This window comes from Ochotona princeps, chromosome 1, assembly GCF_030435755.1.
Source record: "Ochotona princeps isolate mOchPri1 chromosome 1, mOchPri1.hap1, whole genome shotgun sequence".
Taxonomy (NCBI): Eukaryota; Metazoa; Chordata; class Mammalia; order Lagomorpha; family Ochotonidae; genus Ochotona; species Ochotona princeps.
The window spans coordinates 118,336,910-118,479,654 of record NC_080832.1 but is presented as its reverse complement, the minus strand read 5'-3'; the positions used below and the strand labels follow the sequence as shown (position 1 = coordinate 118,479,654).

The 142,745-nt window shown below is 45.0% G+C and overlaps 4 protein-coding genes, 10 non-coding genes and 1 pseudogene across 16 annotated transcripts; 5 read left to right on the top strand and 10 right to left on the bottom strand.

Moving 5' to 3' along the window:
- Positions 1-3,266: 3,266 nt before the first annotated feature.
- Positions 3,267-3,372, bottom strand: TRNAL-CAA (transfer RNA leucine (anticodon CAA)). Its single transcript has 2 exons — positions 3,335-3,372; positions 3,267-3,312 (listed from the first exon to the last, which is right to left on the bottom strand). It is a non-coding gene; the product is annotated as a tRNA-Leu (tRNA).
- Positions 3,373-9,577: 6,205 nt separating this feature from the next.
- On the bottom strand, positions 9,578-29,108 carry TRIM27 (tripartite motif containing 27). The gene is made up of 8 exons (XM_058666932.1): positions 28,334-29,108; positions 27,070-27,165; positions 20,696-20,926; positions 17,354-17,376; positions 15,478-15,593; positions 15,331-15,363; positions 13,398-13,424; positions 9,578-11,230 (listed from the first exon to the last, which is right to left on the bottom strand). The coding sequence occupies exons 1-8, from the start codon at positions 28,751-28,753 to the stop codon at positions 10,635-10,637; spliced, it is 1,542 nt and encodes a 513-aa protein (XP_058522915.1). The 5' UTR covers positions 28,754-29,108; the 3' UTR covers positions 9,578-10,634.
- Positions 29,109-49,364: 20,256 nt separating this feature from the next.
- On the top strand, positions 49,365-49,470 carry TRNAL-CAA (transfer RNA leucine (anticodon CAA)). The gene is made up of 2 exons: positions 49,365-49,402; positions 49,425-49,470. It is a non-coding gene; the product is annotated as a tRNA-Leu (tRNA).
- A 335-nt stretch (positions 49,471-49,805) lies between these two features.
- On the bottom strand, positions 49,806-49,877 carry TRNAQ-CUG (transfer RNA glutamine (anticodon CUG)). Its single transcript has one exon. It is a non-coding gene; the product is annotated as a tRNA-Gln (tRNA).
- Positions 49,878-53,490: 3,613 nt separating this feature from the next.
- TRNAL-AAG (transfer RNA leucine (anticodon AAG)) lies at positions 53,491-53,572 on the bottom strand. Its single transcript has one exon. It is a non-coding gene; the product is annotated as a tRNA-Leu (tRNA).
- A 748-nt stretch (positions 53,573-54,320) lies between these two features.
- TRNAM-CAU (transfer RNA methionine (anticodon CAU)) lies at positions 54,321-54,393 on the top strand. Its single transcript has one exon. It is a non-coding gene; the product is annotated as a tRNA-Met (tRNA).
- A 3,248-nt stretch (positions 54,394-57,641) lies between these two features.
- TRNAK-UUU (transfer RNA lysine (anticodon UUU)) lies at positions 57,642-57,714 on the top strand. Its single transcript has one exon. It is a non-coding gene; the product is annotated as a tRNA-Lys (tRNA).
- A 3,183-nt stretch (positions 57,715-60,897) lies between these two features.
- TRNAM-CAU (transfer RNA methionine (anticodon CAU)) lies at positions 60,898-60,970 on the bottom strand. Its single transcript has one exon. It is a non-coding gene; the product is annotated as a tRNA-Met (tRNA).
- Positions 60,971-73,419: 12,449 nt separating this feature from the next.
- TRNAF-GAA (transfer RNA phenylalanine (anticodon GAA)) lies at positions 73,420-73,492 on the bottom strand. Its single transcript has one exon. It is a non-coding gene; the product is annotated as a tRNA-Phe (tRNA).
- A 443-nt stretch (positions 73,493-73,935) lies between these two features.
- On the top strand, positions 73,936-74,007 carry TRNAE-CUC (transfer RNA glutamic acid (anticodon CUC)). The gene has a single exon. It is a non-coding gene; the product is annotated as a tRNA-Glu (tRNA).
- A 1,494-nt stretch (positions 74,008-75,501) lies between these two features.
- Positions 75,502-75,583, top strand: TRNAL-AAG (transfer RNA leucine (anticodon AAG)). The gene has a single exon. It is a non-coding gene; the product is annotated as a tRNA-Leu (tRNA).
- Positions 75,584-79,537: 3,954 nt separating this feature from the next.
- LOC131481866 (olfactory receptor 2W1-like) lies at positions 79,538-80,503 on the bottom strand. The gene has a single exon (XM_058672346.1). The coding sequence runs from the start codon at positions 80,501-80,503 to the stop codon at positions 79,538-79,540; it is 966 nt and encodes a 321-aa protein (XP_058528329.1).
- A 22,607-nt stretch (positions 80,504-103,110) lies between these two features.
- LOC131481865 (putative olfactory receptor 2W6) lies at positions 103,111-104,050 on the bottom strand. 2 transcript variants are annotated; one of them, XM_058672335.1, is made up of 2 exons: positions 103,932-104,050; positions 103,111-103,553 (listed from the first exon to the last, which is right to left on the bottom strand). In XM_058672335.1, the coding sequence occupies exons 1-2, from the start codon at positions 104,046-104,048 to the stop codon at positions 103,116-103,118; spliced, it is 555 nt and encodes a 184-aa protein (XP_058528318.1). In that variant the 5' UTR covers positions 104,049-104,050; the 3' UTR covers positions 103,111-103,115. The 2 variants fall into 2 exon arrangements, with proteins under 2 accessions (XP_058528318.1, XP_058528311.1); XM_058672328.1 differs by having other exon boundaries at positions 103,111-104,048.
- A 16,422-nt stretch (positions 104,051-120,472) lies between these two features.
- LOC101525557 (putative olfactory receptor 2W6) lies at positions 120,473-125,273 on the bottom strand. Of its 2 annotated transcripts, XM_058672318.1 has the most exons (3): positions 125,082-125,273; positions 121,326-121,458; positions 120,473-120,947 (listed from the first exon to the last, which is right to left on the bottom strand). In XM_058672318.1, the coding sequence occupies exons 1-3, from the start codon at positions 125,087-125,089 to the stop codon at positions 120,495-120,497; spliced, it is 594 nt and encodes a 197-aa protein (XP_058528301.1). In that variant the 5' UTR covers positions 125,090-125,273; the 3' UTR covers positions 120,473-120,494. The 2 variants fall into 2 exon arrangements, with proteins under 2 accessions (XP_058528301.1, XP_004598498.2); XM_004598441.2 differs by having other exon boundaries at positions 120,473-121,458.
- Positions 122,498-122,865, bottom strand: LOC101525314 (SRA stem-loop-interacting RNA-binding protein, mitochondrial-like; annotated as a pseudogene).
- Positions 125,274-142,745: the final 17,472 nt, after the last annotated feature.

The following is a 142,745-nucleotide window of genomic DNA, read 5'->3' as shown; positions in this document are numbered from 1 at the left end:
CATCATCCCAAACAGAAGCTCTGTAACCATTAAGAAAGAATACCCGCCCTCTGGGGTTTGGTCATTATGTGCAGCCTTTCTTTATAGCCATGTGTTGATATCTTCACCTAACGGAGAGTTAAACCAGTGACTGAGAAGTGAAATGAAAGTATGCTATGGTAAAAATCCGAAAAAATAATAAAACAGAAAAAGGAAGGAGAGGGTTGGGACATTACCACTAAGCTCCTAAATATGCATAGCCATAGATGTGAAATTTGTCCACTTCATGTGAGTAAATTACAAACAAAAATTTTCTTTAAAAAGAAACAATTCCCAGTTATCTGCTTATCTCTGGTCTACTTTTTGTCTCTATGTAACATCTTCCTCTGGGTGTCTTATTAAAGTGGGACTACACAGTGCTTGCCTTTTGTGTTTGGTCTATTACACTTAGTAAAAGGTTTTCCAGATTCATTCATTTGCAACATGTATTAAATATTTGCTCCTTTTTTGGTTGATTGCTACTTCATTGTATATATTATATTTTGCTTATCCATTCATCTACAGATGGCTGGATTTCACCTTTTGACTCTTACGAAAAATGCTACACTGAAGATTAAGATTTTAATTCTTGGAGTAAGTAACCACCAAACTGGCTTCCATAATGGTTATAATATTTAAAATTTCTACCCTAATCTACGAGGGCTTTTTCTCCACATTCTTATCAACATTTCTTATTTTTCCTTTTCTTAATTATGGCCACTCTAGTGCTGTGAAATGGAATCTCCTTTTGGTTTTGCATTTCCCTGCTGGACAGCGATTGCATTCACAGCTCCCAGTTTCAGCTACAGGCCATCGTGGGCATCTGGGGAGTGAGTCTGCTGCTCACCATCTCCGTCATCCTCTCAAAGAGCAAAACCTGAGTACAAATGATCAGAAAAAGGGAAGGTAGGTACATTTTTGTACACATGTACAAAATTATTCATGCATTTGCTTTGGAAAGGATAAATGAGCAGGGTCTACCTCGTGTTCAGAAGGACTGTAAGAGTGAAAGCAGAGAGGGCTGTAAAGGTGGGCTACATTCTAGAGTCCTATTGCCAACCTGTTAAACTACTAACAGATACTGAGCAAGTAACATTAGCTTTGTGTTTTATGAAAGAAACCAGGGTGATAGTATAGAAGATGGACTTAAAGGAGAAAATGAGTAAGACTGGAGTCAGAAGCCATGTTACAGTAAAAGAGAAAATGAAGGAAGTAATGATGTAGCTGATAGGCACAGCTTGCGGATAGCTGGAAGATGGGAAGAAGAGGAGCAAGGTTCCGTGGAGGGACTCACACCTTTGACCCAAATGTCTGATTTTGCTTGTGGTTGTAAATCATGCTCCTCTGATTCTGCCTATGAGCTTAGTCCACTGTGCACATTTCTCTTTATGTGACTCTGCATAGCTCAAGAATCTAATACTTTGATTTTTCTTGCCAGTGTAACCAAATATCCATCTGTAGTCCTGATGTCATTTGAGTTCAGGTTTCATATTTTTCAAAGGTCTGAAGCTCAGTTTCTCTTGAGTGTCCCTTGCGTATTTCTTTTACGTTGGTTCAAATTCCAATTATTACCAACTTCTCCCAAGTCAACTTATTTTCTGGTTTTGCTTTGAAAATAGAACTAATCTTTCCTCCATGGTACAGCCTGGAAATCTTTAGGTTTTTATAAACTTGAGATTCGTTGATATTTATAAAAATCACAAAATTACTATATACTATATTATACTATACTATATACTATATTACTATATACTATATACTATATACTATATATAGGGTTTCCTTCATGTCCTCTATTACAGAAAAGATGACAACTATCACATAGTCAAGTGAGTGCTATAAATATAGTCACTGGACGCTAGGATTGCACTGAAAGCTTCGCTGCTTGCAAAGGCACTGCCGGTCAGCTGAATCCACTAAGCATCCCAGGCAGCAAGGATGCTGTACACACCTGCAGCACCACGATGGAACAGTCAGTATTTACGGTAAGTGGCCCTAAAACAGAGATCCTTTTACCAAGCTAGGATATGAAATAATTTTTAAGAATATTCTGTCCACATGACATATAGGAATTTTAAAAGTAGAGGATCAATAGAAAACATTTGATCCCTTATGAAAGTTCAATGAATTTTAGAGGTTAGAAATTAAACGGGATGAAATAATTATATGTGTAAAATTTATATATAAATATAATGCATTTATATATAAATATATGATAATCATGTATAAATATATTTATAACATTTGATTATATTATTATATAAACAATACATATATGAACATGAATATAAATATTACAACATATAAAGTACATTTATATTATATATGAATAAAATTAATATATGTACATATAAAATATACTCATATATTTATATGTAAATATATGCAATTATATATAAATATATAAGAACATATCTATGAAATATATGTGAAATTATTATATATAGATTGCATTTTTATGTGTTAGATAATATATAATATATTATATGGTATATAATGTATATATGCTCATCATATATTATGCATTATATTATATATTGCACGTTATATATAATATGTGATATATTATATTGCCTGTGTGCCCAAACTCTGTCCAAGAAACTACTTTTATGACAAACTCAGGCTTCTAAAAACAAAAAGAAATATTGGAGGAAAAGAAGGGAGTGTGAAGTTCAGTGTCTGAATTTAAGCACAGTATAAATCATGACATATGAATTTCTGCAAGTCCATCAAGCATCATTGGTGTACTTGTTTAGTGAGTAACCAGTGCTTTCTTGCATTTTTCTATGTAACAATACACAAGGTCCACAACAGAGTCAAACCCGGCACAACTTCTCTGCTGCCAGTACTTAAAATTATCGCATAAATAGTGGGAAAATACCAGGATAATAACAAGACATGTGGAAAATGTCTGCTGAGAAAGATTTAACTACTGAGTTATAAAAAGAACTCTTGAATACACAGGAACCCTGAGGTGCAGGGGTTGCCCGTAACCTCATCGCCTCTAGCGCCCTACACGGCGGAGAATGATCCAGTTAAAACTTCGCGAAACAGATTATTATATCTCGCGATACAACGCAGAAACTGACGTAGTCAGTTCTGCTGTTTACTGACTCCCTTTATATCACAATGTCTTATATCTTTTCAACATTGACAGTTTTTATGAAAATTATTTAAAAGGTAGAGGTAGTTGTGTAAGTACAGTGCTCAAATTAAGCTTCTTGTCAAAAAAAGAGGAAAAAGATATGTGTCAGAAGTGGGATTCGAACCCACGCCTCCATTCGGAGACCAGAACCCCCAGCGCGGGGAAGCGGAGCTTGAGTCTGGCGCCTTAGACCACTCGGCCATCCTGACACCCTGTTGGAGAGGGAAGATTTTGCGCTGAAAAAGCGCTTAGTGGGCGCGGCTGTATGACGTAGGTCATAGTGGCGACGTCACGGTTGCTTGGCAACGGTAAAGGCAACAGCCACCAGTAGTGAGTACAGGGAGACGTTACCAAAGCAGACGAAACTACGAACGAGGCTGAACACGAATCCCACGAATGTTACAGCTGTCATCCAGCGCCATGTCCTGCGCCCTGCCGGTCCGGATTTCTGGGAGGAGGCGAAGGAGGACAGCATTTGCCTCGGTCTCCGGATGGTCCGTCCGGGTTTGAATAGGTCCGAAACTGATCCAGGTTCGCCTGCCCTTGCATTTCTCTCTCAACATCCACAGCACAAGGCTGCAGTGTCCCCTTTCTCCTCCACGGGGGTTTCTTTCGTCTCGGGACCGCCATGACACGCGTTGTGGAGCCTCCCTCAGCCGGCAGGGTCTGTGGGGTCGAGCAGGGAGCGCAGGGCCCAGCTGTCCACCGGCCAGGCCCCTCTCGGGGTTCCCAAGGAGCCTCCAAGTCTGGACGGTGAAGCCGAGCGATGGACGGGAAGGAGGCGATGTGCCTCGCCCAGAATTTTTCGGCTGCGCGATCAGCTCTGGGATCTGGGCTTGCAAGGCCCGAGGCTTCACACTTCAATGGGGCCTTGATCAGAAATTAACCCTCCGACTAATACAACCCTTAGTGGCGGAGGGCACTGCTGAAATAGCCTTGGTAAGCCAGAATCGTGCTCCCAGCACGGTCAGGGCTCAGTAAACAGTGTTTAAACCCAGCTTGTTTTTTTCTTGTTTTGTTTGTTTGTTTCCCAGCTTGTTTTAATTGCTGTAGTTTCGATTGTGGAGCTGAGAGTGAAATATCGATTTGGCTATTTTGATTAATTTTGTTCAGATAGGTTATTTTTAATTTACTAAAACGATAAGTTTCGCTTGTTCTAAAATAAACCTAAGCTTCATTTCTATATAATTTGAGTTTTTTGGTTGGCTCTGAAATTTCCATGAACTCTCTTGGTTCTTGGTTTCTTTTTTTTCCTCTCTCTTTTTCTGTTTTCAATTAGGGAGAAAATGATTGGTGAACGTTGCCTTCCAATCAATCTCCCTTCAGGTATGGGGTTTACCATGTTTTCTTTCATCAACTATTAGCCCTTTTGGAAAGAAGTTGTCAGAAAGTGGTCCCTGACATAGCACCTGTAACCTCTTAATTCTTTACAAATTTTTCTAGTTGCAAACATATGAACTGCAGAAAATAAAAATCAGATTTAAAAATTATCCATAATCAAATCAGGGTTAAATACTGTTACCATTTTTGTTATGTGTGTTATGTGTGTAGTGCACGGCTTGTGAATTTTTAGAGTACTAAGATGTATTTCCAAGTAAATAATTTTTGTATACCTCTTAGCATGTAAAAAAAATTTTGTTTTGAGAAACAGAAAGATCTTCCATCTACTGATTCACTCCCCAAATACTGACAACTGCAATGCTGAAAGCAGGAGGCAAGGAGTCTCCCTGGGGCATGGTAGCAAGGGGCCCATCTGCTGCCTCCGAGGATGCACATTGGCAGGAAGCTGGAGCAGGAACTCATCCAAAGGGGCAGCTCAACTACTGTGCCTAACACGCAGCCCTACTGTAAGGTTTAACAACTTCCGAAATCCCATTATCAAATCAAGTTTGCAGAGCACAAGTTCCTAAATTTTCATTTTCATGAGCAATGCTATAAAGAACATCCTAGTGTAGATAATTTCAAATATTCATGATTTCCTTATGTTACTAGGAGTGGAACCACTACATCAAACACGATCTACTTTGAAAACCTTTTAATACACCAGCATCAGCTCCACCCTGTCCTGGCTACTGTGCATCAGTCTATACTCCAAACCTGATGGACCCAGGATACAAGGGTTTAGTAAAAACAACACTGAAAAGATAGAGCACTTTAATAAACAAAATAGTAACAGTAAGATTTTCTAATCACTTTGTAACTGAGATTCATTTATATTTTAAAGGATTTTTATACTTTTTCTTTGGTAATGGTCTACCAAGACTTTATGGAGGTATTCACCTTTCCTTAACAATTTTTAAGACTCATTATATGAAAAATAAATCTTTGTGACATTGTTTCTGTTTTCAAAAGAACCCCCAAATTCTAATTGCTTACCACAAGAATTCCAGGAAGTCCTCTAGTCATTTGATCCATTTGCATCTTATGGACACTATGGGCTATAAAATTAACAAGATTCCTGTACCAATTTTTAAAATCAGTCTATGGCCCACACTTGCTGAATCACACTGCACATGAATTGACTTATTTTTGGTCATTTCTTGCCCCATGCATATTCTTTCTTCCTTTATGGCATGTTTTTAGATGCTAGTCCCTTGACATTACCTTTTAAACAGCTTTAAATTCTTTTCAGAATAAGGTGAGATGTAATTAAAATGGAAAGAGTATACTATTTATTAACAGAAAGCATTCACAGAAGAGATTTTGAAAGAATTAGGGAATATATGTATCTTCCACCCGTTCATTCATTCCCCAAATGGTAGCAGCAGCTGGGTCTATGCTGAACCAAAGGTGGCACCTAGGAGTTCCTGCCAGGTGTCCCACACGAGTGTAGAAGCTCAGGTGATTGCTGCTTTCCAACCACATTACAGGGAGCTGCATCAGGAGTGGAACAATTGGGACAGAAACCAGTGCCAGTTACGGAGCTGGCATTGCAGGCAGCAGCTGAACCCACAATGCTACAACACCAGCCCTCCTCGCTCTGTCACATTTTTCTTGTGTGTTCCAAATCCCAACCTAGCTTTGAGTTTACATCCCATATAAATCCTAATAAATTCTAAAATTGCGATGAGTTAATATTTCAGCTTCCTCTAACTACTATGGCACACGCGGAGGACTCTCCTACAGCACAGTTTCATTTATTCCCATGTGATCTTTCTGTACATTCCCTCCCTCCCTCCACCCGCCTTAACTGACTTTAATATTCCAGGGCAGAAGCCATGTTCTCATGTACTCTCCCAAGGAGTCAAATTCAGCTGCGGCAAACAGTAGCCAATTGTATATTTCAAAGAATCATTGTCCTCCATTTGTGAAAAAGGCAATTCACCCACTATCAGTACACCAGAACCTTGGGACTTTTTCCCCTCGTCCCTTGGTGTGATTTCCAACTGTATAAAATCTCTACTCTGGATCTCGAGTAACTGAAGGCATTAATAAATGGTTCTCACCACCTAATGGCTATTCACCTTTAATTTCACATGACCACATGCATTCTCTTATGTGGAATACATGGTGGATGCCAGGGACTGGAATCCGCTTTCTAAGCATGGCAATGCCCTCCCAGGCGGCCTTGTCTACTCCTGGGGAGGATGTCTTTGCATGTTAGCCCCATATGAAAAAAAGAGAAAAAAGAATGAAAGAAAAGAAGTAAGTAAGAAGAGCAGCTGAAGATGCTTATGTGGGGCACATGACATACACAAGTTCTAGGTTAGTTGAAGAAATAAGGAGTTACTGAGCCCCCTAATATGCCATTAACTTCAGATACTCTGAGGAAATAAGCCACAAGAATCCTTTAAAAATTTATTTATTTCCTTATTTATTGATTTGAAAGGCATTTTTTGGGCCTGGAACAATTCTTCAGTAGCTAAATCTTTGCCATGCATCTGCTGGGATCCCATATGGACGCTGGTTCATATCCTAGCTGCTCCACTTCCCATCCAGCTCCCTGCTTGTGCCCTGGGAAAACCATAGAGGATGGCCCAAAGCTTTTAACCCAGCATCCGTCCAGAGAGACCCAGAAGCTCCTGGCCCCTGGCTTTGGTTCAGCTCAGCTCAGGCTATTGGTGCCACTTGAGTGAACAAGCACACACCGATCTTTCTGTCTCTCCTTTTTTCTGTAAATGTGCCTTTCCAATAAGAAAAAAATGTTTATTTTACAGAGGGAGAAGGAGAGACAGAAATCATCCATCCACTGGTTCACTCTCCAAATGGCCAGAGGCGAGATGATCCGAAGCCAGCAGCCAGGAGGTTCTTCTGAGTCTCCACGTGGGTGCAGGGTCCTAAGGCTTTGGGCCATACTCCGCTGACTTTCCCAGGCCATAAGCAGAGGCTGGATCAACTTTTCTGTCTGCAACAGATTCCCGGCTTTTTATTTCTATACTAAGCTGAGGAGAGAACCCACCGTGCATTTCTGGTAACATGAACATTTGTGGAATGAACCAGTGGATGGAAAATGTTTTTCTGTATCCCTTGTCACACTGCCTTCTCAATACATTAACACACACACACACACACACACACACACAATAATACCTGTTAACCTATGACCCTTCCTGTATTTCATCCCCCCATTGATTAAGATTTTACTTCCACATCCCCATTGGTAGATTACTTTTTTTAAAAGCGGGTTTCATAAGTTCTAAAGGTTTCTGACTTTTCACTTACAAACCTGGAAAAACTGCTATCCACTGGTTCATATCTAGGGCTTGGGCCACATCAGTGAGAAGAGCCTGAACTCCCTCTGGGATCCCCTCGTGGCTAGCAGGACCATCTTCTGTTGTTTTTCCAGGCACAGCAGCAGGTAACCAGAGGACAAGAACAGCTGGGACTCAGACCAGAACTCCTGTAGAGGATGCCTGCATAAATAGTAGCAGTTCCACCCACTGAGCCACAATGCTGGCCCATTGCTGCCTTTTAATAACAGTGAATTGAGATGTTACTCCCAAAGGATTAGATCTGTGGGAGGTAAAGTGGTTCCTTTGTGAAAGCCTCATTAAGTTCCCCTGGAGAGACAGCCCCCCAGGTAGGGGAACAAGAACTTAAAATCTATTGCAAGGGAAGGTTTCCCAGCACAGCTGCCAGGTGTGTCTTTGTTAACCTTTATGCTTCGCTCAATGCACCATGTCCAGCCACAGCTGTGATCTTTGCAGATCCTTAAGTGCAGAGAGCCACGGTAACAATGCAGGACTCCAGGGGAGAGTACCAACACGTCTCGGTTCTGTCCTTCCCCTGCAGAAAAGCACCCATGCATGCATCCATCCATCCAGAAATTGTGGGGGCAGCACTGATTGTATGTGGTCATGTTCTCTGTTAAAATCCTGGCTTTGGGGCCCAGCAGTGTGGCTTAGTGGCTAAAGTCCTCGCCTTGAATGCGCCGGGATCCCATATGGGCGCTGATTCATATCCCAGCTGCTCCACTTCCCATCCAGCTCCCTGCTTGTGGCCTGGGAAAGCAGTCAAGGAAGGCCCAAGGCCTTGGACCCTGCACCTGCATGAGAGATCCCTAAAAGGCTCCTGGTCCCTAGTTTCAGATCAGCTCAGCTCCGGCTGCTGTGGCTACCTGGGGAGTGAACCAGCAGATGGAAGATCTTTCTCTCTGCATCGCCTTTCCAATAACAAAACAATATATATTTGAAAGAGTTACAGACAGCATAAGAGAGATAGGTATCTTCCAATTACTGGTTCACTCCCCAAAGAGCCACAAGAACCAGAGAAGGCCAAAGCCAGGAGCTTCACCCTTCTGGTCTCCCCAGGTGGATGCAGGGGCCCTAGGAGCAAATTAGCAGTGAGCTGGATAGGAAGTGGAGCAGCTGAGACTCAAACCAGCAACCATATGGGATGCTGGTATTGCAGGCAGCAGCTTAACTTACCATGCCACAACAATGGCCCCAGAAGGCCCTTTCTACAAGCCCCTGCTTATATTTTCCCTGTAACATCGAATTGGGACATGCGACCACCAACTCATGCTCTCCGTTATGGAACCTCTGTGTGGCGCTCACACTGCAGTGTACAGCCCACAGGGTCTTGGTTTCTAAGCCCAGGTTCTCAAGCAGCAAAGCTTCAAACCTAGGAACAGGGCTATTCTTTCAGCATGGCACTTCCTCCCTCAGCACGTGGTGATGGTACCCAAATGCCTGGTGGGTCCTTTGATTTATGCCAAGCATTGCTACGTCTCATTGCCAACCACAAAACAAACCAACAAAGAATAAAACACTTGTTCTGTGAAATTAAGGGATATCCAACATTACTTTCTCAGTAATTAGAAAGTCATTTTATTATTCAGTTAGAAGCAAAAATACTTGGCAGAATGGAATTCTGGATTTATATGGAAAATCATTACCATTTCCACACACACCCCACGCCACTCCAATTATCTATGAACTGAGACTTGCCCTGACCCAGAAAATGACAACACTGTAAACATCCATATTCACTTTATTTTTAAACAGAGAGGCATGTACCCAAAGAGAAGGACCAGCATGGGGGCTTGTTCAGAGCGATCTGCCTTATCATTCTAGAATGGGGCAGGATCCTATAGTCAGGGCGCTGGAGCTGTCTCAAAGGTATGCGCATCCGAAAGGTCAATCCTCCTATCGCCCAGGGGAGGTGGAGAGAAGGAGGCAGAAAGTCAATGAATCCCTGAAGTACTTCCCCAGCACCCTTCCAGGGCTGCCCTGTGCCCACCAATCCATTCGTGTGAGTTGGGAGGGGGATCTAGAGACAGTAGAAACGTGTTGGGCAGAAATCGTCCTGGATGATGTGTATCCAGCACCAGGACTCCCCTTCCGGTAGAGTAAAGGAAGCAGATGAATCCCTCAGAAAAGACTCGGAGGCAGACAGTGATTAGAACATCATCTCATAATACAGCTGGGGGCATCTTCCCACCATAATTTTAAAACAACTGTGACTAAGCAAAACACACACAGGCCTCGTCAACCGAGTTCATCAAATCATGATGGATGGGGAAATCAGGGCTTGAGGTACTCTTCCAAGGGAATAAAATGAATACAGGTTGGCCATGTTCACAGGGCCTTGACATTCCACCCAAAGTTTTTAGGAAAAAGCTCCAGTCCAGAAATAAGAGCAGAAAACCTCGGTCACTCTTCATGGCTGACCCAGGAGGGCAGGCCGAACCTAGAGGGCATGCCAGTCTTGGACAGCCCTGCAAAGCCAGAGACTCCCCACATCTGCATCGCTTCCAGTAGTGTGTAAAAACGAAAAGGATGAACCACCAGAGGTGCACTCTGGTTTTTATTTTTTTTTTTTTTGGGGGGGGGTGACTCTTGATACTTCTCAGAATTTCCAGGGGAAGAGAAAGGATGGTAGGAACATGGACATCCTATCTCCCATTGGGAAGGGGGTGGAAAATGGTGAGAATACCTGGAGTGACGGACAGGAAGTGGCAAGGCAACAAGACATCTTGTGCCTGGGACCGGATTATGGCCAAGAACCCTTACAGCCTAAGTTCACGTCCTCAAGGAGAAGTCTCCATAGAATGCCCATGATTCCCAACATGGCCAGAAAAGCCATCAATCCCACTCATGGGGCAGATGATCAGAGGAGCTGCACTCTTCCCTCCCGAGTAACTCAGACTGAAGTAGGGCCGGACAGGACCACAGAAGGTAGCGTGAGAGAAAGTGAAGGTGTGACACCTCTCCGTCACGTTGTAGAAGGACACCTCCCCAGCATCATAGTCCAAGAAAATCCCCACCCGCTGGAGGGGGGTCCGGAGGGGAAGGGCAGTCATGGGGGAAGTGAGAGCCCAGTACTCTTTCCCATACCACAGTGACACTGCCCAGAAGCCGTTCTGGGGAGCCGAGGTCACGCCACCTTTTCTGCATACTGAGTCTTCACAGACACCTATGGTCCACTTGGCTTTGTCTCCCACTTCTACCTCCCAATAATGTCTCCCAGCGATGAAGCATGGAGAGCCCAGGACACAGGGGAACAGGTTGAATCGTTCCGGGTTGTCGGGCAGGTCCTGCTGAAGGTAGCTGTAACGCACTTGCCGCAGGTTATCGGAGAGGATCAGGCTGGGGTAGGCTGTGTCCGGGTCCAGAGTCACATCCACTGTAGACAGAGAAGCACCGAGGCACAGTCAGCCCGAGGGCCAGGACAACCACTCGGCAGCCTTCGCCACCTTCCTGAAAAGCTCCCCACAAGAGGCTGCATTCATGTATGGTGAAATAAATCCTAAAATCCACATTTAAGAATTACTACTTGGGCCCGGCGGCATGGCCTAGCAGCTAAAGTCGTTGCCTTGAACGCGCCGGGATCCCATATGGATGCTGGTTCTAATCCCGGCAGCTTCACTTCCCATCCAGCTCCCTGCTTGTGGCCTGGGAAAGCAGTTTAGGTCGGCCCAAGGCCTTGGGATCCTGCACCCATGTGGCAGACCCAGACGAGCTCCTGGCTCCTGGCTTGGGATTGGCTCAGCTCCAGCTGTTGTGCTCACTTGAGGAGTAAATCATCAGACAGAAGATCTTCCTCTCTGTCTCTCCTCCTCTGTATATATTTGACTTTCCAATAAAAATAAGTAAATCTTTAAAAAAAAAATTACTGCTTAAGAGGGGGTGTTTAGTCTTCTGCCCAAGACACTGGTGAAGATACCCATGTCCCACAAGCAGTACCTGTGTTCAGTACTCAACTCCTACTCCCAATTCCAGCTTCCCGCAAACACAGGAATGAAGGCTCAAGGACCCAGGTTCTTGCTACCACACGGGAGGCCTGGATTGAGTTTTTGGCTCTCAGCTTCAGCCTGTCCTAGCTCTGGCTATTGTAGGCATCTGGGAAATGAGCTAAAAAACCCTTTGTTACTACAGGGTTTTTTTTTTTCCTTGGATGAACTAGTTACCTCTTTTAACAAGCATATATTAAATATCGAAATTTTACCTGCATTCCCTTTCTTTTACATCCTAGCCCACAATATCCATGATAGTCTGAATTTGAGGTTTTCTTACATGTCTGCAAATCACTTTTCTGTGAAACCGACAGTGTTGCAGAATTCAGAATATCATCTATTTTAGACAGGCAGTCATGAAACATCGATGCTTCCTCCCCCAGGAAAAAGCCTCTCCACAGACCAACCTGAGCCCAGCTTTTGCTATCATACTGAACTTAATATCAAATAATGGAAAAGCTTTTGGCTTTCAGACTTGGGATCTGAGAAATGTAGATAAAGGATCAGGAATAAGTACCAAGGTGCCCTCCTTTCAAGTCATTCTTTCACTTGCTTATTTATTCTATCAAATCTTTACTCTGCACGCCCAAACTCCGTTTCTCTTCTAATGTCTGTGCCTACCTTGGAGTTCTCAGCCAGCCCACACCGTTCTGGGCTTCACATTACCTACGTCACATCTCATGGGACAGGCATTTAGTACGTGAAAGCCCGGATGAGTGCGCTCACTTGCTCTTTGCCTCTTGTTCTTGAGAAGTCTGCCAACTATTGCGTCTCAGAGCACAAAGCCCAGGGAGGCCAAGTGACTCCCACCACAGGTTCAGAGGAGGCCCAGGCAGATGCGAGCAAGAACCCCAGATCCTTCATTCTTGGTTGAACAATCTGTTCCCAACAGCTGCCTATCCCTCATGTCCCGGGAACACTTCATACTTTCCACCAGACCATGAAAACTCCAAACACAAAGGGGCTGTCTGTCTGCTTTCCTCTAAAATACCCTGCACAAGACTAGACAGTGCAGAATGTGAGCAGGGGACTCAGGTCATGCTTGTGAAGACTTAAATACGGGTCACAGCCGCTGGGCATGAGTGCACGGACTCATCCCTTCTCTCCGTGAAGCCTTCCACAAAACGACAGACAGTTGCGTAACCACAGAAAGTATATACTTCCGGTTGCGGGGCCTCTAGGACTCTGGATTTGCAGGATTTCCCTGAGGTGAAGTGATGGGCTGGGCTAGGCCTTTCAGACTGCGTCTACCACTGAGAACTGGGCTCAGTCAGCCCTGCCTGCCGCCAGCTGCTTGCCTCCCCGAAGCTGGGCAGGGTGCTTCCGTTTTAGGAAGCAGAGGTTTCCATTCTAACCTTTTTTGACATCTCAGACTAATTTCTTCCCATGGCTTTAGTTCTGAGGCATTTCAGGAGGCAAAGATATTGTGAGAAACCAGTGGGTTTTTGATTATTTTTACCCATGTAACCACATTCAGGACACTTTGAAATCATTCACATTAGCAGAGAGGCACATAGGGATATCTTTATTCCCAACAGTTCGTCTTCCATTACTTACCTGAGTATAACTGAGCCTCTCTCAGTTCTGAAAGAAAACAGAAAAGCAGTTACAGAACTCACAGGAGTATTTCCAGGAAGCAGGTTAACACCGGGAGCTTTGCTTAGTAATCACAAGGCAAAGGTCTCCACCAGAACCTTCAGAACTCCCACTGTGAGCCGTGCACTGACTTCTACATCTAAATTATGACTCCATCCATTCAGCCAAGAGATTGAAAGGAGAGAGAGGCTGGAAACTTTCATTGAAAGGACAGCCACACGCCTGAGATGGCCAGAACGTTGGGTCAAACTAAGCCAAGATCACAAGGCTGCACAGAGGGAAGCAGGCCATGTCTGACCTGTTCGCTTCCAATATTACCTAGTGTCGTAACTGGTCTCTAACCATGTCTCCCTTGTGGAGGACACAACAGGGTCTCCTACATTTATGCTGCTGGATGCCAAATGACCATACACATCCAACAAGATGCAATGCCAACAAGGATTCAGCACACATAATACAAGAAATTATCAAGGATTAGGAGACTTTACCATTTACAATAAGAAAAGGAGTTATATATATGTAAGGATTTCACTAACCAGCCTAGTCAACTACTAAATATGGCTCACAAGTAGAAAATTTTAGATGTGAAAGTGTCTCCTAATTGCCCAGAATATTTTAATGTGTCAGGCTCCATTCTAAAGCTTAACAAATGGTACCTAATCTTAGTTTACAACCCTATAATTATTATTTTCCTCATTTAAAAAGTTCCACTGTAAAATCTTTGGTAAGGGGTCAACATTGTGGCATTGTGGGTTAAACTGCTGCCTACAACATTAGCATTCCACACAGTGACCAGTTCAAGTCCCGACTGCTCTACGTAGGATCCAAGTTCCCTGCTAATGGCCTGGGAAAGCAGCAGAGAATGGCTGCAGTGCTTGGTCCTCTGCATCCATGTGGGATACCCTGCTGAAGCTACAGGCTCTGAGCTTCTTGGCCAGATCCAGACATTGTCAATATTTAGGGAGTGAACCAGCAGATGGAAGACCCCTCTTTCTTTGTAACTATGCCTTTCAAAAAAATACATAAAATACTAGAAAAAAACAATCTTTATGAAGTGGCAGAGCTGGGTGTAGACAGCGCAGGCTGTCCAAACTGCCAGTGCTCATTCCTAACATCTCTGCTGGTTGTGCTGACAGGGCCTGCCCGAGTCCTCCCGTCTGGGATGGCACCTCTGCCCACAAACAGCAGGAATTCACCAAATCACCACAAAAAACACTGCCTCAAGGAAAATGTAATTAGGACAGCTTCTGTTCATTTTTTTCCCTAACCAAAAATAATTTTAAGAGTAAATCAAATTAATTCAGAATTAAACCTCCGGATTGCCTATTTTCCCCTCCATCAAGGCAGACCGAAGAATGACTGAATAGTTACCAGATTTCAAATTAGAGCAAGAAGCTATTAATTGAAAAATATTAAAAAAAAAAAAAAAAAAAAAAAAAGACTGCAGAATATCAGGTCAGGCTGACTGGCACCTCGCTGGTCTCATTCCCTAAGGATTATAGTACAGAACGCACTGCTTTCCAGGAAATGTCAACATTAAAAATCACAGCAAATAGGGTCCGGCGGCGTGGCCTAGCGGCTAAAGTCCTCGCCTTGAATGCGCCGGTTCTAATCCCGGCAGCTCCACTTCCCATCCAGCTCCCTGCTTGTGGCCTGGGAAAGCAGTCGAGGACGGCCCAATGCATTGGGACCCTGCACCCGCGTGGGAGACCCGGAAGAGGTTCCAGGTTCCCGGCTTCGGATCGGCGCGCACCGGCCCGTTGCGGCTCACTTGGGGAGTGAATCATCGGACGAAAGATCTCCCTCTCTGTCTCTCCTCCTCTGTGTATATCTGACTTTGTAATAAAATAAATAAATCTTTAAAAAAAAAATCACAGCAAATACATGAATTTACCTTGGATTTTCTCCATATCTGACTGCATTTTTTCTAAGGAGAGAAAAGGAAAAGTGTGAATTTGCATGCTACTCTCTGGTAGGAAAATACTTCCTTTCAGACATTACACAAATATTCACAATATAAATCCATTTCCCCTCATATTACCTGTGAACTGCTTCAGACTTTCTGTCAAGAACAGACATTTTTGGGCAAAAATGTGGATTTTCTCTTGCAGATCTGGAGGTGTGATCCAAGGTTCAGGGATCCTGATTCTTTCAGCCCTGAATTTAAAACACACACATGTGAATCCCTTCCCCCAAGCCACAATCTTCCAGGGGTTTGGATGGTTCCGGGCTAAACTGAGCAATGTGGATGGAGCTGTTCAAACCAATCCCTGCAGCTTTTTCTGGACTGATCCCCTAGATCAGGGAAGGAAGAACCCTTTCTCACTGTCAGTTCCCCCATGGAACCAAGCCCATGGACATCCTAGCAGCAATTCCTCAAAAACACATTTGCTGAATTAAGTTACGGGCTGACCTTGCCACAAAGCACTAGAATCTATGACCTACTCCTTGCTATTTACGGTAGGTGATTATGCAGAATCCCCACATTCCCAAACACAATCTACAGACAGATAATGCACTCCCTGAGGGTCAACAGACCAATTTCCCAATCTCTGAAAAAAAAAAACAAAATTCTCCAGTTTCTCCAATTTTATGGATTATACATATCCAGTCTTTGTTGTAGTTAGACATGAAATGCTGCTAAATTCTGGCCAATGGGTGGCTAAGAAGTATCTTGGTATTTTGAGAAGTCTGTCTGCAAACAGAATGTGATGCGACATCTTCCCCAAGTTGGTGTTCTAGCAGGCAGCCAGGACTGCAGGAGGGACGTACCTTCGAGTTGGTACAACAGCGAAGGGGAAAACTACTGAGTCTGTGAATCACTGGAACCAACACTCCAGCCCCAGAGCGCTACCTGTACATTCTCACATGACAACAAAACCTTGTGCTACGTTTAGGCCTAAAGCCAATGAAATTTTGGCGTTCTTGTCTCCTACTGCCATATCCAATCCTAAATTATCCGCTAGATTCCAAACAATCTACCTTCTTATGTTAGGTCAGAAATAGGCGGGCATCAAAAAGCAGTAGGCAAAGGTGGTATTTTCTTGGGTCATCTGACTGGGAGTCAAATATACTCTTAACATAGATCCATCCCGGGGATGGGGACCCTCAAGAACTTGACTTCCATCAGCATGATTCTACTGACACAAACCTGCAAGCTAGCCCACCTCAGCTGTGAGGTCTTCCCTAGCTCCTGAAATGTTCTCACGTAGTGTGTCTACATTTTCTCTTGGAGGATTTCTACCATTCAGGCTTTTAACCAACTGAGAAGCCCATTTTTCTCAAAGCCAGCCTCCGCCTCTGTTGGCATTCTTGCACTAAACACTGTATTCCATTTGCCTTCACCTTCCATACTGCAAACACAGCACTGTCCTGGCTTCTCACCCCTTTCGAAGCTTTTCCTGTGTGATCATATCCCAACTCCCAAGGAGCTTTTTCCTACTTGCCACTTGATGGTAGAAAAATAATGGAAATAAGAACCAGAATCCAGTGGCTCATAAGTAATCATACAATTTCAAGTCAGTTATATCCTGCTTATTTCTTATTTCCCCTATTATAAAATTAAAACGATAGAACAAAAGCGGAAAAATTTCTGAAATGTATAGGAAACAATAGTTGAACCTTGAACTCGGCCTGATTCTCTGTGAAGTCCCCACACTCCATGGAATGGTACGCACTCCGCTAAAACACTGGTACCGCCTCACTCATCAGTCTGTCAGGAAGTCCCAAGGTTTACCGAGAAGAGCTCTGGTTCACCTAGTTCCTTACACACTAGTGACTCTCTTCCAGGATAAGCAGGGATGTGCTGGTTTTGTACCACGTCTGTCTCAGCCACTGGGTTCCTTTCAGGATTAACAAACATGAGGAAAGCAGTCTTCCCGAGCTTGATTTTACACTAAGGGGAGAGGGAACTGTACCTGCTCAGTGTGTCCCCGATGTCCTGCAAGAAAATGGAAAAGCAGAACCATGAAAAGGCCATCGTAACGTCTGTCATCTTTCATGCATGGTCTTTGAAAATGCAACTATGGGATGGCCTCCAGGAAAAGTCACAAGACAAAGATCAGTGCAAGCAGCTAAAAGCCAGGCAGAGGAAACTGGGACGCATACGCTATCCTAGCATTCCCCAAAGACTTATTGTATTATTTTTATTGGAAAGTCAGATATACAAAAAGGAAGACAGAGAGGAAGATCTTTCGTCCATTGATTCACTCCCCAAGTATGGCTGGAACTGAGCCAATCCAAAGCCTGCAGCCAGGAGCTTCTTCCGGGTCTCCCACACAGGTGCAGGGTCCCAATGCATTGGGCCGTCCTGGACTGCTCTCCCAGGCCACAAGCAGGGAGCTGGATGGGAAGTGGGGCCACTGGGATTAGAACTGGCGTCCATATGGGATCCTAGCACATGCAAGGCAAGGACTTTAGCTGCTAGGCTACTGTGCCAGGCACCTAAAATTTATATTTTTCTCTCCACTTTGATATATACATGCCATACTTATATTCAGAAGAGGTCATTGTTTACAGTACCGCTTTATACTTATATGTAGTTCCTAAGAACAGCTACATTTCCTTACACAACATTAGTCATCAAATTCAAGAAATTGCATACTGAGACACCTATCCAACCGGTGGCTGACACTTTAATCATTTTCTTAATGTTCTTTACAAATATACCACCAACCACCAACTAGCTACATTTAGTTATGATGTCTGGAACATTCCCTCAGTACTGACTTGTCTTTCACAGCACTGTTAAACGTGTAAGTTTGTCCGGTATCTCCCTCATGATTAGACTCAGACTGTACCATCTTTATATCAGTAATTTCTTTGTAACAGAGTTGCAGGGAGAAAGAGACACAAAGACGGATCTTGCATCCACTAGTTCGCTCCCCAAATGGCCACAACTGAAGCCAGAAAGCCTCACAGGCACAAGTCCCTGGGGCACCTCCCACTGCTTGCCTAGGTGCATCAGCAGGGAACGGGTGGAAACCATGACAGAGGACACAAGATGCGCCACCTCGGACTAGTACATGTTGTGCCCTTTAAAGCGACATGACACCAACATGCCCCACATCTGTGATACCGGTTTGGATCCTTGCACTGTTGTTATTTTACCTTTTGTAATTAGTGAGTGGTCTATAGGCACACTACCAATTACCATCAAACGTTCCTCTAACATTCATTAACAACACTTGTCTGCAGTGCCAGCGCTGCTGCCAATAACAGCAGCATACCATATGGTACCAGTGCATGTCCCGGTGGCTCCACTTCTGATCCAGGTCCCTGCTAATGACCTGAACAAAGCAGTTCAGGTGTTTGGGTTCCTGTAACTCATGCTGAAGTGGTAAAACTCCTGGCTTCTGGGTTTGTCCTGGTCCACCATCGGCACTTGCAACTATCTGGAGAGTGAACCAGCAGATCAATAAATATTTTAAAAAAACAAAAACTATTGCCTAAAGTGTTACTATGATGGCTGTCAAACCATCATTTTCTAGCTTCAAAATTCCTTCTGCACTATTTTACTGACACTCTACTGAAAGGAAATAGTTCCCCTACTTATTACTATGGACTTACAGACTCATTCATTTATACTTTAGCTTGTGTATTATGGCTAATAAGGGATATGATTTAGGCAAAGAAAGACATGAAATGGGACCTGCACGGTAGCCTAGTGGCTAGTCCTTGCTTTGCAGGCACCTGGATCCCACTTCCCTTCCAGCTCCCTGCTTGTAGCCAGGGAAAGCAGCAGAGGACAGCCTTGGAACCCTGCACTCATGTGGGAGACGCAGAGGAAGCTCCTGGTTCCTAGCTTTTGATTGGCTCTAAAGAGTGAACCTGTACATGGAAGATCTTTCTCATTTTCCTTCTCTCTGTAAATCTCACTTCCTAAGGAAAAAAAAAAATAAATCTTAAAAAAAAGGACAAGAAAAACATGAAATACTGATACACATTCCCAGCTTCAGATCGGCGCAGCACCGGCCGTTGCGCTCACTTGGGGAGTGAATCATCGGACAGAAGATCTTCCTCTCTGTCTCTCCTCTCTGTATATCTGATTTTGTAATAAAAATAAATAAATCTAAAAAAAAATCTCTTTCTCTCTCCTTTGGGATACCTGTATTTCACATGTGAGTTGTAGACTTGAGTACTACGTTCTGCTTCTAATAAGTTTCCTGCTAATGCTACTCTGGGACCTTAGAGGCACAGATTCTCTCTCCCCCAAATGACCATAATTAAAGTTGGGAGGTGGTAGGGCACAAGAAGTCAAGTAGTGGGGATTCCTTCCATTTACACAGGCTTCTGGCTGACCAGTCTGCCACTTCCGTATGAGACTCGCAGCGAGTTCCAGGGTTGTGGCTTGGCTTGGCCCAAAGCCGGCCAATGTACCATTCAGGCAGTAAGTCAGCAGACAGAAGAAGATAAATAAACCTAAAAAAAAAAAAAGAGAGCCCTACACGGTGGCCTGGTGGTCAAACCCTTGCCTTGCAATTGGCAGGATTCCACATGGCTACCAGTTCGTGTCCTAGCTGCTCCACTTCCCATCCAGCTTCTTGCTCGTGGCCTGGGAGAGCAATAGAGGATGGCTCAAAGCAGAGGACCCTGCACCTGCATGGGAGACCTGAAAGAAGTTCCTGGCTCCTGATCGGCCAGGTGCAGCCCTAGAGGCTAAAGTCCTCGCCTTGTACACACCAGGAACCCATATGGGTGCTGGTTCGTGTCCTGGTAGTCTTGCTTCCCATCCAGCTCCATCCCTGTAGCCTGGGAAAGCTGTCCAGGGTGGCCCAAAGCTTTGGGACCCTGTACCAATGTGGGAGACCTGGAAGAGGCTCCTGGCTCCTGACTGACTCAGCTCTGGCCATTCCAGCCACTTGGGGAGTAAATCAACAAATGGAAGATCTTCCTCTCTGTCTGTCCTCCTCTCTGTATCTGACTTTCCAATTTAAAAAAATGTTACACACACACACACACACACAAAAAAAAAGCAAATGAGGTCACCATAGAAAAGTCACGACTATAAGAAGCACTTATGAGTTCAAGGCAGACCTGGACACAGTATCACCTTTTAATCCTCCCGTGAGATGATGCTTTGGACTGGTCTAAGATACGGCAATCACAACCTCCAGTGTATAACATGCGAAAGCAGCACTTGGCAAGCCCTCGCCACCCCTGCAGCATTAACAAGGAGACAGGGCCCTGCGTCCTACTTGGCAAAGGAGGGGAAACTATTTGTCGTAGGAGCCACCTGGGCAGCACTCTCGGTGCCTGACCTGCAAGAGCTCTCTGTTGGGCTGCTGCTGCTTCTCTTCCAGCTGGGCAATCAGGCTGCTGAGGTGGGAGATGTTGCAGGAAAACTGGGTGATGGCACCATTGATGCTGTTGTAGATGGCCAGGTCTAGCTCCTCCAGGCGGGCCAGGAGCCGATACTCGTGCTCCTTCAAGGAGTGATACAGCTGCTCAAACTCCCAGACGATCTTCTCCCTCTCCATCTGGGTCAGGCTCTGGCGGGTGACAGAGATGTTAGTAAAGAGAGGAGAAGCCCACTGCTGGATCCCTTCCCATCCCCCCAACCACGCATTCAGAGAACTCATCATTTTGTCTTAGGACACTAAAACACCACAGTGTTCATTCGCTATTTCTGGTCCTCAATGATTAGCTACTCAGGATGTCCTGGAATGAGTGAACCCAGGGATGGTTACGGCAGTCCCTGACCCTATGCAGCTCAGTCAAGTTAATACTCATGGGACACACATAGCTCATGGAACAGTCAATTAAAGACCAGGAGACAGCCTTTCTGCCTGACATCCTAGCAAAGTCACTATGCTGATGTTTCTCCCCAAACTTTACAAGGACCACAAGAAAGATCTTGGAAAGCTGGCAAAGAAAGATAAAGAACCCTTGAACTGTGGCTGGTGTGATAGCATAGTGGTTAAATTCCTCGCCTTGAACGCACCAGGATCCCATATGAGCACCAGTTCTAATACTGGTGGTCCCATTTCCCATCCAGCTCCCTGCCTGTGGCCTGGAAAGCAGTAAAGGATGGCCAAAAGCTTTGGGACCCTGCACCTGCATGGGAGACCCGGAGGAAGAGGCTTCAGATTGGCTCATCTCCAGCTGTTGCGGCTGCTTGGGGAGTGAACCATCATACAGAAGATCTTCCTCTCTGTCTGTCCTCCTCTCTGTATATCTGCCTTTCCAATAAAAATAAATAAATCTTTAAAACAAAACAAAAACCATTGAATAAACAGACTAGTGGCTAAATCCTCACCTTGTATTTGCTGGGATCCCATATGGGTGCTGGTTCATGTCCCATCCGGCACCCTGCTTGTGGCCTGGGAAAAATGGTAGAGGACAGCCCAAAGCCTTGGGACCTGGAACCCAAGTGGGAGACTGGAAGAAGCTCCTGGTTCCTGACTTCAGATCGGCTCAGCCATTGTGCCCACATGGGGAGTGAACCAGCACTGTCTCTTTTTCTATCTGTAGATCAGCCTTTTCAATAAAAATAAATAAATCTTTTTTTTTTTTCTTTTAGATTTTTTATTATTATTGGAAAGCCGGATATATACAGAGGAGGAGAGACAGAGAGGAAGATCTTCCATCCGATGATTCACTCCCCAAGTGAGCCGCAACGGGCTGGTACGCGCCGATCTGATGCCGGGACCAGGAACCTCTTCCGGGTCTCCCACGCGGGTGCAGGGTCCCAAGGCTTTGGGCCGTCCTCGGCTGCTTTCCCAGGCCACAAGCAGGGAGCTGGATGGGAAGTGGAGCTGCCGGGATTAGAACCGGCACCCATATGGGATCCTGGCGCGTTCAAGGCGAGGACTTTAGCTGCTAGGCCACGCCGCCGGGCCGAGTACATAAATCTTTAAAACAAAAACAAAAAGCAAATGTAGGGACAAGACCAAGAAGAGATGGTTCAAAGGCACAGTTCAGGACACACCCAAGAACTTAGGCTTGTCTTACAAAGCTACTCATGATAAATTCTGTAAGGAACTTACAAACTTATAGTTACAACTCATAGTTTACAACCTGAGCTGCGGTCTCTTGAGACTGAAGATTCCTGGCTCCTTATCCAGGGCAGCCCCTTCAAGAGCGCCTTAGGAAAAGGCTTATGCACCTAATTCAAAGCACAAAACTCAAGGAATCCATACCAGAAACGCCAGGAGATGAGATGTCCAGCTGTTGGTACACAGGATATTTTGGGAGGGATTAGGAGTTCTTAGAAAGTGTACATTTGGGGCCCTGCGCAATAGCCTAGTGGCTAAATTCCTCGCTTTGCATGCCCTGGGATCCCATATGGGTACCTATAGGCCCCGGTCTCCCAAGGGTTAACTCCACAGCTTAGCTTGTTTCTAAAGGGTAACGGAATGGGCAATCTAGGCCTAATGCATTTTAGCCCCTGGCTTGACTGCAAGTTACTCTTCCCTGTTTCCTCTTTGTTAAGATGCCCCCAGGGGAGCTTAGGAGTTGATTGAGCATTGGGATAATACTGGGAGGGACTAGGCAGACTATAAAAGATGCAGGCTGACCCCAAATAAACTTGGCATTCTGTTTACAAGAGTGACCCACTGCGTGTTGTCTTGTGTGTTGTCTTTTTTTAACCCTAGTCCCTCCTCTCGGCTCGGGGTACGAGGTGACGCGGGCGTTGCCGGCAGGTACCAGCTTTTTTGTGTGTGTGAAGGTTTTTTTTTAAGATTTATTTTTATTGCAAAGTCAGATATACAGAGAAGAGGAGAGACAGAGACGAAGATCCTCTGTCCAGTGATTCACTCCCCAAATGACCACAACAGCTAGAGCTGAGCCAGTCCAAAGCCAGGAGCTCTTTTGAGTCTCCCACAAGGGTGCAGGGTCCCAAGGTCCTTGGCTATCCTTCACTGCTTTCCCAAGCCACAAGCAGGGAGCTGGATGGGAAGTGAAGCTGCTGGGATTAGAACCGGCACCCATATGGGATCCCGGCATGTTCAAGGCAAGGACTTTAGCCGCTAGTCCAGGGCATCGGACCCAGGCTCCTGGCTTTGGATCGGAGCAGTTCTGCAACATTGCAGTTGCTTGGGGAGTGAATCATTGGATGGTAGATCTTCCTCTCCTTCGCTCCTCCTCTCTGTATATCTGACTTTACAATAAAAATAAACAAATCTGAAAAAAAAAAGAAAAAGAAAAGAAAGTGTACATTTGAAGGCCTGATGTCATGGTTTAATTGGTTAATCCTCCCCCTACAAGCACTGAGATCCCATAGGGGCACCAGTTGGTATCCTGGCTGTTCTACTTTCCACCAAGCTCTCTGCTTGTGGCCTAGGAAAGCAGTAGAGAATGGCCCAAAGCCTTGGGACCCTGCACCCACTTGTGGGAAACCCAAAAAAAGTTCCTGACTCCTGGCTTTGGATCAGCTGATTTCTAGTCTTTGCAGCCATTTGGGGAGTAAGCCAGCAGATGGAAGATTTTCTGATTTTCCTCTCTGTAAATCTGCCTTTCCAATAAAAATAAGTAAATCTTAAAAAACAAAGAGGGCCCAGCGGCATGGCCTAGTAGCTAGAAGTCCTCGCCTTGGACGCACCAGGATCCCATGTGGACGCCGGTTCTAATCCCGGCAGCTCCACTTCCCATCCAGCTCCCTGCCTGTGGCCTGGGAATTAGTCGAGGATGGCCCAAAGCCTTGGGACCCTGCACCCGTGTGGGAGACCCGGAAGAGGTTCCTGGTTCCTGGCTTTGGATTGGCGCAGCACCGGCCCATTGCGGTCACTTGGGGAGTGAATCATCGGACGGAAGATCTTCCTCTCTATCTCTCCTCCTCTCTATATATCTGACTTTGTAATAAAAAATAAATAAATCTTAAAAAAAAAAAGGAAATTGTACATTTGAAAGTAAAGTTTTATGTCTTTTTTTTAAAAAAAATAGGTTAATAGTCTATAGTGGGAAAGTGGTACAGTCTTCAAAGAAGCAGTGTACAAACCCTGTGAGAAGAGGTAAAGGACCCAGCTATCCCACTCTAGGAACATATCCAAAAGAAATTAAAGCTACATGTGAGAAGGGGATCTATAATCCTATATTTACAGCAGCACAATCTATAATAGCAAAGACATGGAAACAACCCAGATGTCCTTCCAAAGAAGAGTGGTTAAAGGAACTGCGGTACATCTGCTCCATGGAATATTATTCAGCCATTAAAAGAATGAATTGTACCATTGGCAACTAGATGGTCCCAACTACAGACCATTATGCTCAGTGAAATAAGTCAGTCACAAAAAGAGAAATACCATATGTTCTCTCTAATACAAGGAATCCATCGTGCAAATTGGAATGTATAGTGGTGGAGTAATAGACTATCATATCTAGATGTGAAGATACAATGCAACATGCATCGCTGCTTCCAAACAAAAGATGGACTCCCAGTGAAAGTGTTGGATATATCTAGACAATGGGATGATGGACTGACACTGTCTGTACCAGCAACGCAGGAGGACACTTACATAGCAGACTGATGGAATTGTAACTCCTTATGAAGAGTTGTGACTTTATGGGAAAAATCGATTATGGGGTGGAAATCGGGGGGAGGGATATCCCAGACTATACAAAATTGTAAAATAAATTTCAAAAATAAAAATTGGAAAAAAAAAAAAAAGAGAAGAACAGGAGTTTAGCACACAGGTACAAGGCTTTCCGGGAAGAGTAAATGACACAAGAGTGCGCAAAGCAGGCAAAGGGTTTGTCCGGCTGGGGCAAACAAGTGTGGAGGGAGGACACCAGGAAAGAGATCAGGCCACACCTTGCTTAGGAGGCTAAGGAGCAAGAACTTTATTGCAACTGAGACAACAGTCATCACACAGGGAAACACCAGATTAGAAACACACATGCCCTGAGGTGGAGGATTTGGGAAAATTCATCACAGGTTTGCGGAGCAGCTTCCTCAGGCCCAGAGTTCCATCTCTTTAGGACAGGCCCTTTACCAGGAACCCCAGCTTCCTGGCTGGAGGGGAGCGGACAGTCCCAGTTTCCTCTCGGCGCTGCACTGACCACAGCCCCTCTTCCTTCTCCACCTCTCACGGTACTGTCAGAGCTCAAAGTTCTGCTCTAAACAAAGGGGCAGCAGATGGCTCCAAAGGAATCAGACAAGTTTTATTGAAACACAGCCATGCCTATTCACTTACATTGGCCGCAGCTCCTTGTGAGACAATACAACAGAACTGATTAGCTCTAAAGGGACCCTTGGGGCCCCCAAAGCTAAACAGGTATTCTGAATTCACGTCCTGCTGAGACACTTCCCCCGCTGACCACCCCTCTAGCCACCCTGACACTAGGCACTCTCTGTACAACTTAGTACATACTCCCACCCCTTTCTCTATAAATCCTCCTCTCAGCTGAATAAATCTTCAAAGATAAGCAGAAAATACAATCTCAAAAACAGAAAACTAAAGCTGAAAGAAACTTTAAATATTATTGTTTCTCAAAGGGGATGCTATGGGCACCCCGGCCAGACACTGCTGTTGGGTTGCATAATGCATCCCATTCCTCACCCCACCCTTCCCGGTCTCCTGATTTCCTAGAATAAAGACCAAAGAAACATCCACACAACACTTCCGAAAGGCAAAGGGCAATACTAGCCTTGCTGGAGATCCACAAGTCTTGTCCAACCTGCACTGCAGGATGTGGCTTTACCTGCTATGCCACAACACTGGTCTCCCTGCTACCCCACCTCAACCCATCCATTCCACAGAGAAAGCCCAGAGAGGTTGCATGACATTAAGCAAATGGCTAGTGTTAGATCAACAGGCATGTCCAGGTGGCCTGAGTTCAGAGAAAGGCTGTCTTTCCCCTTTGACAATCCCCCGCACAGGAGACCTGGTGGTGTACCTAATGACTCAAGATAACTCAGGCCCAACAAGAGGCTCCGTCCACAAAAGTCTTTTTGGAGTTAAGAACTGCAGTGTCAGCCGACTGTGTGGGCAGAGCAAGTGGTACAATCTAAGGACATCACAGGCTTGAGTTCTCTGGTTTAGAACCTCACCATACCCCGGCTAGGACTGACACACTTTCTCACAAGCCGATTCCAGACACTACCAGTGTAGGAGTCTGCTCTTCAGATACCTCTAATGGGTGGATGTTCATGATCTTTTGTTCATTCAAAAAACATGATAAATGCTTACGTTGTGGAACAGGTGAGCGTATATTATGAAACTCTGTACATTCTGTTTTTCAGAAACAAAATTCCCAAATATCCATGTCAGAATTAGCCCATCAGGTCCATGTCAAAGCCTTGAAAGACTGGTCAAAGAATTCAGAATGGATGAACTGTTACTCCAGAGAGAGGCCACCAGGGTGGTTCACCCACATCCAGGAGCAGCACCCATGGGTAGGACACTACTTGAGCTAACGGGCTCAAGATCACCCCGCTCCAAGCCATCAAGGATCAGGGCTAGTCTACACGAGGCCAGCAAGCGAAACTTGATAGCTGTGGGCGATTTCTGTGACTTGCAACCACAGCAGCTCCATCTTCTCCATAAAAGGGAATCCCTTGGTTCCCCAGGTGAGTCTTCCCGGGCACATGGGGCTGCTGTACCTGCAACTCCAGTTCAACAAGACCTGGCTTGACCATCAGAGGGACTGACCAGTAAAAACACAATGATCCGCAAATTCCAAAAGCCCTTACCAAGAGTTCAGCTCGTGCCTGTTCTCCCTGTGCCCGGCGCCTCTTTTTCAAGTCTTTGACTCTTTTGAGATGGTCCAGCTGGTTCTGGATTTGTTCCTGAAAAAAAAAGTTACACAGGCCTTACTCAGCACAAGCAAGGCTGTTCCGCTCACCACATCCACAACCCACTTTTCTGATGCCAGGCCTCTGGTTCTTGCGTGGTCCCAGACCCCAAACCCACACAGCGTACCACCACCGTCTCTCCTTGGGCAATGTGTGCCCTTCTTAAATGGCAAGTCATCTATCCACTTTAGCACAAAGGTGACTAGCCCATGAAAGTTAAACCCTACAGTGTAGGCCACAGAGGCACACTGAGATAAATGAATTATCTTCTCTCATTTTCCACACGTGTGACATGGGTATAAATCTACTTTACAAGCCTATCCGACAGCTGCCACCAGAGCAAGTGGAATGCTGTTAACTGGAAACTCCATAATCATTTAGTGATGGTGCACAATGCTGTCACGTTTAAACAGGAACAAAACTCGCCCTATTGTTCTGTAGTCCTACAAGACACAAAACAGACGACATCATGGACGCCCTGAACCTCGCCTTAAAACTGTCCTACTCCGGATACTTTGTTTCCAAGCTATTGTTTCTGCTGTCCGGGTCTGCTCAACAGATTGCAATAGGCTCTGCACAACTCATTCCTTCATCACGATACCTGTGTTATTATCTCCTGGGCCTCGGAAGCGTGACTTACTCAAGCAGCCAAGAAAAGCACTCTTTTCCATGAGCTTCTAGAACAGGATGGGGTACAGGAAGTACTGGGAAAGTCGCTGACGGACTGAGTGAAAGGCGTCTGCTTGCTGGGCATACAACCAGTTCTCACAGCAGCCTAAGAGGACTAAGTTGGCTATGCACGCCTCTGCTGCTGTCAGGCCTGGGGGTCTCCACAGCCCCCCGGGGGGGGGCTCTTTATGCACAAGGTGTCAGTGATGAGGGAAACGCAGGGACTGAAGGGGACTGGAGCGGGGTTTGGGCGGGGGCTTCTGGCTTCCTCACCAGCTACAGGTTTTCCTCCAAATCTGAGTGCTGAGGCTCGGGAGCGCACAGGGAGGAAATGACGGCTGTGAACCACACGTCCGGCTCAGCCATTTTCTAGGCAGGAAAAAAAGGGGGGAAGCCCCTTTTGGCTCCCTTCTCCCTTTGTCCGTTTTGCACGCCTGCCCCCCTCCCCGCCGCGCGCGCTGGGTGGGTGGGATAGGATGGAGGTGGCCCTCACCTTGAAGCCCTCCACCGCCTCTTCGAGCGGCAGCACGCTGTGGCCGCGGTGCTCGCGGGAGCGGTCGCACACCACGCAGATGGGCATCTGGTCCTCCTCGCAGTACAGCTTCAGGGGCTCTCGGTGCTTCTCGCACACGCCCATCTCGCCGCCGGGCCCGGACGGCCGCTCGGTGCGCAGCTGCTTCACCAGCTGGGTCACATTGGCCAGGTGCCGGTTGGGCCGCATGTGCCGCTGCGGGAAGGTCTCCCGGCACTGCGGACACGACACGTTGGTCTCAGCCGTGCCCCAGCAGCGGGCGAGACACGCGCAACAGATGTTGTGTCCGCAGTCGAGCATCATGGGCTCGACGAAATACTGCAGGCACACAGGGCAGGTGGTCTCCTGCTGCAGACACTCGGCCACGCTCGCGGAGGCCATGGCGAGGGCCTGAGAGAGCGCACGGGCATGGGCCCGCGAGACCAAGCCCTGCGCCGAGCCCAAGTGCTGGGCGCGCTCTCCCGTTCGCTGCTCCCAGGAGGCGAGGGGAGGCCAGCGGGGCGGGCGGAGGGCGGCGCCTCTCGGGGCCGGATCCCTGACGCGGCCGGCGCACTGGAGGCTCGGGGCGGGCCGGGCTGCTCCCCACCCCGCCGCGCCCCGCTGAGCGGAAGCGGGGACGCCGCCGCCGCCGCCGGATCGAGCGCGGCGGCCCTGCTGCGAGGGCCAGGAGTGCGGAAGCGCCGGGCTGGATCCCAAGGGGAGAAGGAGCCGACGGGCGAGTAAGGCAACGTGGACGCGTCCGAGCGGATCGCGCAGGCCGCGTAGACCCCACCCCGGCGCGAGCGGAAGAGGCGGCTCGGCGGGGCGGGGCTTGGCCCGGGCTTCAGGAGCCCGACGCGGTTTGGGAGCCTGCGGGCCTAGCTTTTTCCTCACGCACAACGCGGCGTAGCTTGGTCAGCTGCCTTGGGGCGGGACGTGCCGGGACGAGAGCCCGGAATGGGTCGCTGGATGCGGTGACAGGGTGCATCCAGGCCCGCCTCCCCGTTTCCGCAGCCGCCCGGCCTGCGCCACTGGTCTTTTGTTTCTTTGGTTTCCCCGCGGCGCTCAGGCCTCAGCTGGCTTTGTGTGTAGGATTGGGAAGTACAGAACCTGAGGCCAGGGGGTGGGGTTGCTGCATCCGGTATGTGACGCACTTTAGTCAGCAAACCCAAATTTACCGGGGCTCACAATTTTGTTTTGTTCGGGGAGAGGAGAGGTGAAATGGGTTTAACGTGGACCGGTAACTATTTCCGTAGGGCAGAGATGTCAACAGGACTGTGGTTATTTGGGGGTAAAAACCACTCCTTCCTTTCATAAGTTCGGATGGAGAACCCAGGGTCTGTGCTAGCGTCCAGGAGAGTTCCGGCTCTTGCATCACCCCCTCAGCCCTGACCAGGTGTTTGCTGCTGTCCTATGAGTAGTTCTCAGCTACGGTTCTTGCATCTCAGCAGTGAGGCCTCTGCTTCCAGAGCAGCCCTTGAGAAGGATTCACTCCCGGCGTCTTCCATCCAGATACTAACTGGGCGGACCCTGCTTAGCATCCCAGATCAGACCACGATGGGCACATTCAGGGTGCTAGAAGCTGCAGGCTTCTTACTCATGCAAGAGGGTTCCCAGGGGACTGAGTGGATGTGCCAACCCCCCTGAGGATGTGCCAATCCAGTCCTTGGCATTCTGGACCCAAAAAACTAACCCATTCCCGAGAAAAGGTAGAGAACGTGGACTAAGCCACACTGTATTGAGACCCCAGTTAGCCTAACGTGCTTATGCATACTCTTTTCTCGTGTACCCAATAATAATAATAATAATAATAATAATAATAGGATTGACACAAAGCTGCAATACTTAAAGTAAGCTGACAGGTTGATTGGACAGAATAGAACTTGGAAAATACACCAAAATATCGGAAAATATACCAAAAAAGAATGGTATAACAAGGAGGAAAAATTGCAGCTTGACTTTGAACATTTAATAAATGATCTCGGAAAACTGAAAGACTTCATCTCTTTCCTGTAAGAATTGCTTATTTATTGGAAAGGGTTAACAGTGAGGAAGAGAAGCCTCCCATCTGCTGGTTTGCTCTCCAGATAGCCACAAGCACCAGGACAGGGGCAGGCTGGCATGAGGACATGAGCTTTGTCCAGGTCCCCCATGTGGGTGCAGGGACCCAAGGACCTGGGTCATCATCTGCTGCTTTCCCAGCCCATAAGCAGAGAGCTGGATCAGAAGTGGAGCAGCTGGGAGACAAATCAGCACCCATATGGCATGCAGGCAGCTTCTTAACCCACTGTGCCTGCCCACCTCTTCTTAAAATATATTCTAGATAAGTGCAAAGCTTTAAATTACAAATAAATTGGCCAAAAAAAAGACCTCATTTTACATATTGCTAGAGCTCAGTGCTGTGGGTCAGTTGACTAATACTGCCCTTTTAAGCGCTGGGATCTCATCTGGGCACCAGTTTGTGTCTCAGATGCTCCACTTCCCATCTAGCTCCCTACTTGTGCCTGGGAAAGCAGTGGGGGATGGTCCAAAGCCTTGAGACCCTGCACCCACATGGGAAACCCTGAAGAAGCCCTTGGCTCCTGACTTCAGATCAGCTTGGCTCCAGCGATGCAGCCATGAAAAGAGTAGACCTTTGGATGGAAGATCTTTCTGTCTGTCTCTCCTCCTTGTAAATCTGCCTTTCCTATAAAAATAAATAGATTCTAAAATAATTATAATGTATTTTGAAATCATCCAGAATATGTCTTAACATGACCCTTTCCAATCCAGAAGCCACACATGGATAACTTAGATTACGTAAAATTAAAAATCAAATGCCCTTTTTCACTAAAACATACCTCTAAACAGTTTGTTGTGGTGGGTGTTTTTGGCTGTTATGGTTCTTATGAGTTTAAATAAACAATTTTTAAACTAAGCTGCCTGTGCTTGGACAGCCATATCTCCATTTTAAGTTCTTTCTGTGACAAAAGCTCTAAGTGAGCCAAGCAGCTGGCTGATGGTGAGGAGGCCACTTCACATTGCCTGACTGATAAGCCACATGAACACTGTGTAGTGTTATACAAAAGACATGATTTGGGTCTTGGACATTTTCCTCCATGGTTGATATCTGGAAACTAGGCTGGTGTACCTACTAAGGCAAAAAGTAACTTGAGGCTGCTGTTTGGGACACCTCTCAACTCCGTGAGGGTCACTCAGCTGCTGGACACGCAGCTGGAGAGAAAGACATTGACTTCATTGCTGATGGTTTAAGTGGACCCCAATTTGAAAATCTCCGTGGAGGCCTAGTCTCTGCTTGTTTACTGACACTATGTGCTCAACTAACTTCCTTTTTACCTCATTTCACCTATCGTTTCCTACATTCCTTTTTTTTTTTTTTTAAAGATTTATTCATTTTATTACAGTCAGATATACACAGAGGAGGAGAGACAGAGAGGAAGATCTTCCGTCCGATGAGTCACTCCCCAAGTGAGTCACAACGGCCGGTGCGCGCTGGGAACCAGGAACCTCCTCCAGGTCTCCCACGCGGGTGCAGGGTCCCAATGCATTGGGCCGTCCTCGACTGCTTTCCCAGGCCACAAGCAGGGAGCTGGATGGGAAGTGGAGCTGCGGGGATTAGAACCGGCGCCCATATGGGATCCCGGGGCTTTCAAGGCGAGGACTTTAGCCGCTAGGCCACGCCGCCGGGCCCTACATTCCTTTTTAAAAGATGTTTATTTATCCTGCTTGTACGTGCTCTGCAATAAACCAGTTAATTCAGGAACTGTCTTGGCTTCACTTGGTGAAGTTTTTGGGATGCTACTTTATATTCAGTTATCAGGAAATATCTCTTTTTATGAGTAGCTACTGTTTTGAGTCTCAGTTGTGTCTGTTCTTGGATATGCATCCCTGAAAAATTAAAATGCTTGTTCACACAAAAATTTGCATGAAGCGTTACTCACAATAGCCATGCCTGGAAACAACCCAAATGTCTTTGATGGAGAACTTAGGTTAAATTGTGGCAAATCCATATCATGCAATACTGAAAATGAATAAATCACTGAAACAACTTGGATGGATTCAAGGAAATGATGCTATGAGAAGGAAGCTAGTCACAAAAGGTAACAATTTGTGTGATTACATGTGCAGCATTCTTGAAAAGAGCAGAGTATCAATTACCATAGTTAAGAAGGCATCTAGCTGACTGAAGGGTGACCTGAAGGCTCCTGCAAGGGAACCATTCTCAATCTTGGCTTGGTTTTGTTCACATGATGTCTACACACAATTAAATTGCATAGAACTAAAGTCATGAATGGGTGTGAAAATTGTGAAAACGTTATAAATTATGTAAAAGTCAATTTCTAGGTTGTGATAATGTATTATGTGCTATTGTTGGGAGAAACTAGGGAACCACTTACTAAGGTCTCTTGTTTCTCAAAATTGTGTGTGAATGTACAATCATCTCAAAACGAAAATGAAAAGGCTCTGTATTTCACAACATCCACACCTTGTTTTCGTCCAGCCATCAAAGCTCTGTGTTTTGCTCCTATTGGACAGAAGGAGGTCACATGCTAATTCTCCTGGATTTGGCTTTGCTACCCATCCCTGAACCAATTACTGTGGCGGAAGAGCTGAGTAATGTGCATAGACCCATACAACCCAAAGCCCATTCTGGAAGTCAAAATTTCAGGGAAATCAGAGGTAAAATGGCAGATTCACTCAGATCCTTCCTTAGCTCTGTCTCTCTAATTAGCTGCTCCAACACTCTTTGTCAAGGAATTTGCCCTCAACATCATTTAGTAATAAAGAAACAGATAGAGTTTCATGATTCAAATGGGAGAGGAAAGAGACAAAAGTATCTTGTCCTAAATGAGTGATTTTTTTTTTCTAAAGGTAATCAGTGCATTTGGGTCACCTCAGATAAGATGCTGTTTAGGACTTCTACATTATGTTGGAATGCATGGATGGAGTCCCACCTCCTCCACTTTGGATCCAGCTTCCTGTTAACATACATCCTTGAAAGCAGCTGGTGATGTTACTAGGATCCCTGCCTCCCACATGGGCTATTCAGATTCTGTCCTGGGGTTCTTGGCTTCAGCCCAACCCAGCCCTGCCTATTGCAAGGCGTTTAAGGAGTGAACAGATCTCAATATGTCTCTACCTTTCAAAAAAACAAATTAAAAAAAAAAGATATCCATTAAATTCCTTGCTTAAACTTGAACACCTTAGCAAGAGAAAGGTTGTCTACGGCCATACCACCCTGAATGCGCCCGATCTCGTCTGATCTCGGAAGCTAAGCAGGGTCGGGCCTGGTTAGTACTTGGATGGGAGCAAGAGAAAGGTTAACCAACTATAAACCAAAGAATAACAAAAAGGAAGTTTTTTTTTTCAATATTTACATAGTTGAGAGGGATACACACCCATGTGGGCCTCTGACTAGGGTGGGGAGGGTCAGGTATAATGGAAGGTGGGTGGAACAAATATTTCAATTTTTTTTCTTTTCTGGAGGAAGGTGAGGGAACCACTGCTTGCTGAAGAGGACCAGTCATTTGATGGGGCCTCTTAGAAACCCCATGTGGGGAAGACTGTCCCAAGGAACTTACTTGAGTGGTTTTAGTAGTTCTAAAAAGTTGTTAGTCTCATTGCTCCAGGGTTGAGAAGATCTTTCCAAGGCCTAGTGGTTGACAAAGTCCACCTTAGGGCAGCCACAGACCCAGAAACATGCTGCAAGCTTGACCAGACTTGTCCAACCTGTTCTGCCATTCTCCGATGAGGCACTCAATGTCCCCTACTAGCCTAGATGAACTGGCTGTCATATCCTCTATGTGCCTCTGGACATGCTGTCCACTGCATAGGTATCGGCAACTGAGGAGGCCCAGTCCTGATACATGCATTCCAAGATCGGACCACACATTCTGTGATACTTCCTGTAGTCTACGTCTGGCTGTATAGTAAGGGGGTCCCCCAAGAAACCTTGCCTGGGGTCACCTCAGACTTGACTCTTATATGTGCCAGCCAGTGTAGGATCCTGTTCAGTCTGTCACCTACCTGCACCAGCCAGTGCACATACAGGTGGATGCAGCTGTGCCTAGTTAGTCTCATCCCAGCACTGTTTCTCACACAAACTAGTAAGTGTGTTGCAGCCCAAACCAACCAATTCACTACAGACCCAGTCTTCATGCATACCAGTGGGTACCATGGCCTAATCGGAGCCACCCCATCCCCATTACTGCATCTGCCAGCCTTTGCTGTAGCTTAGCCTGAGCAAGCCCACATCCCATCTGGCTCTCATGTATACCCATGGGTGTTATGATTTAGCTTAGTTCGAACTTTCCCTGGTCCCATCAAACATGTATGTTGACAGTTGCCACCACACTACAGAGCCTAGCCCACCCCAGCCCTGGCTTTCTTGCTCAAGAATGAGAGGTACGGCCTAGCAGGGAAGGGCCCACAGTTCCCCTACCATAAACCCTGGATCTTGCACCTGCCAGGGGATACTGCTGTCTAGCCTGACATACTCGTGCAGTCCTGGCACTTTCCAGCTGGTGCTATGGCCTAGCCTGGCTTGCTCACATCCTTCTGGCTCTCTTTCATGCCAGGTGATAGGACAGCCTAGCCTGGCCTGACCCAACCCTAGACCCAGCCCACATGCTGGCTGATGGATGCTGTAGCCCTGCCAGAACACCCCTAGTCCCAGCTCTCAGACTCACTGGTAGAAGCAGCAGCCCTGTAGCAGAGTCCGAGAGGTTCCCCTACCAGGCCTGCTCCAGCCATAGGTCCTAGGGGTGCCAGCAGGTGCTGCAGTCCAGTCTGAGATGGCCTAACCTGTCTCAGCATACACCAGCAAGTGCTGAAGCCTGGCTCAGTCTAACCTCCCCCCATTCCCAGTTCTGTCTGGCGGGTGTAGTAGCATAGCCCAACCTGTCCTACTCCCAGCACCAGCCCTCATGTGAACTATCTGGTGTTCTGGTTCAGCCTGACCTGACCTGTTTCCTGGCCTGGCTCTAACTCATTCCAGTGTGTGCTGTGGACTGACCCTGCTTGGCCCACCCCCAGACCCAGCCCACATATATGCCAATAAGCTGCAGTCCAACCTAGTCTGCCCTGCTCCCTGCCACAGTTCTTGAGCTCACCGACAGGAGCTATGTGGATAAGGGGGTACCCCAAGTTCCCCTACCAGGCCCGCTGCCAACCTAACTGGGAGAAAGGGGTTGTTTTTAATAATTATACAAGGACAACAGGGGGAAATATGAGGTGTTCCAGGGAAATGGGTGTTAGATGATGATCACCGCCCGCCTGGCTGCTGGTGGAATAAAATCAGCAAGTTGTCCATAGTTGTAACAGAAGCTGTATTGGAAAATCCGCTCCTGTGGCCCCCTTTGCGCAGAGTGAAAGGAAGATGGAGGCAAAAAGGGCAGCTGAGATAGGTATTGCGGAGTTTTATACTCCTCTGGACACATAGAGTGGCAAAGGGGCTATCTATGCCCTAATTAGGTAAGGAATGTACGTGCAGGTGTGTCATTGGTCGGCTGGAATCCCACCAGGCCGGTGACGTAACTGGCTCCTGTGGCCTCTCCTGTTTTGGGCTGAAGCCTAGGAGACATGACTAGAGCAGACCCAGCCCCAGGCCTCCAGTGTCCTAAGTAGCCATCAATGGGGATAAGTCACCACCCTATTTTTGAAGTTGTTCTCAGAAATCTCTTTCATATTACAGAAACTTCGGATGGAGAAAAGTGAAAAGCCTTAGATTCATTTTTACCTCTCACCTTCATAATAGCAAGCAGGCCTCCATCTCTGCCCTGCAGACCCAGCCCTGCCCTGCGCTGACCAGGGCATACACCACTGTCTTGAAGAACCAGGCATTTGGGCCCAAACTGCTGTTCTAAAGCTTCCCACTGTCTCTGCAGCCCGGCTTTAGTTCAGACCTCCCCCAGCCCCTTCCTGCTGTTTATTGATACATAAGCCACTGATACCTGGTCTGGCTGTGGCTTTGTGCTTGTCTCCTCTTTACATTCTTGGTGGTGGAACCCGAGAAGGGTGCCAGGGCTCAGCCCATGGTCTGCTGCAGTCCCTCAGAGGCTCTCCCGGCCTTCAGGCAGTTGTTGGAGAGCCTGCTCTTTGAGCTTGCCTCTCTCCCACCTGGTCATGTGGAGGGGGCTGGTGCATACTTACCTGCCACATTCCAGGAGCTCTGACACCCTACGAGTGGGAACCAAGACTCTTCCTCTCTAAATTTTCCTCCCTGTGGTAAGCTGAGTGTGATCACCATGAGATGGTCATTGGTTGTCTGGCCTTCACGGACCCTGTTGTTGCAGGACTTTTCGATGCAAGACATGGTAGCAACCTCAATTTTTGTCTCACATGAAAGAAGAATGCTCATGCAGGGCCTAGCAGCTAGAGTCCTCGCCTTGACCGCCCCGCCCCGGGATCCCATATGGGCGCCGGTTCTAATCCCAGCAGCTCCACTTCCCATCCAGCTCCCTGCTTGTGGCCTGGGAAAAGCAGTTGAGGACGGCCCAATGCATTGGGACCCTGCACCCGCGTGGGAGACCTGGAAGAGGTTTCTGGTTCCCGGGTTCGGATCGGCGCGCACTGGCCCGTTGCGGCTCACTTGGGGAGTGAATCATCGGACAGAAGATCTTCCTCTCTGTATATCTGACTTTGTAATAAAATAAATAAATCTTAAAAAAAAAAAAAAGAAAAAAAGAATCTTACTGTTAAAAAAAAGAAAAGAAAAAGAATGCTCATGCAGACACTCTAGTTTTCTAAGTATGATTTATTTAGGAAAGAGAGAGCTCCTGCCTTAGAAGGGGGCTGTGACAAAGGAAAAACCCAGACATAGTGGCAGGAGGAAGGAAGGAAAACCCAAGTTAATGGTGGAGATAGTGTCTTGTTTATTTATTTATTTAGATTTATTTATTTTTATTGCAAAGTCAGATATACGGAGAGGAGGAAAGAAAAGGCCGCCAAGGGACCACCAAGGCAAGTGTCTTTTAAAACTTCACTTTAGGCCCCGCGGCGTGGCCTAGTGACTAAAGTCCTCGCCTTGGGCACCGGTTCTGGTCCCGGCAGCTCCACTTCCCATCCAGTTCCCTGCTTGTGGCCTGGGAAAGCAGTCCAGAACCCCCCAATGCTTTGGGACCCTGCACCCGCGTGGGAGACCTGGAAGAGGTTCCTGGTTCCCGGGTTTGGATCGGCGCGCACCGGCCCATTGCGGCTCACTTGGGGAGTGAATCATCAGATGGAAGATCTTCCTCTCTGTCTCTCCTCCTCTCTGTATATCTGACTTCGTAATAAATAAATAAATCTTAGAAAAAAAAAAACCTTCACTTTAAAGTAGTTTCTTCATAAACAAAGGAAAAATTCTTGTTTCCATGGTACCTGGTTTTGAGACAAAGATGCTCAGAAAGGTGTTACGGTTAACTTCCTCAGTCCCTTTCTGATGAAAAACTGACTATTCAGTGGGGAGCTGATATGTTCATTTTGCACTTGTCTCTTGGGGGTAACGTTTTCTGGTGAATTTGAGACGTGGAGGAGAAAATGCCATTTTTATATTTGAGAAAAGTGACTCAGGGACCCAGAAGACCCTAACTGCCTACTACCCCATCTGACTCCTCACACACGAGTGAGAACCCCAGGCCACACTCTTTGCCTGGGCTTAAATCTTGGCCTGCCGGAGTCCAGCTCCAACTGAGTTCAGAACTCCAGAACTCGGGAAGGGTGCATGGTGTCAGTGATAAAGAAAGGCACGGACTCTGTCACTCGGTGCACTCTTGTAACAGCTCAGAAGAAGCTGTCCTTTTCATTTACTCAGACACCTCACAAGCCTCTGCACAAACAACTAATTGTTCTATTTTTACTAAGAGGGCATGTACAGACATTTGGTCATTCTGTCTGCACTTCAGGGCTAAGCAGGTGCCCCTAAAGATAATTCTGCAAAATGCTGTATTCTTGTTCTTCAAAGCAAGCTATTATTCATTCTTCAGTAGTAGCTTTGGAGCGACAGCCAAGACTCCAAGGCTAAGGCACATGCGATTACCTACTAATCAGTAATACATTCCTACCACATTTCTATTTCTACAATTTACCCATTATTTAATGGGAAAATGGGTTACAAGGGAAAAAAAAATAAAATCCAAAAGTTTCAAATATTAAATCTCCCTACAACAATAGGCTCTATAACCCCATAAACAATGAACCAATAATTAAGAGCATGTTTCCTTAATTAAAGCCGATGGCAGGCCCTGCGGCGTGTCCTAGTGGCATGGCCTAGAGGCTAAAGTCTTCTAGGCCCAAATGGGCCCCAGTTCTAATCCCATAAGGGCGCTGGTTCTAATCCTGGCAGCTCCACATCCCATCCAGCTCCCTGCTTGTGGCCTGGGAAAGCAGTTGAGGACGGCCCAAAGCCTTGGGACCCTGCAAGAAGTTCCTGGTACCCAGCTTCAGATCGGCACAGCACCGGCCATTGTGGCCACTTGGGAAGTGAATCATCGGAGGGAAGATCTTCCTCTCTGTCTCTCCTCCTCTCTGTGTATCTGACTTTGTAATAAAAATAAATAAATCTTTAAACAAACAAACAAACAAAAGCTGATGGCTACCATGGTGGCGGGAGAAAGGTGGAGTTTGCCTCCAACCAAACCCGGAATGGATAGCGGAATTCTGGTGGGCCCCTTTGCACCAATGAGGGTCACAAACCCATATCTCCGCCCCCCCCCCCCCGCCACCAATAAGGGCCGAGGTGACCCCCCTTTCAGCTTCCGTGTCAAGGAGAGTTTAAAAGGGCCCCCTTCCCTGTCTCTTCTTCCCCTGCAGCTCACTCTTTCACATCTGACTTTCTGCTGCATGGGGAAGGGAAGCCCGTGACTGTGGTTCCCTGAAATAAAGGCTGTCTAAATTCTTTTTGTATATTCAGATGAGTTATTCTTTCCCTAGTGGTCAGCGAATCTAACATCTGGCAAGCGGCGAATCTAACAAAAGCATCCTTAATTCCTCTAGCTAAAAATTATAAAAGTGGCTAAAACAGTTACATTTTCTATGCTCCAAAAAAATTGCAGACAGGCTAGCCTTTGAGATTATAATAACTATATTTATTACCATAGCAGTTTCAGCTCTAACTCCCATCACTTGCATTAATATTTAGGATATTTATCATGCCCTTTCCCAGAAGGTGTGCTACATATCTGGGCCAGATTCTGAGGCAGTGGTTAGCACACAATAAGGTGTCCAGAAATGTCATGGGCTTAATTGTGCTCCTGTGTGTACATTGTAAAAGGCCCTCTCACCAAGACATTATCAGTGACATTACTCTCAAGCTCACATGGGTTGCAAAAGCTATCTCACAGGGGCACACAACAATGCCTCAATAGATTACAGAATTCTTAGTGGGGTGCCTGAGTGTCCATGCAAACGGAGTGAAACAGCATCAAGGTGGTTAGAGAAATCTGATGGACCCTGCCAAGCAGCTGGAAGCTCCCCTGGGCCCTGCCAAACAGGGGAGCTGTTCTCTTCACACCTTCGTGTCATCCACACCTGCTGCACAGACCCCAGCATTGGCCCACTTCTTTGCTCTTTCCTATCATCTTCGTTTCCCTTTCTGGAGAGAGGCCCCGGTGTCGCGGCTAGCTGAGCCGGCATAGTAGGCACGGCGAATGTCCGAGCGAAAAGCACCGACACACGGAGACCATGATGGTGTTAGAAGTGCTGGGAGCCGTCTCTCGGAGCCGTCTCCCCTAAGCCTCTTTATTACCATATTATATCCTCTTTCCCCCAAGCCCATCAACAGGACAATAGGACGCCAATGAGTCTGCAAAGGCTAGGTGCTACTGCCGTAGGCTCAGCTTAAGGAATGTAAATCAACTCCTCAGCCCACAACACCCCGGTTGGGTGGGACTGGGGATAACCTAGAGGGAGGCTGTGAGTCCCCAGCAAGTGTTTCTCTTGGGTGGAGGGAGGGTGAAAACTCCCAAGTCCCCCACCAACTGTCCTCCTTGGAGACAGTTGGACGGGTCTAAAAGTCCCCTCTCTCGACCCCTGAAATGAGTTGGGAGGTACCCTGATCTCTAGACTTCTCACTCCCCACTTCAATTTTCTAGCTGCCCCTCCTCCACCTCTGCAAAGTCACAGCTAGAGACCTTCACCAGATCTCTTCCTCATACTTCACCGACCTGATTCTCCACTCCTTGGCCTGATAAGAAGACTGACCTCTATCTTCCCAAAGGAGCTGCGGCAGACTCTGTCCCCTCTTGTCTTTTGTTTGGTTCTGATGACAGAGAGCTCAGGGAGGCCTAAAAGGGGGAGCAGGGCCCGGCACGAAAGCATAGTGGTTAGGGTCCTCACCTTGCGCGCCCGGGATTCCATATGGACGCTGGTTCTAATCCCGGCAGCTCCACTTCCCATCTAGCTCCCTGTTTGTCACCTGGGAAAGCAGTTGAGGATGGCCCAAAGCCTTGGACCCTGCACCTGCATGGGAGACCCAGAGGAGCTCCTAGCTCCTGGCTTTGCATTGACTCACCTCCAGCCATTGAGGCCACTTGAGTCATTGGAGGGGGGACCTTCCTCTCTGTCTCTCCTCCTCTCTGTACATCTGCCTTTCCAATAAAAATAAATCTTTAAATATATATATATATATATATATATATATATATATATATATATATATATATATATATATAAACGTAAAAAGGGGAGAGCAGGTTGTCCTATATTCATGGCATAGTTGCTTGTCCTGACAAGTCAGGACCACTCTCAGTATTCTCCAAAAGATTCCGGTTGCATGGGGCTCCCCAAGTGACTGACACCCCTTCCCCCTGCTGCAACTCCCAGCTCAGTAGCTTGTGTCATTGGCTTTGACATTTGTATCCTCCCTGGCTCTCCTCTGACCTGCTACAGAACCTGTGTGGGTAGGCCTACGTGTAAGGAGTGACTCCAACAGAAGCTCCCAAAACTGAGCCCTGCTCCCACTATCCTGGACTCAGTGTCATCTTGAATGCTTGCTTACTTTAAGTCCCCTTGGTCTCAGCCTCAAGGCCCTCTGCCTTAACTAAGTTTAGTGATCTTCAGGTTCGAACTTTGTGCTCCACTAATCCCTTGAGGAATTTATCCCTGGTGTCCACCTGTTGCATGGACTCCACTGACTTGGCACCAACACCCCTTGACATCCCTTTCCAGATTGCAGTCCAGAATAGCACATTCACAGGGTTTTTGTAGGGTCAGTTTACAACAGCTTGAAAAGATTCAATTACAATAGCTTGTAAGGTGGGGGAGGAAATGCCACACATTCTCTGCCTATCTCTGCTGGACTGGCAGCCCAAGTCTGGCTCTTCTCAGGTCCAGTAATCAAGGTAACCAGACTTGGAGCCACCTGTGAGATAACCAGACGTGGGCCTTGGAGCCATCTGTGAGATAACCAGACGTGGGCCTTGATTCATGGGAATTGGGACCTATCGGTGCCAAAGGTCACGTAGGTTGTTGGGCCTGCAAGCTCTCACAGTTTCTTAGCAAAGCAGAAGTTACAAAAGCAAAAACTATTGCAGTTAGCAATGAGCCATGTTTACTCCATTTTGTTTTCAACTCTACACACCTACAGTTGTATCTGCCAATCCCTGACCTGGCACTCCCTGTACCCACCTCGAGGCAGTAGAGATGTCTCCTCCGTTTGTTCTTGCTCTGCTCATTCTCTTTGTCTCTGCTCCCTCTTTCTCTCTGCCCCACAGTTCCCTTCCCTGCAGGAATAAAGGCCTCTTATGTGGCTCATTTACTATGTCTGGCATCTTGGGTCTGTGGAAAAAAGCTAACACTAAGTGGGGGAGATAAAGCCAAAATGACTCTTCTGCCTTTGTGCTAAAGCCTGGCCTGTCTTGGAGTGGCCAGGATTTGGCACTCCTGACCTCCAGATTCTCTGTGATCATGATAACTTCACACAGAGAGCTGGCAAATGGTCAGAGGTCTCTACCATTCTCTGCTCTTTCTTTCCTTCCTTCTTCCTCCTCCCTCTGCTCAGCCTGCCCTGCCGCCACCTCTGACTTCTTCCTTCACCCTCCAGTAGTAAGAGCTGCATAGACACCTAGAGAGAAACACCTCTATAGACGCCTGTTCCTTTCATACTTAATTAAGTAAGCAGGTGTTTTTGGTTTTGGTTTTTGAGGGAGCTTCAAGTCATTTGTGCCATCGCCCTCTGCAGGAATTGCTCCCCCAGCACTACCCTCTGAGACCCAAAGAGGGGCAACTCTTTTCCTTTTCTGTCCTTTAACATTGTCCAGTCAAAAGACAGTCTTCTGGCCATTTGTACTCCTGCAGGCCTGGGGGTGCAGGATTGCAGGGGACCTGAGGGATGGTGCCAGCGGGCATACAGGGACCTGAGGATTCACCTCCACACTTGCAGAGAGAGCTTGGGGATTTCCCCATGTGGTTGGCCTTGGCAAGGGGGAGAAGGAAGAGAGGGGAGAGCCCTAGGAGAGCATGCTGGTATGGTATGCTTGTGAACTGGGCTTGGGGAACTTGTAATGGGCCTGGATTTTGGGTGTGTGGAGGCGGAAGGTCCCAGACTAGCACAAACGTCAGGAGCTTGGGATCCTAGTGGATGGGCAGAGCTCCAGGCCAGCACACCACTGCATCGGAAGACTGGGCTTTGGAAGCCTGGGCTGGGGAACACATGTGCTCCTGGGCACAGGTACTATGGATTAATCAGAGAAAAGGTCAAGGGGATGTGTGGGAGGGAGGGCTGCTAAGGGAGAATGTTGCAGGTAAGGAATGACTTCTGAGGAATTTCCATGAACAAATACCACTGTACTTGCAGGTAAGCAACAGGGCTGAGACCCAGCAGTTTGGAGGTGGGAAGCTGATGGATCTTTATAAGTCAACCCAATGCACCAGCCCATGTGGGAGACCTGAGCTAGGCTATTTAGCATGGACCACCGTCAACCACCATTCACTGGCACACACTGGCTGGGGGCCTACCTGACAGGGCTAGATCACAGTACCCACCAGTGAGTGTCAGAACAGGGTTAATGTTAGGCTGGGCCATGACAGTGACCAGCAAATGAGAGAACCAGATCTGGGGGCAGATTCTGTGAGGGATATATGAACCCACTCCTGTGGAACTGCAATTTCCACTGGTTTGCTTAAGAGCTGGGAGTAGTGATGGGCTGCCCCAGGCATGATCATGGAGCTCTCCGACACTTATGGGTACTGGGATTGGGAACATGCTGGAATGGTCCAGGCTGTAGCAACCACAGGTGCACCCAAGAATAGGATATGGGGTGGGCCAAATGGCAACTTCCACCAGCTCATACAAAGGCCAGAATGCAGGGGGCAGATTATGTCTGTTAAGGGCCTAGGACCCACTGGCACGAAATTTGGGTCTGGGAGTGGGCCTGGTGGGGAGACTTGGGAAACTCCTCTAGTGGCCCATAGCTCCCATTGTTGACCCTTTGATTCAGGTCTAGGTGTCGGTCAGGCTGGGCAAGGTAGCTCCACCAACTGGCAAATGTGTGAGTTGGATCTGGAGTGGGGTGGAACAGACAGGGTTGGGCCAAACTAGCTTTCTGGAATGTGCAGGAGCCAGGCTGGAATGCAGACCATGCTGGGCCAGGCTATCGCAGCTGCCACCAGCGAGAGTTGGAACAGGGTGCAGGTCAGGACAGGTCAAGCTGCAGCATTTAATGGCAAAGGTCAAGATGGGGGATGGGCTATGCTGAACTGGGTAAGAACAACCACTGGGACATGCAGGATTTGTAGCTGGGAACAGGCCTGGTTGAGCAACGAAGGGGACTTCCCAGCTGGGTTGTGGTTCCTACTGGTGAGCATGAAAACTGGAATGAGGGCAGTGATCTGGGCTGCACATGACTGCAGTGTCCCTCGGCATGGGGAGGGCCTGGGCCTGGGGTGTGCCAGACTAGGATAGACTCCAGCACTCACTGGAGCCTGTGAGAACCAGGGTGGGTGCAAGACAGGCTGAACTAGGTCTCAGCACCCACTGAACCATGACCAGGTGTGGCTGGACCGTAGCACCAAATAGTAAGAACAAGAATGGATGTGGGTTGGATGAGCAAGGCCACGGTTTCTGCCATGATAGGAGGTGGCCCAAATCAAGCTGGGCCAAGGACCATGTGTGCAGGAGATCTGCCACCTAGAGGCGACCTGAAAGAGGAGCTTGGGGAACTCCTTTGTCAGGACACAGTCACTGCAGGTGAGCACAAGAACCAAGGTTGGGAGCAGCCCAGACCAGGCCAGGTTTCAGTAGCAATCAGCATGCATGGGGGTCAGGTCTGGGGGCAGGCTAGCCTGGACCAGTTCATAACACCCACTAGCAGACCTGAGAACCAGAGCTGGGTGCAGGCCACGCCAGGATGTGCTGCAACATCTGCCAGTTCACAATAGGGCTGAGACTGGGGGTTAGCTGGGATAGGCTAGGAGGCAGCACCCACCAGCAAGAGCTGCACCTGGGGGAAGACTGGGCCTGGCCAGGCTACAACACTCACTGGCAAATGTCGAGGTGAAGAAGGCCTTGCCAGACTGAGCCAGCACATTTGAGACCCCAGGCGGGGGCGAGAGGGAGGTGGGTACAAGCATGAGAACTGAGATCAGGAACCCACCAGGCCAGGTAGGGCTGCAACACCTGTTGGCATGCATGTGAACTGGGTTACAGGGAGAGCCAGGCTGGGCTAACCAACTGTATCCACTGGTACATACATGAGCCAGAGTAAGTGCAGGCTGGTTGGACTTTGTCACAGCGTCAGCTGGCAAGTGCTGGAACTGGGGACAAGTAATGTCATGTTAGTCTACAGAACCACCTGGAAAATGCAAGATCGGGGTAGGGAGTAGGCCCAGTAGAGAAACTTTAGGCACCTCTCTGATGCGATGCAATTCCCAATGGTGAGCATGAGAACCAGGGCTGGAGGCAGGCATGACTAGACAGGCGGTGGCATCTACTGGAATGAGTGTGGACTGGATGGTGGGTTGGTTGGTTTAAGCTATGCTTCAGTGCCCACTGATGTGTACGAGAGCTGAATGTAATATGGGACACACTGGGCCAGTCTGCCGCAGATACTGGCAAGCACATGAACCAGGGCTGGGGACGGGCCTAGTGAGGGTTACTGGGGATCGTTCCAACTAGGATGCAGTTCCCGCAGGTGTATGTAAAGGCCAAGTGTGTGGTGGGCAGGATCGGGTTGGGCTGGGCCACAGTTTCCGTTGGTTTACATAAGAGATGAGGCTGGAGATAGAACTGACTTAGCAATTGCAACTATCAATGTGTGTAGGCTGATATGAAGATTGACTGAGCTGGACCCCGTACTGGCAAGCACACACAGAAAGTCAGGTCTGGGATCACATCAGGAAATATTTCTTTGAGGGTTCCCTCCAACTGAGCCACTGGACTCAGAACCCAACCATGGGGAGAGTGGCAGGACCTGTGATCTCACAGTGGAGTGCATGTGTCTCGGTTCCTGAAGATAGTGTGGTGGACAACATACCCAGTGCACATGGAAGATTTGGCAGTCCACTGGAGCCTGCAGAGGACATCTGGTACCACAGCAGAGAAAGGAGGGCAAAACAAATTGTTCAATTAACCCAGAGAAGTTTGAAAACAAGTTTCTGGGTGAATGGAGTCTCTGGGATAGACTGTCAGTCAATGGACCTGGGAAGGATTTCCTCATCCTTACACCTGTGAGATTGACAGCATGTCAGAACTATTGAAACCACTTGAACAGAACCCTCAAGGCATGCTCCTGTGCAGGTACAGGGACTCAAGACTTTGGTCCATCCTCAACTGCTTTCCCAGGCCACAAGAAGGGAGCTGGATGGGAAGCAATGCCCATATGGGATCCTGGTTCATTCGAGGCGAGAACTTTAGCCACTAGGTTACTGCACCGGGCCCAGCCCACCTATCTTATGTCCAGTCAACATGTATGCTGATAGGTGCCACCACCTTGTCCAGCCTGATCTGCCTGTAACCCTGGCTCTCATCAGGAACTGCAGCCCAACAGAGGAGTGCCCATAGCTTTCTTACTAGGATCTCTCCCAATCCCAGATCTTGTACTTTACAGGGGGTACTATAGTCCAGTCTGACGCTACTTGCACTCTGTCCCAGTACTTCCCGATGGACGCTGCTACAAAGCCTGGCCAGGTGACACTCATCCTGGCTCTTGTATATGCCAGTGGATGTGGTGACTGGTGTAGCCCAGCCCTCCCCCAAACCAAGTTTATATGTAGACCAAACATCATTCCAGCCCAGCCCAACCCTGTCCTCCACCAGGCCCAGCTTTCATGCTCACCAGTGATAGCAGTGACCCAACAGGGAAGCCCCCACAGCTCTTCCACCAGGGTTGCTCCCGATCTGGGGACTTGCGTGTACCGCTGGGTGCTGCAGTCCAATCTGGCATGACGCATCTCGCCTTGGCATTTGCCAGCAGGTGCTGTATCCTATGGCTCCTCCTGGCCTGCCCCTAATCTCAATTCATACTGGGGGATGCTACAACCCATCCCAGCCAGTCCCCAGTCCCAGCCCTAATGTGAACTGCTAGGTGCTGGGTTCCAACCCAGCCTGCTCTGCACCCCGTCCTGACTTTTGCACCTGTCAGTGGGTGTTGCAAACTGGCCTAGCCTGGCCCGTTCCCAGAACTGACCCACATGTATGCAGACCCCGCTTAACTTTGACTGCCCCCAGCCTTGGTTCTCACACCCACCAACTGGGACTGTGTCTTAATAGTGAAGTTCCCCAAGTCCCTCTATCAGACCAGCTCCTAGTCACAGAGCTCAAGCACATCAGTGGGTGTTTGGCTCAGCTTGACTTGACTCACTTGCAGTCCCAACATTCACTGGCAGGTATTGAAGCCTTGCCAGGCCAGCCTACACCTGTTCCGGCTCTCTCCAGTGTGTACTTCAGACCAGCCTTGCCAGGCCTACCCTCAGACCCAGTTCTCATATTAATCAGTGGGTACTGTGACCCAGCCCAGTCTGTCCCAAACCTACTCTGGCTCTTGCAAGTGCCAATAGGTGCTGCAACCTAGCCCAGTCTAGCACACTCCCATACCCAACCCACACACATGCCGAGGGATATTACAGCCATGTTCAGCCCAGTCCATTCTCATTCCCAGTCCTGGCACTTAACAGCGTGAACTGCAGCCCAGCAGAGGTCTGCTCTTAGTTCCCCTACTAGGCCTGCTCTCAGCCATTGATCTTGTACATGCCAGTGGTTGCTCCAACCCAGACTGGTGTGGCAGAAAAGTCTTGCCTGAAAAAAAAGAAAGAAAGAAAGAAAGTCTTGCCTGGTTGTCTTCTGGCTTTCATTGTTGCTGTGTAGAAACTCCATGCCATTCTAAGGCTTAGTCCTTTCCATGCAAGCTTCCCTCCTCATCCCCCCCTACTTTGCTTTCTTTTTTGATTTCTGGAAACTCGTAAGATCTTCACCTTAACTTCTATCATTCTGTTGTTTCATGATGATGTATGTGCCTGTGGTGAGGACCTTTGCCCCATATCACACAAGGGGTTTCAATTTGAGGATTTAATTTTTTTAATCTGGGAGATAATCCTATATTATCTCTTTCCCTTTATTTTCTTCTCCTGCCCTGAAAACCCTAATAGGTTAACGGTCTATCTTCCATCACATTCTCTTTTCTTGTTGAAGCCTTCCTATTTTCACTCCAGATTTTCTGCCCATTTCTATTCTAGCTTGAAGTTGTTTTTTTTTTTTAAAGATTTATTTTGATTACAAAGTCAGATATACAGAGAGGAGGAGAGACAGAGAGGAAGATCTTCCGTCCTATGATTCACTCCCCAAGTGAGCCGCAATGGGCCGGTGCGCGCCGATCCAAACCCGGGAACCAGGAACCTCTTCCAGGTCTCCCACGCGGGTGCAGAGTCCCAATGCATTGGGCCGTCCTCGACTGCTTTCCCAGGCCACAAGCCGGGAGCTGGATGGGAAGTGGAGCTGCCGGGATTAGAACCGGCGCCCATATGGGATCCCGGGGCGGGGCTTTCAAGGCGAGGACTTTAGCCGCTGCCGGGCCCCTAGCTTGAAGTTTCAAAAATATTAATTTTAAGAGATTCCCATTCATTTTACCTCACAGGTGCAATATCTTCTCCGAGAAGCCAGTGGTAACTTGTAAAAAAAAAAAAAATATATATATATATATACATATATATTTTGTTTTCATTTAAGCCCGTTTCCTGCACTGTTCCTGTTTTCTCTTAGATCATCTCCACATCTCCTGTGTGCTGTTGTCCTGGATTTTGTGGTGGAAATATTGTCATAAGCATCCGGCTCTCCCACGGTGCTCACGTTTATAAAAGGGAACTAAGGGTCTGATTGCCCAAATTTCTGCGAACCTCGTAGACCAGAGGATCTTAGCAAATCTGCAGATTGGGTCTTTCCTTTGGCGAACCTTCAAGCGTCAGAGTTCTTCAAGTGTTCTTTATCACTGGCCCCAATGTCCAACAACAACCGTCTTCAACCTCCTGCCCCGTGCGGGCATGCGGAAGGAGACATGCCTGCTGTCTTGGTTCTGGAAGTCCGGGGGTGGAGGGGACCAGGGATTGAGGCGAGCTGTCCGCGTTTCCTCACGGCCCCCTCTGGATTCTCACCCCCTTGCGTTCGCCGACCCCGGGACAGCCAGCCAGCCTTCCTGCTCAAGGCTCCTGACCCCTACTCTCTCTTGGGGGTCTACATGAACCGCCCCAGTGGTCTACGGGGTTCGCTCACTTCGCTGTGGAGCTCCGTCCCTAGGAAATGGCTTGCAGAGCCACTGTGAGGTGTCCTTTCGCTTCGCCCAGAGGGGACTCGGTCCTGCTCATTTGGAGCAGGTGCGGAGGTGTGGGGAGCCTCGCCTTCCGGCTGGAAGGGAAGAGGGCAAAGTCCTGAATGACAGCGCCGAGGAGGAAAGTTTTCAGTTTTCAGTTGCTAGTTGCACGGAGGAGGAAGCTCTGTTTCCACGCAGGCGCCGCTGTGTACACTCCTTAGGCTGCAGGGGCGGGCGAGCGGCTTGCCGAGGCTCCTGCAACACAAGACCTGCCTTCTAGGCTGCGATCCCCAGCGGGTGTCAGGATGGCCGAGTGGTCTAAGGCGCCAGACTCAAGCTCTGCTTCCTCTCGTTGAGGATTCTGGTCTCCGAATGGAGGCGTGGGTTCGAATCCCACTTCTGACACATACTTTTGCTTTCTGCTTTTCTTTTAAAAACGTTTTTAAATTTTATTTTTAATATCGATTACATAGTTCAGAGGGGTGCATACCCACGTCAGCCTCTGATTAAGGTGGAGAAGAGTTGAGGTGTGGAGGGAAGTGCGTGAGATAAATGTTTCAGTTCCTTCACAACCCCATCCCCGTCTGTCCCCAGGGAAGTAAGAAAATGGTGATTCCCAGACTGCTCCGGAGGGAACGGGTCATCCGCAGCATTAGCTACCACTTATTCTGATCTTGCTGTCAGAGAAGGAAAAACGCGGACTGTCCATGTCAACGGCCAAAAGTGAGGAAGACCTCGGAAGGTTCCACCGAGATTTGAACTCGGATCGCTGGATTCAGAGTCCAGAGTGCTAACCATTACACCATGGAACCCTCCCTGTGAGAGCTCGTTTACACCATGCCCCTCACGGCTCCTGCCTCGCTCCGTGACCCTCCCGGGTTAGGACCAGAGCGTGAACCCGGCTTCCAAGACACCCCCGGGCCGGTCGTGAGGCGTGGCTGTCGTTGTTACTATTGCTGTTATTATTGTTCCGGGTAGAAATCCTCTGCACGTTTCCTCAGCAGGGTGACAGAAATGCCCAGCGCAGGGGTGGGCGGAGGCGTGGGCAGGGTCGCCACAGCCTCCTTCCCGGGTCTCCTTCCCTCCATCTTAAGGGCAGGCAGAATCCCGGTCCGTGAATTGTTACACCTGGAGATGTTGGCTTGCTTGCTTTTCTTTTCCGGCTGACGATTTGGTACGTTGCATTTTAGTCGCACCATTTGAAAGGGACAGAATTAAAAAGCACACCATCTTCTTTCTGCCACTTGGGTTACTCATCCTGTTGATACCTGCAAAAGTGAGTATCCGGGCACTTCCCTCAGCTCTGATTATGGGCTTGAACTTGAAATATCCATGCCTTTCCCTTGCAGAATGTCCTAAGTGCCGGGCCTAGGGGCGCTCAGTGGTATATCGGGGGCTTCTGCTTGGTGGAAGCTTAGTGGAATGAGCTCAGTTGAGGGGGTCCTTGGGAGAAGGCATCCTTTTAGACATTTTGTAAGGTTTCTCTTTGTTTATGAGTCCTATGACAACCTCTACCCTGTAAACAGGTCTCTTCCCCGGGTGGATGATAAAGGAAGTATCATTTGTTTTCTCCAAATCTTAGCAAAATTAAGAGGGATTGTTTATTCATCTAGTAAAAGAGCAACATGTAGTGAATAGACTCTACAGGACTGTGGCACAGCTAGAGGAAATACTCAGGCATACACAACTTCTGTTGTCATGCAAATGTTAATTATCCACCGAGTACGTCCGATGTGCCCCTGGTAGCCTCCAAAAGGCTCCATTTTTGAGGGAGGAGTCCTCAAATCTTTTTCTGGCGTTTGTCCTTGTATTGTGTCATGCAAGGTACCTATCACAGATTGGCTGTTCATGAATTTGCACTTATCTTTTTGGGAATTGAGGAAGAAAGTAGTGAAATGCAAAGACTTCCAGCTACTTGACCATCAATTGCTTCTCAGAGTCCACACCTCCCACCATAAACTCTCTGTTCCCCTTTTGGACGTAAAGATGGTTTAAGTTCAGGCTGAAGGATGCACTTTATTTTTTTTCGTACACAGGTGGTATCCTTTTGTTTCTATGAACTGTCATCTCGATTATTTTTTTTCTATTATTATTTATTTCCTTTTAAAAATTGTTTACATAGTTAATAGGAATGCGTGCCCTTGTGGGCCTCTGACTTGGGTAGGGAGGGTCAGGTATGATGGAGGGTTGGTGGGACCAATGTTTCAGTTTTTGTTTTTCCTATAACTGCAGGGAGGAGAGAAAATCTCCCACAGCGGGGGATAGGGGATGATCATTTGATGACCCCTTAGAAACCCCATGTGGGGAAGACTGTCCCAAGGAACTTACTTGAGTGGTTTTGGTAGTTCTGAAAAGTTGTTGGTTTCATTGCTCCAGGGTTGAGAAGATCTTTCCAAGGCCTAGTGGTTGACAAAGTCCACCTTAGGGCAGCCACAGACCCAGAAACATGCTGCAAGCTTGACCAGACTTGTCCAACCTGTTCTGCCATTCTCTGATGAGGCACTCAATGTCCCCTACTAGCCTAGATGAACTGGCTGTCATATCCCCTATGTGCCTCTGGACATGCTGTCCACTGCATAGGTATCGGCAACTGAGGAGGCCCAGTCCTGATACATGCATTCCAAGATCGGACCACACATTCTGTGATACTTCCTGTAGTCTACGTCTGGCTGTATAGTAAGGGGGTCCCCCAAGAAACCTTGCCTGGGGTCACCTCAGACTTGACTCTTATATGTGCCAGCCAGTGTAGGATCCTGTTCAGTCTGTCACCTGCACCAGCCAGTGCACATACAGGTGGATGCAGTTGTGCCTGCATCCATGTATCTCATGTGAATCAATGGGTGCTGCCCAGCCCAGCCAGCCTGCCTGCCACAGACCCTGTTTTCATGCATGCCAGTGGGTGTTGTGGCCTATTCAGAGCAACCCTAATAACCCCCATCAGGTTGACTACCCTGATTTCTTAAAAAGCAAAGCAAACAAACAAACCAGAATGTTAAAAATTTACTATTCAGAGGCCTTCAGCTATCAACTATCCTTGGAGGATAGGTAAATAGATAAAGGGTTGAAATGACTTTTTTTCTCTCACTGTTAGCATCAGGTATCCTTTTAGAAGAATAGCTGTGAGACTCTGGAAAATGTCGGAGATGGCCATGGGTCAGTTATTGATTCTTGAATCTGGAGTTAAGAAGTCTGTATTTTTTCCTTAGAGTTGCACACAGTTATTCCCAAAGTGAGTTGCAAACCCGTGAAGGCCACTGAGGGGAAAGGCTGGAATAACAGATGCCCGAGCCCCACAATCCAGAACCAGTGAGTTTCCTTATGAATCAGATAACAATGGACTCTGTGCGGCAGAGTCCAGAAAGAGCGAGTGTGGTACACTCGGTAGGGGTGTTTTCCAGTTCAGCTGGAGTGTTGTGGAGAGATTTCAAAGTGGAAAGCCCTGTACAAAATGGATGAACTTGTGGCCTTGCTAGATTCTCAGTCTTGTATATGTTCCTCATTGCAGTAATTAGAATCACATTCTTTCTTGTACGTATTCACTGAAACGAAAAGCAGAAGTGGTTCTGTGTACCTGTAGACAGAATGTATCATGTGTGGGGAAAAGCAAGCATTATAGAAAGTTTCCCCCAAAGTATGTGTGGTACATGGACTGCGTGCTAACCGAGCATGCCCAGTGCCAACAGGAATGGTCAAAGGAAACACGGGTGAGAGCAGAGGCTGCCAGGCACGAGATGACTGGGCTGAGGACTGCTGCACACGGGCCAGCGTGCCTGCCTCTCCTTTGCAGAACTCGGACTTTTTAAGACTAGGACTTAAAAACAATTTACTCATGAAACCACTTATTGAGAAAGGAATACCCACTTGGTTTAATTAAGAAAGCAAAGGAAACATTGTTTTTGCCACTATCTGGAGCAATCTGTACTCTCTCCATCCTAACTGTTCGGTATCCTGTATTCTGGTAACAGCCTCTCAGAGCTCGTTCACCCTGTGATCTCTTCAGGGTAGAAGCTGTGCCAGCTTGCCCACTGCAGGGGCCTTAGCCTTGTCATCTCGTGCCAGGGCAGGTGCCCTCTCTCCTGTTTCCCTCAATATTCTCCGTGCCTAACGGTGATGCTGGAGCTGACTGGATGCGGGGATCAGGAGAAAGCAACTTCCAAACTGAGACCTGGAGAAAAAAAGGGCGGTGAGTGAGGCGGGACCTGGCACCAGGCACAGGTGGAACCAGAGAGACCTGCTTAATAAAAAGGCACTGCTGTATCTGCCTAAATAGGAACATGGTGTATACTGGGTGCTGAGAAACGAGTGAGTCTAGCACCTGCTGTGTTGGGTATCTTTGGGTGGTGAAACCCCAATGGCAGTGGGGTATTTACTTGAGTAAGGGGGATGCGCATTCATTTTAGGCAGAACAAAAGCGAAAGAATTTCTTGGCAGCGGTGGGATTCGAACCCACGCCCCCGAAGAGACCGGAGCCTTAATCCAGCGCCTTAGACCGCTCGGCCACGCTACCACCCTGTGTGGTAGTGTGGGCGGTCCTACACTACAGCACACCTGGCCGCTTGGGGTGGGTGGGGGTCTCCCGCTGCCCGGTGCTCCTCTGCAAGTCAGCCCTTCTTTACCGCTAGCGTGGCTCCGCATGCAACCCGCAGAACCCCGACTCCGCATCGACCCCATAAGGAACATTAGGGTAGACACTAGCTCCCGGTCACCAACGTAGCAGGAAGGCGTCGCACAGGCGGAGAATCCCAGACACCAACGTGGGCGCCCCATCCGCTTACCCTGGGAAAGTCGCGGACTTCAGGGGTGGCCCAGGCCGTGCACGGGGTCTAGGGAGACGGGAGACCCTCCCTCTCCGCCCTTTAATCCATCTCAGGAGTGGGGCGCAGCCCCCACGGATCCTCTAGAAGAGAGGAGTGCAATCCTTGTTGTTCAAGTCCTGCTTGCCATAGAAGTCGGAGCAGCACGGAAACCCTGGTCTCGGAGGAAAGGGGCGCGCAGTCCTGGCCCACTCCCTGGCCGGATGCAGGACTTTTACCGAAGTCCGGACCCAGGGGCGCTCGCGGCGCCCCGTGTCCGCACAGGGGCTGGCCAGGACGTGGGTGATGGGCTGGGAGTTCGCGCTTATCTTGTCCTGAGGATCTTCGTCATCCAGCCTACTTGAGACATGCATTAAGTCCAGGTCTTTCTCTGTTGTTGAAACACATCTAAAAAGTTATTTCTACGTTGATATAAATTTGGCACAGGACCGTTTGCCGGTTGCCTCCTTAGCGCAGTAGGCAGCGCGTCAGTCTCATAATCTGAAGGTCCTGAGTTCGAACCTCAGAGGGGGCAACGTAAAGGTCATTTTTCATGAGGAAAACAGTGGAAGTTGACAAATCTGACTTCTTGCGTTTTCCACAGAAATGGCTAGTATGTATTTTTAAATTCAAATATTTATGTAATAAAAATATCACGGTCAAGCAACTTACCGGTGCTAGGGTCCTGGGAGAGAAGGAGGAAGCTCTGGGTTTTGAGAGGTCTAGTATGTCATACACTATAGTTATTAAGTATTGATTTAGTTGCATTTTACCACTCTTCTGGGCTTGCTTACTAAAGGGTCACTGTTAACATATCATAAGAATAAGACACTTCAATGTTCCTCTTGTCTCTTTAACTGAATTTTTTCTGTCTCTGGACTGGAGCTCTAAATCATTTGAACTAATAGGAAGGGGTTAGAGAGAAACAGGAAAAAGCTAACATTTGGAGTCAAGATAAGCACTGGACTAGAGTGATGATGGACACCACTCTTTTAATACGTACCCTTAGCAGCTCATTCATTGAGTGAACAGTATACAAAGCATACTGCTTACGCACCTGCTCCATGCCGGGCACTGTGCAAAGCTGTATCCCTATTAGCCTGTCCTTTTCCAGCTTGGAATCTACCCTCTATGTAGCTGGCAGACATTTTGGGAGCTGGGGTTTTAGGGTATGCTGTGTCGATATCATCATCCCATTTGGACTTTCACTGGAGAGGCCATTTCAGTCCACCACTCTCCCAGTTTCTGTTCCATGACTCAGAAGTGGTCATCTTGGCTTTCCACCAGGCTTACCATGGGTACAACAAGTGCTATGGGCACTGTGCGTTCTGGAGAACGCTCGAAAGATCCAATGTGTACTTCTGCATTCTTCATCATTTCTGCCTTTCCAAGGAAAGAACTTATTTGGGTAACAGATGACTGAGAGGACCAGATCGCTCTCAGTCACTGGGGTGGTCTGGGCCAAAGTCTTCTTCCTTTTAGACATTCCCACAGTGTTTCCACACTATTTCTCACCACAGTCTCAGGTCAGTAGGTCACATCTGATGGGCTTTTACTGCGCAGTGGCCTCTGTTGTTTTATTATCACCTCTTGGCTCACTCTGGCCCATCTACATGAAACCCGAATCATCTTTTCAAATCATGTCTGATGATGTCATCTCTTCCTGCTGAAAGTACTGAGTAGCTTCACACTGCTGCTGTTGAATCCAAATTCTAGAGGCCACGAGACCTCTAACAGAACTTCATTGAGCTGTTACAATGACTGGCCAAAACAAACAAACAAAAAAATTGGTACTACCATAAATTTCTTAAGTTCTTAAGATCGCTTCGGAGGAAATGTGTAATTGAGCTGAAGAACCAAGGGATTTTATCATGAAATTTCATGAGAAAAAATCACTTCCCCGGATGCTCCATTGACTATAGATAAGAGGGTTAGGGCCACATGAAGATGGCAGAGTACTGACAAGAAAACTCCATGAAGCGGGAGAAGTGCTTGCTGTGTCTCACTTGGCAAATTCTACATGTGGATTGTAATGTCTTGATGGCTCATCTTCAGTGTATAGAAAGGAGTGGGCCGCAGTTTTCTTAGCCCACAGCTGTCAACTGAACGCAAGCTTCCTTTAATCTCATCTTTTCTACCATCCTCCAGGTTGTAACTTCAATTAGCACATCTCAGCACCCTTTTATCACTGCCAGGCCAAAGTCTGCACTCTGAATTGCTGGTCATAACCGGTGATCTTGTCAGTCACGCATGGGTCCCCGCTGTTCCATCCACCCGCATTGCGCTCTCCCAAGCTCTCTGCACTCAGGCACCTTAGATTCCCTCTTAATTCCGAGTGTGCTGCTTTCTTGTCTTCCTGGGAGGCCAGAGCCATCGTTTTGCCCCATTGACGACTGCTACACCTCAATTCTCAGTTTAAACATCTGTTCCTGACTGCTACACCTCAATTCTCAGTTTAAACATCTGTTCCTGAAAGAACTCATTTCCCTGTACAACCCGCTCTGCTGGAAATGGAGAATGGATTACAAGGTGCCTAACTTTCCCACTTTAATGCTCTGTCACTATCCTCCCTTTATTCAGACTTGAATGTATTAGCGCTTTCCACTGCAGCTTCTGTTGTAGTTACGTAGATGATGTTTGCCTGTTTTCAGCAGCCTGGTTGGAGGAAGCAGAGCCCCTGAGTGGGGTCTGCTTGTTTGGGGCCCCTCTCTCCCCTCGCTGCTTACTGGAGGCACATTTGCAACGGCACAGCAGAGCATTCAGGCAGCCATTTATTCAATTCCCAGACCCGGTGAAGGATTGAAAGCCATGAACTTCAAGGAACAAAAAGGAGTTTGAGCAACCACAATCAGCTGGTGGGCAGGGCATCCCCGGTGGGAGCTGTCAAATACGGATCACGTGACGATCGTCATAGTAAACCCAATCTTTGAGGAAGAAATCACTAGTGTTAATTTCAAAGTCGAAAATTGGATGAGAAGTTAAATAACTTGCGGCACAACTGAGCACTATCAAAAACCATTTTAAACGATCTTTTATCTTACAAGAGCAGTTATAATTCTAGTAATGGTAACACTTAATTTTGTTGGCTCCATTGGCATGTCTTAGACATCGTGTCAAGGATTTGTTTGCTATCTCCCTGAATTTAGGAAAGCACGTCATGGGAGCATGTTTGTTCGCTTCTCTCAGCATGCTGTAACCTGAACTTTTTTCCCGACAGCATTTATCATGACGGTATTTAAATGATGGTACAGAATTCTTTGTTTCCTGGCTACTTATCCATGAAAAAGCATAAATCTTGGGCAAAGAGTAAATCCAAGAGAAAACAGAAACCTTGCCCAAGTTCACCAAGCCAATACGTTGTGCATTTAGTGCAACGCATTCTTAGCAGTCGGGGAATTTTGAAGTCGAAGGACATACTCATGAAACTATGTTTTTACTGAAGTGCTCTTTTAGAAATATTTGCGCGAGTAACACAAGGACAAAAGTCAATTTTTCCCTCATGTGGTGGGGACAGAAATAGCACAAGCCCTATTCAACCAGGGCAAAGACTGGCTATTGCCGCCACCTGGGGAGTGAGCCAGCAGATGGAAGATATTCGATGTCTCCCTCTGTCTTTTAAAACTCTTTTGAGAGGAACAAATAAACAAAACAAAGTGGGCAAAAAATAAGTGGAAGATAACTAAACAGAATAAAGGAAAAAGGAAAGACCAAGCAGGTGGGAGGGTTTGTAGATTCACTTATCCTCACACTAAAATAAATAGGAAGACAACAGCCTGTCATGGGGCCCGGATAGCTCAGTCGGTAGAGCATCAGACTTTTAATCTGAGGGTCCAGGGTTCAAGTCCCTGTTCGGGCGAACCTCTTACTTTTTAACTCTCTGCATCTAATGTAATTTTAGCAAAACAGCTTTAAACTTATTCTACTGAAAACATTATATACATTAAAAATAATGGAGAAAAAAGCCTTGTGTGACAGAAGGTATTTCTATTCCTTATGAAGCACATAATTATGTGAAATTAATATATTGAGATAGCCCAAAATATTAACAATTACATTTAAGGTATCTTATAGTTCATAGGTTTGTGCCAGGCATCTATTTGCCTATTAATTCTCATTTAGTTACAAAACAGATGGATAAATGTAGGGGTCAATTTATTACATCCTGTTTGGATGAGTTTCACCATCCATAGCAACCCCTGGAGTCAAATAGAAGTGACCTCTTCAAGAATTAGTATTGGGGCTGGTACTGTGGTCTACAGACTAAGCCTCCACCTGCAGTGCCGGGCTCCCGTGTGGGCACAGGCTGTAGTCCTCACTGCTCCACTTCCCGTCTAGCCCTGCTAATGGCCTGTGAAAGTGGCTGAGGACCACCTAGCTCTGGCCGCTGCAGCCATTTTGGGAGTGAATCAACAGATGAAGCATCTTTCTGCCTCTAGCTCTCTGCTCTCTCTCTGTTACTCTGCATTCCCCCCCCCCCCAAAAAAAAGCATCTTAAAAAAATAAAAGCAAAGCTTACTGATAAATGAGGAGGATGGTGTGGACATCTAAATTCAGTAAAGTAACAGTGTAGAAATTAAACAGAGCTAATCTCATCCGATCAGTGATGGTAAGCTTGCTTAGGAAGCTAGCGTGCTGTGATCAGAGCGCTCTGCTTCCAACCCTGGGAAACACGGACTAACAGAAGAACTTCCAGTTGGCTTTGCCTTGGTTTGACTTTTTGGTGATGACTATGTCAGACCATCCTTGTGTGGCATTACGACCACTAATATTTCGTTATTGCTGTGACTTTTGTAGCTGCACAGAGCAAAATTAGATTGTGAATTGCTTGCTATGATACTGCTTATTTTATGTTGGAAGGGTATGCTGCCAATCACTAATGTGACTATAGTGCATTTACATTGTGGCTTGGAACAGCTCTGACATTTGGGCGGTTTGATTTAGTCCTACAAATCTGAAAAAGTCCAAGGTAATTTTTAAACATTTCTGATTCTACAGCCGAGAGGAAAAAATTCTGCATGGTGACAGCTCCAACAGGATTCGGCGATCTCTGAAGAGCCACTTGAACAGCCAGGCAATGTGGTTCTTAGCTTCTCACAAACCTGTTACGAAACCACTCCAACTGTGCACATGGAAGTTTCTGGAGAAGAGGCTAAGGGTCCTAAAGGCCTCCTCAAGTCTGCAGCAGAATAGCTGAGAGAGCCTTGAGAGCTGTTTTTTTAAAATGTTTTATTTATTTATTTACATTTTCTGCATCTGAGGTAAAGGGGGAGATAAAGGGAGAAGCACCACCCAGCCTCCACCCATCCCAGGTCTTCGATGTGGGGCTTGTTCCGAGGGTCCTGCTCAAGTGCTTTTGATAGTTCAACAGTTCTGAACTGCTGCCAGTCTCACCATTCCAAGCATGATGAAATCACTTCAGAATCCACTGGTTGACCTATTCCACCTTAGAGTCTCTGCCAGATTTTCACTGCTAACACGTGGCTGGGGTAGTTGATTGGTTAGTTCTGTCCCCTTGTGGTGCCAGGTGTCCTTTGCAGGTTCCGATGGACTGCCATATCCTCCATGTGCACCTGAATATGCTGTCCACTGCTCCGTCTGAGCCTCTGAGGAGGTCCAGCTCTGGCACTTGCACTCCATGGTCAGACCATGGAACCTGCACTTCTCTTCATGGTTGGGGTTCTGAGTCCTGCAGTTCGATTGGGGAGCTCCCCAAAGAAACTTTGTCTGAGGTGATCCCAGACCTGATTCTTGTGTGTACTTGCCAGTACAGGGCCCGGCACAGTCAGTCTGCTGCCCTGATCAGCTGGTGGTTGCCCTTGCTGGGTCAGTCCTGTTTCCAGCGCTGTTTTCCATAGGAACCAATGGGTGTCGCAGTCCAGCCTGATTCTGCTCAGCACACACTCGGCCCTCACATAAACCAGTGGGAGTTGCAGCCTAGTCAGAGCAATCCGCAATAACCCCCACCAGGCCCGTGCTTGCCAGTATGTACAGTAGATGAGAGAACTGTTCTGAATACAGTCTCTGTGATCTAGACATTTTGGAGGATCCATGCAGGAATGACCTTCTATTTGCCCAGCACAGGGAGGGCAAAGGAGTTTTAGCCTGCAGGGTAAGTTTCAGTAGATGTAACTCCTGAGAAACTATCAGAAATAATCTGATGTGATGATTGCCCTGGAGTAATATAGTGACAGGGAAAAGAGTAACAATTAACATGCCAATTAGCAGGTTGATTTGAGAAATGCTTAGAGTGTATTAGAAACTGTGCTAGGTTCCAGATATACAGCAATGGATAAAGCTGATTTGGTGATGATGTTAATGGAGTTTACAATCTCGGGGAGTGGAGGAGGAATAGAAAAAAAAATGCATTAAACAAATAAAATGCTTTATGTGGTAATACCTCCAGTAAAGAAAATAAAACAGGTTGAGGTGTTGGATGGTAGGTTGGTGAGAGAGACGGGATGATGTATTGCCTTGTTATGGCTGTCATACCCACAAACCAGATGGCTTAAATTTTTTTTCCTCAGAAGTCCTGTAGGCTAGTAGTCCAGAATCAAGGTGCTAGTATGGCTGTTTGTTTGTTTGTTTGTTTGTTTTTTAATGTGCTAGAGAAATTGTCCTTGGCCCGCTGGAATTTGTGGCAGAATGAAGTCAGTTTCTAACTCTGCTATCCTGTAGGCCTGCCCTAAGCCTTTAAGACCTCAATGTAGAATATTACACCTGCCGTGACGCTGTTTCAAGAAAGGTTGCCTTTGGAGGTTCTAGAAGGCTAGAGAATTTGTGGGACCTGATTCAGTGTAAGACAAAGAACTAGATTACAGAAGGCTGAGGGAGCAAAGGAAAATTAATGTTCATAGGAAGAGAAATAAAATCTGCGGGAAAGTTAAATATTCACACTCTTTTATTTTTCCATCCTTTCCTTTAAAGAAACCAAATACAAGGTATTAACATACTGTATCGAGTGTTGATGGTAAAGGGACCCCCAATGGGGGTGATCATCACAAGAACCTGGTGCTGTTGAGTACTGAAGACAAAACATAGCTGCCCCCTCTGAGGTTCGAACTCAGGACCTTCAGATTATGAGACTGACGCGCTGCCTACTGCGCTAAGGAGGCAGACGGCGCACGCTATCTCATCATAATATTTTAGCCCCGGTTGCACCTTGCCTTCTGTTCCACATAATTTTCATCTTGTTTCTAGAATCAAGTGTTCGTCTGGAACGTATTCAAAGCTCCAACACCCGAAAACTTGTTGCCGATCTCGCTGTTGCTGGATCCCCTCCCTCCAAACTGATCGCCCTGACTTCTCACCTCAGATGGAAAATCTGCGAAACTTACTGCCGAGCAACGTGAGCGTCCACCTGCAGCTTTGTCCAGCTTCGTCTTCACGGCAAAGGAAGAAAACCCGCTGTTTTAGCCCTCGCTCTCTTTTTCCATATATCTCATCCTTCCCACCGAGAAAGTGTCCAGTTGTTGCCTTCCTTAAACAGGATCTGTCTTGGGCTCAATGCCTGGTTTCCAGCCCTTGCCTTCCCTCGCTTGCTCGCTCACTCACTCCCTGGAGGGTCATCTCCTCGGTGCCCAAGCCTCACCGACTTTTCAGCCTCCTGCAGGCGGTCCTCTAAGGACCTAACTGCGGTCTCGGTGCCGCCTCTGGGAATCGCTGGTCCGGCGATGAGGGGGCCTTGCCACAACCCGGCGGACGATGCTCACGACCCTTCTTTTCTGGCTTCCCCGGGAGCCTTTCCAAGCCCCGGGGTTAGTAGGCAGCAGCCGCCGGAGCCCGGAGCTGAGGCGCTGGTGGTGCGCTCTCTCCCGTGTTTGCCCTGGACGTCTCAGCTCTCGGGAGAGGCTAGTCCGGGGTTTGAAAAATCCGGTTTTCGGTGATGGGGGTAGAGGTTGGAGAGGGGACAAAACTGAACAAATCACGTAAGAAGCACTTCCCTTGCTGTCAGTAGAATCCAGCTGGCATCATCCGGCCTAGGCTGGCGTTATCCGGAGTCTGGGGTTCTGATGCTGCGGTTCCTAATCCGGCTTTTTCTCAGGTTCCTGGGGTCTTCGACGAGCGCCCCTCGGAGTGCGGGGTGAGCGGGTGCGTGTCTGCTGTTGCCTCCTGCGTCCCGCCTGTCGCTTGCCTGCCTGTTGGGCTGAGTGAGAGGGACGAGTTTGCGTCGGGGCAGCGCTGGTTTCATTAGCAGCAAACATTGTGACAACTATGGTTGTATTCTCGAGGAGTTCAGGTAATGAAAACAAAACCGATTAGCACGTGTATGCCAGCACGATCCAGGTGTCACTGAACACGTCTAAGTGACCGCTATTTGAATGACAGATGGCAGGACAGGGACAACTGGCTCTGGAGGATAAATAATCAAAACAGCACGTGGCACAACAGGCAAGGGAGAGCTTGCGCGTGAAGAGCTGAGAAGATCCACCCTCGAATTCAGGACGATTCTCGCAAGACCTTTAGAATTAGTCGAAGGTAATGTTCATCTCCTACTTCAGAACCCCAGTGCTTGGGTCCGAGGCGATGGCTCAGTGGCTAAATCTTCAAAACCCAGTGCTCCTTGGGAGATAACAGTATCAGGGTGTACGCACAATGTTGTGGCTCCCCTGATTAGGGTTTCCTGATTCGTAGGTTGCAACTCAAGGACAAATAAAAAAATAAAAAACCCAGGTACGAGGCCTGGCCGCCTACTGCACAGAACTGACTCAGATGATCCTGTCTACACCGCATTAAAGCGGTTGTCAGATCCCAGCAATAACAACAACAAAATACAACAAAATGTTTCCCCTGGTTCTCACATACTCACTTTGAAACACGCATTGAATTGTTCTTGAATGGTCAGTGAACACATCAGGAAGGTAACCTCTGATGATATTTTGTTCAAATGTAGATTACACTCTGTTCATCCGTGTGCATGCCTTGCAAACCGAGCTTGTCTAAATCTTAGCAAGTTGCACTCAGATAATGAATTTCCCACCAAAGAAAATGAATTGTCTCAGATCACACCCATCCTGCACACCTCGCACACAACACTGCTGAAAGTGCCTGTGACTTGCTTCCTTGCAGTATTGAGGTCTCAGTGGCTTGTTGAGATTAGCCACTTTATGGTCCCTTTTTCTCAAAACCTGTAGAAGCTCATTAGATGTTTGACCTACTTGGAATGGCAGAAGGCAGCTTCCTTGGATATGTGCTTACAGGATGGCTGTCGTAGTTACTGGCCATAGAAAGTATGTTAAGAAGTTTGCCTGCTATAAAATTGCATTTTCTTTTTTTTTTTTTTTAAAGATTTATTTTATTTTATTACAAAGTCAGATATATAGAGAGAAGAGACAGAGAGGAAGATCTTCCATCCGATGTTTCACTCCCCAAGTGAGCCGCAACGGGCCGGTGCGCGCCTATCCAAAGCCTGGAACCTGGAACCTCTTCCAGGTCTCCCACGCGGGTGCAGTGTCCCAAAGCACTGGGCTGTCCTTGACTGCTTTTCCCAGACCACAAGCAGGGAGCTGGATGGGAAGTGGAGCTGCTGGGATAAGAACCGGCGCCCAAATGGGATCCCGGGGCTTTCAAGGCGAGGACTTTAGCCGCTGCCGGGCCCAAAACTGCATTTTCTAAGCACAGATGAGAGGAATGTTCTCTAATATGGAAATACTTTGTGGGTGAAAATGGAGAGGACTACCTTAAAATGGAAAGTTGTGCTTTGGGGGATTTTTGGGACACTGGCAAAGTTTCAACAAATGTGGTTTGGCACTCTTACTGGCTTTTATTAGCAGTTCCTGACACAGGCAGGCTCCCCTTCAGGAAATAGAAAGATACTCCTATGAGACAAACAGAGAAGGTGGGCTTTGCAGACAGAAAAGTTGTTAACATGAAACAAGAATCAGTCGTTTTGATAGTACTTTCATATAGGCTTAGAGCATCATCACGCTGGCTTGGGTTTTCTGGGCACCTCTCTGTTGGTTCCTGGGAATCTCATTTATTAGCAAGCTGTAGTTCACCTTGATAATTTGGTAACTGCTGAAGGGAACAGGAACACAAGTTTGCTTTGTGCCTTTGGGATAGTAAATGGAGAATCTCCCACCAGGGACTCACGTTGTTTTTCAAAAGGCTGGTCTGACCTGCCCCCGCCCCAGGTTCAGCATTTCCCTACAACCACCTTGCCTCTAGAGAGGCCAGAAAAGCTGGACCTGGTCCTCACTCCTTCTTTTTCTTGGAATTCCTCCACCTCTAGGAACACCCCAGACCCCCAAAACTATAAAAAGTCCAGCCTGCTGAAGGACTGGGCCTCTGCCATGCTGTCACACCATCCACGCCCAGGCAGGTGGCCACCACTTTGAATTTATTAATCTCTAATAAATTCAATTTGGGTGTGAATTTGTTCCACATTTCTTCTCTCTTTCTCTCTCTGCACCATGTTCCTAATACCCACTATAAATTTTTCCATTCTGTTTTGCTCTAATCTGTTGAGGTCTAGTGCAATATCTGAATGATGTCCTGTTGTGCCGGATTTTTAAATCCCCAGAAAATCATCAAGTATGAAGTCGGTGCTAATGTCAAGGTGCTTTATTCAGGTTAGCCTAGGTCTCCCAGCCACCTCCCCCAGCAGGGCTGGAGGGGGAGGGGCAGCTGCAGCCGAGGCTGCAGCAGGATCAGCAGGGAGGGCAAAAAAGGAGAGAGCGAGCAACAGCGAGCACCCCCCCACCCCGTTGAACAGCCCAGCGTTCTTATACATTTTAGGCTATTAATTATACAGTCATGATTTAGCAGGCTTCTGTTGGTGGGTTTGAAGCAAGCAACTTTCAGAAGTGCAAATTGATGAGCTATAGGGCGGTGGATCTTATCTAACACCAGATACCGCCTTCTTGAGGAGTGTTCTGCCTACATGACCTGCCAGGTGACCTGCTGGGTGTCCTGCTAGGTGTCAGGTAGACTGTCAGGCCTGGGGTTCACACAGCCCCCAGCCAAGCAAGTAAGGCAGAATCACAAAAGGCAGAAAACACTTAGGCTCTTCAGTCCCATAAATTGTATTTGACAATATTATATAGGTTATGACAAGAACATATACACCTAAACAGTGTTTCTTCTCTTTTTTTAAAACGCTTCAGAAAGCCAGAATAAATAAATGTCTAAATATAAATGGCATTAGAAAAAAACAGCCAAGTTGAATAGGATGTTTTCCATTTCTTCTTCTTCTTCTTTTTAAATTTAATTTTATTTTTATTGGAAAGTCAGACATACAGAGAGGAGAGACAGAGAGGAAAGATCTTCCATCTCTTGATTCACCCCGCAAGCGGCAGCAACAGCCCAAACTGGGTCAATCCGAAGTCAGGAACCAGGAGCACCTTGCGGATCTCCCACAAGGCCCCAAGTGGCATGGTTCAGGGTCCCAAGACCAGCCTTGACTGCTTTTCCAGGCCGCAAGCAGAGAGCTGGACGGGAAGTTGAGCAACTAGGACATGAACTGACAACCATACATGATCCTGGAGAATGCAAGATGAAAACTTTAGTGAAAGCACAATCTATTGCAAACAAAGTGGTCACAAATCCAAAGCATTATTGTGTCTTAAAGCTGCTTTTCTTGAGAGATGAACTTAGGATGGACTTCAGTAGTCAGTGTGCTTTGGGGTACTTGGAGTGACAGACACGTTAGTCGTTTGTATGACATGATGAGTGCACAGACATCATGGACCTGAATGCAAGCAGCGGATCAACCCAAATAAGCTTTATATTTTCCACTTTTACAAAGTGGAAAGATTTTTGTGGGATGTTAGATACTATTTCCTACAAGCCTTAAAACTTGCTGTTGCTGACAAGTCCTGAATATTCACCGCTCAAAAGTTTTGTTGAAATGATATTCAACTTGTGCAAGCTTTGGCAGCACATATACTAAACTTAGAAGGATATAGAAAACATTAGCATGACCTCTTTGCAAGGAGGAAATACGTATCTCTGGAGGATTAAAAACAGAGAGATTCAGCTTGATTTTTGTCACATACAAGTGACACCAGGAATCTGGGTAACAAGGGCTTGATACAAGCAGAACCAAAAGTCCAAGTGAATTTCTCTTTGGACTGTATTCAACCTGCAGCACTCTATCAAAGAGAAGAATGATATCCTGAATGTTGCCTACAGTTCACAAAGGCAATATTAGAAAAGGAAACAAAGCAGGTAGAAAATATATTACTGCATTCTGGGACAGAAGAAACATGCCACTGTTATATTTTGTGGAATATAAATAATATGTCTTGTAACTATCTCAAGTACTTCTATTGCATTTTATCCTTCTGTATTTATGTTTTTAAATTATCTTAATGCAGTTTATTAGACTTAAATATCTGCTAGTTTTGAAGTTAAAGAAATGAGAGAAAAAATAGAAAAAAGTGAGAACAGAAATACTACAAACATGTAATTATGTATTTTTCTTACATATGTAGCATGTAATTAGCTATATTAATTGCTGTTAATTGTCATTATTGGCTAGTCCTATCATTGCTTTGTTTGCATAATAATGTTAATGCAACAAAAGTTAAGTAACTGGGCCTAGTGCCATGCCTAGTGGCTAAATCCTTGCCTTGCATGTGCTGGGATCCCATGTGGAGCTCCCTTATGGGATCCTGGGACGTGTGAGGTAAGGATTTAGCCACTGTTGGGCCACTTAAACATTATTCTTCGCAAGCATTCAGTGTAGTTCTCTTTAAGTTCCTGTTTCACAGGAATTTGCAAACCTCAGTCTAATTGGATACATCCTTGATTTCTAATGAAATCTGAGCTTCTGAATTACATTTCTGAGAGAGACCTCAGACATTTTTTGTTTAACAGGCCATCTGATCCTCTTTGGATGACTATAAAGAGGGAAGCAAAGATTCATTAAGGGGTGAGCAGATTATTGACTAATTTTCAGTAAGAACGAAAAATTGAGTTAAAAAGGACAGGAGGGGGTGGTCAGTACAACAGAGAACTGAAACTTACATCTTAGACATTGTGCCCTGTGAGAGCCTGGCACTAGAAGCAGGCCATTCTGCAGGTCCTTACTAGCCTGTGCCTACCAAGCAAACCAGGATGGAAGCCCCTTGCAACAAATATTTGCCAGTGGACCACAAGATTTAGGTTTTGACAAAAATAAGTAGCAAGGGCTCTATTAAGACTACCTCAGCCTTCACAGTAGTTAACGTATAACCACCACACCTGCTCCTTGGAGATTTCAGGCAGAAGCCATACAAACATCCCTAAGCTTGGAAACCTCAGTGGCTTGGTCTGTTTCTACCAGCCCCTCCAATTGTATCATTATTTGAAGCTTATCTCCCTTTCTCTTTTTTTAAAGATTAATTTATTTTTATTGCAAAGTCAGATATACAGAGAGGAGGAGAGACAGAGAGGAAGATCTTCCATCTGATGATTCACTCCCTAATTGACCGCAATGGCTGGAGCTGAGCCAATCCAAAGCCAGGAGCCAGGATCTTCCTCCAGGTCTCCCACGCAGGTGCAGGGTCACAAGGCTTTGGGCCGTCCTCAACTGCTTTCCCAGGCCACAACCAGGGAGCACAGGTGCCCATACGGGATCCTGGCGTGTGCAAGGTGAAGGCTTTAGCCGCTAGGCCAAGAAGTTGGACCCTGGATCTTACTTATTCTTCTCCTACAGGCTGTCTCTGAAAGCCATGGTCAGATTAAATTTCTTCTCTCTCAATACCTCACAATGGGGATTACATTTCAGCAAACAAACCAATTGGAAGGGACACATTCAATCCATATTCCGATAGTTTAAATCAGCTTTTCATTATTTAAACTGCAACACCTGAGATGTGTCTCTGACCATTTTGATGTGGTTTCACCCCGTTTGCATGGACACTCAAGCACCCCACTAAGAATTCTGTAATCTATTGAGGCATTTTTGTTTGCCCCTGTGAGATGGCTTTTGTAAACAATGTGAGTTTCACAGTTAATTTCACTGATAATGTCTTGGTGAGAGGGCCTTTAACAATTTACACACAGGAGCACAATTAAGCCCATGCCATTTTTGGACACCTTATTGTGTGCTAACCATTGCCTCAGAATCTGGCCCAGACATGTAGCGCACCCTCCGGGAAAGGGCTTGATGAATATCCTAAATATTAATGCAAGTGATGGAAATATGAGCTGAAACTGCTGGGGCAATAAATATAGTTACTGTGACCTTAAAGGTTACCTGTCTTTGCAATTGCTTTGGAGTGTAGAAAATGTAACTGTTTTAGCCACTTCTATAATTTTTAGCTAATGGAATTAAGGATGCTTTTATTAAAGAAATATGCTTTTAATTATTGATTGTTTATGGGGTTGTAAAGCCTGTAATTGTAGGGGAATTTAACATTTGAAACTTTTGTCTTAGATTTTTATGTTTTTTTCATGTGATGTACTTTTCCCATTAAATGATGGATAGATTGTAGAAATAAAATGTGATAGGAATGTACTGCTGATTAGCAGGTAGTCGCATGTGCCTTGGCCTTGGAGTCCTGGCTGCCGCTCCATGGCTACCACTGAAGAATGAATAATGGCTTGCTTTGAAGAATATAAATACAGTATTTTGCAGAATTATCTTTAGGGGCACCTGCTTAGCCCTGAAGTACAGACGGAGTGATCAAATGTCCGTGCATGCCTCTTAGTCTTGAAGTAAAAATAGAGCAATTAGTTGTTTGTTTAGAAGCTTGTGATGTGTCTGAGAAAATAAAAAAGGACAGCTTCTTGAGCTGTTGCAAGAGTGCACCAAGTGACCGTGTCCGTGTCTTTCTTTATCGCCGACTCCATGCACCCTTCCCGAGCTCTGAACTTGGCTGGAGCTGGTTTCTGCAGTTTATCACCACTTTTACCAGGCACTTGGCCAGTGCAGAGCTTGGGAGCTTCCATGCATCCGACAAGGCTCCGAGGGTTCCCTGGGAGAAGTGCATAGCCTGGAGAGGGCCAGAAGCCTCGCAGTTGCCCCCACTTGCCATGGCCTACTGAGTCCCTAGGCTGAAGCAGCTGAACCACAAAGAATCCTGATAGTTCCCTCTTTGTCACACAAGAAATACAGAGAGCGGCGGGGTTGGACTTGGGTGAAATAACCAGAAACACCTTCTGAGAGTGAGCCCTTGAGGATTTCAGATGTCCCCCAGGCCCAGCTCTTAGATACTGCAAGCCCATCAAGTATTCACCCTAAATCTATCATGGCTTCACTTAAGATTTTAAAGTTTAAAAACCCTGTCTAAGTTTGGAGAACCCAGTCCTGATCAAGCCATAACCCTATGGCACTATGACTTGTTTCTTTCCTTCCTTCCTTCCTCTCTCTCTTCCTTTCTTTCCCTCTTTCACCACTGGTTTATTTCAATCATTTCTCTCACTTCCCTCTCTCTCCCAATCACTGTAACAGCCTCAGTTTGATTTCCAATCTGGTTTCCGGCCTTGCTGGTCTCATGGTCTCTCTATCTGCACCTGCCACACAAGGCCCTCTGTAAAAGGCATTTGCAGAAAAGACGAATGGGGACCAGAATTGGATCTGAGTTCTGGAGCCAACAGTGAAGAAGGTGCAAATTTCCTGTGTACTTCATCAGACAGGAGCACAGGTTATTGCTGTGCAATTTGTGTAAAGTTACTCTGTGTGTGAACCATGACGCCACTTCTGCAGTCCTGGCAGTAGACTGTCCCGAGTTTCTCACTGAGTGCTGACTTACACTCTGACAGGAGGCATCATGCAGGTGTAGGTGCATAGGAAGCAGGTGCAAGTTTTCTTATGGTTTAGGCCTGGAACTGGCACAGCACCATATGGTGAATTCCATCACATCAGCCAAAATCCACTGTGAGGTGGGATACAAAAAGACCTGCTACCTTAAGTCACTTTTTGGAGATTGGTGATCTCCAAAAAAGGTAACTTTTTCTTGGCAACCTTATCTTTCTCCTCTTGGTCTGGTCGTCTTTGATTTCTGGTCAGGTCTAACTGAAGTAGGAATTAGTGATTTCCCAAGACATGAGCACTGCTTCAGCTTTGCACCTGTTGGAGTTCCAGGCAAAGGATCTTGCCATGCCTTCTTTATACACCGCCTAATTACAGCTCAACTTTCAGACCCTGCGCAGGTCAGGTGCCCGTGTTGGTGAACACCCCCCTCAGCCGCAGGTCAGGTGCCCATGTTGGTGAACACCCCCCTCAGCGCAGGTCAGGTGCCCGTGTTGGTGAGACCACTCCTCAGCGCAGGTCAGGTGCCTGTGTTGGTGAGCCCACCCCTTAGCCCCTACTTTCCTGGAAGTCTTAACTTTCACAGATTTGTCTTTGTTCCTTATCAGGTAGTAAGCTCCAAGGAAGGGTGCATTCTAGCCCTAAATTTTTCCGGGAGGACTTGGTATATTCTCTCAAAGGTCCCCACACACGTGACTTATAGTACTGACTGAGCAGCTGTCTCTACACATCTCCCGCTTACCATTAAGTGTAAATGTACTGAACTTGCAATTGTGCGAATATTAGCGTGTGCACGGCATTTTGCACAGTATCATGGAACAAATATTTGCATACGATGGAGAACTGAAGAGGGGGAAGGGAAATGTCCTTATTAACTTATGGGGCTGAACTTGGGTTTCTCGTTTTCTACTTAATTTTTTTCCATTCTAATGTGGGAATGTCATCCTGAGGTGACTGTTAGCTGGAAACCAGAAGAGCCAAGAGGTTCCACAGCTTGGACAACCTTCAGCAGTCCATCAACAACACTGGCGTGACATGGAGTATCTTAGAAATGTAGAAACTTCATCACCGACCTACATATCACAGTATTTAAATCTGCATTGCTAAAATGATCCCCAGGTGATTTTTTTTTTCAAAGCATTGAAGGTTGCTAAGTATACAGAACTCCACCCGCTCCCTTTCCAGATGTGTGGCTATTTGTGTAATGGACCTATTTGTAAAGTTTCCAGAGACAACATTCCCACCTCCTCCAGCTCCTCCCACAGTCGGCCGCTTTAGGCAGCCTGCACTGGCAGGGAAGAAGTGGCTGCGCCGGACCCCCCGCGGGCTTCGGCGTCAGCGGCTCCCAAAGTCCTGGAAGTCCGGAGCAGCCCCGTGGAGCGCCGGGCGCGGTGGCGCGCGTCTGTAATCCCAGCTCCTAGGGAGGCTGAGGCCGGCGGATCGCGGGTGCTCGGGAGCTCGGAGCTGCAGCGCTGTGTGGAGCGGGCGTCCGCACTGGGCTTGGCACCAACATGGGGTTCCCGGGGAAGCCTGGGGGCTCCAGGTTGTCTAAGGAGGGGGGACCCGGCCCAGGCCGGACACGGAGCAGGTCAAACTCCCCGTGCTGGGCGGCGGTGGGACCGCGCCTGCGAGCGGCGCCTGCAGTTCCGCCCGGGATACTCGACAAGACCCGGTCTCTCCTTTTAAAAAACTCCCCCTTTCGGGATTTTCCTTTTTAAAAATCTCTTCATGCTTGTATGCAGAAGACCAAGAGACTTAGCGATGGGGTTATGCACAAGTGCACCACGGAACCTTTTGCTCCGCCTTCGAGTTTCGGACTCAATCGAGGGCACCAAATAAACTCTTTCTGAGGCTTGGTGTCGTCGTGGTTTCTTTAGGCTGCCCTGCTCCGTCCCCCGCCAGCACGGCAATGTCCTGTATTGCGTTTTGCAAATACAGCTGCAGAAGAATGGCTCTGCATGGCAAACTTTATAATCCAAGATAGGGGTTTGCCATGTCTCTGCATTTACAACGACTGGGCGCAAAAAGCTGCACACAAACGTTTAGGGCAGTTTCATTTTGTAATAAACACCCAGATGTCCTTTGGTGAGTTCAAATCGTGGTGATTCGTTTTATAGACTACCATTCAGTAAAGCAAAGAAACAAATGGACGATTTTCTGAGTGTATTTTAATGAATGTATTTTAATGAATGAGGTTATTGAATGTGTGAGTCCATACATACAACGGTCGCAGAAAGGATTAAATTGAAATGAAAGATTAGTTGTTGCCTGATGTGACGCTGAGGCAGGAGGGTGTGTGCAACATGTGTGTGAACTGACCGTAGTGTTTCCACTTTCAGCTTGCGACATTGCACTAGAGTTTTGCAAAGTGTTACCACCAGGAACAACCAGGTAAGGGTAACATGGAATCTTTCTTATAAATGCATGCTAATCCACACTTGCTTAGAACATTTTTAAAAAGGAAATAGATGGCTGTCAGGACTCGGGGCGGTAGCGGTTTCGAAGAGGGACCCAGAGGCGAGGCGGTTTTCGAAATGGAGCAGCCGGAAAGTGCAGGCACAGTGTGTCGCACCCGGAGCAGGCTGTGGAGAGCATAGTTTTCAGGCCCAGAAAGGCTGTCGGCAGGCTTGGATCCTGCACCAAATGAAGTGCACGGTCAAGAGCAAGCCAGGGTATGTGAAAGTTGGGAAGTTGGCAGTAATGGTTTCCTGAAATTAGAAGGCATACCATGTGAGGGCGGGATGGAAAGGTGTTTGTTCCCCTTTTGTTGTCTAAGGAAGAAGACGTTGGTATTTTGCAGCTTGAAGAGAGGCCGGTGAAGAAGAACTGAGATCAAATACACAAGGGCGGAGGTGGGAGTGGCGAGAGTACCCCGACCTTCCCTGCTGCGGTCTCTGCAGACGGCACCACCAGCGCCCAGGAAATAGCTTCTCCAATTAAACTTGGGTGAGTGACTTTCTGTTTCAGAAACATTTGCTGCAGTCCACTTGCCATTCCTGTCACTATCCTACAGAGTTGCGCAAAAGTTCACTTAGCAAACACCAAGTTCGGACAGACCAAGGTCAGTAACGAAAGTTAACAAGTGTCCCTCAGAATAACCTTCTCTTGCAGAGGTGTCTGTTCGGACGACCACTCCTCTTTGTAGGAATTTAAAAAGCTAGCGGAGAATAAGACTGGGAGGGGCTGTGAGAGAAAGGAGGTTCATGAAGAACGGAAGGAATCCCTTAAGGATCCTGATTTTAGTTTAAAACTGCTGGAATATAATTGATCGGGATGATATTCTGCCAGCCCTGCCTTCAGACCAGAGATGGTCTCCTCAAGAAACCATTGAATTTATCTGGACAGTAAGATGCTGGACTCTATGCCTGGTATATGCTTGCAATGAAGAAATCTTCACTGAATTTGAACTATAATACTGCAACAAGGTGGAGGAATCCACCATGGGGGGAGGGCACGGGGAGGGGTGGGGGGAATCCCAGAGCCTATGAAGCGGCGTCACATAATGCAATGTAATTCATATAAAATAAATAAATTAAAAAAGAAAAAAAACCTGCTGGAATAACTCCAAAGGGTTAGTTATTAAAAAAAAAGAGGGGAGGGTAAGTTTAGAGAAGGAGAAAAACCTGGTATAAAGTTCAAATCAAGAAAGAAAATACCAGCTGTTATAGAGGGGACAGTGGTTTTACTTCAGCACGTTTGTCTCTTCCTCTTACATTTAGATGAGTGGTGAAGTCCAAAGTTGGTTTCAATCGAAACAATCTTTATTACAATGCGTTTGGGTCTCCCTTACGATTTCTAATAAGATGCACTTTAAAAAAAAAAGGAAGGCGAGGCATATTTTTATTTATAGAAAGAAAACTCCAAATAGCAAAAAAAGGCAAACTCTGCCGAAACCCGGGATCGAACCAGGGACCTTTAGATCTTCAGTCTAACGCTCTCCCAACTGAGCTATTTCGGCTCCGCCCACACAACCTTAAAATGAACTCTAATGAATCAAATACTTCAAAAAAGGTTTGCCGTAGATGTTTAATTAGCACCGTTATAATTTTCAGGAAACCAAAGATAAATTTCAAAAACATTCTTGTATTCGAATGGCTAAACCATACTATGAAGAGAAAGACAAGAAGACAGTTACAACCTAATATCACAAGAATTTCTGCAGCGATTTACAAGCAACGCTAATTTCTAGTTCACCCCACCCAGTTAAGAGTCTCCACCATCCAGCTACGAGTGTGAATTACCTCTTCGGCGTTGCCACTCGCCCTGTTCTCCAGAGTTTATCGGTTGGAGCGTGCGAGCCTGGGGGTCGGCAGGGCTGCTGGCCCAACGGGAGAGGAGAATCATCCGCGTAGAAACGGACCTTTAACCTGGTAAACGTTTTACTGAAGCAGGTTTGCAGCTTCCCTGGTGGTCTAGTGGTTAGGATTCGGCGCTCTCACCGCCGCGGCCCGGGTTCGATTCCCGGTCAGGGAAAGTCGTTTTGTGCAGCAAACGTTTTTAGGAACCGGCTCAGAAAAAAACCAATGTTCAATTTTCACGTGCGGTTGTTTTACACTTAAAGGCCCTTCACTGTTTTGGAGATTTCAAGCGTAGAAGGAGCACAGATTCTAAGCTCAGTTTTTAAGAACGCTTCACTCGCGAGTGCCGATTGGTTCAAGTTGAAGGCTCTCAGCACTTGCAGTATTTTGGGCTTCTTCCACTCGGTGCATGCGTGAGTGGGGCGTTGGGGATCTGTGGAGGGGGACATAGCCCTTTCTGGAGAGCGGCGACGCGGGAGCCTTTCCCTGGAGGCGGGTCGGGGTTCCGGGGCGAGCCCCGATGCCCTCAGGACCCGCCAGAGCCTCCCAAGCAGCCTCGCTAGCCGGGTCCGGCGGCCAGAGCTTTCCTGGCCCTCAGCCCACGTTTCCCACGAAGGTGCAGATCGTTTGCTTTGAACTATTTCTCGCAATAAGGGAGTGAGGGAAGGTCAACAGAGGGGAGCGAAAACAATAATACTTCTCCAAGTCCGAAGCAGTGTGTACAACGCCTCTTGGGGCATACCCGATCGTCCGCTGGGGGACAAGTGTTGTCGTTTTCAGCCACACACTCCCTGGCAGCTCGCTTTGGTGGCCCCCGGGCAATGGGGGGACCCCCGGGTCCCGGGCTGGACGCGGCCTCCCACACCCACCCCGGCAGGGAGCGACGCTGCTCCGTGCGTCCCCACACGGATCGCCCTCTCCATCGCTCTAAGGACGTTTTTGTCAGAATTGGGAGCCACCATCTCCTCGTTTATAGCCGCTCAGAGACCGTGGGCTCTGCCGGGTTTGTAGGACCCCTACCCCCATTTCCCCTCAGGACCTTCGGTCAAATCCTTCTCGAAGTCTGTCAGCAGCAGGGCTCGCGTGGTGTCGCCGCGTTCCAGCACCAGCAGCCTACAGCGTCCCCGGAGCTCCGCCCGCCTCGCCGTCACTCCTGCGTGGGCGACAAAGGGCGCCAGGGTTTCTTCCTCAGATTGTACCCAGGCGCCAGGCAGGGGTGCTGATGACGCGGGGCAGGGGTGCTGACGGCGCGGGGCAGGGGCGCTGATGGCGCGAGGCAGGGGCGCTGATGGCGCCGGGCAGGGGTGCTGACGGCGCGGGGCAGGGGCGCTGATGGCGCGAGGCAGGGGTGCTGATGGCGCGGGGCAGGGGCGCTGATGGCGCGGGGCAGGGGCGCTGATGGCGCCGGGCAGGGGTGCTGATGGCGCGGGGCAGGGGCGCTGATGGCGCGGGGCAGGGGCACTGACGGCGCCGGGCAGGGGTGCTGATGGCGCGAGGCAGGGGCGCTGATGGCGTCGGGAAGGGGTGCTGATGGCGCGGAGCAGGGGTGCTGATGGCACCGCGGGGAGCGACGCCCGAAAACAGCTCCAAGCAGCAAAGGCTTCTGAAGCGCGGCGGGAGACCGCGCCAACTCATAGGGAGAAAGTGGGGAAAGGAGGACCATAAGTCAGGTAGCGTGGCCGAGCGGTCTAAGGCGCTGGATTAAGGCTCCAGTCTCTTCGGGGGCGTGGGTTCGAATCCCACCGCTGCCAGGATAGTTTTCCTTTCCAGGATGTGTGGGTATTCATTCTCTGCTCTCCTATCCGGTGTGATTTACCGTTACTTCTCCTGTAGCTTCAGTGAATTTTTCACATCTTTTCTCAACAATTGTTTTAGAACACACCTCCTTCTTTTTCTCCACCCCCGGAACATAAATCAGAAGTTGTTTCCTTCAGCGAGCCTTGCTTGAACCCCCTCTTCGGGCTCCTGAGTTAAACTAGGTTATGAATGGATGTGAAGGGGGGCAGCGCAGAGGGTCCCTGGCGCCATGGATCTTAAGACTTCAGTAGGATTCTCATGAGGTTCATCAGCATTTGGCCTTTTATTTGTAGGCTTTGAACGATGTCCCAGAAATTTAGGAGATTGAGAGTAAAATGTCTGATAAACGGAAGGACAGTCACCTAATTGTACCCTGGGGTTATTGTAGAGAGAAAACCTTCCAGATTTTTCACATTCAACATGTATCGTGAGTCTCTCTAGTGTTTGTACTCAGCAACAACCGCTTTTCTGTTTCTCCAAGGACACCAGATGAGTGCTCCACAACTTCATTTCCACGCTACCTACTGGGAGTTAGTGCAGAGCCCACGGTTAGAGGCTCAGGCCCACAGATGGTTCCCGTCTCAGTCATGGGTGGCAAATCTTAGACCCCTAGCCTTCTGACTCACTGGTTAAAATGGAGGGGTTCCTGCGATGCCCTTGCCAGGTACTAGCACAGCTGCCCAAATAAAAAAAATGCATTTTATCTCTATTAACTCCTTTCTTATAACAGCTCATCATGAGCCACATGGAAGAGTTGCATTAGAAAGAGCTAGAGGAGCATTAAAGAGTGCAGGGTCCCAAGGCTTTGAGCTGTCCTCCACTGCTTTCTCAGGCCACAAGCAGGGAGCTGGATGGGAAGTGGAGCTGCCTAGTTCCCGGCGAAAGATAAATCTTCCATCCGGTGGCTCACTCCCCAGACGGTGTTAGTGGCAGGAGCTGTGCTAATCCAAAGCCAGGCGCTAAGAGTTTCCTCCTGTCTCCCATGTGGGAGCAGGGCCCCTAAGACTTTGAACCATCCTTGACTGCTTTCCCAGGCCACAAGGGGGAGCTGGATGGGAAGTGAAGCGGCTGGGAAACAAGCTGACATCCATATACAATCCCTGCGCTTGCCATGTGAGGATTTTAGTCATTGAGCCATCACACCAGGCCCTATGCCTCAAATTCCTTATCTTACAAGTACAGTAAACAGATCCAATGAGTTAAATATGTGTAAAGTCCTTAGGGCAGTGCCCGACATTTGCCAAGCACCAGTTAACTTTTACTGTGCTGACAAAGTAATCAACAGACTCCTGGAAATGAATATGCTTCTTGAAGACTGAATGGTGACTAGCAAGGTCCAGCAGATTGCTTTTGGGATCCCATAATCATGGGTTCAGGGAATTAGGAATGACCAATAGGAGACAAGGAGGACCAAAGAGGACGAAGGAGAAACAGAGTATAAACACCACGGCCGCTGCACTCGGGCATTGTGGGTTGAAGTACTATGGAGGCTGGGGAAATGGAGAGTGGAGAGTGGGACATCCCGTCCTCACCAGCGTCCTGGGCTTTCATCTGTGATGAGTTCTTTTATTGTATCCAGAGTGGAGCTCACTCTGAAAGATTTTCTACACTCACCATACCCCATTCATAGGGTCTTTCCCTGGTATGAAGTTGCTTATGTCCAATGAGGATTGAGCGCCGACGGAAGGACGTGCCACCCTCATGATACGCATTCCGCTTCTCACTGGTGTGGATTCTGGCGTGCTGGCACAGCGCTGAACCCTGATAAAAGGCCTTCCTGCACACCTCACATCTGTAAGGATTCTTTCTGGTATGGATCTTCTGATGACTGCTGGAATTTGATTTGTCCCTGAGCCCTTTGCCACACTGGGAACATCCATAAGGTTTCTCTCCAGTGTGGATTCTTTGGTAGATGGTGTTCTCTTTAGTGATACAACGTGACCATCGGGTCAGAGGTAGCAATGATACCCACAAGGACAGGCTTCCTGCATCCAAACCTAGATTTACCCATGAACTGTGCTAGAGAGGCTGTCAGGGGGCCAACAGACCAGCTCCCACCCATAGTATACAAGAGTGCTCCTCCCCAGAGTGACTTTTTCAAAAAAGTTGATTATTGGTGTTCAGTCCTTAAAACAAAAAGCCAAAAATTAGTTGTAAAGTTTTTCCACCTTTACAAATAAAAAAAGGTGTCCTTTCCACAGTGTGGGTATATGCATTGTGTATCCCTCCCAAAAATGTTGCTCCTGGTGAGTTCTCTCATACCTAACTCAGGGACCCACACCAAGATGCCATGCAGCCCCGGTGCTCCAGGCTCCGTCAGGAGTGCATGATGGTGGTCTTCGCAGCAGAAACACCTGCCCTGTGCTAACCACCAGGTGATGCCCTCTCCCACCGACCAGTAGATCACTTGGGGATACAGCCTCTGTGCAGCTTCAGCCCTGGGCTTCTCTCAGAAGGGAGTCTGGTACTTGTTGAGGGGACTTCAGGGCTTCGTGGCTTGACATGCAGGCACACTCCATCTGGCTGAGAGTGCTAGCTTGGCTCTCATTGGGAAAATCAGGTGGGTCTTCGACTCCAAAGTCGAAATACACAGCTTTATGTGTGACGTTCATTGCTGAAACAAAACCTATACATCCCATGTTGGGGCGGGGGGAGGAGGTATGAAGGTGAAACTAACACACTGCTTCTTCATCTCTGTAAGACCCTCCTGTCAGAATCCTCCAGCCGCAGTCCACGTGAGTGCCCGCCAGTGATCACCGGGGTCCTGCGCCGTGTCCTCATAGAAGCCCTGTTTGGCCTTGTCCCTCAGCTGCACGGTGCTATGGTGCTATCAGAGGAGATGAGGGGCTTTGGCCCCAGTCTCAGCAGCGGCAGCGGTGGCAGGGCGGACAGGGCCAGCACCCTGTAGCCAATGGGTGGGGCACACACCCTGGCACGAGGGGCTGTCCTCCACAGGGCTGGGGTCGCCCGTCTCTATGGCCATGCTCGCAGGGTCCGTGGGCAGGCGGGTTGTGGCGGGAAGCTGCCTGCAGGGTGCTGGCGTGGGTCTCCCTGCTCCTAATTGCCCCAGCAACTTCCTGAAATGCCACCCCCCCCCCCCAGGCCCTTTCTCCTGGGCACGGAGAGCGTGCAGGTGGGCATCGCCTTCCTCAGAACAGAGTGCTCTCCTGTTTGTATGTTTCTGTTGAGGATCCACGAGGGACTGTGGACATGGCCGGAATGGCGTTCCCGGGAGGAAGAGGGGATGACGACCAACGCCCTCGGCACTTCCTGCTGGAATAGGCTGGTCTCGGACTGCAGACTCGGATGGAAATGGAGCTTCTCAGGAAGGAAGACCTGAACTCCGGCAGCCACGAAGGGAGAGCGAACGCGGCGGAGGAGCGGCTTGGCCGCCTTGCAAGGACCCGGGGCCCCGCAGGGTTCTGGACAGTGAGTTCTCACTGTGACGTGACCGCTGTGGCCAAGCCTGGAGTGCCATGGCCACAGCGCCCCTGGCGGCACTGCGGAGAATCGGCGGTGTGCACTAGGGTGCTGCTCCTGGATGGGTGTGTGCAAAATGATAGAAACCCCATTTTAGAACCTGAAACTTGAAGATGATTCAGCGACAAGGGAAGCCCTAAAGGAGACTGTGCACTCTGCTAATACCGCAAGTAGGGTCTGATGTAATAGCAAAAAGGAAAAACTACGTACCATAATTGTATTTGTAACATTTCTTGCCAGCAAGACCTGCAGTGTAACAAGAAAGGAAGTTTATCCTTTGGTATTTCAATTGAGTTAAAAGACATTAAATGTGATCCATTATTTTCATGTAGCCACTGTGAATGTACACTTAAAATCTAGATAAAGTTTTGCTATTCTTTGATAGTCTTTATTTGATGCCACTAGGCTGCTGCACCAGACCCACTCTACTATTTTTCTATGCTTCCTCTCTGTCTTTTTGTAGAGTCATGGTGGACTCTCATCAGCTTCTTCAGGGCACCCTTCATGTCTTTATTCCTTAATGTGTAAATGAGGGGGTTGAGACTTGGAGTGATGATGGTGTAAAAGAGGGTGAGGAACTTGCCCTGGTCTTTGGAGGCACTGTTCCCTGGTTGCAAGTACATGTAAATAACAGTTCCATAGAAGATGGACACTACAGTGAGATGAGATCCACAGGTGTTCACTGCTTTTCGCTGGCCTGCTTTGGACTTCATCCTCAGCACAGTCTTGGCAATATAGCCATAGGATATGAGGATAAGGATCAAGGGTGTAAGGACAAAGACAATACCTAAAGCAAAAACAGACATTTCAACTGCTGTCGTGTCGACACAGGCTAACTTGACCATAGCTGGTAACTCACACAGGAAATGATCCAGAAGGTTGTTTCCACATCGAGGCAAATTCAGGGTGAGTGTACATAATACTACAGAGCTGGCCAGACTAATGCTCCAAACCATGATGATCATCTTGATACAGAGATGTGGGTTCATGATGACAAGGTAGTGCAAGGGTTTGCAAATAGCTATGAAACGATCATAGGACATGACAGCCAGGAGCAGGCACTCAATGGAGCCCAACCACATGTAGACATAGAGTTGAATGACACAGCCCACAAAGCTGATGGTCTTATCAGGGCCCCACAGGTTAACCAGCATCTGAGGAACAATGCTGGTTGTGAAACACAAATCCAGAAAAGATAAATTCCTGAGGAAAAAGTACATTGGTGTGTGGAGCTGGGACTCCAGGAGAGATGCAAGAATGATGGCTGTGTTACCCAGTAATGTAATTAAGTAGAAGATAGTGATAACTCCTGACAGAGTCTTTTCCAAATTGGGATGATCAGAGAAGCCAAGTAGAATGAAATCGTGAAGAGAACTGTAATTTCCTTGGTGCATAATCCTGTGATGGCTAAATATGAGAGAGGACAAGACACTGAGGAGAAGGCAGAGAAAGAGGAGAATGAAGAAAGAGAAAAAGGGGAAAAAGGAAAAACAAGAGGAAGAAGAAATCAAAAAAGAGGAGAGATAGAAGAAGAAATAATTTGTCAGTATGGACTGTGTAAATAATATGATGGCAAGCATAATAATCAAAAGGATAGAAATTACATTAATAATGGAAAAAGGTAATGAATAAAAGGTAAACTTTAAATGGAAAAAGGCATAAATTAAAAACACTATATGCTAGTAGCCTCTTACTATAGTTTTTTTTTATGGCAATGAGCTTAATATTGCATTTTAAAAATCCAGGGGAGTTTGAGGATGTTTCTTTTAAACTCAGGTTCTCAATGATCCCACAAGCACCTTTGGAAGGTTGGCATGGTCTGATTCTAAAAGGATGTAACCATATCATCTCTTATTCCAGCAGTTAGGAGGCATATTCTTTTAGGTGATCAGTGAGTTAACTCCTAAAATCCGACACTTGACTATTGTCTTTTATACTTTGGTTACCAGTGTCTTCGGTTTTGCAGTTTGTCATCTAGAGATCTGATCCTTTTCCCCCCATCATCCTCAATACATTTTTTATCATCCAATTCGTAGTTTTGAGTGCAAAAAAGCATATGTTAGCTATTGTCTCATGTTTAAGAATTTCCAATGACAGTATCCTAACTCAAGCCACGTCCAGCAGTCTTCACCCCTTGTGCTCACACCATTAAACTATTCATTAAAACACAGTAACTGGGCCTGGCGGCGTGGCCTAGCGGCTAAAAGTCCTCACCTTGAAAACCCCGGGATCCCATATGGGCGCCGGTTCTAATCCCAGCAGCTCCACTTCCCATCCAGCTCCCTGCTTGTGGCCTGGGAAAGCAGTCAAGGACAGCCCAATGCATTGGGACCCTGCACCCGCGTGGGAGACCCGGAAGAGGTTCCTGGTTCCCGGCATCGGATTGGCACGTACCGGCCCGTTGCGGCTCACTTGGAGAGTGAAACATCGGATGGAAGATCTTCCTCTCTGTCTCTCCTCCTCTCTGTATATCCGGCTTTCCAATAATAATAAAATCTTTAAAAAAAAAAAAAAACCACAACAACTATGTGCTTAAACCTTGCTAGACACATTTGAATACATTGAAGGCACATCATGATTTCTTTGAGGTGTCCTCAAAGGACCTGTATACTTTGGCTTCTGCGTAAGATGCATTCTCTTTTCACAGATCTCTCAAACATTCTCACTACCAGCCATCCAGGTGTTTATCATGCCAAAGTACATCCTACTGAAAGCCCTCAGAATACTTCTTTTTAGTTTATTGTTATTATTTGTTTATATCTCCTATCATTCTTTTTACCACTTTTAAGTGACTCTTGCTAAACAGAAGGTTTCTATGAACGTTTCTATGAACCCTTCCTATGAACACTGGCCTATGCATTTTAGGAAGACATACACAGTTCGTGTTGCTCTTTGTTCTAGCTATATAATCAAAATCATTTCCCCAACATACCACTTGTGAATAAAGGTTAAGTCGTGCTATTCATGATGATTAAAATAATCACTTAATGATATTGCTTGTCCTTTTCTGTGAAATTATGTGAATTGGGCAGTAGGTTGGAGATGAATGGGAAAGATAGTGATTTTATTTATATGCAGAATCAAATAATATTTGTTCAGACTGGTGAAAATAATGAAAACCATTGATTTCTTTTGAAAGGATGAATAAACTAAGCATTACTCAGCAGTGCTATACAGATCCAGTCCCTTTAGACTTTCATGAGCATCTCAGAGCTGTGAAAGAGATCATTAAAGGTACACCACCACCTTTTCCTATTTTAGTATATGTGCTGCCAAAGCGAGCACTACCACATTTTCTATCATTTAATATAAAAAGATGACTTCTTAATGTCTGATGCTAAAATGGCATCCAGAAAGCTTCCATTCAATACTGTATTGCATACTGAAATCTTTATACTTGAGTATATATTTTTATTTAAAAAAAATTTTTTTTAAAGATTTATTCATTTTATTACAGCCAGATATACACAGAGGAGGAGAGACAGAGAGGAAGATCTTCTGTCCGATGATTCACTCCCCAAGTGAGCCGCAACAGGCCGATGCGCGCCAATCTGAAGCCGGGAACCTGGAACCTCTTCCGGGTCTCCCACGCGGGTGCAGGGTCCCAATGCATTGGGCTGTCCTTGACTGCTTTCCCAGGCCACAAGCAGGGAGCTGGATGGGAAGTGGAGCTGCCGGGATTAGAACTGGTGCCCATATGGGATCCCGGGGCTTTCAAGGCGAGGACTTTAGCCGCTAGGCCAGGCCGCCGGGCTGAGTACATATTTTTAGATTTAACTTTTAATTATTTTAGAGATAATATTTGCCTATATGACATTATAGTGAAAGACATAATGCTTCACCAAATAAATAGTTTAACAAAATAGCTCTTATAATAAATGTTTCTATTATAGATACATACATTCAAAATAGGAATAGTTTTTGGAGGTAATAGACTTCTAGAATAGATTGCAGCTGTGTTTTCATAAATATATACTTGTCTGCATCCACATTAAGTTATATACCTGTTCTATATGAATTTTTGTCTAGATATGTGGTTTTGTCTAGAATTATGTTTTATGTGCTCAAGAAATGCACTGAAAATATTTGACTGAGAAGTAAGAGTACATTTGAAGTTCGTGAGTCTCTATCTCAACTTCCTTATGTGTAGATGTGATACAAAATTGGACTTTTGATTATTATGCCATTTTAAATATGCTTACTATTATGACACAATTATTTGAAACAGTAGCAGTAATTCAAAAGTGGAAACATTTAGCAGACCAGCTGCCTAAAGTGATTGAAATAGTTGCTTTGAGAGAGTCACAGAGTGAGTTCATCAGATTTCACTGTTCAAAAATCATAATTTAGGCCTGAGTACTGACAAGGATTAACAAAGAGAAATAACTCTGAAATGTGTGGCAAGCTGTCTCATGGCGCTAGAGCTTTGTAAGATCTGACAGGGAAAGAATAATAGTTTGTCTTGACAGGCACAAGAAATGTATACTTGTGCTTAACTTCTGAATAAAACAGTTAAAAATGCAAATGCAAAACTAAAAATTATTTTAAAATAAAAGACAATGCTATGCTATTGTTTCCTTAATTCTTTTCATTATCATGACAAATACTACAGATTAAGTCAGCAAACAGTAACTTTTTTTCTGCTATTATAAGGCTGGCACAAAAAAATCTTCAGTAATTTCTTGTGTAGAATAAGAGTTTTAGAAATGACTCCCAATTTTTGAATACAACAAAATTATAACTCTCACTTTGTTATTATATAAAAAAATCAATAATACTAAGAGAAAGAACAAATCTTTACTAAACTGATTAAAATAGGTAATATATTATGATCTAAACTGCTATTTTGAAAGTCACAAAGTTTGGGTAAGTTATGAAAAATATAAATCTGAAAATTTATTTAAAAAGTTAAAAAGAAACAAAAGTAATCAAAGATAAAAGTTTTAAAGTGGCAACATTTTAGTTCTGATAAAATCACTAGGCCAGTATAATTCTGCAATTGTTTTTCCCGATGTGAAACAAATTGTTGCCATGGCTTATTTTAGAATATAGAAGGAAATGACAAATCCCCAAACTGATTCTATTAAGTTATCAGTTTCAAAGTCAAAATGTAAGATATAAAGGGAGACAAATGGAATGACATAGCACGGATTACTGTGTGGTCAGGCACTGCTTGAAGCTCCTCAAATACAAGAATAAAAGAAAGAAGATACAAGTATATAAGAAACTTGGAAGAAAAGAAAAAGTAGGAAGAGTACCACAAATATCTCATCATATGTGTTCAAAATAATGTGCAATATAGAAATAGGATTCTTCAAATAAAATCTCTGCCAATCAAATTCACCAATATATATTAAGGTGCATCATGTGAAGGGAGAGGAAAATCTATTACAAAATTGCAGGGAGGAGTCAATGGCCATTCCCAACTTTCATTTTATTTATAGAAAATGAACAAGGTTCATGTATATTGCACTTCCTCTCCTCCCCTCTCCTCTTCTCTCCTCTGTCCCATTCTCCTCCCATTCTCTTTCTTTCCTTCTTTTTTTTTTCCAGTGTTTTCAGTGGTGTGCTTTCATTTCACTTCACAGTCACAGGCTTCACTCTGTTAGGTAAAGGTATCAAAACACAGAAAGCAGAAAACCTAAAAAAAAAAAAAAAAACCCTGCTATTCCTTGAGATTATAGACAAAGGTTGTAAAAAAATGACCAAATCCCAATCCCACATCTTCAATCTCACTCATATGGATCACATATTTTCTGTACTATGTATCTTAGCTATTACAGATCGGGGAAAACATGTCTTTTGGGACAGGCTTATTTCACTGACAAAACTGTTTTCAGTTGCATCCATTTATTTGCAAAAGACATGATTTGATTCTTATGACTGAATAGTCTCCTATAGTGTATGCACCACATTTTCTTTATCCGGTCCTCAGCTTGTGGGTGTCATCAGTTGGTGGGCATGTGGATTGTGAAAGGAACTTTGTAAACACGTGCAGGTTGATAACTTTCCCATATGCGGATTTTATTTCATTTGTACAAATCCCCAAGAGTGCCATTCCCAACTTCTAAACTCCATCTACTTGGAATATAAAATTCAATCTTTAAAAAAAAAAAAAGAAATGACTCCCAATGAAACTGTTAGAAATGTGTAGACAATGAGATGCTGGACTGTCTGACATTGTCTGTATCAGCAATTTTGGAGAATTGTGACTCCTCATGAAGGACTATTATAGCAACATGGGGAAAATCTGTCATGGGGTAAGAGTTTGTGGGGGAATCCCAGTCTATATGAAATTGCACCACAAAATTAAAAAAATCAAAATAAAAATATAACAAAAAGAGTTTTAGAAATAGATCAAAAGTTTTGAAGTCCTTATTAGTTATATACACTTCTATAGAAAATTTTTGAATCCTTCATTTTCATCTTAATCTAGATAGTCATTCTTGATTTCCGTTGGGCTGAAATACTTGAAATGACAAGCAAGGAAGAGCTTAGAGGTTTCCTTTCATGAAAAGAGAAAATTAATCTTTTCTTCACAATGCAGGCAAAAAATGAATGACTTCTTTGCAAATATCCGTAATATTTATTTACTCCCAGCCACTGTAAAGAAACCCAGAAGAACCTGCAAATACGTGTGGCAGTCCTTTTCCTCTTGCTTCCCTCAGCTTGCTTTCTCAACCCAGGCACATCACTTGGAGGAGATGTTAAAGCTGACGTTACTGTGACTCGGCGAGAGCTCCCTGGACGTCCCTCTTCTCTATCCCTGCGGAAACCAGTCTGGTGGAAGCCCTTGGTGTCCAGGCTGTGGCTCTAATGTTTCCCCTCTGGTGCTGCGGTGAATTCTGCTTCTCCTGAGGTGCGGGAAGGGGAGTCTTCACAGGGTTCCTCCTTGAAGACGTGACCGTGGGTGAGGGGAGGGTCACAGACAAGTTCATATTGACTGTTCTGGCTTTAGATCACCCTGCACGCGGGCTTTGCTTGGAGAGCAATAGAAAAGCCTGCTGCTCACTCGAGTAAGACTGAACAACAGTTCCCAATGCTGCCTGAAAACCGAAAATGCATGCAGATGATGCCCTGGTGTTTCATAGAACTGATTTAGCACAAATAAAGGAAATTGAACAGGAGATTTTTAGTACTTTTTTCTCTAGGAGGTGAAAGTATAAGAAAATGAAATTTCCTATACATCTTCCTGGTTGACACCTGTGTTGGCCACAAATACGTGTTCTGGGTCAGGATAAAGTTTAAAGTCCAGGATTCGATCTCAGTCCCTCACATAAGAGGAAGGACCTGTATAGCTCCTTGAACCACCGTGTGCTGCCTACAAGCTGTACATCAGTAGGAAGTTGAAATAAGGTAATTGAACTCCACTTACATCGAAAGTGTCTCAGGTGACCTCCAGTGCTGTGCCAACCACCTGCCCAAAGTGGAATAATCTTTAAACATAAAATCAGAAACATAAATGTCAGGACTGGTGTGATGGCACAATAGGTGAATCCTACTCCTTTAAAACACTGGGTTCCCATATAGGCACGGGTTCATGTTCTAGCTGCTCCATTTTCCATCCAGCACCCTGCTTATGGCCTGGAAAAGCAGAGATTGGCCGAAAGCCCTGGGACCCTGCACCCAAATGGCAGATCCGGAAGCAGCTCCCGGCTGCTGGCTTCTGATGGACTCAGTTTCAGCCTTTTGGGCTATTTGGGATGTGAACCAGTGAATGGAAAAATCTTTGTTTCTCTTACTCCCTGTATATGATACTTTCAAATAAATAAAATCTTAAAACTATATATAAATATGTAAATGTTAAAAAAAAAATGCCTTGCTTGGTGTGAGTATCTGACTCCTGACTCCACTTTCCTGCTTTCCTGGACTCTGAGATTCTGAGGTGCTGACTCAGTTATTTGGGTTCCTGTCACATGGAACACCTGGACTGAGTCCCTGGCTCAGAGATCTGGCCTACCTAAATAAACTTTAATTAGTGTTTTTTTTTTTTCAATGATGGAGTCCAGGCAGGCACCCAACTCATCTTTTTATTTTCCTTTCATTTATTTTTAAAAGAGTTATTTATTTATTTTTATTAGGTAGGAAGTCAGATTTACAGAGAGAAGAGACAGAGAGAGAAAGATCTTCCATCTGTTGGTTCAACCCCCAAGTGGCTGTTCAAGCCAATAGCCAGGAACAACTTCTGGGTCTCCCAAGTGGGTACAGGGGCTCAAGGCTTTGGGCCATCCTCTACTGCTTTCCCAGGACACAAATAGGGAGCTGGAAGGGAAGTGGAGCAGCCAGGATATGAACTGGCACTCATATGGGATCCCAGCGCATGCAAGGAGCTATTGTGCCAGACACTAGAGTTTGCTCTTCAAGATATGAATTTAAGACACTGAACTACAACAAGTATTTACTCCATAAAAATAATCTTATCATTTATAGCCTATATATTAAATTTTAAAGATATACTTGCTGTGGGGACAAGGAAGATTATTACTTGTTTCTGTGTTTGATATTGAACTTTAGAATAGTTTTCTGAGAAACACATATTTAATCTCCAAAGCCTCCCACAGCAAATTCAGGATTATATTTACATTCTCATTCACTGTTCTTGGTGACTATGAGAAGTGACTCAAATGCCACAGTGTGTATGACAGTTATGTTGCTTGTATATGAGTGCTGTTCAAACACTAGGTCCTAGTATGTGGTCTAAACTGTGGAATGCGCATGCACTCTGAAGATTTTTTTTTTTTTTTTTTATTATTATTGGAAAGCCGGATATACATAGAGGAGGAGAGACAGAGAGGAAGATCTTCCATCCGATGTTTCACTCCCCAAGTGAGCCGCAACGGGCCGGTACGCGCCGATCCGAAGCCGGGAACCAGGAACCTCTTCCAGGTCTCCCACGCGGGTGCAGGATCCCAAAGCCTTGGGCCCTCCTCGACTGCTTTCCCAGGCCACAAGCAGGGAGCTGGATGGAAAGTGGAGCTGCCGGGATAAGAACCGGCGCCCATATGGGATCCCGGGGCTTTCAAGGCGAGGACTTTAGCCGCTAGGCCAGGCCGCCGGGCCCCATTCTGAAGATTTTTGAGTTGGTTTATAATCATTGCACCTTCTGGAATTAAAAATTATAATCCCAGCAATAAACATACATTGACTGCCACATGTTGTATACTCAAATGTGGATGAATTCTCACCTCTGAGCAAGAAAACAACTTTATTATTATTATTATTATTATTATTATTATTATTTTAAAGTTATTTATTCTATTATAAAGTCAGACATACAGACAGGAGGAGAGACAGAGAGGAATATCTTCTGCCTGATGATTCACTCCCCAAGTGACCGCAAAGGCAGGTGTTTGCCAGGAACTTCTTCCGGGTCTACTTGGGAGCTGGATGGGAAGTGGAGCTGCCGGGATTAGAACCAGCGCCCATATAGGATCCCGGGCATTTAAGGGGAGGACTTTAGCCATTAGGCCACGGCACTGGGCCCAGGAGTTCCTAAATTTCTACCAGGCCTATTTTCAGTCCTGTATCTTGTGCACGCTGGCACAGCTCAGCCTGGCATGGCCCAACTGCAGGCCCAGGTCTCACTGGCAGGTGTTGCAGACTAGCCCAACCTGGCATGGTTCACATCCTGTCCTTGCTCTTGTGTGTTTCAACAGGTGCTGGGGCCTGGTCAAAGCTACCCTGCAAGATTCAGGTATGTTCTTGTCAGGTAAATTCTGTGGTCAAGGCTGACTTGCTTGTCACCACCCATAGTTCTCCACGTCATCTTGTGGGAGCTGTAGATGCATAGAACAAAACCTACAAGTCTCTTACCGAATCTTCCTCTACATCTCGTTCTCTAATTTTCTTTTTTTTCTTTTAACATTTTATTATTATTATCATTTTATGATATAGTTCCATAGGCTCCTGGCATTTCCCTTATCTCCTCCCCAATTCCCTCCCCCCTCAGTTCCTCTATATCATTACTAAAATATAGTTCTTCATACACAGTCATATGTCCATCATTGCGGGCATGGACAATGGCAGAGAGTCCAGCATCCTATTGTTGAGATACAGCACACAGTTTCATTGCAAGATATAGTGAACAGTTTCATTGCAAGTCCATCTTTGTCTGGAAGTAGAAATGCATACTACATTGTATCCTCACATCTGGATGTTAGTCTCCATTTCACAGCTACTGTACATCCCCTTAAATGAAAAGTGATAATACAAAATCAACAACAGAAAGGAAAAATAGAAATTTACAATGCCATGAAGTTAAATGTTACTAGATATGACAGTTTCCATTACACAGCTACTATACATCCCCTTAAATGAAAAGCCACATAACAAAATCAACATCAGGGAGAAAAAGAAATTAACAACACCATGAAGTTAAATAACATGCTACTAAATGTCTAACGTGTAGTTGAAGAAATGAAAATCAAGAACCTTCTTGAAGAAAATGCTGCTGCTACATGATCTACGAGTCATCGAATGATTTAATCAGAAGAAAGTGTTTTGAAGAGATGAAACTAACAGAAAACAACAAAATCCATGCAATATAGTTTCCGCTGATCTTTGTTGATGAAGTGTGTCTTCTAGACAATAAATAGGTATCATTTTGTTTTTTAATCCAGTCAATCTAGTCTACTAATCTATGACGTTTGGTTGAGCTTAAGCCATTTACATTCAGAGTTAAACATGTATGGATGGTATTTTGGTCCTGTCATTTTAGGAATGGGTTGTTCATTGGTTTAGTCTTCTGTTGTCATTTTACTGGGATGTTCTTCCCATTTGCCTTTGGTTTCGTTGGGTGCTATTCCTCTTCTCCGCCAAGAGAACATCTTGAAGTATCATTTGTAGGGCAGGTTTGGCAGAGGCAAATTCTTTTAGTTTTTCTTGACTGTGGAAGAATTTTATTTCATTTTCAAAAACAAAAGAAAGCTTTGCTGGATATATTATCCTAGGCTGACAATTTTTTTCTTTTACAATCTGGAATATGTCACTTCTTGCCTGTAGAATTTCCTGTGAGAGATCTCCTGTGAGTTTAATTGGCATTCCTTTATATGTCAATTGATTTTTTTTCACTTGCACATTTCAGGATCTTTTCCTTATGTTCAGTTGAAGAGAGCTTGATGATCATGTGTCTTGGTGAAGATCACTTTTGATCAAGCCTGTTGGGAATTCTGTGCCCCTCCTGGATCTTGTTTCCCAATTCTTTCTCCAGATTAGGGAAATTTTCCTTAATTATTTCATTAAATGCATTTGCAAACTCAGCTTCTCTTTCTGCACCTTCTGGGACTCCCATAACTCTTAGATTTGGCCTCTTAATAGTGTCTTTCAATTCTTGAATACTTTTTTTGGCCTGATCCAGCTCTGTTTCCAGCTTTTTGTTTGCTTCCCCTGGTGACAGGAAATATCTTCCAATTCTGAAATTCTTTCTTCTGCTTGCTTATTTCTATTTTGGAGACTCTCCATTGTACTTTTAATTTGCTCTACTGTGTTCTTAATTTCTGATATACCAGCTTTGATTTGCTTTATTGCTTCCTTAAATTCTTTGAACTCTTGTATGTGTTTCTCATTTTTGATCAGAAGCTTTAAAATGAGTTTTATGAATTCTGTGTCCCCATTTTCTCGGTATCTTCCTCAGTTAACTCTGAGATTGGCATAGGGTTTTGCTCCTTTGCAAGGGAGTTTTCGGTAATATTCATTGTGCCTTTGTCTCTTCTTTGCTCTTGGTCATCGCACTTCTGGTTAGCAGAGTTTTATCCTTGGGGCAGTTTTCTTTTTTTTTTTTTTCTATTTTTTAAAATTTATTTTATTGTATTGTTGTTGACAATCTTTACATAGTTAATTATGGTTAAAAAAAAGGTTCAGGGGGTATAGGGAAGTGGGTAATACTATTTTGTCCATATTGTTTCCATTATGTATCTGAGGTAAAGGGGGATATTGAGGAAGAAGCCCCACCTGGTTTCCCGCCCACCCCAAGTCCCGGATGTGGGGCATGCTCTGAAATATTTGCTCAAGTGGTTTTAATAGTTCTCCAGTTTTGAATCGCTGCCAGTTTCGCTCGATGAGGTCGTCCACTGATTTATATGGTCCATCATAAAGTCTCCGTTTGCCCCATATTTCGCTGCCAACATATAGCTGAGGTGAATGATTGACCTGTTCTGTCTTCTGTCTTTTCTTGGTTAGAGTTCTGAGTCCAGCAGTTCGATTGGGGAGATTTCCAAAGAAACCTTGAGGTATTCCCAGACCAGATTCTTGTATGTTCTAGCAAGCACAGGGCCCGGCACAGTCCATCACCCCAATCAGCTGGTGGTTTCAATTGCTGGGTTGGTTCTGTTTTCAGTCCCGACTTCCACTGGAACCAATGGGTGTTGCAGTCCAGTCTGGTTCTGCCCAGCACATACTCGGCCCTTACATCAACCAGTGGGAGCTGCAGCCTAGTCGGGGCGACTCACAATAATCCCCACCAGGCCCGCCCCCTACCCTGATTTGCCAGTATGTGTAGCAGTAGACCAGTCTGTCCCACATCCTATTTGGCTCTTGTACTTGTCAATGGGTATTAAAGCTTAGTTCCATCTAACCAACTCAACCATCCAGCCCTCACGGATGTTGTTGAGTGCCTTTCTGTCTAGCCACCTCAGCCCCCGTCCTAGTTTTCATGCCCTCCCAAGGGTATAGTGACCCAAGAAGGTGGAACCCATTTTTTCCCTCCCAGGTCTCTCTTAGTCCTGGTTTATGCACTCTTCGGGTGGTTCTGTGATTTGACTTGACAGAATTAGTCCCCAGTACCAGCTTCTGCCAGCTGATCATGCAGCTAAGCCCAAAGATCCCTCACCCACTCTAATTTATGCTTGCACTCACAGGAATAGTCAGCCCAGCCTGGCTTTTCCCTGATCTAGTCCACATGCAGCGTACAGGTGTTGCAGCCTTGCTTAGTCTGGTCTGTCCCCATCCCAGCCCACGCTCTCCAGTGGGAGTAGCTGTCCGGCGGGGACAGGTTTCTAAACTGTGTTACCCACTGGTCTACAATGCAATTTTACTTATTGCAGTTGGTACACAACTCTTTGTTTGCAGCCACTTGTGCCACAACCTCCAGCGAGTTCCACGTCTGGGTTCTTATGTCATATTTCCACCGTGGTTTCCACAGCCCCAGCTCTTGGCTCTCTGCTCTCCACCTCCTGTGATATCGTGCTGAGGCTGCACCATTACCTCTGCAGCCTTTCTGCCACATCCAGTTGGAGCAGGTCCCAGGATTAAGAGACACCAGGTGTCCTATATAGTTAGGTTGTTGGTGGCACTGATCTTGTCGGAACCAGTTGGACGTTAGGTCTGGGTGCCCCACGGACCTATTTTGACCCGTACGATTTTACAGAAGGTATTATTTTCCTGTGGGACCAGTGCAATTCGCTGAACTCAGTGAGTTCTCACGAGCTCAGCACATGCACAGTTCACTTCTGTCCCCTGCAGTCCTAAAGCTATTGCCTCAGTGTACAAAATGGCGCCTGATGTACCACTACTAGAATTTTTGATCTGCTGGCCATCAGGTCTGAGGGCTACCCAGACCTGACTTGGGTGGAACCTGTAGAAATAAGTTCACTCCCAGATCAGCGTATGCTCAGTCCTTTCCCTTGCCTTTGCCCCCTTACACAAAATGGGGCCCAATTCTGCTCTAGGGGGCTGACTGGGCTGTGAAATCCACCCTGTTCTCACACTGCCCGTCTGTGATCTGCTGCAGTGTCTCTGCTCCTGGTCAAATCAAATGGACCAGCAGGATGGACAGTTCTTTTTCTGGCTTTACCTCCCAAGCTCGCAGTGAAAGTCCCTTCCCACCTGGTTGCTGGTGGAGTTTTGGCTGCTGGTGGAGTTCAGATCGCTGTTTGCTGAATGCCGCTGGAGTATCAGTCACTGCAACATCACACTGCTGTGTCTGCTGCTTTCCTGTGTCTGTCAGTCTCCAGGTACCCGTCTGCTGTTGTTCTGTCCTCTCCTATTTTCTGGAATGTGTCCTCTCTGCTTCATCCTGATTAAATGTTTTTCTGTCCATTTAAACGTGTCCTTACCCTTTTCTGCCATCTTGATTCTCTTCTCTAATTTTTGGAAAAATGTTGTGGCCCAACCTGATGTAGCTACCCTTTGCTCCGAAGTATACACTATAATGCCAGCTTTTGTGTGTGCCAGCAGATGGCAGATGATGCTATTTAGCCCAGCCCAGGTCTCTCATAAGGACGGATGCCTTGTTCTGACCCAGATATGTCCTCTGGTTTCCCCTCTGGAAACCACTGAATCTCAGCTCTCCTGCCTACTTGTGAGTACAGTGGCCTGGTTATTGGAACACCAAGGCCGTTTCTCCTCTGTCAAACACGTCTTCAGCAGCTCTCACTCAAGATGTCCTTAGACCCCACCCTTCCCAGGGCAATCTGCAATTCCCCCACTTGGGGGCTAGGTGCTGTGTCCTGGCATTCTTTACCTTCCCAACATGTCTTTGAAAACAACAAACAGAATAAAAAAGGCAGCTACACTGGCACACTGTCATTAACCATGCCCAGAATGCCCTCCAGCTATTGACTGCTATTCTCCCAGCCATGTAACTGCCTATGTACAAGGTGACCTAGGCAGTTGCCTAGAGCTGGGAAAAAAGAGCATTTTAAAATCAAAGTGTAATAAAAACATGGCATTAAGTGAATCATAACTTGTTACTCTGACTTCATTTAATTTTATTGAAAAAAATTCTTATTTCCTCGTTATTCTAGATTGGTGAAAAATACAGACTTGTTGTGGACTGACATTGGACACTTAGGGCATTTACCTAACAGGATTGAGAATTCAGTATCTAACTTTTTTTAGATATCAATTGGGAAGGAAGTGAAATGACTTACAACATTTGAAAGTATATTAATTTTCTGCTTAGAGACATACAGTATCTTCCTATTTCATTGAAATTCTCAAACGTCAGCCCAATTTGAACTGAAATGCTGAGTAAATCCTCGTGTTGATGACCCAATGGTTTTGGGGGAGTCTCCAAGAATCAAGATTTTGAATAAATTGCCAGGTGATGGTAATTCTGGCTCAGGACTGCACTGTCTTTCATGAGAATGTTCCGTCTTATTATAAGCCACGTAAGATAAGAATTAAGAACAGAGAGATGGTAGAACACAATGACTTCTCTTGGAAGAGCCTTGCAGGTACTGTTCTGTTAGGAGAGTGCTCTTCTGAGATACTGCTGTACACCTTTTGTCTCACTGTTGCATCTTTCTTAGGGCTTTGATCTTGTTTGCATGCTCATTATTCCTCAGTCTCCCCATCTGCATTCCAGTCAACAGGAAGAGGAACCAGGAGGTGAGAGCAAGTGGCTACACAGCTGAGAGGAGGACCCAGGAGTTTGCACATCATTCCTCTGGCATTAGGTTGGTGGAAGGCATGTTAGCAAATGTCATTTACAGTAGGGTGGCCATAAGTCCAGTCAACATTTGAGACAGACTGTGGAGTACTCATGGATAGATATTAGTTTTCACCAGAGGCTGTGATAGCAACACCATGCAACTGAATGACATTTATTTTCAAAGAGAAAAGTCTGGTAAGAAGGCAGTGTTCTGTATAATTCCACACGAAAATACCTGACTGTTTTGCTCAAGAGTTTTTCCAGGTCACTTTTTTTTCAAGATTTTTTTTTTTTTTTATTGGAAAGGCAGATATACAGAGAGAAGGAGAGACAGAGAGGAAGATCTTCCATCCAATGGATCTTCCATCCAATGGTTCACTACCCAAGCGGCCGCAACAGCTGGAACTGTGTCGCGGCTAGCTGAGCCGGCGTAGTAGGCACGACGAATGTCCGAGCGAAAAGCACCTACACACGGAGACCATGATGGTGTTACAAGTGCTGGGAGCCGACTCTTCTGGAGCCGTCCTCCACAAGCCTCTTTATTACCATATTACCTCCTCTTTCCCCCAAGCCCGTCAACAGGACAATAGGACACCAATGAGTCTGCAAAGGCTAGGTGCTACTGCCTTAGGCCCGATTCCTGAGTGCTCAGCTTAAGGAATGTAAATCAGCTCCACAGCCCACAACATATTCCCCCTTCTGTATTAAAGCAGACTTGAATGCGCCTGTCTTAGGTTGTGGACTCTCAGGTTATCAGCCTTACCCGTCATCGGGAACCTCCGTAGCATGACGGAGACCCTGTCCTAGGTTGGTCAGTTCCCGGTCCATCTTACCCGTCACTGGCTGCCATTCAACGCCTTGTCTGCTGCAGCTGCTCAACCATACTTGGGGAGGCTGGTAACCCTGTTCCAAGGCTGGGAGTGAATATCAGCTCAGTAGCAAAGAGCAAACAGCAGTTTTCGGGCTTGGGAAAACAAAGCACTTCACAGGTGAAACATACATTAAAGGCACAATGGGAGGCAAGAGGCCATGATCTTAGGAGTAACTTAGCTCGTAACAATGAGCAGACAGCAGTTCCCAGGCTTGGGAAAACAATTAGCACTTGCACAGATGATAAAACAGAAATGCATACAATACAACAGAAAGGCATATGATGGGGTACAGGAGGCCTAGACCAAATCTAACAGCATTTGCTATTTCTTTTCCAACAAATCAACCCATAGTCCAGCATAGTCCAGTATGCCCACCCGCTCATGTTCATCAGTAAAGTCCTGTTGTTCCATAACTCTGGCAGTCTGTTCTGCAACCTTGTTCACTGTCACCACGGTAGCTGGTGGTGGCGGCTGTTGATGTACTGGCTATGATGGTCGCCGTTATGCCAAAGTCTCTTTTATTCTTATCAGGCCAACATAGGCCTCTCCATCAGTCCCAACAGGCACAGGCGGGATTCAGGGCAGCTGCAGGATAACAGCAGAATCACAATTGCCATTCCAGCATGCTGTCAGGGTGCACTGGAACTTGGTGTTATTCCTGTCAGAGGCATCTCCTGTGCTTAAGAGAGAAGCATAGGGATAACACAAGCAAACACAAGCTTCAAATTCAAAGAGCTAAGGTTCACTCACAAGAGCGAGTCCTCAGGTTCAGAGGAAAGAAGAAACTAATCCTCTGCCATAGTGGCGGGAGGAGAAACAAGAGAGAAAAACCCGTAAAGTTTCCTCTCAAAGATGTTTCTCCAAAAACAAAGAAAATTCCTGGTATCCAAGGTACCTGGCCTAGGGACAAAAGGCCAGAAAGGTGTCACTGGCCAACTTCCTTGGTCCCTTTCAAATGATAAAGAGGCCAGTCTGAAGCCCTCCTCCTTGCCAATGCCTGGAGAAGTGGGCTGAGGCTTCAGGTGGGGAATAGAAATGCAAATGTCACCCTTGTCTGTTGGGGAAGTAAGTACCTGTTAAGATAAGCATTTGTCCTGGGAGAGACATGCTCTGGTGACTCCAAGACAAGGTGGGGAAAATATAAACCTAACAAAAGGAGTTTCAAATCAAAGCACGGATGGGTAATAGCAAGGCTCAATACTTCCTCCCCCATCCCACATAGCTCTCAGAGAACAAAGTCCAAAGCCACTGATAAACTTCGGCTTTGCCAACAGTCAGGGAACACGCTGCAGAACAGCGACAAAATACTGATATACTTATGTTAAATATAAAGGCCTAATATACTTGCTTGTCCCGTTGATCTTCCGACTCAAATGCCATCATCTTGTCCAGTATCCGAGCTCTCATAAGACTCTGCAGCAGAAGCTTGCTGGACAAGCCTCTCAGGAATCCACCTCGGACCATTTTCATTTTCTGGGAAAACACAAACTGATCCTCGCCCCCAAATGAGGACGGGATCTGGGCCTAGCCACTTACCAGTCAAGGGGTCCTTCCACATAACATAACCTTTCTGCTTCTGAGACGGATTCCAATGACGATCTGCAGCAGACCGTCCTTCAGCATCCAATGTTAGAAAATTTAAAATAAATAATACAAGATTCAAATGATCTCGGGGAGTGCTATATTCCCCCTTTTTGGTTTTAATAAGGTAATCCTTAATAGTACGGTTGGCACGTTCCACAATACCTTGTCCTTGAGGATTATAAGGAATACCTGTAATTAATTGTATATGGTGGGAGGCAGCAAAGTCACGAAACTTGCTGCTAGTATAGCAAGGACCATTATCAGTTTTGATAACTTTAGGAGTTCCCAAGATGGAAAAACATGCATAGCAATGGGCTAGAGTATGTCTGACTTGTTCTCCTGTCTGAGGAGTAGCTAAAATAAATCCAGAACAAGTATCGATAGTGACATGCACATACTTTAGTGTCCCAAACTCTGGGATGTGTGTCACGTCCATTTGCCAGACATGATTGGGCAACAGTCCTCTGGGATTTACACCATAACGAGGAACAGGTAAAAATTGAGGGCACACTGAGCATTGCTTCACGATGGTTCTGGCTTGTTCCTTAGTCAGACTAAAGCGCAAACGAAGCGTGTTAGAATTCAAGTGAAATCTAGCATGTGCCTTTTGAGCTTCTTCAAGAGCTGAGGCTACCAATTTGGTGGCTGAATCTGCAGCCGCATTTCCTGATGTCAAGGGCCCAGGTAAACCTGTATGGGCTCGAATATGAGTCACAAAGAATTTATCTTTGCGGGCCCAAATACAGGCCTGAATTTTAGTAAATAGAGATGCTGCTGTAGAGTGGGAAGAAATTTGGCCCGCAGTCTCCAGCACAGGAAGGGAATGGGCAACATATCCACTATCAGAATACAAATTAAAGGGATGCATGGAAAATGTTTGAAAGACGGCAAGAACGGCCACCAATTCTACAACCTGTGCAGAGACAAAAGATGTGGGGATGGTGGTAACCTGGCCATCTACTACAAAAGCTGCCTGACCGTTTGACGACCCATCAGTGAAAACAGTTAAAGCTTCTGGCAATGGTTGAAGAGAGGTTACAAGTGGAAAAACAACAGGATGCAAAATAAAAAATTGTACAATGGGGTCCTTGGGATAGTGGTTGTCAAAATTAACATTTAAAGTACTCAAAAGTATTGACCAGGTCTCTTCCATATTCTGCAACCACAAAAGCTGCTTCTGAGTGTATGGAACAATAATGGTATCTGGGACCTTCCCAAAATGTCTTAGGCTGCTTTTAGTGGCCTTTTGTATCAACTCTGCTATGGCCAAATAGTAAGGCACAATTGTCTTAGCAGGAGAGACATGCAAATGTTCCCACAAAATAGGTCCCTGCTGATAAAATACCCCTGTAGGTGTATATGAGGATGCTATAACAATAAATAAAAGTGGAGTACTGTAATCAATCTTGGTCAAATGGGATTGTTCAATCGCTATCTCAACTTTGCGTAGGGCTTGAAGTCCCTCCATAGTCATTACCCTAGGGGATGTTGGAGAGGAGTCACCTTTTAAGATATCAAACAAAGGTTTCAAATCTGCATTAGTAAGTTTCAAACTGGGCCTCATCCAATTTATATCCCCTAACAATTTCTGAAAATCATTAAGAGTTCGCAGCTTTTCTGTGGCTATGGAAATTTTTGGGGGTTTAACACAATTCTGAAAAAGTTGAAATCCCAAATAATTAAATGGAGAAACAAGTTGTATTTTATCTGGGGCTATAGCTAATCCTGCCTTTTCTAACTCTTGCTGTAACTTACACAAACAGGATTGCAACACCTGAGTAGATAGAGCTGCCAGCAAAATATCATCCATATAATGAACGATCATAACAGAGGGAAAGCTGGCGCGCACCGGTTTTAAGGCGGCAGCCACATAAATCTGACACATAGTAGGACTATTAGCCATTCCTTGGGGTAAAAATTTCCATTGATACCGTTCAAATGGTTCCTGCAAATTAACAGAAGGCACACTGAAAGCAAAACGAGGTGAATCTTCTGGATGAAGAGGAATGGAAAAAAAACAATCCTTTAAATCAATCACAACAATATTAAAATCTTTTGGAATGGCAGAAGGCAGTGGTAATCCTGGCTGCTGTGATCCCATTATCTCCATGGTAGCATTCACTGCTCTGAGATCCTGTAAAAGTCTCCACTTCCCTGATTTCTTTTTAATCACAAAAATAGGTGTATTCCAAGGTGAAGTGGAAGGGACAATATGTCCAGCAGCTAGCTGTTCTTGAACTATTTCCTTAACGGCGGCTATTTTTTCTGTAGAAAGGGGCCATTGGTCAATCCAAACGGGTTGAGAACTTTTCCATGTAATCTTCAGTGGAGTAACCTTAGCCACCATCACAATGGCCCCTAGGGAAAATGCCCTAGCCCTTTCTTTATCCTTCTTATGTTCCACGGAGATTGGTTGAGTAATTCCTTGCAGCTTTCTTCCTATACCTTTTCCAGGAATGTAGCCGTACCTCTCCATCTGCTGCATAGCTAATTCCTGACCAGATACTAATACTGCTCCCATTTGTTGCAAAACATCTCTCCCCCACAAATTAACTGGCAGACCTGGTACTACATAGGGGGTAACATGGCCACCATTTCCTTCCTTATCCCTCCAGGCTAGAGGCCTGGAGCTAGCTAGGGGGCTTTGGGTAATCCCCAAACCTTGTAAAGTGGTCATGGTGGGTGTAACAGGCCAACCTGGGGGCCAATATTTCTGTGAAATAAGAGTGGTGTCGGCACCAGTGTCTAGAAGCCCAGTAAATTTCTTTCCTTCTATACTCAACTCCAAAGTAGGGCGGCTTGCCATATCAGCAACCCAACAAACAGAGGCTTCACCACTGGAACCAAACCCTGCTTTCTTCTGTCCAAGCCTGCAAGCATTATCTGACTTCACTGTGGGGAGCAGCACTAACTGTGCTATTCGTGCCCCTTGGGGCAACACTGCAACCCCAGCATGAACACTGGCTAAAACTTTAATTTCTCCTGTATAGTCTGCATCAATCACTCCTGGGGTAATATGAACTCCTTTCAAGGCTGTGCTGCTACATCCCAGCAGAAGCCCTACAGTGTCGGGGGGTAGTGGTCCATAAATTCCTGTAGGAATAGCCTGTACCCCCATTTGGGGTGTCAATACTATGTAGGAGGTGGTATGGAGGTCCCATCCTCCACTGCCTGTGCTCCCTCGGGCAAGGTCATGAATGACCTTTGTCCCTGAGGAACAAACTGAATCGCTGCCCCGTACATTGGTGCTTGCGGGGCCCGGAGCTGGCCCCTGCTCCCGTTTCCCGGCACAGATGGCTGCCTGGAGATGACTGTCTTGGACCTGCATTCATTTGCCCAATGTTTCCCACGTTGGCATAGAGGGCAAACTCCTGGGGACTGCCTGTCCATATTAGCAGCCTGTGCACAACCTTGGAGTGGGCAGTTCCGGCAGATATGTCCTAGCCGGCCACATTTAAAACATCCTATTTTTGGGCGAGCTCCTGAGCCCACGGTTGTGCCACCACGCAATGCCTCTGCAATGGCTGCACCCATTATCTGTCCTTCCCCAATGTCTTTACAAAGTTTAAGATACGTGTTAAGGGGCTCACGCTTCCAAGGTCTGATTGCTTCCTGGCACCACTTGTTGGCATTTTCATATGCTAGTTGCTTTACAAAAGGCATGGCTTGATCTGCATCACCAAATACCCTATCTGCAGTTACCAGTAGGCGATCTACAAATGCCTGGTAAGGCTCGTCCGGGCCTTGGACAATTTTAGAGAGATGTACATGTAGCGAGCCCTTTGGTGATAAAGACTTCCAGGCCGTCACTGCAGCAGCAGCGGTCTGTGCATAAACTCCTGGGTCATAATTAATCTGATCCTGTACATTAGCAAAATTCCCCTCTCCTGTCAACATATCACGATTTCTCTCAGGAAAGCCTGCCTGGGTATTCTGCCGTGCTGTGTCAAGGCAAAGCTCAAAGAACTCAGATTTCCACATTAGAAAATCGCCCCCATCCAGAGTAGCCTTACAGAGCTGTTTCCAATCGGCCGGAGTCAAATTGTTAGGTGCTAAGGCTTCAATCATGGAAACAGTAAAGGGGGCCGATGGACCATATGTGGCAACAGCGTCCCTCAGACTCTTTATGTCCTTAAAGGACAGTGCCAGGTGCTGTCTGATTCTCTGCCCCTGCTGATTCTCTATCTCAACTACCGGAAAGGCAAAGTGCCTCGCAGGGGCAGCTGCCTCAGGGTCTCCCTGCTCCTGTGCTTGCTGTACCGCACGTTCCACAGCTGAGAGAGAAGTTGAAAGCGAGGGTCCAGCACAAGCCCCAACAGTGCATCCACTCTGCTCCTGCCTCAACTGAAGGGAGAGGCGCTGAAGTTGCTCCTGTAAACCTTTTACAACTGTGCTCAGACATGATGGCGCCAATGGCTCAGGCGGCGCAGAGAGCTCTGTGCCTGTCCAAGAGGGACGTTTGTTTGGCACACGCTCTACAGGTGGAGGATCCTCAACAAACTCACTTCCATCCTTTTCCTTCTCAGCCTCCTCAGAAGAGGACCGCGAATCTCCCTCACGCACTTTCTCCAGACCTTGTCTTGTCTGGGGTTCCTTCTCCTTATTTACCCTGGTTTGTAGCTGTCTCCTACTTTTAACAGACAATTTCTTACGGCGGGCTTCCATCACTGCTTGACGGGATGACCAACCAATATTTAGCAAGCGCCAGAGAAAAAAGATGACTACAAAGAAAGCAAACCATGGGAATACGTCGCAGACAGTTTCAAAAAAACTCTGCGAGGCCTTAAGCTTAGTGTCGGTGCCTAGTGACTGGAGCAGATCTCGGATTCCCTTAATTACCTGCATTTTAGAGAGTTCTTGCCCCATGATAAATTTTACTTATGCCCCTGCAAAAATTATAAAACCTGCCTCTAGATTTCCGGGGTCCCTCAGATTGTCCCTCGTGCCCCAAGACGGGGAGAAGGTCTGGGGATGAAATTAATTATTGCCCCTCTAGAGTTAAATCCTAAACTTGCCTCCGGATTTCCGGGGTCCCTCAGATTGTCCCTCGTGCCCCTGAACGGGGAGAAGGTCTGGGGATGAGATTAATTTGCCCCTCCAGAGTTCCAGGGGTCCCTCAGATTGTCCCTCGTGCCCTAGCACAGGGAGAGGGTCTGGGGAATTAAATCAGTTATGCCCCTGCAGAATTCCCAAATTCCGAATTCTTAATTCAAAATTCCTAATTCCTTAATTCCTTACCTTTGTAGTTCCAGGGGTCCCTCGGACGTCCTTTGCGCTGTGCCATGCCCCACGTTACGGCGCCATTTGTCGCGGCTAGCTGAGCCGGCGTAGTAGGCACGGCGAATGTCCGAGCGAAAAGCACCTACACACGGAGACCATGATGGTGTTACAAGTGCTGGGAGCCGACTCTTCTGGAGCCGTCCTCCACAAGCCTCTTTATTACCATATTACCTCCTCTTTCCCCCAAGCCCGTCAACAGGACAATAGGACACCAATGAGTCTGCAAAGGCTAGGTGCTACTGCCTTAGGCCCGATTCCTGAGTGCTCAGCTTAAGGAATGTAAATCAGCTCCACAGCCCACAACAGAACTGAGCCAATCCGAAGCAAGGAGCCAGGAGCCTCTTCCAGGTCTCCCACCTGGGTGCCGGGTCCCAAAACTTTGGGCCATGCTCAACTGATTTTCCAGGCCACAGGCAGGGAGCTGGATGGGAAGTGAGGCTGATTGGTTTGGAACTGGCACCCAAACGGGATCCTGGTGTGTTCAAGGCGAGGACCTATCCTTTACACTATCGTGCCGGGGCCCTCCAAGTACTTTTACTGTATTTACTAGATTTTACACTTACATAAATAAACCTGAAAAAGTTAATTGAAGATATCCATTATCTTCTGAATTCTATGGATTTTTGAGGTTTCTACATGTATGTATTTGTGGTCTCTGATTAGTGTGAAAGTTTTCAAATCTATGAGTGTGTTTTATTCATACATATGTATTGGTATCATGTTTTCATTTCCTATTACTTAAAAACAAAATTAGAAACAATGCCTAGTCCAATTTTGAAAGTTAAAGAAACAGCAAATGATCTGTCAGTAAGAACATTGACAAAAGCTTCTGGTGATAAAGGGCAGTATTTCTTTAGCTCTCCTTAGTCTAATTCATTTTAGCATGTAACAGGACTTTGCTTAACATTTTTTAATCCACAATAATCTCCTCACTGCACTTTTCACCTCTTTGTTCCTTAAAGTGTAAATCAGAGGGTTCAGACTGGGTGTGACAATTGTGTAAAAGAGAGTAAGAAATTTCCCTTCGTTTTGAGATGTAGTGTGTTGTGGTTTCATGTACATGTAGATGGCTGTTCCATAGAAGATAGTTACTACTGTGAGGTGGGAGCCACATGTGTTGAGGATCTTCTGCCACTTTGCTGTTGACTTGATCTTCATTACAGCTTGAATGATGACTCCATATGAGATGAGAATCAGTAATAGAGGTGCCAATAGAAACATCACTCCAAGAGCAAAGACGACAATCTCAATCACCTTTGAATAAACACAAGCCATCTTGATCAAAGCTGGCATCTCACAGAAAAAATTGTCCACTGCTCGGTGCCCACATCTGGGCAACTTTAAAGTCAGGGAACAAAGAATTAGCGCACTGCCCAGACCACCCAACCAGGAAGTCAGCACCATCCTGTGGCAGAGCTGAGGGTGCATGATGACTGTGTAGTGAAGAGGTTGGCAGACAGCGGCGTAGCGGTCATAGGCCATCACAGCCAAGAGAAGGCATTCTGTGGCTCCTAGGTCAAGGGCAAAGAAGAACTGGAGCACACAGCCTCCGTAGGTAATGGATTTCTTTGGTCCCCACAGGTTGACTAGCATCTGGGGGATGATGCTGGTTGTATAACAGAGGTCCAGAAAAGAGAGGTTGGATAAGAAGAAATACATGGGGGTGTGGAGCTGGGGGTCCAGGTATGAGACAAGGATGATGGTTGTGTTTCCTACCAGAGTCACAATGTAGAAGATGAAGACAATGGCAGAGATGATGCGTTCTAGTTGTGGTCGATCAGAAAATCCGAGTAGGATGAAGTCTGTCTCAGCACTCTCGTTGTTTGTTTCCATTGCTCCTTTTGAAAGGTTAACACTATGGTAATCAAAATAAATGCCAGTCTTGGGTAGGAATCGAAATGTCTGAACTGTGTCATGAGTATACATTAGCTATTTTGGTTGTCTGCTTTCCACATTTGGGACATCTGATGTATTACCCTCTGTTAATGCTCACAGTGTTTTCATATTTGATTGTATCTAAGTGACTCTGTCAGTAGCAGACTAAACCCAGTAATACTGAGTTATAATCACCGAAAAGGGTAAAATGTTATGTCAGCACAAGTGGTTCTATATGTTTTAATTAAATAATAAATGCATAAAGCTAATTATTACATTTTAAAATGCGCATATACTTCAAGGAGTTAGTTTTTCTTAAAATTATGACCTAAACATCACTGATTATGAGAAATTTTTGTTTTGCTACAAAAGTGTTGAGGTTGACTAAGTTAAAAGAAATATTTTTTGAATAAGCTCAACAATTTTTTTACAGAATTACTTTCTGTATTTATATTCAAATATCCACATTCTAATCTTTAGAATCATAATCATGACTAACACCAACTTACGTTTTTCAATCTCTTAGCTATTGAGTGCATCTGTTTTATCAATTTTGGTGATCCCTATGTCCCTGTCTTACTGTGGGTGTGTTTTCCTCTTATCTGTATTTGTGTTTGCTTACATCTACAGATGCTGTATGTTCTAAAAACGTCATTAACAACTGACAATTACAATCATTTAAGTGGCCCCACTGGTTTGATGGAAAATTAGAAATTGAACAGCCATTTCACAAGCATTTGGTAAAACATATATATGCAGTGACATTATGTGTCAGCTTCTGTTCAGCTGGTCATTCAGTGAAATTAGCCAGGCAGTTAATTCCAACAACAAACCATCATTAGACAACTGGCAAGTTGAATTTCCCCAGGGAAATTTACCAATTATGTGAATAGTGCTTCCGAGTGCTTTGGAATCCTTTAATGTGAAAACATCACTTCACTACAAACCTGAAGGAATAAAGACAAAGAATAAATCTTTCACTATTTTGATACTGTATCATATTAATGGATGGAGTATTTTTTGACAGACACATGTTTTTGCCAGAGAATTCTTGAACACAGCTTTAACTTATTTTGTCTTTGGGCCATGGAATAAAATTTAATTTGTTGCATTTATAATGTAAATAAAATGAAGACATATTATCTTGAGTATATAATTGTTACAAGAACTTCTCATTACGGAAATATAAATTTAGTTACTGGATGCCTCATTTTTACATAGCAGCAAGTCAGGCAAGTCAAGCACAGTGTTTGAGTCATTGTCCATTGTTCCAAAATGCCTGACATCTAGGCATCACTCCACTGCTAAAAGGCTATGTGTTCCATGTTTGCCTTAATCTGAGATGAAAAGATGACAACTTGGAAGATAGTACCCATATATTGTAATATTAGTGCAATCTCTAGCAACCTGTATCCAATGCAATAAGATAACGCGATATAATCTATAAACCAACAATTAATGTTAGAATACTTAAGATCTACATCGAAAAACTGTAAAACCTACTATACCCCCAATACGCTATGTTAACCTGTAATGGTGAGGGAGTGGAGGGAAATCTTTCAGGACCATAAAAAGAGTGAGAAAAAAGTACAATATAGCCTATCAAGATCAAATTTGGTAATTCATAGACAACAGACTCAAAGCGGCACTAAACAACAATAAAACTACTATACCAATGCATGAGGGGGGAATCGGGTACGACCCTGACAACCTCTTAACAGGAGGTCATGTGCGTGGAGCAGGGGGGCACTCCAGAGTGGAGCAGGTGGTAAGGAGGAAGCTTGGATCCCAACCATGAAGACTCCCAGACCTTCACCACAAACTATTAATACGAGCAACAAGGACTATATCCCAACTGCCAAGGAGACCACAGGGAATTGGATGCCCTCGGAGGCCGAGTACTCTGAGGTCACCCACCCCCAACCGGAGCTTCCGCAGGGGATGGAAGAAGTCCAAACACTGCCATGCATAAACCAACGTCATCGGAAAGACAACCAGAAGCCCTGAGCGGTCCGCTGAAACAGAAGAACAATACATGTCCTTCAGGACCAGGGAGGAGAGCTTTCTCTGGTCCGAGCCTGGCTCTACCTCTGGACCCCCGCCCTCCCTCGCAATGACCATCAGGATCGCTCCGAAAACCGCTCATAGCAAACAAACAATCATACAAACTAAAAAAAAAAACTAAAATAAATAGACAAACAACAGAAAGTAGAGCTTGAAATCTGACAGGAAAGAGCTGGCGTGGATTGGCTCATGCCTCACTGGGTGGGACACAAAGATTAGTTACTCCTCACCATGGTGTTGAGGATTTTCCTGCACACCCCCTCCCCCAAAAAAATGTTCTGCACCTTAACTGTCGACAAATATCTTGTTAGAGTTACAAGCCAGTCTAGATTATCCTAAAATCTGCCAAGATCAGCAAAATTATACTTCAACACAACAAATGGCTAAATACTAAAATGAAATAGACACGAGACAGCTGAATGGTACCTTATAGCCATTCTAAGGTATATAGCAGCCGGTCCTGTATATAAACTAAAATTGAAATGTCAATGAGCTAATCATAGGTTGTGGTTAGGACTTGCTTTTTTTTTTTTTTAACATAATGGTTACTCAAAACCATGTCAATTCCATAATATTGCAAATTGCTGTTGATGTTATATTGGGACTCTTAATTGACTGTGATGATATTCTACCAGCTCTAACTTCAGACCAGAAATGGTCTCCCCAAGAAACTGTTCAACCCATCTGGACAATAAGTAGCTGGACTCTATGCTTGATATATGTTTGCAAGGAAAGAATCGTGATTGAATTTGAACTGTAATACTGCATCAAGGTGGAGGAATCCACCAGGGGCATGGGGAGGGGGAGGGGTGGGGGGATTCCCAGAGCCTATGAAACTGTCACATAATGCAAAATAATTAAGAAAAATATATATATATTAAAAAAAAACATTATACAGGAAAAAAAAGGCTGTGTGTTCTTGGGCAATTATTTGACCTGTTTGAGTTCTCTATTCTTTATATGCAGAGTATATGTAACTGTGTTGCCTTCTTCAAAGTGAGGCTGTGAGCATTAGCTCTTTTGAGAGCACTTGGAACAGAGCTTGGTTAGATCCAATTAAAAAAGCAACAAACATATTCACCTAACCTCAACTCATCATTATTATGTCTGTATATTATTTTTTCTTTATTTGTTACACAGGAGATTTTGCCATCATTTAGCAGTAAACCAGTATGTCTTAAAGTTATTTTGTTATTATAGAATGTGATGTCATACTTCTGCATACAAGACACTTACACAATCACATCTTGTGGTGACACATCTCAGAGGCAGGACAGAGCTTCAGAGCGTGGAATACTTGGCATGCAAATGCAAGAGGCTCCTTTGGCTGCTTCATGTTTGGACAGTTAAAAATTGAAAGACATGATTTTGAAAGTTAAACATACATCAGATGATAAAAATTAGTATTTGTGCCCTGCAGAGGAGATTCTTCTAGAGAATTTTCATGGAAAGTCTTTCTAATTATCTTGAGTATGAAAAAAGCCAGTGACACAGGAAGTGGCTTCTCTTTTGTAATCAGTGACTCCTACCTGCTTGTATCAAGTGCTGTGATGCCTCCTTGTGATATCCTGGAATGTGCCTTTTTTTCTTTATTCTGAACTTAGAATAGACAAAATCAGTTCAAAGTAGCTTAACTAAAAAGCCCTTCGTTTTAGTGTAAAATAAAAAATAGGTCCAGAAAAGTCAAAATTTCATGAAATTTATCTGAGTATTCTTACAACTATGATTCTTGTAAAAAAAACATAATAACAATGTCAACTGCTTCAGGACTTTTGTTTTCTCATTCCAATCAAAACTCTTCCCTTCCCCTGTCCTGACGTGTCCCCTGTCCTGACGTGTTCCCTGTCGTGACGTGTACGGATTACGTACCTTGCATTCTAGCACAGCGGTGTCTCAAATGTGTGTGTAACTGATTAAAAACATACACCTTTATTATTGTCATCATTATTGTCTTTACTGTACGTACTTGTTAGCTACAATACGATGACTTAGTACATTATGCAACGTGTAGTGATCAATCAAGGGTTATATGAGTTATAGTCACCAATTGTGATATAAAACAGCAGAGCTTATTCCTTCTATTGAAATGTGTTTTGGTACTTGTTCTTCAATATTCTTTACCTCTCCCTCCTCTACTCTTTCCAGATTCTACTAATCATACTTCTGTAATCAGATTGAATTTTTTTCAAGTTTCTGCATAGGAAAGAGAACAAGTTGTGATAAACACTTTTATAAATTAGGTATAGGAAGAACATAACTTAAAAAGTCTGTGCGTGACAAACTTACAGTTGACAACATTCCAAAAGGGGAAAAGCTAAGCCCTTCTCATCAGTCGGAAACTGTTTCTAGAGCAGTTAGGCAAAAGGAGGAAAAAAAATACTATGTGCCGCTCACGCTACAAAAGGAGGAAATACAAGGGAGCTTGATAGGAAGGCAGGAAGTTAAATGGACTCTGTTTGCGGTTGATAGGATTATGTAAACAGAAAATCCTAAAGACCCTAAAAGACAATTAAAACTTGACAAATGAATGATTGCAGGATACAAAATTAATACAAAGAGCAGCAATATTTTTATACACTAGTAATTAAATGACTGAGAAAAAAAAATTCTGAAAGTGATTTTACTGTTAAAGCTGTCAAAGAAAGACCTAGAAATAAATTTAGCCAAGAAGTGAAAGATTTCTATAATAAAAATTACAAAACACTGATGAAGGAAATGAAAGAAGACATATAAAGGTATAAGACCCCCACATTCATGACTTGAAGAATTAGAATTAATATCGTTAAAATTTTTATGTTGCAAATATATACATTAATGTAATTTCCATCCAAATACCAATGACACTCTTTACAGAACTGGAAAAAATAAATCCTAAAACCAATGAAAACACAGAAGGCCTCAGAGACATCTAGAGTAAAATTTGAAAGTTGGAGCATAAAAAAAAAAAAGAAAGTTGGAGGCATCACGACTTCAGATCTCAACATGTACTACACCACTGTAGCGACTGAAGCAGTATAGTGCAACACACAGATCAATGCAACAGATGAGAGATGCCAGGAATAATCAGTGCATCCTGTCAACGATTCTCAACAAAGATGTCGAAAGCCTATATTGTAGAAAGGCAAGCTCCTTTCTCATATATAGAAAAGTGAGTTCAAAATTGATCAAAGCAGGATAAGTAACGTGGTATAGTGTGTTAAGCTACCGCTTGGGATGCCTAGTTCTAGTGAAAGCTACTCCTGGTCTGTTCCAGTTCTGTGTTAATGAATTTTGAAGCAGCTGAAGTACTTGAGTTCCTGCCACCCACATGGGAGTTTTGGGTGGAGTTCCTGGTTTAGACCCAGATGTTGCAACCATATGGGGAGTGAGTCAGCTGTGAAGATTCTCTCTGTCACTGCCTCTCAAATACATAAATATTTATAAAACAGATCATGTTACTCTTTCAAGTAAATACATAAATCTTGAAAAAAGGATCAAAGACCTAAACTTAAGACTTGAAACTAGGAAAAAACCATGGAGGCAACATTGCAAGGCATGAATATGAGTTATTTCTTTTGATGACTCTGAAAACACCGGTAACAAAGCAAGAGTAGTAAGTGGGATTATGTGAAACCTGGAGGTTTTTACACAGAAAAGAATCACTGAACAGAATTAAAAGACACTAAACGGGATGGGAGAAAATATTTTAAATTCTTATGGAGGATTTACTTCCAGAATTCATAGGAACTCAAAAATAATGCCATAAAATTCTGTTAAAGTGGGTTAACGACAGATAGAAACTTCTCAAAAGAAAAAACATTCAACATATTCATAAAAAATTCTCAATATCATTATTTGTCAGACAAATGTAAATCAGACCCAAAGTGAGACATCATTTCAGTTGGCAAGACTGTTACGAAAAAGACAAAACCCAAACTGGAAAACCAAAACCTCCAAAAAACTGTTGCTGGTGAAGAACTGGAGAAATAGAACTGCCATATGGTGCTAGTGTAAATGGAAATTAGTACCACCATTATGGAAAGTAGGATGGAGGTCCTTACAAAACTTAAAATAGGGACAGGTACCCTGGCATGGTTGGGGCTAGCATCCAATAGGAGCAACAGTTCATCTACTTGACTTTCGGCTCAGAGCCAGCTCCCCGCTGAAGTGCCTGCAAGTGCAGCGGATGATAGATAGCCCACGTGTCCCTGCACCTATGCAAGATACTCTGAAAAAGTTCATGATTCCTGGCTTTGGTTTAGCTCTGGCCATTGTGGTCATCTGGGTAGGGAACCAGTGGATGGATAAGCTATTTCTTCCTCTCTCTGTAAATCTTTTAAATCAGTAAATCTTTTAAAAAATATTTATTTATTATTTTTAAATTGCAAAGTCAGATATACAGAGAGGAGGAGAGACAGAGGAGGATCTTTCATTCGATGATTCACTCCCCAAGCGAGCGCAACGGCCGGTGCTGTGCCCATCTGAAGCTGGGAACCAAGAACTTTCTCCAGGTCTCCCACGCGGGTGCAGGGTCCCAAGGCTTTGGGCCGTCCTGGACTGCTTTCCCAGGCCACAGGCAGGGAGCTGGATGGGAAGTGGTGCTGCCGGGATTAGAAGCGGCGCCCATATGGGATCCCGGGGCGTTCAAGATAAGGACTTAAGCCTCTAGGCCACGGCGCCAGGCACAAATCAATAAATCTTAAACAAACAAAAAACAAACAACAACAAAAAACTAGCTTAAGATTGGTCTATCCAAAGGTAGATATATCATCATATCAAAAAGATACTTGCATTGCTAAGATAAAAATGTAACCTAGATGCACACTAAGGAGTGATTGAATAAGCAAAATTTTATATAAATACATGATGGAATAATGTTTGGCCATAAAGAATGTATGCTGTCATTTGCATCAAAATGGTGGAACTCAGGACAGTTTCTCACATACCATTTTAATTTATATTGCTATTAGAATTTTTCAAAAAACACAGTGTAAGAGTTCTCTTCTAAGTCCAAGCAAATTGTCATTTATTTATAACATCTCATGGTTGTTAATCACCATGTTTTTCTACAATGGGCGCATAATGGCTTATCAGATGTTTCAGGCTAGCGAGTCTAAAAGTGAACGCAACAGATGTGTGACCAGAAGGAAAATCTTTGCTTCTTCCTTTTCATAAAAGTTAACTGCCAAGCTTGTGACTCAGTGTCTGTTGAATTCAACATGTGAAAAAGACTTGCTCAAGAATTCTAGAAGCTGGCCCTGAGAAAGTTATCTTGAAGTTGCAAATGAATCTATCCCACCTCACATGAGAATTTCATTTCTTGGCAAGTAAAGGGGATGTTCCAGGAGGGATGGTTGAGACTATTTATTGAACGGTGCTGGGGAATATCACACTATTTTTTATGCTGTTACAGCTTTTATTCCAATTGCATAACTGCTGCTAAGAAATCAGAAAGCAACAATGACAACATTATTAGGCTGTGACATGGGTTTCAATGTGTGTGTATGTGTGTGTGTGTGTGTGTGTTTAACTATGATTTAGTAGCAAGTGAGATCCCAAACTTAACCCCTTAGCTATAAGATCCAAGTTTCCTTCTTGGCACATCAGCACTTAAATGCCAAGTGGCTAAACAACCAGTACATAAAGAATGCTTCTGGTTGTGCTGGTTTGTAGCATTTTGCAGAAAGGAAAGGAAATGAAAGGAAAGGAAAGGAAAGGAAAGGAAAGGAAGCTGTGTTACATGCTGCAGAGATACAGGCATCAGAAAAAGACAGTAGAAGAAAAAAATGGCACATGACATCTCTAGAGTCTTGTATCTGTCTTCCAGCCTCTTTCCACGGACCTGAGCAAGGAAACTGTTGTTTTAAGAGCTGCCATGGAACACCCGCAATGAGGCTTTGGCATTTTCTCCTTCCTGTACAATATGGTCAGTAAACTGCACTGGAAAACCAGTTTGATAAATTGTTAACAATCATGATACCAGCAAAGTTTTATAAAGCATCTGATCTAGTAAAGTGACCGTTGTGACTAGATGTGGCTAAGTCAGAACTTGTAGTTCATATCATCTAATGAACATGTGAATCTTAATATATGACTTTTTATGGTTGAACCTTAGCTGTTAACACTAAATATTGTTTTAACTTTAAGTGTGAATATGACACGAAGGAGCTGATTGCATCAATGGACAAGGAGGCTTATCAAGAGCCAGGAACACCTGGTGCGATGATTTATCTTGGAACAACTGAGTCCCAATGGTATCTGTCCTTCATGCCACCCTCCAGTCATAAACAACAGAAGAAGGCGTCCCTAACCTCAGTGCTATTTCTACTTCTCACCTTTCTTCAGTTGTAAATAGCTATGGTAATCCCTTCTTTCTGGCTTGCTTCAATCTGAATTAACAAAGCAACTTAATTAGAAAAACAACTCTAAAGACTGTTAGTTTCATCCAAGATAAGGAATAACAAGAGCTTTGTGTACCCTGGCTCTTTAGGGTATAAAAAGCTGAGTATCCTTAAACAAAGCACATCATCGTGAAAGTGTGGACGATGGTTACAGCGTAGATTAATAAAATCATTTCTCTGTAAAGCATCTTCTTGTTCTCCATCCAATTAGTTGTGACAATGACACTAAAAAAAAAAAATGAGTGTAGAATACTGGAGTAAAAAAAAAAGGGATGATAAAGAAGATGCATGTTACTTTATCTAAAACTCAATTTTCCTTTTTCATGATGTGTAGTTCTCAATAATATAGAATGTTGTCACATTTTACTTTGTTCAATGCAGCTTAGGCAAATGAATCAGACATATTTAAGCATAATTTAGACAAATACAATAATATTGGAAGAAAATTAGACACAGGTAATTAAAAAACTATGCTTTTATAAAAAATGTTAGGTGGTATTTTTGTAAATAAAGAGGCTCCTTTCTTTCTCTTCCTTCCTTCCTTCCTTCCTTCCTTCCTTCCTTCCTTCCTTCTTTCTCTACTAATCACAAAAGTCCAAGCAGAAAAGGACAATATTAAAATTGTAACACCACATATTCTAGATTCAAACCAGTTGTGTTTTTATTACAATTCAACTCAGCCACTTCCTCACTGTGCAAACTTTATGAGTTTCAAAGTCCTCTTCTGTATAAGTTACGCTAATAGCACCTACCTGTGGTTGATTGTAAGGAGGATTAAATAATATAGCAAATATAAGATATTTAGCATGGTACTTGGTGCATAGAGAGCATTTAATAGTGACTCTCAAATCCACTGCAGTTTTTGAAATTCAATTGCTATTTAAATATATTTTGTGAATCCATATATATTGGTGCTGTTGTGACGTGGCACACAGCTCCCACATTTGTGTTGCCATGTTAGGATATCGGCTATGCTATCAAATATTTGTTTTCTACCGCGTATCTTAGCTTGTTGGAGACAGTAGGGAATACTTACTTACCAAAGGACAGAAAGATTAGCATGCATTTATCCTTCTGTGAGGAACGAATTCATAGCTGTTACACTCTTATGTCAGAGGTGCTCATGTTTCCATTGTGATGATCTCTTCTCGACATGATTCAAGATGCATTCTTGTTGAGCAAAGTATTGAAGCTCTGAAAAATTGGACTAGCCAAAAGCTTCTTATACTGACACCATAATCCCATTAAATGTAGCAGAGGAACTAAAACTTAGCAGAAGTTTTCATTGAATGTGGATGTTGCGAAAAAAGCAGACTGGTTAGCTTTGTTAAATGTATTTTAAGAGTTAAGAAGCTAGGTTTTGTTAAATGTTTGGTTGGACATTTCAAGTGTTTCACTAAAAACTCCTGTTATTCATAGCTATAAGTAGATTTTTGCCCAATTTAAAAAAAGGAGAGGCTATTGTGGTCAAAATGTATTCTAAGAATCATGAACATGTAGCAGGGGATATTTATGTCTGGCTCTATAGGCTATATGTGTGGATGTGGTTCATACCTTGGGGACAATAACTCACAGAGGTGATTAAGATTATCTGTGAATATGGTCAGATGCATATCCAAAAAATTTAATGAAAAATTTTCTTAAGTCATTAGGTTTTATCTTTCTGTGGATTTTTTTCATTGAAAATTAATTTGAGGTGCATTATTTACGTATTGTAATAAGCTTATATTGGATAATGAAAAATCATGACATAATTTTATAAGAATTTGCATATTCATTTGAAACCTGGCTTATTTAGTGTGTATGTTATCGATTAAATTGCAGAAATCAAGATTTCCCAATGCTGTGTCCTTAGGGTGTAAAATATTTTTTAAAAATTTACAAAATGGCTAAAGTGCTCGCCTTGTATGTGCTGGGCGCTGGTTCATGTCTTGGCCCACCACCTCCCCCACCCCCGTTTTCCATCCAGCTCCCTGCCTGTGGCCTGGGAAAGCAGTCGAGGCCCCAAAGCCTTGGACCCTGCACCGGTGTAGGAGACCCAGAAGAGGCTCCTGGCTTGAGATTGGCTCAGCTCTGGCCACTGTGGTCACTTGGAGAGTGAATCAGTGGATGGAAGATCTTTCTGTCTCTCCTCTTGTCTGTATATCTGACTTTCCAATAAAAATAAATCGATCTTCAAAAAAATTTACAAAGATTTGTCTCCCATTCTGTTGCTGCTTCTTTACTTTCTTTTTGATAATTTCTTTAGCTTCTTAGTTTGATGCTTTTGCATAATTTTGTTATGCTCCTCTACCTGAATAGAATCTCCATTACTCGATAGTTGAGAAAAGTATATTCTATGCTTTAGAAATATTAATCTTTTAAAAATAAAGCAAAAAACAAACACAAATAAAAAAAGGGGAGCATTTGAAGTTCGTGAGCATTCTGAGGATTTTAACTCGGCTGCCACAGGTTCTGTCAAGTTCCAGATCACAGTTTGATAGCAGACTTGAGGGTGGATGAGTAAGACCTACATGAAAGGGACAGCACACAGACTGTGGTGGGACATGACAAAATAGGAGGTAGATGCCCTGAGCCTGAGTTCCTTACTCTTGCTTTACTCACACAACTGTGTGTGGCTGTAATAGTGACTGGGAGGACTGTGATAGGCTACGTGCCTATTTGCCATCATAGTGCTTGATGGCCACACAAACTGTCCAATCTGCAGCTGCATGGTCATAGTACCCTGGAATTCTGCAGCCGCTGAAGAATCCATGGTTACAAACAGGCTCTCCTGACTGGCGAGGAAAGTTGGTGAGTGGCTCAGGCTCTGCTTTCTGTAGTCTTTTCCTCACACAGGCCCTGGTAGGAAGACTCCATGGAGGTTAGGAGAGCATGAATGGATGGGGCTGGGTATCACATGGTTGTGGTTGAATAGTAGGTTAACATTTGTTGAAAATGTAGTGAAGCATAGGACATTTTCATCACTGTAACGAATAAGGCATTCATGTTTTTGTCAATGAAAATATTTGTGAGTCTCCAATGCGCTGAATGGAATACAGTTCTCCATTAGAGGTGGTATTTGGAAATATATGTGAAATGTAAAATAGCCAATTGAAGTTAATTTCCATATTTATTACCATCCTCGACTGGGCCATCTTCGACTGCTTTCCAAGGCCACAGGCAGGGAGCTGCCCTGCTGCCAGGATTAGAACTGGTGCTTATATGGGATCTCGGTGTGTTCAAGGCAAGGACTTTAAACACTATGCTATCGAGCCGGGCCCAAAACCAAGAGTTTTTTTTTTTTAATTATTAATTATTTTGCATTATGTGACAGTTTCATAGGCTCTGGGAATCCCCCCACCCCTCCCCACGCCCCTCTCCCCTGGTGGATTCCTCCACCTTGATGCAGTATTACAGTTCAAATTCAATCAAGATTCTTTCCTTGCAAACGTATACCAAGCATAGAGTCCAGCTACTTATTGTCCAGATGGGTTGAACAGTTTCTTGGGGAGACCATTTCTGGTCCAAAGTTAGAGCTGGTAGAATATCATCAGAGTCAATTAAGAGTCCCAACATAACATCAACAGCAATTTGCAACATTATGGAATTGACATGGTTTTGAGTAACCAGTATCAAAACCAAGAGTTTTTAATGATTACTTTGAGCTATGAAGAGAGTGAGCAATTTAATTTTTTTTGTGCATGTGTACCCACATGGACCTCCGAGGGATGTTGAGAAGCTTCTACAACATGCACGAGAAAGAAAGACTGTTCCATCTTTTCTTTCACCTAAACCTGAGATGTTCCATAAATCTGAAATATTAGCAAAACTGAAGATGTCTCTTCATCATTTATTTAAAGATTAATGCATTTTTATTGGAAAATCAGATTTACAGAGAGAAGGAGACAGAGAGAAAGATCTTCCATCTGCTGGTTCACTTTCAAGTGTCTATAATAGGTGGAGCTGAGCCGATCCAAAGTCAGGAGCCAGGAGCATCTAATGGTTCTCCTATGTAGGTTCAGGGTCCCAAGGCTTTGAGCCATCCTCGATTGTTTTCCCAGGTGACAATAGGGAGCTGGAAGGGAAGTGGAGCATCTGGGATATGAACTGGTGCCCATGTGAGATCCCAGCGGTTGCAAGGTGAGGACTTCAGCCACCTGTCTGCTGTGCCATGTCCTGTGTTTCTTCATTATTAATAATCTGGGCCCGGAGGCGTGGCCTAGCAGCCAAAGTCCTCGCCTTTGAAGCCCCGGGATCCCATATGGGCACCGGTTCTAATCCCAGCAGCTCCACTTCCCATCCAGCTCCCTGCTTGTGGCCTGGGAAAGCAGTCGAGGACAGCCCAAAGCTTTGGGACACTGCACCCGCGTGGGAGACCTGGAGGAGGTTCCAGGTTCCCGGCATCGGATCGGCGTGCACCGGCCCATTGCGGCTCACTTGGGGAGTGAACCATTGGATGGAAGATGATCTTCTCTGTCTCTCCTCCTCTCTGTATCTCTGACTTTGTAATAAAAATAAATTTTTTAAAAAAACATTATCTTTAAAAAATAATTGTATATAGTAAGTATTCATCAGATTATTTTTTTTAAAGATTTATTCATTTTATTACAGCCAGATATACAGAGAGGAGGAGAGACAGAGAGGAAGATCTTCCAAATACTTACTATATACAATTCATAATATTGTCACAGATTTAATAAAAACCAATCATGAGTTTTACAATTTGGCCTAATGATTAAGAATACTTCAGTTAAGATGTAGGTCTTTTTTTTTTTTTTTCCTTTTTAAAAGGATTTGTTTATCTTTATTGGAAAGGCAGATTTGTAGGGAAGAAGAAATAGATTTTCTGTTTGCTGATTCATTCCTCAAATGGCTGCAATGGCCAACTCTGAGCTGATCTGAAGCCAGGAGCCAGGAACTTCTTCCTGGTCTCAAATGTGGGTGCAGGGTTCCCTAGCTTTGGACCATCCCCTGCTGTTTTCCCAGGCCATAAGCAGGGATTTGGATGGGAAGTAGAGCAGACAGGGCACAAACCAATGCCCATGTAGTATCTCACCACTTGCCTGGTAAGGATTAGCTAGTTGAACCATTGTGCCAAGCCCAAGATGTTGTTAAGATGCCTGAATCCTGTATTGGATTGCATGGATTGGATACCCAGTGCTGTTTCTGATTCCATCTTCCTGTTGAAGCAATCCTAGGAAGCAACTTGACGGCTCAAAAAGCCGAGTTCCTGCCACATACGTGGAAAACCTGGATTGAGCACCCATCTCTCAGCTCAGGTCCGTACCCACCCAAAACTCACCTTTTGCTGGCGCCTGCAAACAGTGAGCAAGAAGGTGAGAGCTCTCTGTCTTTCTCAAATTTCAGAAAATTAAAAATTTGTTGAATAATTCTTAAATGTTGCTCAACATGTAGGTCAAAGATGAAATTGATTCATACAGCAAAATCATTTATGAACAATCCTGTGTTGCTGAAAAGCTGATTGATGCCTGTTCCTCCAACACACAAATCCTATTAATATGGGATAATGCCATAATACTGAAATGGTCAGAATTTTGAGGAAATTCAGAGGATGGACTAGTGAGATTGTTTCGGACACATCACATAAGGTAGAGGTTAAGTAGGAATTAAGATCAATAGGAGGTTTGTAAGTGATAAATCCAGTGTTTTATCAACACTCATCAACTCTCCTCACAAAACAAGGTTGATACTTACTTTTAGGGATCACAATTTTACCACTCCATTGGTCCTTCTCACCTGTGGTCCTTGCTATACCACAAGTTATGTGTTTAAGCTTTCCTTGTACTCTGAAAACGCCATCTTCTCTCATGTTCTTTTTTTGTGAATGCTTTTTATTTTCAAAAATTTATTTATTTTATTGGAATATCAGATTTACAGAGATAAGGAGAGACAGAGAAAGAGATCTTCCATCTGCTGGTTCACTCCCTGAGTGGCTGAAATGGCTGGAGCTGAGCTGATCTGATGCCAGGAGCCTCCTCTGGGTCTCCCATGTGGGTGCAGGGACCCAAGGCTGTGGGCCGTGATCTACTGCTTTCCCAGGCCACAAGCTGGGAACTGAACGGGAAGTGGAGACTCTGGGATTAGAACCGGTGCGTATATAGGATCCTGGTACACGCAGATGAGGAATTTAGCCATTAGGCTATTGCACCGGGCCCTAGCAAAGAGTAATCAACATACGGTTAAGACATTCTTACTGTGAAAATTTGGGAGCAATTGGTTTTAAAGATTGGAGAGAATAATGTATTACCCACCTTCTCCAATCATTTCATGTTGGTGGCACTTTTCTCTGATTTTTAAATGCCACAATGGGAGACGATAAACAGGAGAAATTCACTCACAGAGAGGATTTTCAATCTCTCAATGGCTGACTTATTAAGAAGTGGGACTATTTTTTGGTACGGGGATTACTCAGACTTTAAATGTGCTTAACAGTAATGCAACGTGAAGATGGTAGACAATTCTATCTATCTATCTATCTATCAATCAATCAATGTATCTATCTATCTATCTAAAAAGATTTGTTAAAGGCAGAGTCACAGAGAAAGGAGAGACAGAGAGCTCTTCCATCAGCTGCTTCACTCCACAAATGACTACAATAGCCAGAGCTGGGTCACTTGAAAGCTAAGAGCCAGGTGTTTCTTCTGAGTCTCCTATGTGGATGCAGGGGTCCAAGAAATTAGGCTGTCTTTACTGCTTTCTTAGGCACAGTATCAGGGAATGACAGCTGGATTGGAAGTGGAACAGCTGAAACATGAACTGGCACTCACGTGGGATGCTGATGCCACAGGTGAGGTTTAGCTTGATACACCACAGTTCCGCCCCAAATGTAGGGAATCTTTAACACCCTTTCCAACAATTGTCTTCTAGTACCACAGTCCAATAAGAGAATAAACATTATAAAACCAAAGCAGAAGAAGAATAGAATATTAAAGAATAACCTTGTATACTGTTTCTATGTAATGTCAGATGAACTTGTTTTTTTCCTCATTTTATTTCTAGTTGAGGGAATGAAGTCTGATATGAGGTCTGATGTCATTGTGTAGTTGGCAAAGCTGCCAGATGTGACTCTGACATCCCATATTAGCTACCTGATGAAGGTCTGGGAAAGCAATGGAAGATGGCTCAAGTGCTTGGGCCACTGTCACTCACGTGAGATACTGCCATGGAGCTCTGGGCTCTGAGTTGGCCTGGACCAGCTCTGGCCATCTAGATTATTTGGGAGAGTGAACAGGTGGACAGAAGATCTCTGTGTCTCACTCTAACTCTCAAACAGGCAAATAAATCATAAAAAAATTAGAAAAGGGTGTCATGGATAGAGCCTAACCTGGAATCTGACATTTAGAACATTTTTGGAAATATAATTACCTAGAAGTAAATTATTAAAATCTATGAAACTGTGTTATGGTAATTTTCAGTTTACAGACACTGGATCTCTCTGTATTCCTTACAACAGTGACTCTCAAACTTTAGCCAGATCTTCTGGATTGATTAATAATGTCACAGTAGGGATTTAACAAAAATGTAGATTGGTGAGTTCATTCTGAAATTGCTGGCTCAGCAGTTCTGGTGTGTAGTCCAGGAATTTTTTTTTAATAGTTGCTACCTGAAGCCGATGCTTCTGGATCTGGGACCACAATTCTTCTGAGAATTCAGTCAAAACTCTTTATTGGACGGTATAAGGGCAGGAACTAAGCTACCATAACAGAAAGTTCTCAAACGAGTGGATTAATCAGCATTACACCACATACAAGCTTCTCTCTTATGCTAATTTGAAGTTATTGCCCTGCCAATGGGGTTGCCTCATTTTTACATCTGTCTTATTATTTCTCCCCATTTTTGCTTATTCTGTATAAAAAGAATACCTAATAAATAGCCCTTGAATAAGTAAATTGATTCAGCTTCTGTCAAGGAGGTCGCGATTTCTTTACCTTTTTACAACCCAATTTATTTTTTCTGTTTAACATGATTTTGATGAGCATACTTTAATCAGCAGTAGTCTCTTCACTGCATTCTTCACATCTTTGTTCCTTAAAGTGTAAATCAGAGGGTTCAGACTGGGTGTGACAATTGTGTAAAAAAGGGTGAAGAACTTCCCTTCATCTTGAGATGTCTTATTCTGTGGCTTCATGTACATATAAATTAGTGTTCCATAAAACAGGGTAACTACTGTGAGGTGGGAGCCACATGTATTTAGAATCTTACGCCACCTGGAGGCTGACTTGATCTTCATTACAGCTTGAGTGATGACTCCATATGAGATGAGAATCAGTAATAGAGGTGCCAATAGAAACACCACTCCAAGAGCAAAGACGACAATCTCAATCACCTTTGAATAAACACAAGCCATCTTGATCAAAGCTGGCATCTCACAGAAAAAATTGTCCACTGCTCGGTGCCCACATCTTGGCAACTTTAAAGTCAGGGAACAAACAACTAAGGCAGTGCCCAGACCACCCAACCAGGAAGTCAGCACCATCCTGTGGCAGAGCTGAGGGTGCATGATGACTGTGTAGTGAAGAGGTTGGCAGACAGCGGCGTAGCGGTCATAGGCCATCACAGCCAAGAGAAGGCATTCTGTGGCTCCTAGGTCAAGGGCAAAGAAGAACTGGAGCACACAGCCTCCGTAGGTAATGGATTTCCTTGGTCCCCACAGGTTGACTAGCATCTGGGGAATGATGCTGGTTGTATAACAGAGGTCCAGAAAAGAGAGGTTGGATAAGAAGAAATACATGGGGGTGTGGAGCTGGGGGTCCAGGTATGAGACAAGGATGATGGTTGTGTTTCCTACCAGAGTCACAATGTAGAAGATGAAGACAATGGCAGAGATGATGCGTTCTAGTTGTGGTCGATCAGAAAATCCGAGTAGGGTGAAATCTGTTCTGGAACTTCCATTGTTTGTTTCCATTGATCTTTCTGAATAGCTGTGAAACAGCATAGTAGCAACATGTCATTATTTAGTGAAACTAAAAATGTTTGAAGTTAGTCATAAGTATCTAAAGCTCACTTTCTTGCATGTTTCTCCCCCATTTGGAATTTCTCTTTCAGCATTTCCTCAGAGTTGAGTCTTCAGCTTACTTGCATATTTAATATAAAAAAATTCTAAAACAATATCCTAAATCCAATCACGATGAAATGTAAATCATGGAAGTATAGTATTCCATTTTATTCATGGTTTTATATAGTTAAAATATATTTTTAAATTTTAAAAATTGAATTACAGAAAAAGAGATCTTCCATCTGCTGGTTCACTCCCCAAATGGCCATGGCTGGAGCTGTGTCAATCTGTAACCAGGTACTTACCGTTGGTTGCCAACGTGGGTGCAGAAGCTCGGGGACTTGAACCACACTCCTCTACTTTCCCAGTCCATGAGCACTGATCTATCCAGGAAGTGCAGCAGTAATGACATGAACCAGCATCCATATAAGAATGTTGGCACCATAGGCTTAAATTTAGTGTACTGCACTGCTATGCTGACCCCAATCTGTAAAGTTAACAGTGATTTTTTTAGGAATAAGATTACTTGAGTAGTTTCTCTTTGAAACTGTTTTGTATCCATCTTGTTTCAAATAAATTGAGTTTGAGTTAAAAAGTTAAGTGACATATTTTCTTGGTACAGGTTCCAGTTAAATTTACTTTATTAAGTAGGTAGTAATTAAAACTAAAAAACCTGTTTCTTTTTGGTCCCGGTGGCGTGGCCTAGTGGCTAAAGTCTTTGCCTTGAACGCCCCGGGATCCCATATGGGTGCTGGTTCTAGTCACGGCAGCTCCACTTCCCATCCAGCTCCCTGCTTGTGGCCTGGGAAGCAGTCAAGGACGGCCCAATGCTTTGGGACCCTGCACCCAGGAAGAGGTTCCTGTCGTGGCGGCTCACTTGGGGAGTGAATCATCGAATGGAAGATCTTCCTCTCTGTCTCTCCTCCTCTCTGTATATCTGACTTTATAATAAAATAAATAAATCTTTAAAAAAAAAAACCTGTTTCTTCATCAGATGCTTAATCCCCTTTCAAAACTTTTGATCTTTGAGCTTGAACTTAGAGTTTTATTCCATCTATAATGTGGTTTTTCCTGTTGTAATACATTCTGAAGTTCTTCTTGTGAAGAAAAGTAAATTTAACTCATACCTCTGTGAAAGCCAGTCTCTGTCAAAAGGTACAGTGCTAAACTGTGCAAAGTGTTCTCTCAGCACACCCGAGGCTGCGATCCAAGGAGTTTTCCTGACAAAAGCAACTGGTCGACTCATACTCATCCACAACCCCATGGCACCCTTCATGGCAGACGCTGCCAATTTTAGTGGGAAAGGTTCAATATTTTGATAGCAGAAACACATCTACCTCTCATATTCATCTCCAAATGTCTGCAACTGTCAGCATAGTTACAGTCAAAATTGATATCAACCTCCTCTTTATATTTTTCATTCTCAGCATTGCATTCACAATTGTTTTGTAATTTTGAATTTTCTTTTGATGCTGCATTTATGTGGGTTAACAAGAAACAATAATATTTACTATCGCTAAACTTTATTTACCTTAATAAACATAAATATGCCTTTAGTATTTAGTATGTATGAAAAATGCCTTTAGTAACATATAAGGGATTTTCAAATTGGTCATGGAAAATGTGTATTATGAAAGAAGGCGCACATACATTTCAAAACCTTTTTTTTTTTTGCAACAAGAGAAGTTCATTCTAAGCTGTTTTAAAACCAACAGGGCCTAGTTGGAGGTGCAAAAAGAATGAACTATCAGAGCAAGATATCATAGTAAGATATCATCTTTGTGACATGATTAAATGAAACGACTCCTTAACAGAATACTTTATATTCTACTGAAGCTGGAGTACAGATATCAAATTATGATGAAGTTCGGTGGAAAAATATTGAAATCATTGATGCTTTATTAAAAGTTTAGAGAAGCAATGACCCATAGATATCAGTATTTTACAGATGGGTGAGAAGGGATGAGATGATGTTGAAGTATGTAGTGTCAGACCATCTGCATAAATCTCTTAGGAAAAAAATATTTTTTGTTCCTAAATTGGTGAGGGCAAGGATTAGCTTCGGACACAGTAAGTAGCACCAGGGACATCCCAATTGTTTTGAATAAACTCTCCGCTTGATGGGTGCCAAAAGCTGTCGCATGCAGGGCAGAAATTTCAATGGAAATTTTAAACAAGTGGGGCTAAGATCACGAAACATTTCTTCAAAGAAATGCAAAAGGAGAAAAACGTCTTTGTCAGTGTGATTCAGAAGACAAAACACCATCAAAATAATGCTGGTAATGAGTGGTAAAAATAGCCTAGTCACAGGGGAGGCTGCTTCTGGGTCTCCCAGGTGGGCAGCAGGGGCCCAGGTACTTGGACCATCCTCCACTGCTTTCCAGTCCCATTATTCAGGAGCTGGATGGGAGCCAAGTCAGCTGGGACTGGCACGGGCCTCTGACACAGGATGCTGGAAGCAGCAACTCAGCCTGCTGTACCACAGTGGCCCTTTTTGCTCATAACGCTCATCAAGCAAGGGCACTTTTCTAAGAGTTCCAACGGGAAATTACTTGGCATTCATTTTACATTCCTGATGTGCCTCTTCAAAACTTGTTTTGGTTTCCTAATTTGAAAAAAATTATTTCTTGAAAGACAGAGTTACAGAGAGAGGCAGAGACAGAGTTTTGATCCACTGATTCACTCCCGAAATGGCCATACAGTCCTGGGACTGGGTCAGGCTGAAGCTAGGGTCCTGGAAATCCATCTGGGTCTCGCTCATGGATAGCAGGAGCCCAACTGCTTAAAGTGCCTCTATGGAATGCTGATGCTGCAGGCAACAGCTTAACCCACCATGCCACGCACCGACCCCAATTTCCTAAGATTAAAAAAACCTTAAAGGATTAATAATGCAAAAGGACTGCTTTGATGTGATCAAATCCCCAGTATTATCAGTTCTTTAGGGATTAACTAAATGGGTGTTACTATTACTTACAAAACTGTTGAGGGCCTGGTGTGGTAGCCTAGTGGATAAAGTGCTCACCTTGAATGTGCTAGGATCCCATATGGGAGTTTGTTCTAATCCAGATGGTCCTGCTTCCTGTCCAGCTCTTGGCTTGTGGCCTGGGAAAGCAGTAGAGGATGGGCCAAAGCCTTGGGACCCTGCATCCACAAGGGAGACCCGAAGAAGCTCCTGGCTCCTGCCTCCTGGCTTCAGATGGGCTCAGCTCAGCTCCAGCTGTTGTGTCCACGTGGGGAGTGAATCAGTGGGTGGAAGATCTTCCTCTTTGCCTCCCCTCCTCTCTGTATATCTGACTTTCCAATAAAAAATAAATAAATTCTACCAAAAAAATATCCAGCCAAAACTATCTTGAACTTCATGGAGCTCAGATTGAGAAATAGCAATTATATTGAGAATTTTTGTCTTAATTCATTTCCCACAAACTTTTGTGAGGTACTTTGACATTACAGGTTGTTTATTTAGTCCTACTGTTTTGCTTCATTGTTACAATTTTAACACAAATTTTAGAACCAAATATGCAGTGCTAGCCTGTGTCGGGTTCTGCTCACCTGGCCATTCAGCAGAATTACACAAGCAGGTAATTCATTCATCAGAAAACCGGTGAGCTTTCTTCATGGGAGTTGTTGATTAATTGCATGAATTGATCTTCTGGTTGCTTTGGAACTCTTTATGTAAAAACTCAACCCCTATTGACTCTGAAAGGATAATCAAGGAATAAAAACTTTAACAATCTCACACAAATTCCCAATTGTTTAGCTTTGCCGACACGAGTCAGTGGTACATGAAGTAATCGCTTTTATCAACACCTCATCCTTAACTTGTATTGACCTGAAAGACACTTCCTTGTAACATCCAGGCACCGGGCTTTTCTTTGTTCTAAAATCAGTACAGAGTAAGCCTTTTAAACATGATTTCATTAAAAAAAAACCCCACCCAACCCAGTTTTATTATAAAATAAAACATGAACATAACACAGTAAATGTGATCAATATAAGTGATGTTTCAGATAATATTTCTGGTTACTGTAGCATACCTTTAAGTAGATGAAATGTTGAATAATTGAATTAATATATTATATATAATAATATTTATACGTGATATAACATATATTTATATATCATATATAAATATATATACTTACACATATCTATCTATCTATATTTTACCTAGAGAATTTCTGATCATGAACTTCAAACTGGGTAGTTTATAGAGCCTTTGATCAGAAGAACAAACAACTGATTTGAAGTTGTATCATAAAACAAGGTGAACATGAATCATCTCAAGTTCATTAGTACAAGCATTTCAGTTAGAACATGGTATCAAAATTACAAACAAGGAACTGTGATTATCAAGGAGTTTGAGACACTGATGTCATTTTTCTCAGTTTAAAAACAAGGTAAGTTTCACTTAGTGAACAGTTTTTATGTGGTAGAATGTTAAGTTAAACACAGTCTTCAGTGACTATGCTCTGGGAGGAAAGTTGCTGCCAGCAAACCCCAACTCCGGCACTTGGAAGCAGAATCCTTAGGCCATTGTTTAGGCTGTTTCTTTACCATATTCTTTATATGTGAAGGGAACATAATATTCTTTTCTTCAAAGGGGGGGTTGTATGAAAATACTTTGAAACAGTGCCCAGATCATATTTAATTCTAGAAACTAACTATAAGCAAGTATATATATATATTTATATGTTTTAATACATATATAAACTATAAGCACCATTTACCATTGTGTCTACCTCTTATTGCTTTCATTTTCAGACTTTCTACTTTACCATGATGTTCCAGTAATAAACCGAAATGTCTTAAAAATTGCAGGACTTTAAAAATGCACAAACATGTACACCAAATAGATGCAAAAATGAGCCGTTCATTGTGAGCTGTCTAGCTCACACTACCTCAGCACTAGGGGGCTTAAGTTTTTCAAGTGCTTTGATCATAAAATGCATTTTGTTCTTTTGGTCGGTTTATGCTGGGATAGTGCTGGGAATAAAACTAAATTGATCACATTAAAAGCTATGAACATTAAACTTGAAATCAACTTCAGAAGATATGAATCCAGTCTTCTGTCTGGAATGGGATATCTTTCAGCAAAATATCCACACAAATTCCCGACTGTTTAACTTTGCCGACACAGGAGTCAGTGGCACATGAAGTAATTGCTTTAATCAGCACCTCGTCCTTAACTAGTATCGACCTGAAAGACACTTCCTTGTAACAACATCCAGGCACTGGGCTTCTCTTTGTTCTAAAATCAGTGCAGAGTAAGCCTTTTAAACATGATTTCATTTAAAAAAACCCACCCAACCCAGTTTCATTATAACATAAAACATGAGCATAACACAGTATACTTGATCGATGTCAGTGGTGTTCTCAGACATTTAAGAAAGTCATGAAAGAGAAAATTACCAACAACTACCTCAGGAACTGCTCTTTGTGTCTCACCACAGTTGTGTTGTTTCCCACGTTTCTTTTGTTTTCATTGAAGTCATAGGTCTATGGTATCCACAGGCTGTTTTATAACCTTGGCCTGCTATTGGAGACAGCAGAGAATACTCACCAGAAGGAACAGAAATGCAGTATGTCTGTACTTTCACGAGTGAAAAGTTCACACGCGTCTTGCTCTGATGTGGCTCATACACATTCACATTCACATGATGAACATTCTTCGCTTAATAATTCAGAAAAAATTCTGAATGACTGAGGCTTTGAAATATCTCATTAAGCATCAATTCCTGATATACAAGACACAATCTCATGCTCCTATAATTGAAATGGCTAAACTAATATTTAACAGAAGTCTATTCAATGTGGAAACTAGAGAGAAACTAGGAGTTAGATTCATGCAAGAGTTAACACTGAAGTTCTGTTAAGTGCACTCTTGTGGAAGCCATTTGAAATCTTTCGCTGTATATTCTTGTTATTCATGTTTATATATGAACATTTAATTTTTTGCCCACTTAAACAAGGAACTCACTGCTGTGGGTAATGTGCATCCCAAGAATCATTAACGTGTGGTTGATAAGTACCTATATAGAAACGAAAGGCTATCGATGTTGATGTGGCTTGTACCTTGGGGACAGGTACCCTGCTGAAATGATGAAGAAAATCTATGAATAAACCCATGGGCTTTCTTCAAACAACAAATTCTTGTAAAGTTTCTGAGAGACATCAAAATTCATCTTTTACTTTTCCTTTTGGATATCTTCCATGGAGATTAATTTCTGAGATACTTTGATTAAGTATAACACCACACTAATACAAGAATTGAGCCATAATGTATGCCATGTCTATAAAGTTAACATGCTTAATTTCAATTGGTATAGCCAGTGTGAAAGATATGAGTGAATTGGAAAAAATCACATTTTCTGTGTGTTGTGTCCACCAAATGAAATATGTTAGATTAAAAAAACAACAGCATGTAATCATCTCTATTCTAGATTCCTGATTACATCATTATTGTTCCACTTTTAATGATTTAAAAATAAAAACCATGATCACCCTTGAATTAACTATCAATCAATGATTGTATACTAATGAATAGTCAGAGTAACCTATACACTTATATGTTGTCCTTTCCTTTCTAATTAATCCCTGGGGAATTAAAGACCTTGAATTTTGTGTTAATCATATATTTGTCTTAGAAAATAATGGTTGTGCAAATTCCCTCATATACATGTGTAAACACCTCAGACTCACATTGCTTGTTTTGAATATACAGAATAGTTGTTTACTTTCATACTTCATATCTTTTCTCTTAATTTGGTTACTAATAGACAACTTTTTAAAAAAGACTTATTTATTTGTATTGGAAAGGCAGATATACAGAGAGGAGGAGAGACAGAGAGAATGATCTTCTGTCTGATGGTTCACTCCCCAAGTGGCAGCAAGGGCTGGAGCTGAGTCAATCCGAAGCCAGGAGCCTCTTTCCTGGTCTCCCACACAGGTGCAGGGTCCCAAAGCCTTGGGCTGTCCTCGACTGCTTTCCCAGGCCACAAGCAGGGAGCTGGATAGAAAGTGGAGCAGCCGGGATTAGAACCAGCGACCATATGGGATCCTGGCGTGTTCAAGGCAAGGACTTAAACCACTATGCTGTCACGCCAAGCTCAGACATCAACTTTATTGTGTGTAACTCTAGTTAATTTATTTCCTTTTCTGAAAAATATCCTACTATATGAATATGTTGCAATTATTTTACCTATTTACTTATTGATGATGGGCATGTTGCTGATTATAGTTTTGGGCACCCATGAAAAGCATTGCTCCCATGAAAGGCATAGTGATGAATAATTATGAATATGTTTCTGGAGGTACATAGGCAAAAACATCCAGCAGAAAAGTAAATCTTTGAAGCCATTCCCTCCCCCAACAAAGTTGAATGATTTTTGTCTTGTATTAGTTATGATTGAATTGTTCCACTGATACTTTTCTGCAAAATTGTATGACTTTTGGGCCCGGCGCGATAGCGTTGTGGTTGAAGTACTTGCCTTGCATGCCCCGGGACCTCAAATGGTCACCGGTTCTAATCCCAGCAGCTCCATTTCCCTCCAGCTCTCTGCTTGTGTCCTGGAAAAGCAGTCGAGGAAGGCCCAAAGCCTTGGGACCCTGCACCCACATGGGAGACCCGGAGGAAGTTTCTGGCTTCGGATTGGCACAGCACCGGCCGTTGCAGTCACTTAGGGACTGAATCATCAGGCGGAAGGTTTTCCTCTGTCTCTCCTCCTTTCTGTATATCTGACTTTCCAATAAAAATAAATAAACCTTAAAAAATTGTATGACTTTTAAATTATTGCCAGTTGAAAGGGTATAAATGCAACGAAATGGTGATCTTTTGTTTTTCCAACAGTTAATGTGGTTTAATGTTTTGTCATAGAATAATTACTATGTGTAATTTCTCTTTGAAAAACTTCCTTGTAGATCACAGTAGTTCTTCTATTGTATCACTTGCCATCCTTTTACAATACTGATTTGTTATTATTAATTTAAACAGATTTATTTATTTTAATTGAAAGGCAGACTTACAGAAAGTAGGAAAGACAGGGAGAAAGATCTTTCATCCATTGGTTCACTCCCCAAGTGGCCACAATGGATTGAACTTCTTCCCGCTCTCCATAGAGAGGTGCAGGGTCCCAAGGCTTTGAGCCATCTTCCACTGCTTTGGATAGAATGTGGAGCAGCCCAAACACAAACTGGCACCCACAAGGCTAGGATTTAATCACTTAGGCATTGTGCTGGGCCCAGACTTGGTATAATTCTTTATTGGTTAGATGCCCTGCTAATAGTTTTTTTAAATTTATTGCTTGACTGATCAGAATTTCTTTAACATGTAAGACTTTATTAATTTTTTTTAAATTTTTTTTTAAAAATTATTTTTCTTGGAAAGGCAGATTTTCAGAGAGAAGAGAAAGATCTTTCTGCTGGCTCACTCCCCAAGTGGCTGCAATGGCTAGAGCTGAGCAATCTGAAGCCAGAAGCCTGGAGTCTCCCCGGTGAGTGCAGGGTCCCAAGGTTTTGTGCCATCCTGTACTGCTTTCCCAGGCCACGAGAGGGAGGAGGATGGAAAGTGGAGCAGCCAGGACATAAACTGGCACCCATATTGGATCCTGACACTTTCTGTGCTGGGCATTTGATTTTTTTTTTTCTGTAGAGATTTATTTTAGCTATCCCTATTCAAAAATTAGCAAGACATTGAGTTTTTTTTTCTAAAAGCCTGAAGCTGCTTGTATAGTCTACCTGGAATTAATTTATATATTGTTGGAGGGGAAGAAATCTAATTTAATTTTTAAGAGGATAACCAAATCCTGCTATAGTTTATTAAAATATTTTTCCTTACTTATCTTCTGATATTCTGTTTCAGGGGATATTCAAACAGCTCATGGAAAACAGGTATTATATAAAGCTGTGTAAGCCCAATGCAATTGTCGTGTGGCTAAAGTCCTCTTCTTGCAACTGCTGGGGTATCATGCGGGCACTGATTTGCGTCCTGGCAGCTCCACTTCCCATCCAGCTCCCTGCCTGTGGCCTGGCAAAGCAGTTGAGGACGGCCCAAAGCCTTGGGATCCTGTACCCATGTGGGAGACCTGAAGAAGCTCCTGGCTTCTGGCTTTTGCTAAGCTCAGCGCTGGCCACTGTGGCCACTTGGGGAGTGAACCAGTGGATGGAACATTTTTCTCTCTGTCTCTCCTTCTCTCTGTAAATCTGACTTTCCAATAAAAATGAAAGAATGAGATGATATTGACCATGAAGACTGTTCAGGCAGGTCCTCCACACCAGTTTATGAGGGAAAAAAAAAATTTGTCTTGCTTGTTCATTGATGAGCAACAGGAACAACAGACAACACCATGGACATCTCGGTTGCTTTGGTTCACACAACTCTGATAGGAAATCTAAAGCATGAACAAAACTTTCTGCTTTGTAGGTACTGAACGCACTCAGATGAGCTGCAAACAGAAGCAGTGCTTCCAGGGGAGACTTTAACAAGTGGGATCCAGAGCCTGGAGCGTTTCTTTGAGGAAATGTAGGAGGTGATGGAATCAGTTGAAGGGCTTCACTAGAACAATCCTGAAGACAAAGTGAAGCAAAAAGGTGAGAATGGTCCTGTCAAAGCCACAGAAGAAAGCCAAAGTAAGAAGAGCAATGATTATGACAACACTAGTTGGTGATGGTGCTGAGAAGGTATTTTATCGGTCATGATTCTGTAGGGTGGAAGAATGATAACAGTTACTTATTAGGAGAGTGTTTTTAGAAAGTTAGAATGGTAAATTCTGGGACCCTAGCCACAGCTATTGCTACCATGCGGTGAGTGAGTCCTGGGCTTTTGGGCAGCCGGTCTGCCCATTGGCACAGGGTTCAACGTGGTTTGTGGTCTTGGGGGTGTGGAATTGTTGTCTAAGAACATCCATGGATAAGACCCTGTATGTGTTTGTGAAGAATAAATCCTGAGGGTCTCCCAACAACAGAATCACTGTGGTGGTTTGAAGGGGAGAGTCTGGGTCAGACTGATACACTAGTTTACATGTGAGTTCTGAGTAGGGCTTGTTTTCATGGGACATTGCTGACCACCACATGCTAGCCCATGCAAAAGCTGGGGCTAGAAGCCTGTCTAGCAAGGATAGATCCCAGTATCTGCCTGAATGTCAGAACAGGGGATGGGTCACATTAGGCAGGGCCATGACACTAGCCAGCACGTGAAAGAACCAGGTCTGGAGGTAGATTCTGTGGGAGATGTGTGTGACCAATCCTGTGGAAATACAAATCCCACTGGTTAGCTTGAGTTGGGTTGGCGATGGGCTGAGCTAGGCATGACCATGGAACCTGACATCATTCACTGGGACAGGGATAGAGAACAGTTTTGGCAAATCCAGGTTGCAGCACCCACATGTGCATGCTAAAACAGCGTGTGGGGCGGGTTAGGCTGCATTCACCAACTCATACAAGGCCAAGATGGAGGGGCAGGCTATGCCAGGCAAGGGCCTAGCACCTGCTGGAGCATGTGAGATCTGGGCCAGGGAATGGACCAAGTTGGGGGAATGTGGGAAACTCCCCTAGTGGCTCATAACTCCCACTGGTGATCACATGGTCTTGGCTTGGGGGTCATGCAAGCTGGGCAAAGTAGCTCCAACTGTCGGCTATGTGTGGGTTGATTTTGCAAGGGGAACAGACTTTGCTCAGACTAGGCAGGGCTGAGCAAACCTTAGCTCACTGGCAAGAATAGAAACCAGGCTGGAGCACAGGTCATGCCAAGCTAGGCTGTTATACTTAATGGTTAACATGAAGGGATGGGAGCAGACTGAGCAGGGCCAGGTTCCAGCATCTGCCAGGGAGAAATGGGACTTGGGGCAGGCCGGGTCAAGTCAGGCTGCAGCATCTAAGGCAAAGACCAAGACAGGGGAGGGGCTTTGCCAAGCTTGGTCAGAGCAATCACTGGTATGTGTGAGATCTGTGGCTGGGAAGAGGCCTGGTTGGGAAGCTAAGGAGACAACCTGGGTGGGTTGTGCTTCTCATTGGTGAGTGTGGAGGCCAGAGTGGGAACTGCTGTCTAGTCTGGATATGGCTTCAGTGTCCCTTAGCACAAAGTGTGGACTGGGGCTGTGTGCACCAAACTGGACTAGACTCCAGCACCCTCTGGGTAGGTGCAGGACGAGCTTGGCTAGGTCTTTGCCCCTACTGTGCCATGTGTGAGCTGTGTCTGGGTGTGGACCATGCCTGGTTGGCTGAAACATCCAACAGCAAGAACTGGAATGGGTTGAAGGCCAGTAAGGAAAGGCCACTGTTTCTGCTAGGATAGGAGGTGGGCTAAGTAGGGCTGAGCCATGGACCTACTGATGGGCAAAAGATCTGACATTTGGAGAGGTTCTGATGGAGGAGCTTGGGAAACTTTTCTGTCAGGACACAGTTACTGCAGGTGAACACAAGAACCAGGATAGGGAGCAGCCCAGACCAGGCTAGGAAATGGTACCCAGCAACATACATTTGGCACAGGTTGGGGACAACACGGTTGGGCCAGATCGTATCACCTGCTGTCGAATCGGAGCACCAGAATAAAGTGTGGGTTGGGTGGGTTTCGGTCTCAACACATACCAGGACAGATTAGGACTGGATATGGGTGCCAGCTGGGCTAGCCTTGGCTGTAGCCCTCACCAGCATCAGCTGGAATTCAGGGTGGGCCGGGCCAGGCCAGGCTACAGCACCCACTGGCAAATGCTGAGGTAAGGTGGGTCATACCAGACTGGGCAGCAGCACCCAGCCAGCACACGTGAGAACCATGGAGCAAGGGGGGGGGGCAAAGATGGTACGGGGAATGTGGAGGGCTCCCATGCTGGACCATTACTCCCACTGGAGAGCATAAGCTGGGATAGGGACAGACCAGACCAGGCAGGGCTACAATACCTGTGGGCCTCATGTGAGCTAGATCAGGGAAAAGCCAGGCTGGGTTGATTGTTCCTACTGGTGCATGCATAAGTCCGAGTGGGTTTGGGTTGGTTGGGTTTTGCTGCAGCATCAGCTGGCAGATGCTGGCACTGGGGGCCAATTTTGTCAAGTTAGACTGCAGAACCACCTGGAGAGTGTATAATCTGGGAGTGGGAGTTGACCCAGTAGGTAACAGTGGGCACCTCCCTTTGTTATCACTCCAACTGCTGAACATGTGAACCAGGACTTGGGCAGGCATGGCTAGACACGGAATGGCACCTGCTGGCATGTGTATGGGACGATAGTGGGGTTGGTTGGGTTGAACTAGGCTTCAATGCCCATTGACATGTATGAGAGTTAAATCTGATGTGGGATGGACTGAACCAGTTTGCTGTACATACTGGCAAGAAGAGGAACCAGGGCAGGGGGCAGGACTAGTGGTGAATATTGTGGGTTGCTCCAACTGGACTGCAGCTCCCACTGGTTTGTGTGAGGGCTGAGTGTGTGGTGGGCAGGATTGGGCTGTACTGCAGCACCCATTGGTTCCTGTGGAAGACAGGGTTGGAAACAGAACTGACCCAGCAATTGCAACCAGCAACATGTGCAAAGCTGATTGGGGCAACAGACTGTGCCGGACCCTGTACTGGCAAGTACACACAAGAATCAGGTCTGGGATCACCTCAGACAAAGTTTCTTTGTGGATCCCTCAAACTGAACTGCTGATTTCAGAACCCCAACCATGAAGAAAATTGCAGGTTCCGTGGTCTGACCGTGGAGTGCACGTGTCAAAGCTGAGCCTCCTCGGAGGCTCAGACAGAGCAGTGGACAGCATATCCAGGTGCACATGGAGGAACTGGCAGTGAACTGGATCCTACAGTGGACATCTGGTACCACAACAGAGGATGGAGGACAGAACAAATCAGTCAACTATCCCAACCAGTGATGACAGTGAAAATCTGAGATGTTAAGATGGACTATTTCAGCCAGTGGATTCTGGAGAGATTTCAGATTACTTGGAATGGTGAGATTGGCAACAATTCAGAACTGTTGAACTATCAAGATCACTTGAGCAGTGCCCTCATAGTATGCCCCACATTGGGGACCCTGGGATGGGTGGGAGGCTGGGTGGGGCTTCTCTCTTTATCCAGATACAAAGAGAGGGAAGGAGAGAGGGAGGGAGGGAGGCAGGGAGGGAGAGAGAGAGAATGAATGTGGAAAATAAATACTCTCAAAAGAAAAGAAAAGGAAAGGAAAGAAAAAGGAAAAAAAGGTAAGTTAAAGAGGCAGCAAATAAAAAAGCTCTAGGTCAGAAAAACTTCACTAGATATTCCTTATCCACCATGATAATTTTCATATTTTCATATCCTACAAGGGCAGTTTTTGAACAGTTTCAATGAGAAAATCATTAAACATTCAGCTTCCCATCTCAATTTGTCTCTTTATGGATTTTTTTCTGTATATATGCTAAAATTTAAGCCTATTTTTAAATTCATTTTCTTTTTCTATTATTTTTATTTTTAAACATTGTTTGCATATATGAAGCAGATGAATATCTATATGGATCTCCAATTGTAGTGGTGAGGCTCTAGGTATGGAAGAAGGTGTGTGGGACAAATGTTTCAAATTTGGTTTTCTTGTTTCCACAGGGAATGAAGGGAAGGGGCCATTCCTCACTGTCAAAACTACTCCGGCACCTGGGGTTGTGTTACAGTATTTGACTTCATGTTAGAGACCCTAATGTTGGGAATAATGTTGCAAGGGTGTTACTTGAGTGGTTTGGATAGTTCTGAGATATTGTCAGCTTCATTGCTCCTGGGTTAAAAAAATGTTTACAAAGTCTATCGGTTTTCAAGTCCACCTTAATGCATCCATAGGTCCAGGAACATGTTGCAAAGCTTGACCAGGAGAATTGTCTAACCTATTTTCATCCCATCCTCTGACAAGGCACTTAATCCTGCTGTGTTTTCTCTGCTGGCTTGCATGAGCTGGCTGTCATGCCCCCATTGTGCATCTAGGTATGTTGTCTACTGCACAGGTACCAGCAATTGAAAACGACCAGTCTCAACACATGCAATCCAAGGTCAGACCTCATATCTTGTGATTTTCCTTGTGCCCAGGGCTTGAGTCCAGTGATTTAGATGGGGAATCCCCCAGGAAACCTTGCCTGGGTTGACCTCAGACTTGGTTCTTGTGTGTGAAGCCAGTGCAGGGTCAGGTTTGAGCTTTCACTGCATCAGCCAATGCACATATTGGTGGCTGAAGCTGCCTGGTCAATTCCATTCCCAGCCCCATCTCTCGGGTGATCTGATGGGTGCTGTAGCCTACCCAGCCCACCACAGGCTCGTCTTCACACATACCAGCAGGTACCATAGCTTAGTTGGGGCAATCTTCAACAACCTCTACCAATTTTGCTCCAAACTCCAGTGTTTGCATGTGCCAGTATGGTCTGAAGTGTAGCTTGGCCGACCAGCATTACATCTGGCACTTGTACTCATCCATGGGTGCTGCAGCTTAGCTTGGCCTAACCTGCAACCAGACCAAGCTCACACGCATGCTGATGGGCACTGCTGCGTTGACCAGCCTGCTTCCCTCTCCCAGCCCTGGCTGCAGACCTGCATGGGATTGTTCACCATTACTCTACCAGGCCTGCTGTCAGCCCCTGATCTTGTACCTGCTAAGGAGAACTGCAGTCCAGTTTGAGACAATTTGCACCCAGTCCTGGCACTTGCCAACAGGTGTGACAGCTTAACCCAGCCTGATCTGCCCCATCCCAACTCTCATGCTCTTCAGTGGAAGTGATTGTTCAGCAAGGGAGTCCCTGAAGTTCCCCTAGCAGGGCTTGTTCTCAGTCCCGGCTCTTTGCATACCAGAGAGTCCTGCACCCCAGTCTGAGATGATTTTTCCCCAGCCTTGGCATTCACCAGCAGGTGCTACACCTGATTTAGAATGGTCCACCCACAGCCACGATTCTCACATTCACCAGTGGAAGCTGCAGCCTAGTAGAGGAGTTTCCGAAGTTCCCCTGCCAGGCCTATTCCCAGCCCTGGATCTTGTGCATGCTGGTAGGTGCTTCAGCCCAACCTGGTATGGCTCACCTGCAATCTTAGCTCTTACTGGTGGGTGTTGCAGCTTAACCCAGTTGGGTGTAACCCACATTCCTGGCTCTCGTGTGTCTCAGCAGGTGCTGAGGCCTGTCCCAGTGGGTACTGATACCTGAGCCAGTCTGATTTGCCTCCAGACCAGGCCCACACAAATGTTGCTGAGTGTTATAGCCATTCCTGACCTGGCCCACCCTCAGACCCAGCCATTGCGTTCTCCAGTGGGAGCTGTGACCTAGCCAATCTTTTCTACTTAACCTGCTCTCAGCCCCCGATCTCTCATGTGCTAGTTGATACAATAGCCATACTTGGAATTGTCTTCCCTCAGTCCTGGCCTTTGCATGTGCTGGCAGGGGCTGCTGCCTGGCCCAACCAGTCCTCCTCCCAGACCTGGCTCCTGCAAGTGTCAGGTGAGTTCCTGACAGGTGAGTTCTGTGGTCGAGCCTGTCTTCCAGCTCTCTATGCAAACCAGTAGGTGCTACAGTCCCACAAAGGTGAGCCTATTTGTCTCCTATAGTATCTGCCCCCAGACTTGGTTTTCTTGCATTCTGGTGGGTGCTGAGGCCCAGACTGACATGGCCCATCCCCTGCTCCAGCACTCTCAGGCTGATACTGCTGCCTAGCATAGCAATGAATGCCTCCAGCCTCAGCTTTTGCATGCATCAATGGGACATGAGTGATGCTGTGTAGCCCAGACTAGGTGTCTCATGTGGGTAGGTGCCTTGGCCTGACCCAGACATGGCCTTTGATTTTTCCCCACTTCAACTTCCTCCATCTCAGTTCCCTTGCCAACTTGCAAGTCCTTGGCCTAGTCTGTGGAAGATTCCAGAAGTCATTCTTCCCTTGCCAAACATGTCCTCAGTCACTCCCAGTCCAAGTTGTCCCTAGAACCCCTTCCCTGAACAATCTGCTGTCCCTCCCTCCCCCTCCTCCCTGCAACACACACCTGGGGACTAGGGTGCATGTCTTGGTGAGCTGCTCATTTCCCACAACATTTTTGGTTTAAAAATGTTTTTTTTTTTTTTTTTAATATATTTATTATTTAACTTCAGTAATTACATTGTATTATGTGACACAATTACATAGATACTTGGGTTCTCCCCACCCCTCCCCAAACCCTCCCACCATGGTGGATTCCTCCACCTTGTTGCATAACCACAGCTCAAGTTCAGTTGAGATTCCCCCATTGCAAGCGTATACCAAACATAGAGTCCAGCATCTTATTGTCCAGTCAAGTCCAACGGCTTCTTAGGTATACCCTCTCTGGTCTGAAGACAGAGCCAGCAGAGCATCATCCCAGTCAATTGAAAGCTCCAACATACCATCAGCAAAAATTTACATCATTATGGAATTAATTGACATAGTAATGAGTAACCAACATGTTAAAAGTAAATGCGAGTTCCCAGTCACCTTCTGTGACCACCTCACCTATACTTCAATCTTAGTTTATACACAACATATAACATTCAAAACATAACATGTTATACATAACATCATATCATCTTAAATTAAGGCAAACATGTGGTATTTAACCTTTTGGGATTGGCTCATTTCCCTTAGCATTATGGTTTCCAGTTTGGCCCATTTGGCCACAAAGAACTGCATTTTGTTTTTTTTTAATAGCTGAGTAGTATTCCATGGAGTAGATGAACCATAGCTTTCTTATCCAATCCTCTGTTGATGGGCATTTTGGTTGCTTCCATGTTTTTGCAATTACTGATTGTGCTGCTATGAGCATAGGAGTGCATGTTGGTTTCTCATAAAACAAGTGTTCTGGATATATTCTTAGGAGTGCTATTGCTGGATCATACGGTATGTTGAATTTGAGTTGTTTGAATATTCTCCATACTGATTTCCATAGAGGCTGTACCAGCCTGCAGCCCCACCAGCAGTGGAGTAGGGTTCCCTTTTCCCCGCAACCTCGCCAACAAGTGTTGTTGGTGCTTTTATTCATGTGGGCCAGTCTTACTGGTGTTAGGTGGTACCTCATTGATGTTTTAATTTGGATTTCCCTTATTGCCAGGGAACTTGAGCATTTTTTCATATGTTTATTTGCCATTTGGGTTTGTTCCTTTGTGAAGTGTTTGCCCATTTCCCGTGCTCATTTCTTGAGTGGCTTGTTTGTTTTGACATTTTGGTTGTTTTGTAGCTCTTTGTATATTCTGGAGATCAGCCCTCTATCACCTATGTCGTGTGCGAAGATCTTCTCCCATTCTGTGGGTTGCCTTTTTACTTTGTTGATTGTTTCTCTAGCTGTACAGAAGCTTCTTAGTTTGATGAGGTCCCAATTGTTTATTTTGGTCTCGATTTCTACTGCATTTGGAGTCTTTTTTAGGAAGTGAGGGCCTACCCCTAAGTGTTCCAGTGTGTTTCCAACATTTTCTTCCAAAAGTTTGAAGGTTTCTGGATGTAGGTTTAGATCTGTTATCCATTTAGATCTGATCTTAGTGTATGGTGAGAGATGTGGATCTATTTTTTTGTTTCTGCAGGCTATCAACCAGTTGTCCCAACAGCATTTATTGAACAGACCTTCCCATTTGCCTGGATTGTCGTTTGTCTTTTTGTCAAAGATTATTTGGCTGTATCTGTGTGGGTTTCCTTCTGGTGTTTCTATTCTGCTCCATTGATCTTCCTCTCTATCTTTGTGCCAGTACCACGCTGTTTTGATAACCACTGCCCTATAGTATGTCCAGAGGTCCGGAACTGTGATTCCCCCTGCTAACTTTCTGTTATTCAGGATGGTTCTAGCTATCCGTGGTTTTTTGTGCTTCCAGATGAACCTTTGGATCATTGTTTCCAGTTCCATGAAGAATGTTTTGGGCAATTTGATTGGGATTGCGTTGAATGTATATATTGCTTTTGGCAGTATAGACATTTTAATGATATTGATTTTACCTATCCAGGAGCATGGGATGTTACTCCATCTTTTGAGGTCTTGTTCAATTTCTTTTTTAAGTAGTTTGTAGTTTTCTTCAAATAAGTCTCCTACATTTTTGGTTAGATTTATTCCCAGATATTTCATACTTTTCTCTGTTATTTTGAATGGTATCTTGCTGGTTAAGTCTTTTTCCATCTTGGGGCTGTTCGCATACACTATGGCTGTTGATTTTTGTTCATTAATTTTGTACCCTGCCACTCTACCAAACTCTCGTACAAGTTCTAGCAGTCTCTGTATTGAGTCTCTTGGCTCTTCTACATAAAGAATCATATCATCTGCATATAGTGAGAGTTTAACTTCTTCGTTTCCCATTTGGATTCCTCTGATTTCTTTTTCTTGTCTTATGGCCTCAGCGAGTACCTCTAGGACTATGTTGAATAGTAGTGGAGAAAGTGGACATCCCTGTCTTGTTCCAGATCTCAGTGGGAAGGGTTCCAGCTTTTCTCCATTCAGTATGATGCTGGCGTTGGGTTTTTCATATATGGCTTTAATTATGTTGTGGATTTTTCCATCTATGCCTACCTTGGTTAGGGTTTTTAGTAGGAAGTGGTGTTGGATTTTGTCGAAAGCTTTTTCTGCATCTATTGATACTATCATGTGATTCTTGTTTTTCAGTTTTTGGATGTGGTGTATCACATTTATGGATTTCTGAATATTGAACCATCCCTGCATTCCAGGGGTGAATCCTACTTGATCTGGATGAACGATCTGTCTGATGTGTTTTTGAATTCTGTTGGCTAGGATTTTGTTGAGAATCTTAGCATCAATGTTCATCAAAGAGATAGGTCTGTAGTTTTCCTTCTCTGTTAGTTCTCTGTCTGGTTTTGGGATTAAGGTAATGTTGGCTTCATAGAATGAGTTTGGAAGGGTTGCCTCTTCTTCTATTGTTTTGAAGAGTTTGTAGAGGATTGGGGTCAGTTCTGTTCGGAATGTTTTGTAGAATTCTGGAGTGAAGCCGTCTGGGCCTGGGCTTTTCTTTGTTGGGAGGTCTTTAATCACTGATTCAATCCCTACTTCAGTTATGGGTTTGTTCAGGTCGTTTGTTGCCTCTGGGCTAAGTTTTGGCAGGTGGTAGAAGTCTAAGAACTTTTCCATTTCTTGGTGATCTTCTGATTTGTTGGAGTACAGTGCTTTGTAGTAATTTCTAATTATGGCCTTAATGGATGCGGTGTCTGTTGTTATGTTGCCTTTTTCATCTTTGATGCTGGTAATTCTTGCCTTCTCTTGTTTTTTCCTTGTCAGTCGGGCCAGTGGGGTGTCTATCTTGTTTATCTTCTCAAAAAACCAGCTTTTTGATTCATTGATTTTGTGTATGGTTTTTTTTATTTCTATCTGGTTGATTTCCTCCCTTGTTTTGATGATTTCTTGTTTCCTATTGTGTGTGGGGCTCTTCTGCTGTTGTTTTTCCAATTCCTGGAGGTGTGTGTTTAGTTCCTGTATTTGGCGCCTCTCTTGGGCCTTAACATGAGCTCCAATTGCGATGAGTTTACCCCGTAGCACTGCTTTGGCAGTGTCCCACAAATTTTGGAATGTTGTGTCAGAGTTTTCATTGGTTTCCATAAATTTTTTGATCTCATCTTTAATTTCTTCTCTGATCCATTGTTCGTTTAATGGCATATTGTTCAGCCTCCAAGAGTTTCTGTATTTCCTGGGACATTTTGAATTGCTGATTTCCAGCTTCATTCCGTGGTGGTCTGAGAGGGTACATGGTATGATTCCTATCTTTTTGAAGTTATTTAGGTTTGCTTTGTGTCCTATCATGTGGTCGATCCTGGAGAAGGTGCCATGCACTGCTGAAAAAAATGTATAATCTGTGGCCTTAGGGTAAAAAATTCTATAGATGTCAACCAAGTCCAGTTGTTCTATTGTTTGTATGAGCTCTGTTGTTTCTTTGTTGAGTTTTTGTTTTGTTGATCTGTCTATAGTTGTTAGTGGGGTGTTAAGATCACCCACTATTATTGTGTGCATATCTATGTCTCCCCTTAAGTCCATAGGTAATTGCTTCACGTAGCTAGGTGTGTTGGAATTAGGTGCATATATGTTCACAATGGTAATTACTTCCTGATGGATCAGTCCCTTCACCAATATATAATGTCCTTCCCTGTCCTTTTTGATGTGTGTCAGATTGAAGTCCACATCATCTGAAATTAAGACAGCTACCCCAGCCTTTTTTTCTCGTCCATTGGCATGAAATATTTGTTTCCAACCTTTCACTTTCAGCTTCTTCGAATCTCTTCTGGTTAGATGTGTCTCTTGTAGGCAACAGATAGTTGGGTGCTGTTTGATAATCCATTCTGTTAATCTATGCCTTTTGATTGGTGAGTTCAGGCCATTTGTGTTAAGAGTTAAAATTGAGAGGTTGTGATTTTGCCCTGCCATACTTGTTTTTGTGGGTGTTGATATCTGTGTAATTGCCCTTCCTTGTGTGGACTTTAGTGGGAAGATCTTCCTGTTTGCCATCTTTGCTTATGATTCACCTCCTTTTTTTCTGGATTTAGTGCATTTCTAAGGAGATTTTGTAGAGCTGGTTTTGTGCTGGCATATTCTTCTAATTTCTCTTTGCTGTGGAAGTATTTGATTTCGTTCTCAAATACGAATGAGATCTTTGCTGGGTACAATATTCTTGGTTGACAGTTGTTCTGATTCAGGATTTGGAAGATCTTTGTCCATTCTCTTCTTGCTTGTAAAGTCTCTTCAGAGAAGTCAGCAGTGATCCTGATTGGTTTTCCCCGGTATGTGATCTTTTCTCTGCTTCGTACTTGTCTTAGGATTCTTTCTTTGTCTTCGTTGGAGTGGAACTTGAGCACCATATGTCTGGGTGAAGATCGCTTTGGGTCATATCTGCTGGGAGTCCTCTGACCGTCCTGGATTTGGGCTGGGTTCATGTTCCAAGTGTTTTGAAAGTTTTCCTGTATAATTTCGTCGAGCACCATTTGCATTCCTGACTCTTTTTCCGCTCCTTCAGGAAGGCCAATAATCCTAATATTTGATTTTCTGAGGTTGTCTTTCATTTCTTGTATGGTCTTATTGGCTTTGTTCAGACTTGTCTCCAGCTATTTCATGAACTGGGTATGTTCGTTTTGTGTGTCTTCTGTTTCAGAGATCCTCTCTTCTGCTGTATTTGTTCTGTTGGTTAGGCTCTCAATTTTGTGCTCTAAGTCAAGGATTTTACTTTTCATTTGTTGTATTTCTGAGGCTATGTGGTTCTTGAATTCCTTGAAGTCCTCCCAATTCTTCTCATTGTCTCTGACATATTTTAACATTATT

What these genes read in the sequence shown, in the direction of transcription:
- LOC131481865 (XM_058672328.1), bottom strand. Translation starts at nt 104,048, where the DNA reads ATGGAAACAAACAACGAGAGTGCTGAGACAGACTTCATCCTACTCGGA.
- TRIM27 (XM_058666932.1), bottom strand. Translation starts at nt 28,753, where the DNA reads ATGGCCTCCGCGAGCGTGGCCGAGTGTCTGCAGCAGGAGACCACCTGC. An exon ending in AAGTCTGAAGCAGTTCACAG is followed by an intron (nt 15,364 to 15,477) that starts GTAATATGAGGG and finishes TTCTCTCCTTAG; the next exon opens with AAAAAATGCAGTCAGATATG. An exon ending in AGAGGCTCAGTTATACTCAG is followed by an intron (nt 11,231 to 13,397) that starts GTAAGTAATGGA and finishes CTCTGTCTACAG; the next exon opens with TGGATGTGACTCTGGACCCG.
- LOC131481866 (XM_058672346.1), bottom strand. Translation starts at nt 80,503, where the DNA reads ATGCACCAAGGAAATTACAGTTCTCTTCACGATTTCATTCTACTTGGC.